This window comes from Telopea speciosissima, chromosome 11 (genome assembly GCF_018873765.1).
Source record: "Telopea speciosissima isolate NSW1024214 ecotype Mountain lineage chromosome 11, Tspe_v1, whole genome shotgun sequence".
Classification (NCBI taxonomy): domain Eukaryota; kingdom Viridiplantae; phylum Streptophyta; class Magnoliopsida; order Proteales; family Proteaceae; genus Telopea; species Telopea speciosissima.
Window position 1 is genome coordinate 32,799,599 of NC_057926.1, and position 144,179 is coordinate 32,943,777.

At 41.8% G+C, this 144,179-nt stretch overlaps 5 protein-coding genes across 5 annotated transcripts; 2 read left to right on the forward strand and 3 right to left on the reverse strand.

The window, feature by feature from the left end:
- Nucleotides 1–18,328: 18,328 nt before the first annotated feature.
- On the forward strand, nt 18,329–20,488 carry LOC122646232 (protein BASIC PENTACYSTEINE7). Its single transcript, XM_043839736.1, has 2 exons — nt 18,329–18,471; nt 19,370–20,488. The coding sequence occupies exon 2, from the start codon at nt 19,449–19,451 to the stop codon at nt 20,271–20,273; it is 825 nt and encodes a 274-aa protein (XP_043695671.1). The 5' UTR covers nt 18,329–18,471; nt 19,370–19,448; the 3' UTR covers nt 20,274–20,488.
- Nucleotides 20,489–39,481: 18,993 nt separating this feature from the next.
- LOC122644975 (geraniol 8-hydroxylase-like) lies at nt 39,482–41,459 on the reverse strand. Its single transcript, XM_043838331.1, has 2 exons — nt 40,416–41,459; nt 39,482–40,170 (listed from the first exon to the last, which is right to left on the reverse strand). The coding sequence occupies exons 1-2, from the start codon at nt 41,457–41,459 to the stop codon at nt 39,535–39,537; spliced, it is 1,680 nt and encodes a 559-aa protein (XP_043694266.1). The 3' UTR covers nt 39,482–39,534.
- An 11,960-nt stretch (nt 41,460–53,419) lies between these two features.
- Nucleotides 53,420–56,863, forward strand: LOC122646041 (phosphoribulokinase, chloroplastic-like). Its single transcript, XM_043839495.1, has 5 exons — nt 53,420–54,288; nt 55,330–55,414; nt 55,499–55,583; nt 55,691–55,935; nt 56,524–56,863. Exons 1-5 carry the CDS (start codon nt 53,729–53,731, stop codon nt 56,776–56,778), a joined length of 1,230 nt encoding a protein of 409 aa, XP_043695430.1. The 5' UTR covers nt 53,420–53,728; the 3' UTR covers nt 56,779–56,863.
- Nucleotides 56,864–62,177: 5,314 nt separating this feature from the next.
- LOC122644976 lies at nt 62,178–63,959 on the reverse strand. Its single transcript, XM_043838332.1, has 2 exons — nt 63,698–63,959; nt 62,178–62,878 (listed from the first exon to the last, which is right to left on the reverse strand). Exons 1-2 carry the CDS (start codon nt 63,957–63,959, stop codon nt 62,178–62,180), a joined length of 963 nt encoding a protein of 320 aa, XP_043694267.1.
- A 22,400-nt stretch (nt 63,960–86,359) lies between these two features.
- On the reverse strand, nt 86,360–100,995 carry LOC122646669 (secretory carrier-associated membrane protein 4). Its single transcript, XM_043840257.1, has 12 exons — nt 100,810–100,995; nt 99,952–100,062; nt 99,792–99,854; nt 99,093–99,126; nt 98,863–98,985; nt 95,459–95,521; nt 95,264–95,357; nt 94,556–94,601; nt 94,396–94,463; nt 88,062–88,110; nt 86,744–86,809; nt 86,360–86,593 (listed from the first exon to the last, which is right to left on the reverse strand). Exons 1-12 carry the CDS (start codon nt 100,867–100,869, stop codon nt 86,561–86,563), a joined length of 810 nt encoding a protein of 269 aa, XP_043696192.1. The 5' UTR covers nt 100,870–100,995; the 3' UTR covers nt 86,360–86,560.
- Nucleotides 100,996–144,179: the final 43,184 nt, after the last annotated feature.

Here is a 144,179-nt window from a genome sequence, read left to right on the forward strand (position 1 = left end):
CATTCTGCTCTCCTTTCTAAGCTTAATTATATATAAATAGCAATAGGGAAAGAAAAACTTGAAAGTCAAAAGATAGAAGATAGATCGCAAGAAGAAAAATAACTGCAGTACTACATATCCTCAGTAATGAAATCAAACATGTACATACCATCACACTAACCCGAAGGCCGGGTTACTAAAAGCCACAAAAAAAATATTCAATAATCCAAGATAAATTTAAGAAAAAAAAAATTTATCTAAGAAAAGACATATGGATTTGGGTATCTATCCGTTTCCATCTATTAATTCAAAAGTTCAAGAGATCTCTGTTTTACATTCTACACCCAGTTTTGTCGTCCATGCCTTTGCCCTCTGCCACCGAGAGCTATAAAAAAAATCATCTACAGCAGCCCCATCTCCCAAACCCCCCCTCTCGACTCCAACAGTAACAACCTGTTTTCCTTTCATTAACCCCTGCTGTAAACCTGTAACGGAGAACAAACAAATAAACAAACAAAAACCCTCAACGTTCACAGCAAAACACTCATCCCTCCAACTCTCATTCCCACCCAATTCCTTGACCCCAAACCAGATTACTTCTTCAATTTTCACTGAAAATCACCCCACCCATTTGACTTAAAAAAAAAACCCACTGTCGATTCCCAGCGAAAAAGCCCACCACCCCTTTTTTTTCCTTCTGAAACTTCGATCAACCCCTTCTAGGGTTCGACCCAGTGAAAAGAAAAAACAAGGAGAAAGAGCAAAGAGAAGAGAGCGAGAGACAGAACCAAGAGAGAGATACGGAAGAAGAAGAACAATCAAACATACCTAATTGGTCCAAACTTGGCTTGCAGTTCTCCTCGTCAGCCTTCTCCTCCAAAGTCCAAACGAGAACGACAGATAAGACTAATCCAGACACTTGAGTGGGAGAGGAAACAAAATGTTAGGACTTAGGAGATTAGGGTTTTTCGTTTTCTAAACCAATTTAAATCCTACGGTTCCAACAAAAACAAAAAACTGAAATCCTATGGTACAAAATATAGACCCCCAAGAGCCCAACCTATATATCACAGGGTCGGGTCGGGCCGAGCTGGGCTAAACCCGGGGCCTAAACCCAACCCGACCCTGCTAGGGTCAGGGTAATGCTAAACCCAATCCCGCCGTTTGGGTTGAAAAATCAGGGTCGGGTTCGCGCCGATTCGGCCGGCCAGGCTTTTTTGACAAGCCTAAAACTACCTATACACAAATGGATTTTCTAGCAAGAGTGAAGAAACCCAGCCAAAAAATCAGCACAATAATTAAACTCCCTTGCATGATATGTAAAAATATAGCTTCAAAAGTAATCAGTCCAATAGTGAACCATGGAATTGAAAAACGACCCGTAATCATTTGCACCGCCACCAAAGAAATGTGTTGTCAAAGTTGCACAACTGAGGAGGCCTGACTGAGGCGAGACTTGGGAAGCTACCAGTGAGTAGTAAACAATCGTTGGCAAATCTGTCGAATGTTGCATATGTTGCATTTGATGATTGCAGCAGAGTGTTACAAACCGCTCTTAACAATAGAACAATAGCGTTCACGACGCCCGCCACAATTATCTTTGAGAGAGAATGTAAGCAAGGGAGTTTTAAATAACAGAAAGAGGGAGCGGAGAAAGGTTGTAATGTTCTGGCCAGTAGGGGGTCTGTTTAGCGGGATGCCATTGTCTAGACGAGAGACTTTTGAGATCAGTCAGGACTTTTTTATCATTTTAAAAAATTTGACAAAAAATGTGGAGTGCGTAATTTTATAGGATACATAGATATGAGGTTTTTGGATTTTTTACAATTTTTTTAAATATGCACAAATTTGTGTAATGACTTAATGCATTCTGTGCAAATTTTTAAAATATATAAATATTCATAGCTATATCTTTAATAAATATTTTGTTATTCTTCTTAGATTTTTGTTTCGCTTCCACTTTGTCATGCGATAGTTGCATTTTTTTTCCTTAGCGTATAAAAGGCAAAGTTGAAAGTGCATTAAATCATTTACACTCTTAAGAAATGCAAATTAAAGGACTGCATGATATAGAATCATTTTTACCACAAGGATTTCAATCATCCACGTGCACTTGTATTCATATCAAGCATGAACTCCTTCATTTTGATTAAATAACAAATTAATAGTTTTAAGAACAAATAACCCATTTCTTTTTCCTTTTTTTTTTTTTACTCTTCACCAATGGAGGAAAAAAAACATCCTAAATAACACAACCAATACAAAAATAAGGTAGAAATAACTTAAAATAAAGATGGTTTAATTCACTAACCTTTGCCACTATCCATATCGCCAATTTTCTTGTCCAAAAAGGAAAGGACAAGCATACATATTAACTTAAATTTAAAATATATAAATTATGTGAGACTTTATTCTAGATATGAACAAACTCAATTAAAGAAGAAAAACATAGAAACTAAACTGCATAAACTACGGAACACATTTACTCCATAAACTATGGAATGCATTTTACTCTAAGATGGTAGAATTTCCACTTTCCTATCCTTTCACGGACTTGCTCCCCTTCTCTATGTCTGACTCTCTCCTCCTTTTACCCTTCTTCCCTCTCAAAGTCTATGTTTTCTTCTAAGTTTTTCTATTGGAACTGAAGAAAGAAATGGAACTGAAGTATCCCTTGTATTAAGGAATGATACTTGGTGGTTCACTAATGTTATGATACTTCAGTTTTAATGAGGATAAGACCTTTTCCTATGTTTCGAATAAATAGGAAGCTTAGAGGAGAGAGGAGGCATAAAGCGTGATAAAGAAAAACATAATCCTATCAATATATGATACGATTCAATAAAGCATGAACCAGAAGCATAGTTGTTAAGGCACCTAGGTGAACCAAGGCGATGGAGGGGATAAAAATCAAATAGACACCAACAAGGTGTTGTCAAGGCGAGAGAAAGACGCCTGGACGCCTTGACAACTATGACCAGAAGTCTCAGTTACAATAACCAAACCATTTAGGCTTCCACCTGTAATTCAATAAACTTTATAGAATGTGCAAGAATGAAGCTGCATTGTAGAATTAATCAATATCAACTTTGACATAAAAAAGAATTCATTAGAAGAAACCAAGGAATAAAATGAAGATCCTTTAATGTGCGATGTAAAGGTTAAATATCTTCTTCCACAACTTACCCTGTAGAAAAAGCAATTACAAACAAAGAGAGAGGGGTTTTGAATAATTTAAAAGACGGTTTTTTTTCCATCAAAACTATTTTATACATAGGCCTTTAAATTAGTCAAATAGCATTTCAAATTAGCAAATAGTCCTAACACCTAAGGCAATGGCTCATAGTAAAAGAAAACTAATATAGAAGGGGCAGCATAGTTAAATTATCAAATCATCGACCAAGTCAAATTAATGTTAATCAATTGGGACAACACAAAAGATGAAGAAACAAGTTAATCAATGATACATATTTTTCAAGAAAAAAACAGACACATCTTTAAAGTTTGAAGAACTATGGTTGAATTTCAGAGAGGAAAAAGAAAAAACTAACAAAGGAAAAAAGGTGAAAATTTTAAAACTTAAAACCCTCATAAGGCATCTCCTTTCAGGATGACAACCATGATCTTGCATAAATACTGTCAGCGAGTAGTAGAAACCAATAACATAAGATTGAAGTCGAAGTTCGAACTTTAAAATTGGAATCATTGTAGGGCAGGGAAGGGGCGGCAACGGCTGTGGGATTGGTACTCAAACAGCTGGCAGGTGCAAAACTAAGGGACTCTCAAACACTCTGAAACCCAATGGAACTTTGAGGATTGCTTCGTGGTCAAGCCACAAGCCTAGCCACAAGTTAGGGTTTTTCGTTACGATTTGAAACCCAGACCTATTGTAGAGGGTTGGTTGAAAACATGCGAGAGAGAAAAAAAAAAATTTTGACAAGCCGGGGGTTTCAGATTGGGGAAATTAAAAACTTTTCCTAATTTGTTTGTATTATTTAGTGTTCATTGGTTATTGTAGACACCACATTTTGATACCTTGGAAGTGTGTCTTGGCAATGATGGTCAAGGACGTAACTCGTGTGGTGACTGAATGGCAAGAATTATCAAATTACCCCTATCCCACTTTTTATAACCAAACTGTCCCAAATAGAGCCTAAACCCCTAACATAGTCGTATTTAACCATTTTAAGTCCACATTTGAAGTTTCACCCAAATCCAACATCTTTGTGAAAATGACCATTTTGCCCCTGACACGGTTCTCGATATCTGGACCACCCGATTTAGTCCAAAACACTTTGGATGACCTCATTTGGTCATATTAAGCTTTCACTTAAAGTTTCGGCCAAATCAGATAACTTTTATGAAAATGATCGTTTTGCCCCTGGCATGGTTCTTGGTACCCGAGCCACCTGATGTGACTTGAAACCATTTGGATAACTTTATTTGGTCATATTGTGCTTACACGGAAAATTTCATGTAATTCCGGTATCATTTGGACCTTGATCGGTGTGGAACACTATTTATGTGTTTTCCTCAATATCCGTGCCATTTTTAGGCAAAATCAGGCCATATCTGCCACACGGATGGAAAGTAAGTGTTAAGACCTTAGCGGCAATATGTGGTGCGTCAAAATCGGCCATTCGGTTTTGGAGATACTAGCATTTGAACGTGGACCTTCAAAATGGAATCTTTGAGAAAGAGAAGAAAAAGAAAATTAAAAAAATTTGACCGACCCGAGTCAGACCGGCCCGATCGGATCAAACCGGACTGACCCGACCCAGCTGGACTGTCGACAGGGGACAAGCCCCCACCATTTAGGCTGAGCCACACAAGGCCCATCACCCATGCCCACATGCATGTGCCAGCCAAGTCAAGCCAAGGCTGCATCGGCCTAGGCTGCCCAGCAGATGCTGCTGCTCACATAAGTCGTGCCTATCAGCCCAGCTAGCCACCCTCTTGTTCCCTGCCATTAATGCCCCAAGGTTCATTCAGTCATTTCCTCGAACACATTTTTTCCTATAAATAGGTTGTGTTTTGGGGGGTTTGAACACAGAGAAAAATTAGTGAAAAATTACCTTCACGTAGTCCTTGATCTCCTATTTCAATATATGATTGTCTCATCCATAGATTATGCTTCATTATTCACATAAAATTCCGTAAATACCCCTTGACCACTCTTGCCATTCAGAGCAACCATACTTGGAGCGGCTTTTGGAGGTTTCCAGTGATTATTTACGGTCAAAAAAGGTTACTCAAGCTGACCCCAGGTACTTCCACGCTTCAAGGGTATTTTCCCATATTTTTTACTTATTTTTAAGTATTTGTTTTGATTTTCTTTACAACAAAGGTCGTTTTTCAGTTATAAAAATGTTAAAAATAATTCAACAGTGATAAAATTCTGAAATTTTCAGGGATGATGTTTACCACTATGTTTGATATTCATTAATTTTCTCAAGCTCCAAATCATGGTTTTTGTGACATTTTTGCCCCTGTGAAGAATTTCGGATTATGTAAAATCTGAACATGTGGGTGGGTATTTGGACAAAATTATTGTGACCATGTTAAAGATCATGTTTTGATTAGTGGGAATGGGATCTGGTTTGATCCAATTCGGATCTGTGATGGGGATTTTGTATTTTTCTTTGTTTTCCCTTCTTTTTCAGCATTTTAGAAAATATTAAAAATAGCATAAATGCATAAAAATTTACAAAAAAATTATGGGATGCATATTTCATCATGGTTTATTTTATGGAATCATTATCCACTATCATGCATGTTTGATCGTTTTTATATGTGTTCCCCACCCCAGTTAGGGATATAAATGTCATTTTTCTGATTATAATGAAAAATCTTGGAAAAATCAGAAAAAATGTTTTTATGCATGGCATGCTGTTTTAGAATGTTTTAGGATGTTTTCATATGCATACATGACCATCATGCTTGATAAATATGCACAAAAAGTCATTTTTGCCCTCCAGGGGCATTTTGGTAATTTACCAAATGCGGGCCCAAACTATCATTCTGGAAATATTATTTGGTGTGTTCAGTCATTTTAGGATGTATAACATCACTTTCGATGCCTACAATGATTCAAAGTGTCTTTTTGACACTTTTACCATTTTACCCTTAGGGGCACTTTGGTCATTTTGCTACCAAACCTTGTTTAGGATCCCAAAAAGGGTCTTTCTACTTTCGCCCCATGTTTTAACATTAATAAACATGTTTTAAGCATAAGTCAGCATTTTCATGAATTATCATGCATTTTCTATATGTTTGTCATAACAGGGGTATTTTGGTCATTTTTACCACCTTACATTTCCTTAGCATTTCATGTGCTTTTGATGATCCAAATGCATGATGTTAATGTTATTTAATCATGTTTTGATTATTTACAGCATTTAAATATGATTTCATGCCTTTGTACATATTTTGGCCCTTTAGTGGCATTTTCATAATTTTGGCTATTTTGGCCTATGAGCTGTTTTGCTTATCAATGATTGTTCTTCTCCATGATATAATTAAACTTGATTTTCTTTTTTACAGTCAATCATGTTTTTGACCATAGAGTTAGGCTTTCTAATTTAGGTAAAATCCATTAATTAGCTTAACTAGGATGCATAATGTACATAATCATCTAGCCTAGTGATAGTAATTAGGATTAAAACATTAATCTTAATTAGCCTAATTAGGTTCATAAATTTCAATCAAGTTAATAAAAAATCTTCAAAAAATTAGTTTAATTAGGTGCATAATATATATTATACAACAGTACACAACAGAGTTTGGTCTAGGAAGACTGGTCGTCGGCCGGGCGGTTGCTGGGTGCCTAACACCTTCCCAACCCATAACTTGACACTTACCCAGAGATCTGGGGCAGACCATCCATTGAGTCATTGGAGTTAATTTAGCGTCCATTTTGCAAAGGAGGGGTACCATTCATGGGTCCTATGGCGACTCCCATTTTCCAATTTTATTTCTTTCCCCCTGGGTGCACGCCAGCGACCCTCCGTCCGCTGCACCTACAGCTATATGTAATCCAACAAAATTTTCACTCCAGCTACCTCTTGAATTGATATAAATTATGGCATGCATCTCTGAGGAGAGCAGCACGGCCAAACATCATCCCAGCAGAAGCGAATCAGCTTACCATTGCCCAACCAAAGTGATGCCTAAGCATCTTAAGTCTCCCCACCCTAGTAGGATATTAAACAATCATTAGCTTGTTGTCATGCTGTTAAATTCTAACATGGCACCTCATCTGTGAATGACCACAAATAAATTGAACAGAATGTAAAAAGATGGAAAAGCCCAGTGCCTAACATGAACCTGCTATAAATGGAAAATCATGTGTTGTTCCTCCCCTGATTGTCCTAGCAGTTAAGACTCTATAAAGATTTCCTTGTCAATACATACTTATGCACACAAACTGCATAAGACCCTTTCGTCCCCAATGCCATCATACCACTTCTCTAGAGCTTAATGAAAATTGACCATTAAAACAAATTAAAAACAAAAGAATCGAAGCAAGAGGAGAAGCAACAAAACATTATCAGTCTTCAATTTTTATAGGATTCAAAATACAGTAATCATAATAGTAATGTAGATGATTGTCAGGAATTACCTTGAGGAGAAGCACATTTGTCAGCCGTGTCAGAATACTTTTGAATCCGGAAGAAATCGACAATCTTTGTCTACTAAAACAGAAATCCTAAAACGAACATTTAATTGTCAACCACTCATTAGCATTCATCACTCATAACATAAACTGATCAATAAGAAACATACAGACGCATGCACATATAAAGGAAGGAAAATGTTAGCTAAAATCCCTATTCCTTAGTCGATTGTGGCCAGAACAGGGATGCCAAAACCAAGGGCCAGTGGGGATTCGAACGACAATGGGTCTCAAGCAGAACACATGGAAACCCTTGTCGCATTTATCACAGAGAAGCATCTCCTCAGCTTGATCACTGGACCCACACTCCTTGCACTCCATACCACTGTAATCTCGATCAATCATTGCGTATGGCGTCGTATCCAGTATCTCGTTCAATGACTTGTATTTCTTTAGAGGAGGAGATAAGGATGGGCATCCCGGAGCCTCCGTACATTTGGTGACGGAACCTTTGAAGGAGAAGATCTTCTGCGACAGAGACATGGCTTGGCTCTTCCGATGATGAAATTAAGCACTATTCCAGCATTACTCTGTATCCATATCTATATTTTTCGCACAGAAGAGAAAAAACATTTACGAATTAGATGAGAGAAAACCCAAATAAAATTAGATTGGAGGAAGGAGAAACAGAAGTCAGAAGGCAATGCCAAAGGAAATTTAATGGCCATATCACAAAACAACTATCTCTAGCGATTTCGTAATAAGCATTCCTATTTTCTCTCAGAGAGGATGCGTATGAGAGGGATAGTGGGGAGAGGTAGAGTGCGAGGATGCGTCTGTTCGTGATGGAAAGAGAGATGGAAAGGGGACTATGGCCTATAGGTTCCTCGTTTGATTCCTATTTTTTTCTCAGAGGTTGCGTCATTTGATTCCTATTTTCTTTCATAGTGGTTGCGTATGAGAGGGTATAGTGAGAAGAAACGGAGTGCGAGGATGCATCTATTCGCACGAAAAAGAGATGGAAAGGGGACTCGGGTATTTTGTGTCACGCCCCCATCCCGATGTAAGATATTTTGCCACATAGGGGTATGACTGGGACAACACGTGTCATCCCAACACCTACCAGGATCGCAGATATAGTGTCCCGAGCCACAGTCCACCCTGTCATCACATATTGATAACAGAAAGGAACGTACCAAAATAAAATAAATCGTTCCAATTACAGAGTTAGCGGAAGCGAAATTAAATTAAATCAAGTGAAATTATAGAGCATCGGTTCTCTAATGATAATCCATATTTCATTGTTCTTAAATGTAACCACTCAATCTCTCCCCTATAAATAAACATATGGTTTATACATGATGGTGGAATGAAGACAGAAATTAATAAATTAAATAATTGCCCCAAGGGCACCAACCTTGGGTGTACATCTGCATCCAAGTCATGGCCTCCAACACCACTTGATTCGCATCCAACGGTGCTCATCAAAGTAGTACCTCCTGCATAACAACTAAAAAGGGGTTGCACAATGGGGTTAGCTATACTAGCTAGTGAGAGAGCAAAGGAGAATGCACATACACCACACAAACAGTTCAATATCAGAATGATGCATGCTAATGTTATATTCATTTTCCATCTAACACACAGATTCTATCGGTCAAGTATATGCTACTGTGTTAACTTGGGAGACACTGAGGGTCACTTATCCTATCACCCCAGTGAAACCTCAATTATCACGAGGGGACCTACGCCGGTAGAATCCATCATGACCACCCAGTGACAGACCCTGATAGCCATCACTACCCCTGACTTGGCCTCTCTCGCCTCCACAGTCATCAGGTGCTCAGACTATCCAACACATAAACCCCTGTTGGCAATGGTTGTAGCATAAGGGAACAAGCATCCGAGCCACAGATATACTATATGCAGGTCCTATTGTCCCGAGAGGTATTTCGGGTGCATTAACGTCCCATTCCATCTAGTACCCGAGTACCAGCACGACACGGCACATACAGATCAGGATGACATATAACAGTTTTCATAATTAAATAAATTGGGGTTTTGACACCGGCACACCCAGCACCGTAGCCCGATACAATGGTGAGAATACTATCACATTCATAGTAGTTCACAATAGAGTAACAATGCAATGCGTACAATGCTTATAATTATATAATAGCATGCTTAAGATTTCATATTATATATATTCAAACCCAACAAAGTCACCCAGAACCCACTCACCTAACACGGGCGTTGCCGTGTGTAGTTGACATGAATCTCACCTAGGCTCCCCGCTATCCATCGAGTTGGGTAGCCTAGGAACAAAAAAACAATCATTAAAGTATGCATACAAGAGTCTCATGCTAGACCCCCAAGGTTAAAACTAAGTTTCAACCAAGACAGCACGAGCGGACTCATGGACGGTTTCAGCAGAGGTGAGTCCGTCCCTGACTCCATTCAGGCCAAAAGTGAAAACAGAGCGAGCAAACCCACGGGCGGAACTTCTTACTTGGATCCAGCCGTGCATCCGTTCGGCACCTAAGACACACTTAAAAGGGAGCGGATCAAAGGGCGGATGTGCTTCTTGGGTCCGCCCCTGCATCCGATCGATCCCTAAGACATACCTGAGAGCAATTGGCCTCAGGCGGATGCAACAGACTTGAGTCCGTTCCTTCATCCAGTCAGTTCAATACACAGGAGTTATACTGGGCGGACTGACAGACGGTACCACGATTGGTGGATCCGGTCGTGCGTCCGTTGGCAGTCTCTTCTGAGATTTCAGAGGGCTTTTGCTCCAGCTTGAAGCCTGGAGCACCTTAGCACCTCAGGGTCATGGAGGGGGTGTCTAAGCCTCCCTAGGGTCACTAGAACCTAGGCTTACCCCATGGATCCAAGATCACACAAGGTTTGGTTTCAATTTGGTCCAAGGGTTGGGTTTCAAAGCTTAGAACCATGGATTCACCAACAATGGCTGCAAAGCAGCACTTATAGGTCTTTAATGAGGTTTGATCAACATCAATTGAGCTCCCAAATAGGGCCAAGCATCACCTTGAGTCCCAAATGGAACCCTAGGTTAGCCCAAGCTCTTGAAATCTACTAAAATGAAAATGAGAATGGAGGAGAACCAAGTTTAAAGTCTTACCTTGGTGAGCTTCTTCTTCCAACCACTCTCTCCATCTCTTCTCCTCCTCTTTCTCTCCCTTGGTCCGGTCAGCTTGGGGAGGAGATGTGGGGCAGCCAGCCATCTTGGCATGGCCTCCATCCTCTTCCCTTCCCCTCTCATTCCTCTCCTACTTCTACTTCTTCTTCTTCTCCTCTTGTCTCTTCTCCTCCACCGTTTGCTTGGGAGGGGGAGAGATAAGAGAATAAGGATTCTCTTATCCTTTTAAGGGGTTAGATGGGCCTTAGGTTGTGTTTGGTTTAGGTACCCCCAAATCACTTAGTGGTCCTTAGTTATTAATGGGTTTTAGTTGGGTCTTAGGGCATGTTTGGTCCAAGTTATAGACCCTTAGGTCCATTTAGTTAATTAGGGTCTGTTTGGGATTGGGCCCAAGTCCATAGGACTTAATTGTCCTCTAAGGTCTGCTTGGTTTAGGTTAGGGTATATAAAACCTATTATTAATTTAAGTTATGCTTTGTGGGCCCACTTCCATGGCCCACTCAACCAATCAAGGGTAAGGGCAGGGGTCCACATGGTCCAAAGGTCTAATTATGGTGTCCAGGACACGGGTATGTGGGTCCCATAGGAAAATTACCAAAAAGGATAGGTGACAGCACAGGCGGATCCTCGAGCGGATTCAGTTCGAGTGAGTCCGTTTGTGACTCCGATGCTATTGTCAGGGCCCAAACTTCAAGGAAAGTTACGGGGCTTTGACCCAAACTTCCAGGTCTTCGAGGGGATACTCTTAGTAATATTTTAAATATGAGGTTACAGGTGTTGGCCAGTGCCATCGTGGCATTGCCCTCTAGGTAAATGTCTAAATTGTCCCGGGGTACAAAGGTATATTTGGGGTGTGGGTGTAACATTTTGGGTATTGTAAAGTGGATTCAAGGGTATTTTGGGTATTAGATAAATTGAACAAAAAATATAAATATGTACTTTTATAAGATACATAGATATATATATATATATATATATATATATTGAGAGAGAGAGAGAGAGAACTACAGAATAGAACTTCTAAGAAGAAAGGAGGATCATGTGGATCTCTTTCTCCCCAATTTGTACTACAAATATTCTCTTTAAGAGCTAATTCAACATTAATAAAATGCATCCAAAGGTCCACAATTCTATGTTGTAGTTCTTGTATATGTTCAAATCGTTCACTTCCTTTCCATAAAAGTGGATGAGATAAGCATCTCTCCATCGATATTCTACAAATTTATAAGCTATATAAGATTAAAGAAGTAAAATAATTACTAAAAAAATAAATAAGTATATTTTATTAACTACTTACTTTTCTGAACAAAACTGTTTGAAAGTCTTCATATAAATCACAATTGGAATTTCTGTTTTCATCAAATGGTATAAGTTTCCAATATGTTTCTTCAAGCGCCTCGACAGATAAGATGATGTGTTAGCTAAAATAAATTATATATATATATATATATATATATATATATATATATGAAAATATAATAATATTTAAAAAACATAGTCTCGACATGTTATATACCTACCATGATTACCAAGTGCCTTCAAGCAAACAAATTTCACGGTTTTTTTTTTCTTGTCAAGACGACGTTGTTTAGAAGTCGTTCATCAACAGTCAATTGACGAGTCAAATTTTGATCAAAATAGTTTAATCCCTCCAAAATTCCTTTGTTATAAAAACATATGACTGTCAAGATTTATTGTAATTGAAAATAGTTTAACAATTTACCGAAATGTAAACAAGTAACTAAAATTAACTTGATTAATTTCTGCAACTTTGCAATGGGGTATACAGGGTAGTCAAAGGGGTCACTAATCACAAAATCATCTCTGTACTTATGTAAGTCATTTAGATTTTGAACATTCTGAGAAACTATCCCTTCAGTGACACAATCCGATGAATGTGCAGTCATGGATGTCTATGGATCTAGAACAAAGTTATCATCAAATTCCCTTAGAATATGATGATAGTAATAAAAAACTCTGTTGGAGGCTTCCTCTTTAACAACATTTTCTGATGGAACGATGGCATGACAACTAACTTTCGTATATACTCTCCTAGAAAACTAGTTTCCTTTAGACATAGTTGACAATGTTTTAGCAACACAAATGCACACACTTCCATCGTGCAAAGTCATCTACAATTTAAGAAAAAAAAAATAAAATTAGATTACATCAACAACTCAACCATTTCCCAACTGAATGGAGTCGACTACATGTAACCGAACAACAATAAAAGATTAATAAAAGTAGAAAGAAAAGAACATAAAACTTATAAATAACATTTGATAAAAATTCACCTTGCAGGTATCAAAAGCGTAAGTATTCCAAGTCTCCATCTAGTGAAAGTTTGGTTCCTACATCAAAGTAATTGCAAAATAAATATAGATATTCCACTTAATGAGTTGATCCTAATGTAATGATATATAGATAATAGACACTCTTCTTAGATGATGTACAAATTATTCATCATATATAAATACATATATCAATTGGGGTGTGATATAACAAAGGTCCACAACAATGAAAAAGTGGGGGAAATTGATGCAGTTCAAGACCTCAGATTGGGCATATCTTGCAAGAACCCCTAATGCCTCTCTAGGGTATATCTTGTAAGAACCCCTACTGTGTTTCTAGGGTATATCTTGTAAGAATCCCTACTGCCTCTCTCCCATGTAGTCACATGAGAGAACAAAAGCTGATCTTGAAAAACCGACCACAAGCAACAGGCAAATCCTCCTTGAGAGTGGCACCCCAATCACAGATCTAATCGAACTAAGGCCTTGCTCTCCCCAGAGATGGAAGGAAAGCCCTGGGATCGATACCCATAACTTGAAATACCAACCTGTGCTCTTTTGAGGCCCTTTCACACACCATATATTTCGCTTCTCAATATCCCTTCTCCAAAGTTGGGGACTGGAGCCAATGGAAGAAAATGTTCATAAGCCCAAAGGGTCAGTAACCAGAAGGGTCCATATAAATTGAAACTAATGCCGTATTGATTGTGCCTGATGTTGACATTTCTTTCTTTAATTTATAGAGCATATGCATAGAGCCCTAAATACAAATGGGCCACAACAGTACTTGCCCAACAGATGCGTCATCCATTCATTAAGCTTGATTGACATGTTGAAGAAAGAATAGAACAAGGTCTTGGACATGAAGGATCTAGGGGCTGCTAAACAATCTTGGACATGAAAATCAAGCGTGATAGGAAGAACAAAAAGTTATGGTTACCACAACATACATTGAGAAAGTACTTGAAATATTCAATATGAAGAATATCAAATATGTTAGTACATTATTAGCTAGTCATTTCAAATTGAATACTAAATTACCTAAAACTAGAAATAAAATTAAAAAAAGAAAAAAAAAAAAATAGAGAAGATCCCTTATATTTCAACTATAGCGAGTTTGATGTATGCTATGATGTGCACAAGGCTCGACATAACACAAGCCACTAGTGTTGTTAGTAGGTATTTAGCAAATCCAGGTAAGCAACATTGAGAACTATAAAATGGCTTTTAAGGTATCTAAGAGGCACATCTAAAGTTTTTTAATGTTTTCAAAACCCATCATCCATGGTGGAATACAGATTCATATATGGCAGGAGATCTTGATAGAAGAAAGTCTACTTTAGGTTACTTATTTACTTTTGCAGGGAAAATCATCTCTTGACAATCAAAGCTACAAAAATATCTTGTAATATTAACTACAGATGTAGAATACATTGCTACCACAAAACCTTGTAAGGAGATTCTATGATTGAATTGTTTTCTTATGGAGTTGGGTTTGAAACAAAGGAGTATGTTGTCAGGTATGACATCAAAGTGTCATTGATTTTGAGCAAGACTGCTATATTCCACTCTAGGTCTAAACACATTAAGGTCCGGTACCATTAGATTTGAGATGTTTTTGAAAACGGGTTGAGAAAGATCAACAAGATTCATACTAATTAGAATCCAACTGATATGATGACAAAGTCAGCGCCAAAGAAGAAATATGAACTATGCAAAAATTTGGTAGGCATGGATTCCATGTGAGCCTCCAGCATAGTGGAGTCGTCCTCATAGGTCTGGAGGGGGAGTTTATTGGGTGTTGGGCCATGTTGGGTCCAACCCATGTAGAGTTAAGTGCTAATGAGTTGGTAAGCATTACTTTTGTGTAGTGGTCTTGTAGTTATACAAAGATACACTTTGGGAAAAAGGTATAGTTGGTTTCCTCAAGAGAAGTATAGGAATGGTTTTAGTTTGGTTGAGAAGCTAAGAAGAAGGGTTTCTTTGAGCTCTTGAAGAAGAAGTGCAGACTTCCTGTAAGAGGTTTACTCTCACAATTAGCCATTCTTGAGGTTGTTTATGCTATATTTCACGTTGTTGTTCAGTTGGACAATTGAAATTGTAGCTTGTGCTTGTCGATTGGGTTTTCCAAGCTTTGAGAGAAATTATTGGTGGCATTTAGAGGCAATTTAGTAATAACTTGTTGATGTGTGAGGTAATATTGTAAAGTCTTCAAGTGCTTGTTGTTCTTTCTCAATCTTCTTGTGAATCCTAAGTTTTAGGCATAAATTTGAGAGATGAAACGTTGCAATCCTTATTTGATTTTAGTGGATTGCTATCGGAATTACCCTGTGATTTTTCCTTTCACGTTGAAGGGTTTTCCACGTTATATTTTGGTATTTGATTGGCTTGTGTTTGCTTGTTCTATTTATGTTTTTCGTTTCTATTTGCTTACTCTGTTGTATAAGATTTCGTGTACTTCATTACTTTTTCACTCACACAAGTGGAAAGGTTTTTCCACACCTGTTCCTAGCAAGAAAGAGGCAATAATTGATCATTGTTAGTCAAATTTGTGTCGACAGTTGTAAGAGACATTGCGAAGTTTAAATCATTGCAGGAAAGTGAAGGGCAAGGTTTGGGTTCCTCTACTATTCATTCCTTTTCAAGATCATTTGCAGGCTTGTAATGGCAATGAAATTGACTCTAAATTTGAGTTCCCGAAAACTAGATATATCTAAGAGAGAGACTAATTCTTAAGTAGATCAAATCTCCTCCTCTATTGGACACACACACATACACACACATATCCATTTATACATAGCACTCTTTAAAAAATTCTAGTATATCATAGTTGCCTTCTTTCTCGTTGTAGTAGAATACAATTGGCCGCTCAATATATCTTTTGAGACCATAGTCAGCAAAAAATGCGTTTAAAGCGACATTCCCATTTTTTTACCGTTTTAAACGTGTTTTGCCATTTGTTTCCCAGTTATATGGGAAAAAATGACAAACAACAAGCATTCCCATTTCAAATGTGTTTAAAACACGTTCCATTTTAAACGTGTTTAAAGCATGTTCCTTCTTTTTTGTTTTTACGTTTTTTGAGAGTTGAGACCTTAATTTGGTTGAACAATGGTTTACTTAACTGACCATATCTCTCTCTCTACCTTACTCCTCTCGACTTGATTCTTCGCCGACGTAAGGCTGATTTGAAGGGCTATACTAATCATGCTATCACCTTTAGCTCATGTTCAATTCACAGACCCCAAAATTGAGGTACAACTGATGCATCTGCTGAAAAGGATTTCTAAAGCGATGGTTCCCACCTCCAATTGAACATGCATCATTCTGTGAGTGTCTTGGCAATGTTGACAACTATGAATAACACCATAGCCAGGCCATATTGTTCAACAAGACTTTGGCACATGTTTTTAATGGTGTATGAATTTGGAATTATATTTTTGGATGATATGTTTTCGAACTTGTAATGGTTTTCGAATATATGCATTAATGTTGGATGTTATAGTTGTTTTGGAACATTAGATGCAAGTATTCATTTAATAGTTCCTCAATTTATACTACTATATCGTCTTTTTTTTGGTCCCATTTTTTTGAAATCTACATGTTTAAAACCCGTATCATCCGTTTCCATTTTTTTGGCATTATCTTTTTCTGTTTTACGGTAATGTTCGGAGTTTAACACCATTTAAAACTCGTACCATCTGTTTCCCTTCTTTTTTTTTTTGTGATTCCCATTTTTGCTATGGTTGAGACTTGAGAGGGTTTAGAAAACATTCCCAAAAAATCCCTATGTACCTTCAACTCAAAATACTAAACAGTGACGAAAATCTCGAGACATTCACTCGACCATGAACAAAGCTCCAAGAAGCAATTGAGAGAAAATAAGATATATCAAGAGGAAAAGGGGGTTTCAAAGTTTCGATTTCTTCGATCTTCAGCCATTATGTATATACATGATAGACATAATATATTTGTTATTTCTTACAATACATATATCATAAAAATGTATATTATTTTATTTCAAACCAACACATAAGATTTATATGTTCAGATCGTATGGTCCAAAAATACTACTCCTTATAGGGGGTTGGGGGTAAATATGTAAACGGATCGAATACGGATCGGATGTTATCGGATCCAGATATTTCATGACAGAATATTGATATCCCCAAACGGATACGAATGCAAACTTAATTCCAATTTTCGACAATCTATTTACATCCCTGACTTTTTTAACCTAGACCTCCCTCCCTCGACAAATACGATTCACTTTCAATCCATGTCTCTTAGTTGTCATAGTCTCATGATTCTCATTTCCTTAGTCCATTGATATTGTTGAATCTTCAAAAACCTTCAAGATCATTAGTTATATAACTTTTTATTATTAGTTGTATATCTATTTGAATCACATAATTTTTTTCCTTATCCCTAAACAGATATGGTTGCCCCTAAACGAATACGGTGGGAATCGAAGTGGGGGACCTCTCTACCGCACCAGTCTCCTTATACATAGACTATGTATTGGGTAGTACTCTTGGAAAGATAGAATATTATCATGTGAACATTACATTTTGTTACTAACGTAACTCCCGAGGGATCAACCACTATTCTTTTTATAGTTAGGCGGAGAACTGTTGTTCATTGGAGTGGTGAACCATATTCGAATTTATGAATATCTCATTTATATCCTCTAAACGTACCAAACAAGTGAACGTACATTGGAGAGCCAATCACATTTTAATTTTGTTTCCATAAAAACTGTTCATCTTCTTATGAATGCCAAAAATATGACAAGTGGTTGGCTCTTATATGTATGTTCACCTATTGGTACGTGCTCATGATCCATTCTCCCAAAAAAAATCTCGGTCGTCTATTGGATTCTGTTTTGAATGAAACCTAAACTTCTATTTGATTTTTTTTATATTTTTTATGGGGTAAACTAAAGTATGAACTATATGAAGAGTTAGGAAACAGAATAGGACTGTGGGGTCCACGAAAACAAGTCAGTAATTGATGATAAAAGGGTAATATGGTCATGTGAATCCATATCCCGAGGAACGCACTACGGCGCATGATAGTAATTTTGATATGAAAGGTAGTAAGATTTTTTCTTTTTCTTTTTTAGGAGAGAAATTAATTATTTTTCTTCTGTTCCACTTCCAATTACGCTCAGCAAATTATTACTCTCTTTTTTTTGGTACTGAAGCAGTTGTGCAGTACAAGAAAAAAAGTTGCTGCTCTCCTCTCCGAATGAGTATTTCATGCCATAACAGATGGAAGGGTCTCTCTCTCTCTCTGAGAGCTGCATGCCCAAGATAGTGGAAAACAGAAGAAGTAAGGTCCAGAACTAGAATTTGGAAAGAATTTCCTCCATTAAAGGTAGAAAGAGGAGAATCAGAGGAAGACCTTCTGAGATCTTCTATGGTGTAAGTTTTTCCTTAATCATTCTCTCTAACCAACTTCAGTTCTCTTTTAAGTTTTTTCATCTATGGCTGCTGATGCTTTTAATTTAATGGGTGGCTATTTTCTCCTGTGTTAATTCTGGTTGTTTGTTCAAGGGATTATGTGATTTTGTTTTGAATTCTTTGCTTTTTTTTTTTTTAAAATTTTGTTTTTGGGTGAATAATTGAATTCTTTGCTTTTGATTGCTTTGGTCCATGACCCACAAGGTTTAGTTGGTTGATATGGTGTTTTTTGCTTCGATTTCCTGGGTTTAGAGCAGATTTATGCATTATTCTGGTTTTTCTCCTTTCCCAGCTAGTGTATTTTCCTGATGGGTTTTCTGGATGTCTCTGGTTCTACAGTACTAGAAATTTGTAAGGTCTGCATTTCACTTTACTTATATGTTTGGAGAGGTGAATTTTGTATTATTTCATATTTTTATTTATGGAGGTTCAATGGCTGCCAGGTATTGAAACAGGTTCTTAGTGCTTTTCTCTTCTTTATTATTTTTTTTCCTAGACAAAGAAGAGCTTGTTTCTCAGTTTAAATCGAGGGCTCTGTATTACATCTGTTCATCTGTTTGCAACCAGGGGTATTGTTGTTTTTCTTCCTTCTCTCTCTCTCTCTTAGATGGGTTAATGTTTTGGTTTGTTTGTATTTTATTGGTTGCAAGAAAACAGTTTGACTAAATTTAGTAGTACATTTCTACTTGCATGGCTAGTTATGTGGGAGTCTAGGATTGTTTATCTCTGTTTTTCGTGGTTTGTTAATTCAGATCTGTTTCCCAAACAGACTTCAATAGTGCTTTTGTTGATCATTAGTTTCTTATGGCTTCTTCAAATTTTCTGACCCTTCTTTGTGATTTTGTAATATCTTATGCAGTTTTCTTTCGACCATGCGGGTTCTGTATGTTTCCCTGCACTAGGAAATCCTTTTAAAGATTGTTCTTTTGTCAGCTTACATGGATGAGAAAGGTCATTTCGGCATTAGGAATTGGGATTTCTCAGAGCAATCCGTTGGTGTGAATGCAGTACTGAAACCTGTCTCTGGTGTACCACTATCTGGTGGTAGTAATGAATACCAACCTGCCTTCTTGAAGATGGGAACATATGTGAATAGAAATTCAATGACCTCAGAAGCTAATGCAGAAGCATCTTCTATGGACTATACGGGGCATTGGGTCCATCAAAGAAACTTCTTACCTTCCACAAAAGCCAGTCCAAGTCCACTGCAGGCAATTCCATTAAATGTGGAGACGGCTGTTCCGACAGATGTGCCTACACATAATAGGGAGGTTGGTACTAAATCCTCAAAGATTAGGAAGCAACAGCCATCTTCGAAGAAGCCTAATCAAGTTGCTTCTAAGGCTTTGAGGCCGAAGCAACCAAAAAAGAAGAATCCTGTCCCTGCGAAAAGAAAACCTAATCCTGTGTCTACTGCCAAACGTGAGAAGAAAAATGTAGATGTTGTTATCGGTGAAGCTGCATTAGATTTTTCTCAGTTACCTACTCCTGTTTGCTCTTGCACTGGTCTCCCACGACAGTGCTACAGATGGGGTGCTGGTGGATGGCAATCATCCTGTTGTACTACAAGCATATCTGAATACCCTTTACCCATGAGTTCCTCAAGGCCTGGAGCACGCATGGCTGGGAGAAAAATGAGCAATGGTGCGTATGCGAAGCTTCTGCAGAAACTTGCTGCTGAAGGAAACGACTTCTCTCACCCAATTGACCTTAAAACCCATTGGGCTAAACATGGTACAAATAAGTTCGTTACTATCAAGTAGAGATTTCAAAAGTCAGTGGTTCGAAACTTAAGTTGCCTGGTTATAGGATTCACATGTTCTCCTTCTAAATGTGGTTCTTATTGTATGTTAGAGACTTTCTGTTGAAAGGTTTGTAAAGATCGTATGCAGTCATAATGTAGGACCTGTCCTAGGTTATTTTGTCCTGAAACTCATTTGTTTTCTGATCTAGTTAGAAGTACATACTACTTTACATCACAGTTATCAAGGACGACGCGATGGCGACGCGATGGCGTCCAGACTCCTTGGTCGCCTTGGATGCCATGGCGGTGTCGCCTTGCTTTTTTCCCCCTCTAAAACGCCATGGTCGCCTTCCCACCTTGATAACTATGCTTTACATCCAGTATTTATGGTTTTTTGCCCATTCTTATGCCTTTGTGAAATCCTGTCTCTTAGGAATCATCAGTTCAGTGGTTAATATGTTTGCTTCTTTCCTTATTAGAGAAGCATTATATTTACCATTTTCTTCATTATTTAGTATTTCTGACTTATTGTTGTCGTCATAATACTATTGCTGCACTGAACACACATGGATTTGATGATATTTTGTCTCTTGCAACAATCTGCATTGCTTTTAAATATATTATCTTCATCTATCCAATCTCTCTCTCTTACCATAACAGTTCTTGCCTGTTTCAACAAGAAGTTGTTGCTTTATATGATAGTTTTGCCTGACAGCTGACACTACCATGGAATTTCTAGCATATCATCATTGAGCAACGTTTCATAGTGAAATCGTTGTTAAAACTTTTAAACCTCATTCAAAGCTCCGCTGATGTGGATAATTGATGGAAGTACCATTATGTGGTTCGTTTGTGCTGCATTGCCATGCCCCTGACAAAGACAATTCCACGTGTAACATGCATAAGAAAACTAAAGTCATAGATGTTGAACCAATGAACCAGGCTTTCACTCACTCTATGATATTTCACATAAATGCACGCTTGAAGAAGCACGGAACAAAGAATTTTATTTTCCATACTGCAGAGCTCTATTGACAAGCCTATTATCTAGTCTTCTTTCCTTGTCTCTTAGCTATTTCTCTTTCCATTCAGAGGCTTTGGGTCTGTATTTGTATTGTCACCTTTTTTCTTTAGGTGCTTGAGCTCTGTATCTATACTGTTTCGACTTCTAGTTGTGTTGATGATGGATGTCTTAGATATTTTTTTAATAATGACAGAAGTAATTGATTAAGAAGTTAAAAGTAACTTTACTAGATATCATGGGGAAAACCATTCTCTCTACGTGTGTTAAGTACAAAAGTATAGATCATACAACGTGTTGCTGTAAATGATCTCTTTTTACAATAGTTGTCAAGGCGACTAGGCGACCCGAGGTGTTGGAGGGTATCTGGATGCATGGGCGACACCAACTAGGGGACCAAGGCATCTGGACACCTTGGCATAGGCAACGCCTTGACGGCTTGACTACTGTGCTTTTTACCAAATTGTCAACCCTCACTCTGCGGAGAAAAACTCTTCCTCTTATAATGAAAAAGAAGAAGGTTTATTAGATAGATGATAAAAGTCCAGTAACAAGGACGATAAGAGGTAAAACTTGGTTTGCTACCCTTCTCCCTTTTGATAAGCAAAGTATAGTCTATTGTTAAGTGGGCCTGTTCATAGGAACATTATAGAAATTTGATCAAGGAAAAACATGGTACTGGTTGCGTAAGCTTGCAGGCACAGTGGGAATACGAGAATCAGGGTTTGGGGGATTCTAAACATTGGTTGAGAAGAGCAGATTCTGGATATGAAAAAGGAAAATCAATGAATCAGTATTAGAAACTTATGTTATTCAACCAAAAGAAAAAGGAGATATTTATTGAGGAGCTTTATTATTATCATTGTGAATCAATATTTTGCAACTTGTAGACAGCTTTGAATATGAATGCTTGAGTGAATAGAATCGATCACCCAGGCCCTTTATTTATAGTAATCTGAAATACATCTAATTGAAGTAAAACTCCTCAGTCCTAATCCTACTAGGAATCCCAGAATAGCACTCGGCTGAGGAGGAAAATACAATAAAACAGTGGAAAAAATAAAAGAAAGAAAAAAGAGCAATCCTAACACAACTAGGACTAGTTTCCCCAATCGGGTAACTAGCCTATCTCAACACTCCCCTCAAGTTGGAGCATAAATGTTAACCATGCCTAACTTGACAAGAATAGGATGAAAAATCTTTCCACTTAAGCCTTTAGTAAACACATCAGCAAGCTGGTCAGAAGATTGCACAAACGGAACACACACCAGCCCTCTTTCCAATTTTTCTTTAATAAAGTGCCTGTCAACCTCCACATGCTTAGTACGATCATGTTGAAGCAATGCTAATAGCAGCATTGTTATCACAATACAACATCATGGGAAGAGGAACAGGAGTCCCGATATCTTGTAATAAACCTTTGAGCCACAACATCTCACAAATACCTTGTGCCATAGCACGAAACTCTGCTTTAGCACTAGATCTTGCCACGACGTTCTGCTTTTTACTACGCCACGTAACAAGATTGCCGCCAACAAATGAGCAATAGCCAGAAATGGACTTTCTATCAGAGGAACCAGCCCAATCCGCATCAGTATATGCTTCGACACAAAGATGACCATTCGGAGACAAAAGAATACCTTTACCCGGTGCTGATTTTAAATATCGAAGGATCCGGATAACAGCATCCATGTGAGAGGAGTGTGGATCATGCATGAACTGACTAACTATAGTCACAGATACTGCTATGTCAGGTCTTGTATGAGACAGATAGATGAGCTTACCAACCAATCTTTGATACCAACCTTTATCAATAGGAATTCCCTCCTTTTCTTTAAGTCTTGTAGTAGCATCCATAGGTGTATCGGAAGGATGACACCCTAGCATCCCAGTCTCCGTCAATAAATCTAGGATGTACTTTCTTTGAGAAAGAAAGATGCCTTTAGAAGATCTAGCAACCTCTATCCCTAGAAAGTACTTTAGTTTTCCCAGATCTTTTATTTCAAATTCTCGCCCAAGATAAGTCTTCAACTGGGTGATTTCATGATTATCATTCCCGGTCACCACAATATCAACAAACTATTAGGAGAGTTACCTTTTCACCATTTTTCTTGATAAACAAAGTATGATCAGCGTTGCTCTGCTTATAACCTGTAGAGACCATTGCCTTATGAAATTGTCCAAACCATGCACGGGGGGACTGTTTCAGTCCATATAAAGCACGCTTCAATTTACAAACTTTCCCGCTGGTCTTATCACAAGAGAATCCAGGTGGAATGTCCATGTACACTTCCTCGTCAAGTTCTCCATGAAGGAAGGCATTCTTTACATCTTATTGTTGTAACTCCCAGCCAAGATTCACTGCACAAGAAAGTAGCACCCTGACGGTGTTTAATTTCGCGACTGGTGCAAAAGTCTCCTGATAATCGATCCCATAGGTCTGAGTAAATCCTTTTGCAACCAAATGTGCTTTGTATCGATCCACAGTACCATCTACCTTCTGTTTCACCACAAACACCCACTTACATCCAACTGGTTTCTTTCTTGGAGGAAGAACCACAAGTTTCCATGTATTATTCTTTTTTAAGGCTTGCATTTCTTCCATCATTGCTGCTTTCCACTTTCCATCTGCAAAAGCTTCCTGCCAATTTTGGGGAATACGAACAGAAGAAAGAGAGGAGACAACTGTACGAAATGATGGAGAAAGGGAGCCATAAGAGACTGAGAAATGGGGTGCTGGGTACAAGCCCAAATACCTTTACGATGAGTAATAGGTAAATCCGGAGACGAAGGAGAGGATATGTTACTTGGAGATTGATCTGGTTCCAGGGCCGACAACTGTGGTGGTGCTGGGGCTACAGTGGATGGAAGCTGCTTGTATTGGAATGTCCCCTGTGATAGGTTTTGAGATTAGAGTCGTTAATTTTCTTCTGAAATTCCCTAATGGTTTGTTGGACTAGAGTCATCTCCCCTTGAAGGGAATTATCACCAATAGGATTTTCAGCATCCGCTAAGTTCTCCCCCTTGGGGAAAATCCGTGGGGGAAGCAGTAGAGGGAAGAGGGGAGGAAACAACAGTCGGTTGAGGGGTGGGTGAAACAGGTGATTGGACTCGAGTCTGGGTCTGTATGGGAAGGTCAACCATCACATCTTCACCAAAAGTCTCCCCCTGAAGAGGTGTGGGGTGATAATAAGATAGAGTTTCATGAAAGACAACATCCATACTGGTGAAGGTGCGACGGGTAGGAGGATGGTGACATTTATATCCCTTTTGGGAAGGAGAGTAACCCAAAAAAATACACCGGGTCCCACGGGGTTCAAGCTTGCCCAGAGATCGGGTATCGCGAACATAACAGACACAACCAAACTCTTTTGGTGGGACAACAAAGGTGGAGGACCCCTGCAGTAAAGAAGCAGGGGTGGCAGAGTCAAGGACTCGAGTAGGGAGCCTATTGATAAGATAGGCAGCAGTCAAGATAGCATCTCCCCAATATTGGGAAGGGACAGAATGGGCAAACATAAGAGCCCGAGTCACCTCAAGAAGGTGGCCGTTTTTTCTTTCAGCCACACCATTTTGGGCTGGGGTATCAACACAACTGGTCTGATGGAGTATTCTATGGGCAGTAAGGTACTGCTGAACTGACCATCCATGTATTCTTTACTATTGTTACTGCGCAATATCTTGAGATTGGCAGTGTATTGGGTCTGAATCATCTTATGAAAATTTTGAAAACAAGAGAAAACTTTACTTTTGTTGTGCATTAAATAAACCCATGTACACCTAGAATAACAATCAATGAAAGAAATAAACTGTTAACAAAACAGGAATTTCGTGAATGGCTTGAATGATCAATGAGATCAGCCAAGCTCTCTATTTATAATAATAATAATAAAAGAGATTACAAAGGGAAACACTGTTCACGACACTGTTCACGTGAACATTGTCACAGCCCAATTACAATCCTACCCTTGTTCAAAAGTACATAAATAAAGCATAAATAAAAAACCAAAAATACCTTTATAATATCGGGTAACACATCTCAACACTCCCCCTCAAGTTGGGGCATAGATATCACACATGCCCAACTTGACTAGACTAGGATAAAACAACTTCCCACTCAACCCTTTGGTGAAGACATCAGCCGGTTGATCTCCAAACTTCACAAAAGGAATACAAATCTGCCCACTCTCTAACTTCTCCTTGATGAAGTGTCGTCAATCTTCACATGTTTGGTACCGTCATCTGCGTTTGGATTGTGGGCAATGCTAATTCCGCTTTGTTGTCACAAGACAACATCATTGGAAGATGAACAGAACCACGGATATCAAGGAGTAAACTCTGAAGCCACAGTAACTCACATATGCCCTGGGCCATAGCACGAAATTCAGCTTCAGCACTAGATCTTGCCACAACATTTTGCTTTTTACTCCGCCATGTGACTAGATTTCCTCCAACAAAAGTACAATAGCCGGAGGTAGATTTCTGTCGGGTTACCACCCGTCGGCAAGATCTGTAAGCCTCAATGCGAAGATGGTCATGAGGAGACAAAAGGATACCCTTTCCTGGAGCTGACTTCAAGTAATGGAGAATACGAAGAGCAGCAGCCATGTGAGTGGAATAAGGATCATGTATGAACTGGCTCACAAGATTCACAGCAATGGCAATATCTGGTCTGGTGTGGGAGAGAGAAATCAGCTTGCCCACCAATCGTTGATTACTGCCCTTATCAACAGGTTCACCATCCTTCTCTTGCAGACAGGTAGTAGCTTCCAAGGGAGTGTCACAAGGATGACAACCAAGCAAACCAGTCTCTGATAGTAAATCTATAACATACTTTCTCTGGGAGAGAAAGATGCCTTTTGGAGAACGGGCAACTTCAATCCCAAGAAAATATCTTAGCTGTCCTAGATCTTTTATGTCAAATTCCCGTCCCAAGAAAGCCTTCAGGTGAGAAACTTCATCTGTATCATTACCAGTCACAACTATGTCATCAACATAAACTATGAGAAGAGTGACCTTTTCTCTCTTTCGCTTGATGAACAGAATGTGATCAGCATGACTTTGTTTGTATCCACAGGAGACCATCATCGTTTTATGAAACCTACCAAACCATGCCCGTGGAGATTGCTTCAACCCATAGAGTGCCCTTTTGAGCCTATAAACTTTCCCATGGATCTTATCAGAGGAAAAACCCGGAGGAACATCCATATAAACCTCCTCTTCCAACTCCCCATGAAGAAATGCATTTTTTACATCCAACTGCTGTAGGTCCTAGCCAAAGTTGACAGCACAAGATAGTAAGACCCGGACAGTGTTCAACTTCGCAACAGGGGCAAATGTCTCCTGGTAGTCGATCCCATAAGTCTGAGTGAAGCCTTTGGCCTTAAGTCTGGCTTTATATCTATCCACTGTTCCATCTGGCTTCTGCTTGACAACAAATACCCATTTGCACCCGACTGGTTTCTTACCCGAAGGAAGAACAACTAGCTCCCATGTCTCATTTTTAAGTAAGGCCGTCATTTCTTCCATCATGGCTGCTTTCCACTTTGGATTTGCAATTGCCTCTTGCCATTTTTGAGGAATGGAAACAGAGGAAAGAGAAGAAACAAATGCACGATAGGAAGGAGATAAAGCATCATAGGAAACGACATTGGAGATGGGGTGTTGGGTGCATGATCTAACGCCTTTACGAACAGCGATAGGTAAGTCAAGGGAAGGATCCTTACTAGATGATGTAGTAGGGTCTGGATCTGGATCAAGTACAGACGATTGTGGAGGTGGTGGTAGTCTCAACTTGTCCTGTGCGCTCCCGGGTATATACCTTATCAATAGGGATCTGACTAACTGGTCTACGCTCCCCCTGAATAGGAGCCACTATAGGAGCTGAAGTTACAGAGGGCCCCCCCTGAATAGAAGCCGGAAGAATAACAGACACATCTTCAAAACCTTGATCCTGCTCCCCCTGAAGAGGTGTCTGGGAATAATATGACAAGGACTCATGGAAGACAATATCCATGGAGACAAAAGTACGACGAGAAGGTGGATGGTAACACTTGTATCCTTTCTGGGTCGCAGAATAGCCCAGAAAAATACACCGAATGCTCCGTTGATCAAATTTCCCATGAGGATGATGATTGCGGACATAGCAAACACAACCAAAAACTTTGGGGGGAACCACAAAGGAGGAGGAACCCTGGAGGAGATCAACGGGGGAACGACAATCAAGGACATGGGTAGGCACATGGTTGATGAGATAAGCAGCGGTAAGAATGGCATCACCCAAGATCGAGAAGGAACCTCCGTGCAAACATAATGGCCCGGGCTACCTCAAGGAGATGTCTATTTTTCCTTTCAAGAACCCCATTCAGGCGGTGTGTCAATACGTGTCCGATGGACAACACCATGTGCAGCCAAATAAAGTTGGAACCGACCCTCCATGTACTCTCTGCCATTATCACTGCGTAAAATGCGCAAGGTGGCATTGAATTGGGTTTGAACCATACGATGAAATAACTGAAAACAGCGGAAGACCTCACTTTTATGGCTCATCATGTACACCCAAGTGGCACGAGTATAACAATCAATAAACGAGACAAACCATCGATGACCAGAAAGGGAAGTACAACGGGCAGGGCCCCACACATCAGAATGAACCAAAGCAAAAGGAAACTCACTTCTTTTATTTAATGAAGAATAACTGGAATGAGTCTGTTTGGCCAAAACACAAGCCTCACATAAAAACTCATTCCTATTACAATGCTTAATCAAGCTCGGAAACAAAAGAGACAAAGTACTAAGGGATGGATGACCAAGTCGGCAGTGCCAGAAATGAAGGTTAGGGGACGAGGTGGATTGTAAATGATGAGCTGTAGAGGAAGCCGAATGCAAAGTAGAAGGCTGACCCGGGTCAAGTAAGTAGAGACCACCCTGCATCTTACCACCCCCAATCGTACGCCCCGTCTCCAGATCCTGTATGACACAATGAGAAGGGAAAAAAGTCAGTTTGCAGTTCAGATCTCTAGTTAGACTACTAATAGAGAGAAGGTTGGTAGAAAAGGACGGAACATGCAAAACAGATTTTAATGAAAGGGTAGGTGAGCAGCGTATGGAACCCTTCCCATTAATAGGAGAAAGGGAACCATTAGCTACTCGAACACTGTCTTTGCCAGAAGATGGAGAATAAAGATGAAATACATGGGAGGAGCCAATCATGTGGTCAGTGGCACCGGAATCTATAATCCAAGGACTGGATACAGCCGATGCACACAGACTACTGACTGGAGTACCTGAGGCAAAATTAGAACCAGGAGGGGCAGCAGGTGTAGATGCCGTAGTGGAGGCAGCGGAAGAGGTTGTAGCATGCAACAGAAAGCTAGGAGCTCATCCTGAGTAAGCCCAATGTCAGATGAAGGGGGCAGCAGCAGCAGTAGTAGGAGAATCAGCCATATGAGCCTTGGGCTTAAACTTCCCACGGGCTTTCTGTTCCTCAAAATCAGCAGGCTTCCCATGGAGCTTCCGGCATTGAGCCTTAGTATGATAGAGCCTGTTGCAGTGGTCACACTTGACAGGACCTTTAGGGACAGCAGTACCACCATCAGTAGTGGTAAGAGAAGGAGTACTGGAAGCAACTTGCAAGGCGGAGCGATCAACAGTAGAGGAATGTAGCATAGCAGCCCGACGAGATTCCTCATTATGAACCAAGGCAAAGGCCTGCTCTAGGGATGGAAAAGGGGGCTGCCCAAGTACTTGCACCCGAATAGGATCAAACTCCATATTTAGTCCAGCCAAAAAATCATAGACACGTATTTTGTCAACATGTTGGCGATAGGCAGCTAGATCAGTAGCAGTAGAGGGCTGATAGTCGGAGTAATGATCCAATTGCTACCACATTTTCTTGAGGGCAGCATAGTATTTGGAGACAGAGAGCTCCTGTTGGGTAGTGGCATTAGCCTTCTTTCTAATCTCATAGACTTGTGCATCATTCCCCGTGCGACCATAAGTCTCTTTGGCACCATTCCAGATAGTATGGGCAGTGTCTAGTAGATGAAAATTGTCTGAGATATCCCCTTGCGTAGAATGGATCAAGTAGGACATCACCATTGCATCATTCGATAACCACTTGTTGAGCTGAGAACCCTCTTCCACTGGTTTAGTTGTTGTCCCAAGAAGATGGCCAGTAAGGCCACGACCAGCAACTGTCAAATAGGTAGACCGAGACCACTTCAGGTAGTTAGAGCCATCAAGTTTAATTGGGGCAGCAAGGGGAAGAAAATCAGTCCGGGGCTGGCCATCAATGCCAGAAGAGGCCGAAGAAGAATCTGAACCAGTCATTGCAGCAGGTAACCAATCTTCAATGAAGTAGCAAACAGCCAAAAAATATCCAAAAAAATTCTGGAATCGACCCCCAATAGAAAAGGGCTGTATTGGAGCAAAAAATCTCAGATATGTAGGCTGGGAATGATGTCGAATGAAGGCAGCAAGGGTGCCAATCAAAAGCAGCAGGAACCAGCAGCCCAACCCCAAGATCAATTAATGTCAAGGTTTTTTTCAAAACCCTGAGAAGAGAGATCGATAAGGGGCTGGGGTCTTTAACCAATCTGATGAAGTGAATAGGGGCTGAGAACAATATCAAATAAAGATCCCACAATAGAAGATGCAGCCGAAACAGATGTAGAGGCCTGATCTCCAAAAAAAATAGGAATCTTCAAATCGCAGATAGTGCTTCAGCTCCACTCGGTCCAAAAAAGAGGCATAAAAAAGGAGGTATATTGGGGCAGCAGCTAGATCATTACGATCACCTCAGTAGTGCTGCCCTAATGGGAGAAGAAGAACCAAAAGAAAGGAAGAAAGAAGAAGGGAAGAAGCTCGATGGAGGGAAGGAGAAAAAAATCGAAGGGAGGGAGGTGGGTTTTGAAAACCTAGATCAGAGTGTATTTGGCTCTGATGCCATGTTAACAAAACAGGAATTTCGTGAATGGCTTGAATGATCAATGAGATCAGTCAAGCTCTCTATTTATAATAATAATAATAAAAGAGATTACAAAGGGAAACACTGTTCACGACACTGTTCACGTGAACAGTGTCATAGCCCAAATTACAATCCTACCCTTGTTCAAAAGTACATAAATAAAGCATAAATAAAAAACCAAAAAGACTCTTATAATATCGGGTAACGCATCTCAACACAAACCAACGGTGGCCTTTAAGTAATGGTTTGCGGCTAGGCCCCCAAACATCAGAGTGAACAATATTAAAAGGAGAAGAGCTTCTTTTATTAGAAATAGAATAAGTAGAGCGATGTTGTTTAGCCAAAACATAGGCTTCACAAAAAAAATCGTCTTTATGATAGTCTTTAGCTAATGCTGGAAATAAAAGGGATAATGTTCCTAAAGGGGGGTAACTTAGTCTATTATGCCATTGTTGAAGTTCAGAAGAAACTAACGCATTTTGATGGATGGGAGAAGCCAAAGGCAGTGGTGAAGTAGGACTCCCAGAATCAAGCAGGTATAATCCACCATGCATCTTACCACATCCAATCGTCGCCCCCGTTGCCAGATCCTGAAACACACAGTGTGAAGGAAAAAAAGTTACTTTACAATTTAGGTCACGGGTAAGACTACTGATGGAAAGAAGATTAGTGGTAAATTTAGGAATATGTAAAACAGATGATAATTGTAAGGAAGGTGTGCAACTGATGGAGCCCTTTCCAGAGATAGAGGAGAGAGAGCCATCAGCTACCCGTACTTTGTCTTTACCAGATGTAGGAGAGTAACGAGTAAAGATACTGGAGGATCCAGTCATATGATCAGTGGCACTGGAGTCTATGATCCTATTATCATGTTGAACTGTATTTTTCAGAATAGAATTACTCAGACCTTTCCTTCTAATCAATCCATCTTGGTTTTTTTTTTTAAATAGTAGTTGAAGTTAATAAAAGTCTAGAGATTTCTCATTGATCATTTCTGTGGGAGCCAGGAGAAGTTAAGAAGAAACTCTAATTAATCTGAGGATGGTTTGTAGGTTCTTAGTAGAATGTTGGGTCAGATTGTGTCAGTTTTAAGAGAAGAACTCTCTCTTGTTGAAGTGCTTGTGGAAATTTCTGAAGGAACCTCAAAACCTTTGGGATTAGAGCCAAATATGGATTGCATTGGGAATGGTTGGGATTCATGCCACCCAAATCTTTTCAATTCAGCATCCAATTAGAAAATTATCAGCTTGGTTCTTCATAACTTTTCCTGATTTGTCCAATATGTGGATGGGCTCTAGTTGTGGGTAGGTCTGTATGGGGAGTTTGGGCTGAGGTGGGAGGTGCAGAATATGGAAAAGTTAAAAAGATGTAACACCTGAATTGCTTGGTAAATGTTAATCTTGCAACTTGTTGATAATTGTAGGATCTGTTCTCTCTTCCCCCAAAAGAAATCATCTTGTAAATCTCTTTCATGGCCCCAATCAACATATTAGCAACCTCTTTAATTTTTTTTTGTTTTTTTGATAAAACCTCTTTAATTTCTTTCTGCATAAGATAATATGGAAAGTTCTTGCCTTCCTCTTCTTGCTTCCAAGGATAGAAGAAAGGGGAAAAAAGTTAGAAAAAGTATGAGGTGCTTCTTAAGGAGTTCTATCATTTAGAAAGTAGTTGTAGTACTCTTGATATGATTCAGCAATGCTGGAAGAACTGTAAGCATTGTTTTATGTCTTTGGTGTTTGGCAATTGATCAGTGCTTTGTTAGGGCCAACTGGGTATCTGGGATTTTACTGTCTTGACTCTTGATAACAGCTGACCTTAGAGATCTTGCCTTGATTGACTCAGACTGGTTTTCTTTTAAAGCCTACACTAAGATAGTAAGATCTCAAGGGGATAGAATCTGCAAAGAGATGTAGAAGTTCTAGTACAGCAGGAGTATATTTGAAAGATAGGATCAAAATGGAATTATGATAAAGAAAGGTCAGAAGCAGAAAATAACAAAAGGAATAACTCCAAGGAGTGGGTAGCAGCAAAAGGACTCCACAAGACATATATAGATCAGTTAGAAATCAAACTCTGGTCGAAGAACCCTTTGTTATCAGGTCTATCAGGTATCTAAATATCACAGAAAGTCAGCTCAACTGAAGGGTATGACAAATAGGTCTGGAAGAAAACACCAAAAGAGAGCAGGAAAGTAATTAGATGAAGGTGTGTGTTAGGCCACTGAAGATCAGAATCTTATGAACAGACCTAAGAAAGATTAGAATCAGAAATTTAGATATCAAGTCCTTTTTCTTTTTTGGCCAAGTTTCCCTCCACCCATAGAGGATGATTCACCCACCATCCTAGGGTTTTAGTATGTTCCAAAAACCCTAAACCCCTCTTAGGGTTTTTGTATGTTCTAAAGTACCCTCCTGATACCTTTGCTGCCCTCTTCCATCTTGCGGTGAATGAGATTCCATTCACCGAGGTTGGAGGGAAACTCAGTCCTCTTTGTTTTTTGTTTATGAAAAAAGGAAAACATAAAACTAACTTAAAAATGACTAGAGTACAACGGTACAAACCTCAACCTCATTATACACAATCATATTCAGTCCCTCATGCCCAGCACAACTTAACTACCATGTTCTTGTTAGACCGTACCTCAAATTGTTCAAAATTGGTGGTGACACAGAAGAAACCTCAACTCTGTTGGGAACCACCTTAATAAATTAAAAATCATTTTGCTTCATTTATTTCTGAAACTCACCATCTTCACAGAAGAAATCCTACGAGAAGAATCCTAGGAGCATGATCTGTCATTAAAAAAAAAAAATTACGTTGGTGAACGGATTTGGAAGACCGATTAGCAGGCCCTCGCATCTGTTGCGGTATCTTTTGAATATCAATTTTCTGTTTTGATTCTAGTGACTTTGAAACCCTAACACTATTTCCCGCTGGTCTGAGAACCAATTGGACTTCAAAATCTGTTTTGTTCAAGGGCAGAGACTTAGGGCTGATTTGATATGATTTCTATTTCAATTTCACGGGGTAATTTCAATTCAGATATTGTTTGGTTTGATTTTTACACCTTAGTTCAGTGAAATAGAAATAAAATAGAATAGAAATTCTGAAATAGTTGAGGATACGTTGTAATTTTGAAATTGAAATTGATTTCACTTTTGTTCTTTAATAACACGGTTAATTTGATAGGCAAAGCAGTAATTTCATATTAAAAATACAACACCATCCTTCTCTTGATGGTCTCACCACCACCACAGCCGCCACCATCACCACCGTCTTCCCTGCCCCGGCCCTGCCCCGACTCCGCCCCAACACCACCACCCTCTCCCAAAGAAATATAGAGAATTTATTCTCAGAAATTGAACCGTCCACTTTTCACATCTTTCCTTCTGTTTGCTTTGGGATTTGTACAAGTTGTCAAATTTACTGTACTGTTGCTTTTATCTCATGTAGATTCGGGTAACAGTGTATCAACATCAGCTTGTATTTATGATTGTTTTCTCTTTGACACTATTTGTTGCCCTCTAGATGTTTGGAGAAACAAGGCAGAATTTTTCATTGCTCATTTTCTGAGGCTTTTTAATTCTATTGTTATTTTTTACGATTGTCAGAGACAAGAAACACAGTATTGTAAGTTTCCTTTCTTTTTTGGTAATATCATGTTGCACTTCACTTTTTTCTGATAATTCAGGTGTTTCAACCTATAAGCCAGCTTTGAACAGTGTTAAATTTAAACACTACATGACTGGGAGATGTAATTGTGTTTCAGTCCATTTCTTGGCTCTATGTAATGGCATTTTTGAATGCTTCTTCCAAGCCATTGGCTGGGAGATGCTACTATTCTTATTTACTGTTATAGCAGATATCCTTGGCTTACTATTCAGGAATTTGGAACTAAGATTCTAATAAAGGAGATTAGGGTGCTCAGAAATGGGAGTGAGAGAGCCTGTAATTTGCTGATGATAACATGTGTTCTAAGTTATGTTTTGAGAAAGGGGATTATATGAACTTAGAGAAAAGCAAATTGGCTAGGCATCAATTTAATCAGATTGCAAAAGAGGGTTTCACTAACCTTTTGGTTCATATATTTAGAGGTGGCCCACAAGCACTGCTTACTTCTTGGGGGCAATCAAAGAGCAGTGGGTTTGGGAATTCATTGATACAGAGCTTTAGGATGGAGAGGTGGAAGTGGAACTGTCCTTTTTCAGAGGGTAAAATAATTCCTATGAGACCACACCTGCTAATCTATGAATCTACTATTATGTTGAACTGTATTTTTCAGAGTAAAATTACTCTGAGCTTTCCTTCTAATCTATCCATACTTTTTTTTTTTAAATTTTACTTGAAGTTAATAAAAGTCTAGAGATTTCTCAGTGATCATTTCTGTGGGAGCCAGGAGAAGTTAAGAAGGAACTCTAATTAATCTGAGGATGGTTTGTAGGTTCTTAGTAGAATGTTGGGTCAGATTGTGTCAGTTTCAAGAGAAGAACTCATTCTTGTCTAAGTGCTTGTGGAAATTTCTGAAGGAACTTCAAAACCTTTGGGATTAGAGCCAAATATGGGTTGCATTGGGAATGGTTGGGATTCAAGCCATCCAAGGCTTTTCAATTCAGCATCCAATTAGAAAATTATCAGCTTGGTTCTTCCTAACTTTTCCTGATGTGTCCAATATCTGGATGGGCTCTGGTTGTGGGTAGATGTCTGGTGGGGAAGGGAAACTCTACTATGAATAAATTTCCTATGATCGTTTCTTCTAAAAAGAATTCATATCTGAGTGTCTTTCTCATTTTCATAGGGTCTGAATGGGGACTTTGGGTTGAGGTGGGAGGTGCAGAATGTGGAAAAGTTAAAAAGATACAACACCTGAGTTGCTTGGTAAATATTAATCTTGCAACTTGTTGATAATTGTAGGATCTGTTCTCTCTTCCCCCAAAAGAAATCATCTCGTAAATCTCTTTCATGGCCCTAATATGGAAATTTCTTGCCTTCCTCTTCTTGCTTCCCAAGGATAGAAGAAGGGGAAAAAATTAGAAAAAGTATGAGGTGCTTCTTAGTGAGTTCTATCATTTAGAAAGTAGTTGTAGTACTCTTGATATGATTCAGCAATGCTGGAAGAACTGTAAGCATTGTTGTATGTGTTTGGTGTTTGGTGTTTGGTAATTGATCAGTGCTTTCTTAGGACCAACTGGGTATCTGGGATTTTACTGTCTTGATAACAGCTGACCTTAGAAGAGATCTGGCCTTGATCAACTCAGACTGGTTTTCTTTTAAAGCTTACATCAAGATATCAAGGAATACAATCTGCAAAGAGATGTAAAAGTTCAAGTACAGCAGGAGTATATATTTGAAAGACAGGATCAAAATGGAATTGTGATAAAGAAAGGTCAGAAAGCAGAAAATAACAAAAGAAATAACTCCAAGGAGTGGGTAGCAGCAAAAGGACTCCACAGGACATGTATTTAGATCATTTGGATATCAAACTCTGGTCGATGGACTTTTGATATCAGGTCTATCAGATATCCAAATATCACAGAAAAGTCAGCTCAACTAAAGGGAATTGCAAATAGGTCTGGAAGAAAACACCAAAACAGAGCAGGAAAGTAATTAGATGAAGGTGTGTGTTAGGCCACTGAAGATCAGAATCTTATGATCAGACCTAAGAAAGATTAGAATGAGAAATTTAGATATCAAGGTTTGTTTTTTGTTTTTTGACCAAGTTTCCCTCCACCCATGGGGATGGTTCACCCATCATCCTAGGGTTCACAAACCATCCTAGGGTTTTAGTATGTTCCAAAATAACCTAACCCTTGTAAGGGTTTTTGTATGTTCCAAAGTGCCTCCTGATACCCTTTCCCACCCTCTCCTGCCCTGTGGTGAATGAGATCCCATTCACCGAGGTTGGAGGGAAACTCGATCTTTTTTTTTTTTTTTGTTTATGAAAAAAGAAAAACATAAAACTAACTTACAAACAACTACAGGACAACCCACTGTTAACAAAAACGTGTTTGTTCCCGTTTTTTATCGTTTTTAACACGTTTTGTCATATGTTATCCAAATAAACGGTAAAAAAAGGCAAATGGCAAGCATTTCCGTTTTAAACGCGTCTCTCCTTTTTTTTGGCATTTTTTAAGACCCTGGACTTAACTGATCATATCTTTCTCTCCCAAACTTTGAACGGCTTGATTCTTTCATCGACGTAAAGATGACATTTTTCATGATATCACTTTCAAGTCAAGGTCAATGCACGAATACCGAAATTAAAAGTATATATTTCAAATAAAAATTTCTCAATTTATATGAGAAATATTTTTTTGGTTCTATTTTTTTGAAATATAAACATTTAAAATTTGTATCTTCCGTTTTTCATGGTTTACCGTTCTCTATTTTTTTTGACCATCCATTTGTAATTTTTTACCGTTTAAAACCCGTACTGTAGGACTTGGGTTTTTTTGTCATTCCCGTGTTTGCTAATTATTGTACAACCTTAACCTCATTATACACAATCATATTCAGTCCTTCATCCCTAGCACAAGTTAACTACCAGGTTCTTGTCAGACCGTACCTCAAAATTGTTTAAAATTGGTGGTGACACAGAAGAAACCTCAACTCTGTTGGGAACTACCTTAATAGATTTCAAATCATTTTGCTTCATGTCCTTCTGAAACTTACCATTATCACAGAAGAAATCCTACGAGAAGAATCCAAGAAGCATGATCTGTCGTAAAAAACATTACGTTGGTGAATGGATTTGGAAGACCGATTAGCCGGTCCTCTCATCTGTTGCGGTTTCTTCTGAATATCATTTTTCTGATTTGATTTTTACACCTTAGTTCAGTGAAATAGAAATCAAATAGAATAGAAATTCTGAAATAGCTGAGGAGATGTTTTAATTTTGAATTTGAAATTGATTTCACTTTTGTTCTTTAATGCACACATGGTTAATTTGGTGGGCAAAGCAGTAATTTTATGTTAAAAATATAACACCTCCCTTCTTCTCTTGATGGTTTCACCACCAGCACAGCTGCCACCACCACCTCCCTGCCACCATCGCCACCTTCTTCCTTGCCCTGGCCCCGGCCCGCCTCGCCTCCGCCCCAACACCACCACCTTCTCCCCAAAAAAAATAGAGAATTTATTCTCAGAAATCGAACTACCAAATGAAATTCTTATTCTTGAAATACTTCAAATTCATGTCACCTAAACAATTCTAATTTATTGATAAAAAATTTATTTGTTAACTATTTCAAGAAATCAATCCGAAATTGAAATTGAAATCATATCAAATATGGCCTTAGTAACTAGAGACATTTCCTTAACCCCTTAATTTCTCCAAATTTGGGCTCTCTTTCCCTTTCCATTCTAAAGGCTTTAAAGATGGTGCACCTCCGAAGTTCATTTTCAAGCTGCAACTACTCTCCTCTCTCTCGATTTCAATGTTAAGAAATGAGATTGGTTAGTGTTATTTGTGCTAGAAATATGTGTAATTAATGTCTCAACCATCAAGAAAAAAAGCTAAAATGTCTGAATGAGTTAGGGTTCCTAGTGCATAGCAGTGATCAGTAAAGCAGAAGAAAGCAGAGAGAACGGAGTGGAAGAAAAATAGGGCTGTCAAAAAACACCAGGCCAGCCCGAGCCCGCCCTAATCTGCCTTGAGCCTGTACAGGGCCGGGCTGGGCCTAGGGTTAACGTAGCCTTGGGTTGGGTTTGCCATTTCCATGGCTCTGGAAGGGTCAATCAGAGGTGACCCGGGCTTGGCCAAGGTTGAGGGTGTGTTAGGCTCTCGCCCATTTCGTTAATAAAAAATCGGACGGCTGGATCAAAAAAAGAAAGAACGAAACAAAGAAAAAAGCCATCCAATTGTTGGATTTGGAATAATCCACATGTCATGCAGCCAGCCCGTCACTGGACCTCACTGGCAAATGAGGGCGCTGGAGAGGATTACAATTCCATTAGTACCCACTGTTTTGTTTGTATAATAGCACAATCATAATTGGTCACACATGATAGATCTTTATCCCCTCCAGTTCTCTGCCTGACCCAATGCCCCTAACAAAGGGAGCACAATGATCACCCTACCCCTACTCGAACACTATGCCCAAGTGGGGTCCTCCCCCTTTATTAGAGGCACTGGGGAACTGGGTCGGGCATGGAACTGGAGAAGATAATTTTCCCACACATGTAACAGTGTTAACCACAAGTCTACAAGAAAATTATCTCCTCCAGTTCCCTACCCGACCCAATTTCCCCATACCTCTAATGAGGGTGGGTTGACTCCACCGGGGCCCGGCCCGGCCCAGCCCAGTTCCCCAGTGCCTCTAATGAGAGGGGTGGACCTCATCTGAGCAGAGTGTTCGAGCAGAGGTAGGGTGGTCATTGCACCCATCCTTGTTAGAGGCATTGGCGAACTGGGCCAAGTAGGAAACTAGAGGGAATAAAGATCCCAAGTCTACACCCATCCTTGATAGTGTATCTTTTCATTGGTTTTTTGGGGTTTTTATTATAACGTGTTATTATATTTGGAACGCTCGGAATAGGGTCTTGTTTTGTTCAGAAAAACCAAATGCCTTGGGGGTTTTACAAGAAGTAACACGTTGGATTTCAGATTTACACTTACACCCCTCCCCTGATACTTCCCCAAGTGTACAACAGGATAATGGTTCCTCTTCTGATATATGTTCTTGGATACCTATTCCTAAGCTTGAATATCCTATTTTATTGTGTGCAGGAATCCAAACCCCAGGAGTAAATCTGGCAGACTGAACGTATATGTTTCTCATGGGTGGAAGATTTTTGTTTTTTTGGTGCAGGATCAATTTTGTCTTATAAGCCTTGGGATCCGGAATTATACAGTATCAGGGCGGGTCTTGAACATGCTACGTCGTTAGACTTACCAAGTTCTAACCCTGACATTATAACTGTACTTCCATCCTCTGCTACCTATCCTTGGCCTTGGATTTATATTAAGGACCTCATGTGTATTAGTAATCGTTCAGCTGACCGTCTTTACTACTTTCAAACATTCTGTTTGTTTGAACATGGTGTGTAATTTAGCAAAACGCAAGCAGGATATGTAGGTTGTATGTTTTTGTTCTCATAAAAAAAAAAGATCCCAAGTCTACTACTACAATGCGGGACCCGCAAAGTTGAAATCCATTATCAAATTAATGCGAAATTAATGCGACAAGCATGGGCATCATTTCGGTCATCAACTTATCCATAAATAGAATTACACAAAGTCAACTTTCCTGAATACATAAAATGATGCATTTATAGATTACATCAACAAGGAATTTAATTGTAGAGTTTGAAGTCAGATAACTTGGGTGAAGGGATAGCAACAAGGGGTGTTGCCTTCTTTAATTCCAAACCAAACTTATCTGACATGTCAAGCTCTACTCCCTTTGGCAATTCCCACTTGAATGAATGCAAAATTGATGCCAATAGATATGGTACCATTCTTTCAGCCATAGGAATTCCAACACAAACCCTTCTTCCAGATCCAAATGGAATATATCTAAAATCTTTACCACTAAAATCATATTCATCATCACCAATAGATGATCTCAAGAACCTCTCAGGCTTAAACTCCAAGGGATTTTCCCAAGCAATTGGATCTCTTTGTATAGCCCATGCGTTCACCATAACTTTAGAACCCTTTGGAACCATAAATCCACCTATGGTGCAAGATTCACTTGGACATCTAGGAATCAAGAAAGGAGCAGGTGGATGTAGACGAAGAACTTCCTTTACCACTCCATGCAAGTAATGTAACTTAGGTAAATGAGACTCTTCCACTATATTGTTCAACCCAACTACCTCTTCTATCTCTTCTTGTGCTTTCGTCATTATATTTGGGTGTTTCAATAGCTCAGCCATTGCCCACTCCACTACGCTCGATGTTGATTTCGTCCCAGCTCCCATCACATCCTGTGAATAAAATTTAGCAATTCAGGCAAAAATGATAAAATAACCCAATGTAGAGACTTATAGGTACTTGGGCATCATTTCCTTAACAACTAGCTTTTAAGGATGAGTTCTGAATCTTTATCCTCTCCAGTTCCAGCACTGGGGAATTGGGCTGAGTAGGGAAGTGGGGGGGGGAGATAATTTTCTGATGAGTGCTACCAAAAATTGAAAGGAAATTGAAAAAACCTAAAATTTAAGGTACATACCAGTAACAAGGATTTGATGTGAGTGATGGTAAGACTAGGTGTCTTATTAGGGACTCCTTCCTTTGCCTTAAGATTGAGCTGATGTAGTAAGACCTGCAAGAAATCTTTGTTTTGTTTACGAACATCATCCTCTACTTTTCGTCGTTCTCCATCTGTTTTGAGTCGTTCATCTATGACTGAATCCAACATCTGATCGAACCAAGAAACCGTATTCTTCATTCGCCTCCCAATACCTTGAATATCAAACCACGCCAACGCCGGAAAAAGATCGGAAATATTAGGTTCACCAAAAAGCATCACAGCTCTATCCATTATTCCACGAACTTCCACGGTGGTGCGCCGCCCTTCCTCACCTTCAAGTGTATCACCCCACAACATACTTGTTATGATATTGAATGTTGTGAGAAACATCTCTTCCCCTACATCGACTGGAGTGCCAGAATAGGAATAGAGTTGTCTTAACATGTTGCAGATCTCTCTACGCCGGAGACCATAAAAGGCTTCAAGTCTCTTGTGATTTAGTAACTCAGAGACACAGACCTTACGGAGCATTCGCCAATGGTCACCGTATGGTGACCAAACCATGTTAACGCCACCGTAACTTGAAATATTCCCCACTGCCGGTACATCGTGGTTGGCGAATATGGTGTCGTTATCTTTGAAGATCTCTTTTGCTAGCGATGATGATGTTACCACGATGCAGAGTTTGCTGCCTAGTCGGAGTTTCATGATTGGACCATAGGTTTCGGCGAACTTGGCAAAACTGCGATGGAGCTCGGTGCCGATGAAAGGGAGATGGCCAAGTATCGGCAGGCCTAGTGGACCTGGAGGAAGTGGTGGTGCATTTCTTCTTGACCAATGCCGCCACCACTGTGTTACAGTTATGGTGGTGGCTAATAGTAGGAAGAATGATAGTATGTTTTGAGCTTGTGTTGGGTTTGAGAAGAAATTGTTTGTTTGGTAGTGGTAGAGTTCGGTACCCGCCTGCCACCACCACTGGGCAAAAGCACAAGCAGTTTGAGAAACCTTGGAGATGAGAGACATGGCTGAGAGAAGCAGGAGAAAGTGGAAGTGGGATAAGCTCAAGTCGAGACAAGGATAGATCTATAGACCTGTTGGATCTGAATCGATACGGACCAATTGGAACAGTATCGAATCCCTGCTCTGGACTTCTGGAGTCCCGTTTCATGGAATCGAGAAATTTCAATAAAAAAAAAAAAGTCAACTAAAATTACATTATTGAATTGTATTGTGTTCATGAAAGAAATGCCTTGATATCCTCAATATCGATAAGAATCTGGTAATGAATCAAAGAGTATCAATTAAAAAGTAATGTTTTTTTTAAATTTTATTTGCAGTTAATGCTTAAACACAAAGAGGGTATCGTCCACCACAGCTTGGGGCTCTGGATCTGGATCTAGAACATGTTCCAAGTTGTTAGTAACCAGAAACCACGTTAATAATAATCCTTCTAATTGGCCAGAATTCTTTATAATTGCTGATACACATAATCAAGTAAAGTAAAGTAAAGCCAATCTAATTGCTAAGGCTTTGGAGTGCAAGAGAGAGGAGGCAAGCTGGAAATATTGATAAATTTTGAATCAAGTGAGCCCAAACCTAGGCGTAGTATGATAGTTTTGGTTAGGGGGTGTCAAAACCTAGCCCCAACCGTTAAGATGGATCGAAACCGATCGAAAAAACCCGAGACTGAATCGAACTGATCCAATATGGATCGGTTTTTGGACTGGGGTATGACGAGACCGGTTGAAAGCTGGATTGCACCATACCGATCGATAACAAATCAAAAACCGAATCGAATGAAACCGATAAGAAAATAATGAGTATAAGGTTGTGAATCATTGAAATGATTTCAATATTAGTGAGAAAATTTATGATTGTAAGATAAATTGTTACAAATCAATGAGTATGAGGTTATGAAAATATGGAAATTGATTTGTAACAATGCTTGTTCCATCGATCTCCTTTTTAAGTGTGGGGCTAATGAAATATTTTATGTAGTTGAAAAGAGAAAGAGAAGAAAATAGGCACAAACCGAACCCAACTTGTTAAAAAAAACCCAGTATCGAACCGAATCCAAACCGATATCAATCCGTTATCATAAATAGAAATCGACACAAAAAACCGCACCGAGCCGAAACCGAAAAGTTCTTATTGGATTGGTCTCAGTTTCTCTAAAAGCCACACCGAAACCGAAAAACCTGAACTGAAACCAGACCGAACTGACCCATTGACACCCCTAGTTTTGGTCCAAAATTGAGCCCCAATTCAGACCTAGTGGCATATATTCTTAAGCCTTGGCCAGGCCATTAAATCTGATATTACATGAACACATCAAAGCAATTTTCTTAGTCATAGTTGTTTTCTTGTTTGACTCGAGGAAGGTGAATTAAAGTGTTTTTATCGAATTTTTCCTCACTAAAGTTATGAATGTAAGATTTCGTTGTGGTTTAAACCCAAAAACAAATCGATCTAAATCGATATTAACCCGATATTGAAAAATTGAAATAAACCGAACCCAATCGAAAACCGAAATTTCTTCACCTTCTAGCTGGACATGCTTTCAAATTTCCACCTGTTTAAAGCTTTTGGACTAAATTAACAGTTCCACAATGTGTCTGGATAGTGATTCTTTAGAATTTATAAAACCTATGCTTGTGGGGATTACTTCTTTTTCTTTCTTGGCTCTGTGTTGCTCTTGCTAAAACCTTTCCTTCAGCAATGAAAAATTATAATTCAGATGGATTCCCATTGATAGCCATCTGAAAAGTGCCTTTGAGACCAAAATTTATAATTTTTCTTTGGAGGTCCATACAAAATATTCTTCTAATTAATTAGGGTTATGATATAAAAGTATTTAACTAACTTCCAATCGAAATGCCTTATCTGTACCTGTGGCATGCTAACACTGATGCCCTGTCTTTAATAGATCGAATTTGATCAACCCCAAATTTTGTTATAAAAACAATGCAGCAGAAAGATCATTTTGTAGCAGAAAAATGAGAAAGAAAAAGAAATCACACACACACAGAGGACAAAATTTTTGCGTGGTTCATTCTAAGAAGGAAGGCTACATCCATGGCCGAACGATAGAACAAATCCACTATTTCTATGAAGCAAAACCAAACCCTCTTTCACCATCTCTCAAAGAGATACTTACAATATTTAGCGAAACCCTAACCTAGAAAGTACAAAACTGCCCTTAGAGACCCACCTTGTTTGGTTTCAGATTTGAACCAAAACAGAGTGAAATACATATCAAATCGAAGATCTCGACGAACTCTACAGAAATCAACGTCTTAAGCGCTGATGTATGCACTTTTAAGCCATTTATGCGCGTTTTGAAAGCGAAATGACCCGCCGAAGAAATACCACTACAATTTTTGGACTGAGATCAGACTTCACGCACCAATGACAAATTTGAGTATCAAAACCGAGCATATCAGCTCTTGTGTTGGGTAAAGAATTGGTGAGAGAAGAGGTAATGATCTCTTCCTCCCATTTCAAATTTCAAAATATTAAAACTGGTTGTTGACAAGAGGTACTCTCTTGGCATGTTCTCTGGCAAGCGAGGAAACAATTTGTATGGAATCATAGAAAATGGAACTCAACCACCTCTTTAAAAATTATAATCTCTGGTGTAAGGAGTCTGATCTTCCAATAGTTACAAAATCTGATAATGCAATAAATTTTGACTTCCACCAATCCCATCAACAACCCATAACCCTAAATGACTTGCTAGATCATTTGTGATGATCTAAAATCCATGCATGCGTCTATTCAGGAAACTGCTCCTCAACCTTTGAAGCAAAACTAAGGGGGATCTGGTCAGCTCTTCAACAGATCAAGGAACATGATCTAAAGAACATGGTGGGCTGTGATTGGGCTTTGTTAGTTCTACGACTCAATGGGCCAAGATATTCAAGGTCAATCAGGGCCAATCAGGGGCCAGGTCGAGCTTGGAAAAATCCTATCAGGGTCGGGCTGGATCCAAGGTTTGTTAAGCCCTGGCATGGTTGGGCTAGGCTTGGATTTAGATTAAGACCCCTAGGGTCTAGTTGGAGTTTAGGCCAGGCCCAGCCTAGCCCAATCCGTTGACATCCCTAGCTAGTGTATTGTAAGCTAGCACCCTTTGTGTGTGTGTGTCTCTCTCTCCTCCCTTTTGAAATGACCTGTGCCCCTGCTATATAATGCTCTGTTATGTGCCCCATTGGTTCCACTCACTAGCTTGCTGCACATGGGCGGTGTCCCTCTCCCGTTAGTTAAAACCAAATTTGGACACATAATTTGTTCATGGTTTTCTAGTAAGTCCAGATTTGTGTAAAATCGAGTTAATTAGAAAAAGAAACGTGACACACAAAAGGGTTCAATACAGGTTGAATTTTTAAAACTATGAATATCATTGTTTAAAAATTGGATTAGCATAGCGTAATGGAGAAAGTTTTCCACTACCGCATGTTAAGGGTTCAGCCACCATCCTAGAGTCCAAAAATTTCCCCTCATTTATGAAGGGTCGAACAAATCTCTTCACTATTGCATGATATCCTCTCCTACCCATCCGAAAGCCGCAGTCAATGGATTCTCCTTCACCATGGCTTAAGAAAAACTCGGTCCTAGTTTAATTGCCACTTAAAACTTGATTACCCAGTTTTGACTTATTAGATGGCTGACCTTGGGTTTTTGTTGGTGATTTTGTTCAACACCCTCACAAGATGGCACAATGCACGTGGTGGAGGTAGCGCAAGCGAGCCAGAGCCTTTGATGCAGGCTCAAATGAGGCTAGAAACGGCCTGTCCTGGCTTCCAATCAGAACAAAACAACCTGTTCTAAGTTCCAACCAGGACGAAAGGGTTTGTTCTAGCTTCCAGCCAGGACGAAACGACCTGTTCTAAATTCCAAACAGGGCGAAACAGCTTGTTCTAGCTTCCAGCCAGGACAAAACGACCTGTTCTAACTTCCAACCAGATGAATGTGAGATCTTTCCAATGCCTGAGTAACTCTAAGGAATTTTAGGTCAGCCCGGCCCAACCCTGAGGGCGGGTCAAGGTTGGATTATCCAGACCCTGAGTTAGGATCGGGTCAGGCCTGGGCCCAGCTAAGGGTACTCAGCATGGTTTGAGGTATCGGATCGGATCGGCCGAGTTTGGCCGAGGCCGATACTGATCGGATCCAACTGTTCGAACAGGGGTAAGAATGTAAAAAAAATTAGTTTTTTTACAAGAAAACAGGGACAAAATTGTCATATTTGCTCGAGTTTGGGAGATCCCGATCCGATCCGATCCAGCCGATACTGAGATCACGAACCATGGTACTCAGGGTTAGGCCAGGCTTTTTAGGTTAGGGTTAAAAAGCCTGGCCCAACCCAACCCTGTTGCAACCCTAATTTGAAGGCCTTTTTTTTTTTTTTTTTGCTAAGAGTTCATTTGTATTAAACTGAGGAAAAAAATACGCAAAAACTTGGCCAAAGACAAAAACAAGATACAAACAAATCCTAATGAAATCCTCCCTTCAACAATTGAGAAAAACACTGAAGAGAGGAAAACAAACCAAGGCTACCACAGAGAAAAGAAACTAACAAAATCTAAATCTCGGTCTATAGTGGGCATCAATCATTAAATCATCTTGAATGAAAAAAAGGAGATCCACCATCAAAGAAGAAACTCTAATCCAAAGAAGACTTGATTGAATACTTTGGGAACTCAATCATATGACATTTCATTTTTCAAAGAAGACTTTAACCCATAGAAAACTTTGATGTTTGGGAAAATACATTATATCCTCTTCTTTTGTGTGTGAGTGTTATCTGGTTTGAAACAAAAACTAGTTTATTGTGTGTGTGTTGTAGGAGAATGAGTAATATTATAATTCTCGATTGAATCTTTGCTATACAATGAATCACTACAATACTATAAACTACAATGACATACCGTTCACCATTGAGTCATTAGTTGCGGCGGAACTTGATGAAGCCATTGCAGCGTTTTGATGAGAAGAATATCAAAACAAAAAGAGAAGGACTTCTTCCCTCAATCCTTTTATATGCAATTCTTTCAATGGGTAAAGAGTTGTTTGTGCGTAGATGAGGGGAGGGACCTTCTCTTCCTTAAATAGTCATAATCTATCAATCTCCCATAAAGATTTGACAGTTAGATTAGAGGATTAAAACTCCCATAATGAAGCCTAGTAATGAAACATAAAGGATCAAGTTTAATGGAACCCATAACGGGAACCATTGAATAGGATGGAGAGTTGGTCAATTGGCCAATCAAAAATTTCCTACAATCTCCCACTTGGACCATATGACCAAACTTATAATCTCCCAGTTCATAACAATAATACTTGGATCCCATCAAAATATCCCATACAAAGCTTACACAACATAATACCTTGAATGAATAGTCGTATCAATGCGAATCATGGCGGTTATATGTCATTTATATCGACATATTCTCTTCCATAATCACAGCACCAATAAATCCATCCAAGCAGGTCCTTAAGTAGGGAAACAAATAATAAACGGTCCAAAAGAAAAAACTATAATATCTCACTCTTATCGCAATAAATGTATACATAAAGATAGAGATGAGAAATGTTCAGGAACATCCATAAATATGATCATATCAAATAATAGAAGGTGTCTATAACAAAATGTGACCAATGGATCAAACTCTAGTAAGACCCATATCAGATACAAGGTCTACAAAGAGCTTAGGCGCCAATGCCTTGGTCAACGGATCTACAATCATCAGACTTGTTTTTATATGAGATACAGATACCTTCTGTTCCTGAACAGCTTCCTTCACAAAGTTGTACTTCACTCCAATATGCTTAGCTCTGCTAGAATGCTTGTCATTCTTGGAGTAGTACACAGCGACAAGGTTGTCACAGTAAAGTCTTAGCGGCTTCATGATGGAGTTGACAACCCGAAGCCCTGAGATATAATTTCGCAACCAAATCGCCATTGATGTGGCCTCAAAGCATGCCACAAATTTTGCTTCCATGGTGAAAGTGGAGACACAAGTCTGTTTCTTGGACTTCCAAGAAATTGCCCCATCAGCTAATAGAAAGACATAACCAAACGTAGACTTCCTACTGTCGAGGCAACCGGCAAAATTAGAGTCCGAATAACCAATCACTTCCAACTGATCAGTTGCTCTGTAAGTAAGCATGTAGACTTTCGTTCCTTGTAAATAACGCATCACCTTCTTGGCAACCACCCAGTGATCCATACCAGGATTACTGACGTATCTGCCTAACATCCCAACTGCATAGCTAATATTTGGATGAGTACAAGTCATGGCATACATAAGACTTCCCACAGCTGAAGAATAGGGAGTGTCTTTCATCAATTCTCGCTCCAGATCATTCTGCGGACACTGGTTCAAACTAAACTTATCACCCTTAATCACGGGAGCAACATTGGGTCTATAGCTTTTCATACCTTATCTCTCAAGAACTTTATCAATGTAGGTTCTTTGTGATAGCCCAAGCAGTTGGCGAGGTCTATCTCTAAATATCTCTATGCCGATAACATAAGATGCCAAGCCCATATCTTTCATTTCAAAATTCTTAGAGAGAAATGTTTTTGTATCCTTTAACAAACCAAGATCATTGCTGGCAAGCAAGATATCATCTACATACAGGATCAGAAATATAAACTTGCTCCCACTGAATTTCAGACATATACACTTATCGAAAGTGTTTTCTACAAATCCGAAAGACACGATGATGTGATTGAACTTTAAATATCATTGTCTAGAAGCTTGTTTAAGTCCATAGATTGATTTCTTTAATTTGCATACTAGACTTTCCTTTTCTTGAATCCTAAACCCTTCTGGTTGGTTTATGTAGACTTCTTCCTCTAAATCCCAGTTCAAGAATGCCATCTTCACATCCATCTGGTGAAGCTCCAGGTCTTAATGAGCCACCAATGCTAAAATGATCCTAAGTGAATCCTTCTTAGAAATAGGAGAGAAGGTCTCATGGTAATCAATGCCTTCCTTCTGAGTGAAACCCTTCACGACTAATCTGGCTTTATGTCGTTCAATTTTACCCTTCGAGTCACGCTTGGTCTTAAATACCCACTTACAACCAATCGCTTTAGACCCTGAAGGTAGTTCAACAAGCTCCTAGACATTAATGTCGCTCATGGACTTCATCTCATCTTTCATGGCATCTACCCATTTACTAAAATCATTATCATTCATAGCCTGTGAAAAACTTAAAGGGTCATCCTTGATTCCTATATCAAAATCATACTCCTGGAAATATACTATGTAGTCATCTGAAATGGCAGACCTCCTCACTCTCTGAGGTCTACCCTGTACTTTCGGCTGAGGTGGAGGTAAATCTACAGTGTTCTCAGTGACAACATCTTAATGGAGTGGTACATCTTCTGTAATTTGTTATTCCATAGGATCATCATTAATGATGACTTGTGGAAGAATAACGCTATCATGATGTACAGGAGCTGGAAGTGTAACCCGGAGCTCCTCAAATATCACATTATGTGGTTTATCACTCCCACTAATGTCGCCATCATCTAGGAATCTAGCAGTTGAAGTTTTCACAATCCTGATACTATGATTAGGTGCTTAAAATTTAAATCCCTTTGACCATTGACAGTAACCAATATAGTAACAACTAATGGTCCGAGGGTCGAGTTTTCTTTCATGTGGATTATATAATCTAGCTTCAGCTGGACAGCCCCATACGTGTAAGTGTCTCAAACTAGGCTTTTTTCCCATCCATAACTCATAAGGAGTTTTAGGAACTGACTTACTGGGAACCTGATTAGAGATATACATAGCTATTTTCAAAGCTTCGCCCCACATAAACTCAGACAGCGATGGGTGGCTTATCATACTACGAATCATATCCAAGGGTACGATTACGTCTTTTCGTGACTCCATTCTGTTTAGGTGTACCAGGAAGTGTATATTGGGGAGTGATCCCCTTCGATTTGAGGAAGCGGGTAAATGGTCCTTGGCTCCAGGTTAACTGAACCAAATTCAATTGCGTTAGCCTTTGCTGATCATTTTAGCCAGATGTTTACAACTTCTGATCCTTTGGATGCAAGCTTTATTGAATGTCTATTTCCTCCTATCATTCTTGCCAGTAACCGTGACTCTCTTTGCTCTCCTCCTACTTTGGATGAAATCAAGCATACAGTTTTTTTCTCTTGGCCCTCTTAAAGCCCTTGGGATCGATGGATTTCAGGCTTGTTTCTTCCAGAAATTTTGGGAAGATAATAAGTATCCTCTCTCACACTTCATATCTGACTGTTTCTCTTCCCTATCCATACCTTCTACTATCAACCAGACTTTGATCTGTCTCATTCCCAAGTTTGATTCTGCTAACCACATGGGTGATTTCAGACCTATCAGTCTGTGTACTGTTACCTATAAAATTATTGCAAAACTTATTGCCCATAGACTTAAGCCTCTACTTCAACTTTTTATTTCACCATTCCAAGGTGCTTTTGTGCAGGGCCGTCAGATTTCTGACAATATTGTTATTGCACATGAGGTCTTTCATTTCCTCAACCATAAGCGAGGAAGGGAGGGTTTTGTGGCTATTAAGATTGATATGTCTAAGGCCTATGACCGAATGGAATGGTCTTTTTTGACCTCAATCTTTAAATTTCCCGGTTTTGGCAGGCGTTCATGTGATCTCATCTCACTTTTAATCTCTTCTACTTCTTTCTCTGTTAAACTAAAAGGAAGCTCTTTTGGTCCATTTAGGGATACGAAAGGACTGAGACAATGGTGCCCTTTAAGTCCTTACTTGTTTATCATTGGCATGGAGGTTCTGTCCCGTCTTCTTTCTGCCTATAGGGACCTAGACCTTTTTCATGGAATCAAAGTTGCTAGGGGTGCTCCAGAAATTACCCATCTGTTCTTCGCTGATGATATATTTACCTTTTGCAGAGCTTCTGATGAAGACTTATTAACCATTAAGGCAATTTTGGATCTATTTTCTAATTTGTCTGGCCAACAGCTTAACTTAACTAAAAGTGGCCTGTATTTTAGTAAGAATGTTTTCGAGTCCGAGAAGTCCAGACTCAGTTCCCTTCTGGGCATCCCTCTATGAATCCTGACTCTTTATATCTTGGTCCATCTCTTTTTCCCCATAAATCTAAGGTTAAACAACTTATGCCCTTGGTTAATAGAATTAATTGTAGACTTTCTACTTGGATTTCTAACAGTCTTTCTTATGCAGGTCGTGGAGTGCTTATAAAATCTGTTTTAAGTTCTTTACTTGCCTATCAAATGAGTTGCTTTTATTTTCCTAAACTGATTTGCAGGAGAATTGATCTTATTAGCTATAATTTTTGGTGTGGGGGTAACAATGATGTAAGGAAAACCTCCCTGCTATCTTGGAAAAAATTATGCTCTCCTACTTATTTGGGCGGTTTAGGATTTCACCCCGCTCGGCTATAGAACCAAGCCCTTCTCCTTCGTTTAGGATGGAGATTATTAACTAACAATCACTCTGTGTGGGCTAGAGTTTTTAAGGCTAAATATTTTCCCCACACCTCCCTTTTTTACCCCTGTACTAAGCTGAAGAGGGGCTCTTGGACATGGAATAGTATCAACTAAATTATCTAGCCCCTAAAATCCTTCTATTTAAGAAAGATAGGAAATGGTTGTGATACTTATTTTTTGACCGACCCTTGGATACCTTTGATTCCAACCTTTACTATTAAACCAGATGAATCTCAGAGGACCTATCCTGAAAAGGTTAGCCTATTTATTAATGCTTCCACTTGAAATGAGGCGTTGCTTAGAAGCGCAGTTCCTACTTATGTTAATAATATTTGTAGCATCCCCTGTTCTGACTCTGCTGACACTTGGTGGTGCTCTCTTTCTAAAGATGGGCGTTTCAGCACAAAAAAGTGGCACATTTTCTTTTCTATTCAACTTTAAATGATTTTTCTTGTACCACTTGGTGGATGTTTTTTTGGAAACTTAATCTTCATCCTAAGTTTAAAATTTTCTTCTGCAGTGTATTACATGCAGGGATTCCGGTTAAGGATTTTGTTTCGAAATGGACTCAGGTCGATCCCACTTGTGCTTTCTATGGCACTTGTAATGAGACCCTTTGGCATATCTTCCTCTCCTTTGGGTTAAAAATATCTGGGCAGCTGGTCCACTGGGTCTAAGGACGGAATTCATTTCTTTCCTATCTATCAGACTTGATAAGACTTCCCTCATTTGGTTTTCTCTGTTTTTATAATAACTTGTTATGTTGTTTGGTTTGTTAGAAACAACTATATTTTTAATTCTGTTAAGCCTGATCCTTCTGCTATGTTACGGAAGATTGAACATTGGTTGTTGGAACTCCATCTAGCCCCCCCCCCCCTTTAATCAAGTTGGATTCTCTGTTATATACTGATACACTTGTCTCATCATGTCCTAATTATACTTTTACCTACTTTAGATTTTTCTATTTTGTTATGCGCAGGGTTTGATCCCAGAGACATAGGAGGTATACATTACTCTAGCTGGGTTTTTTGCATTTTACTAGATGGCAAACTCATTTTGTTGGCTGCAGGATAAATTAAAACCACACATACTCTGGAATCGAGTTAACTGGAATCCTCTATGGTTTGGATCATGCCCTTTTGAGAGGTGTGAAGTTGAAAGAAGTTTGGTGTTCCAATCAGGCGTTACCAGGACTTCTTCCAACTCCATCCCGTTCTCCCTGGCCTTTTGAAGTCCTGAACCTTTTTTTTGCAGATAGTGGACCAAGTTAAAGGAATGTCTTTTAAAACTCTTTCTCAATCCTCACTTCATAACTGGCTGAAGTATTGTGTTAGGTTAACTAATAGTACTACTACTTGCTGTCTTTTTTATTCTTGTGTACATTTGCCTTCGAAACTTTATAAAATTTTCTTTTCTCATAAAAAAAAAGAAACAAAGTTGTCATAGGATTAGAGAAACCTAATCCAATCTGGATAATGAATAATATCAACAAATGGCTAGTAGACTTAAAATTATCCCCACCCTCAATTTCATCCCATTATGCAAGCTATAGTAAATAAGGAGGTTTTATTAGCTCCTTCTTCCTTTGTCTTACCTGTACTCAAATTTCCTGTTTTAATCTGTGCAGAACACCATATACCTGGACTAAGTATGGCAGGATGGTCCTATATCTTTCTGTTGGATGGCAGATTTACCTTTTTTGTTACAGATTATATATACTCTACCAAGTGTATGAAACCCGAACTATTTAGTATTCGGACATGCCTTGACCATACTGCTAGTATGGGGTTGATGATAAAATAAGTATGGTGTTCAAATCAACAGATCACTGATGTTCTTCCATCTCCAACTAAATTCCCTTGGCCTTGGCATCTTATAAAAGATTTAATCTATATTTCTGATAAAGCCCAAGATATATGTTTTGATTCTCAAGGAGACACCTTTTGTATAGCTCTAGCTATGAACCTGGCTAGATATGCCCAAACTAATAACACCGTATATTTTTCTAATTTCTAGTAGTATTTTTTGTTTTTTACCAAAAAAATAAGAAATAAAAAAAAGCAATCAAATGGTAGATTGACATGTGACATTTAACATGTAACATGTAACCCACCTATTTGTTTGATAATTTGAACCAGCCGGTCTGGACCAGAGATTACAGAACCATGTGGTCCCTACCGGGTACACAACAGAAAGAACCCAAACCCAGAAACTTACATATATAGCGCCCCCCCCCCCCCCCAAACACCCCTATCTCCTTCATTCCACTCCATCCTTCCCCTCATCTCTAACCGACCACCCACTTCTTTCCACGTGGCATATGCCACATCCAAACTGCGGCTCATTTCCAAGCTTCTCCATGATTATGTGTGGTCATCACAAACATCACCTAATTAACATTTTAATTTTCTATTCAGAAAAAAAAAAAAAAAAGCTAAGAAAGGATCCAAAAGGACAAATTTACTTGCGGTGCCCTGTGTTTACTCCAACCATGTCCTCTCTCTTTGCTTACTTCAGAATCAAAATCCCATCTTGTCCAAAACAAGGGGCAGAGAGTGACCCATATAAGAACACTGACCACTATTCAGGCTCTTCTATCATCAAAACAAACCTTTTTTCATTGCCTTTCAAAACTACTTTCAGTTCTCTTCCTTTTCTTGTTCTTCCAGCTCTCCCAGCTCTACCTTAGAAATCAAAGGAAGGGAAGCAAAACCCATTCATGTCTGTTCACAGAAGTAGCTAATTTCAGAAAACCCACCTCAGAACTTCTCTTCTCAGAAGGTTCTAAGAGGTCAGTACACAGCAAAAATGGCAATTTGCACAGTGTACACAACAACCACTTCACTCAATTCAACCTGTTCAGTCTCCACACCAACAAAAACCCACTTGGGTTTTCACCAAAGACAGGTTTTCTTCTACAGCAATAGCAGGAAAATCAGCAGGAGAGGCAGCAGTAATTCCTCAGAGATCACATGCTCAGCAGAGGAAAAGACAGTGGTGATTGGATTAGCAGCTGATTCTGGGTGTGGGAAGAGTACTTTCATGAGGAGATTAACAAGTGTGTTTGGTGGTGCAGCAGAGCCACCAAAGGGTGGAAATCCAGACTCAAACACCTTAATCAGTGATACCACTACTGTGATTTGTTTGGATGATTATCATTCACTTGATAGAACAGGTAGGAAGGAGAAAGGAGTCACTGCACTTGACCCAAGAGCCAACAATTTTGATCTCATGTATGAACAAGTCAAGGCTCTCAAGGATGGAATTACTGTTGATAAACCCATTTATAATCATGTCTCTGGTCTCTTAGACCCACCTGAGCTTATTAAGCCTCCCAAGATCTTGGTCATTGAAGGATTACATCCAATGTGAGTTTTCTTGAATTCTTTTTTTTATTTTTTCCCCTTTCATTGAAGCTGATTAATTCCATTCTAACTTGAAATTTAGTTTCTGGGTATAATTTCTGAAAGCTTTATTCTCAGATTAATCTCATTTTATAGCTTCAACTTTGAGAATTAGTAGTAATCCTTTTCCTCCTCCCTCACTCTCACTGGATTTAATTTAAAGGGTTTTCTGAATTTAATTTCTGATAAGAGATAGAGACAATTAAAATTCTCTGTTTTTACTCTCTCTCTCTCTCTCTCTCTCTCTCTCTCTCTCACACACACACACAATTCAGACATTTATCCTGAAAGTATCTTTGGTTTGAAATACCTCGAATGATGTGGTCTATGGATTTGGTTTGGTGCCACGTGGCACGTGCTCCACTTACCGGGTCCAAATAGTTTTAGCCTACCTTCATAGTAAGCCTTCTTGGAGATTGATGAATATTAACCGTTGGATTTGAGCATATCTAGACCATTAATAACAGTGGGCCCTCCACAAGGCAGAAACCAGAGAAACTATTCTTTTAAGATTCTTTTTTTATGGGCCTTAAATCAATCATGGGCCTAACCCAGTTTTGAAACAGGTCCATGTAGCCCATTGGGCTGTCATTACCTGAGAAGGAAGAAGAAAGAGAAGCTGAGAGAGTCTGTGTCGCTTAATCTTCTTTACCCAGTTTTTTAAATGGGTTGAGTTTTCCTTCAGCCACGGTGAATCGAAATCCATTCGCCGCGAGCTGAGAGGATATCAGGAGGGTATTTTGGGATTTATACTAAAATCTTATAAGGGTTTGTGAACCTTCACAGCACAGTGAAAGCAAAATTTTAACCTTTGTACATTCCTTATCTTAGATCTAAAAGACTAAAACTGTAATTTCCAACTATTATTTGTGCCTTGAATTTTTGTGGCAACCCGAAAGAGAAATTTTGTGAGGCTTGTAATGGTAGCAGGGGGCTTGGGCCGATATTATTAGTGTTTGAACCATGTTAAATCTCTATGTCATCTTTGCTTAAATCTGTTTGTAGGTATGATTCTCGTGTAAGGGATCTCTTGGACTTCAGTATCTACTTAGACATCAGCAATGAAGTCAAATTTGCTTGGAAAATTCAGGTAATTTTGGTTTTATAACCATAACATTCCAATATCTCATCATCCATTTTGTTTGGTCTTCTAATGTTTCAAGAAGACTTGCAGAGGGACATGGCAGAGCGTGGACATAGTCTTGAAAGTATTAAGGCTAGTATCGAAGCTCGAAAACCTGATTTCGATGCCTATATTGGTAAATTTTTCTTCTCAAATGTAGTAAAAAGAGAGAAATAATTCTTTTTTTTATCTTCTTTTGTTTATGAGATCTCTTTATCTTAACATGGTTTTCAAAAAATGCAGACCCACAGAAGCAATATGCAGATGCAGTGATAGAAGTTTTACCAACCCAACTCATTCCTGGTGATAATGAAGGGAAGGTTCTTAGGGTTAGGTTGATAATGAAAGAAGGTGTTAAGTTCTTCAGCCCTGTTTACCTGTTTGATGAGGGATCCTCCATCTCATGGATTCCTTGTGGAAGGAAATTGACATGTTCATATCCTGGCATCAAATTCTTCTATGGCCCTGACAGTTACTTTGGCCATGAGGTAACTCATTCAATGCTTTGTCTTTCTTTAATTCAATCTGATTCCTTAGGCACTTAATACCTACCTCACATGTAAGTTTTTTTCTGCATAGCCATACTTGTTACTAGTCTGAAGCTATGCATGTCTTTCTTCACCACTTCTCATAGGGTCATTTTAGACCTACCCTTGTATTGGGGGTACAATGTCTTGTATTCTCTCTCTTGCATTAGTGGGCTGATTCCGAAAGGCCATAAGGTCTGAAGGAATCGTCGCACCTTGCGTGTTTATCTTCATTACTAGGGCCTCGACGAATTGGTGGGTCCATGCAGGGGTTCGGGGCCGGTAGACCACGAAGAATTTTTTTTGTAGGGTTATATGGTTATTTCAATAAACTACCTGTATAATGTTTCGCTATATATTTGTAGCGAGAGTTCTTTCTCTATAATCGATCTGAGAGAGGTATAAGGACGAGCGACTGTAACCCTATTATCCATTGATAGTAAAGCATATCTCATCTCACTATGAATATAGACAATCTTGCCGAACTACGTAAATCTTCGTGTTTGGATTATGTCCACAATTCTTCTTCTAATAACATCTTTTAATCAGGTATCTGTATTGGAGATGGATGGGCAATTTGACAGATTAGATGAGCTAATTTATGTGGAAAGTCATCTGAGCAACATCTCCACAAGGTTCTATGGTGAAGTTACACAGCAAATGTTGAAGCACTCTGATTTCCCTGGAAGTAACAATGGAACTGGTCTCTTTCAGACCATAGTTGGGTTGAAGATAAGGAATCTCTATGAGCAGATCGTTGCTAGTAGAGCAGCAGCTCCACTAGAAGCAGCCAAAGCTTGGTAATAACTGCAAATTTAGTGTCCACTTTTAAGGAAATTGTTTTTCCTTATCCATCTTCAACTGAGCCTAGGTGCCTGTTAGAAGTTTTGGAAAATTCTAATAATGCATTTCTAGTAATTTTGTGGAGATTTGTAATATATATATAAAATAAAATAAAAAAAAGCCAAGAACAGATGAAAAGCAGTTAATTAAGAAGATTAAGCACATAATTTTTTTTTTTGAGTGTGATTAGAGCCTGTAATTCTCATTTTATTCACACACCTACCGAACTTTGAAAAATTCATATGATATGTATATAGGAGTCCTATATTTCTATACTTTTTCTACTATATGAAACAAATTTTTTTTAATGCAAACACCCCATAGAGGGGGGAATTTATAAGGTCTCCCAATTACTAGCTTTAGAAGATCCTCAAGAAAGGAGGACTCTCAAAGACCTTGATGAGTCATGAATATTGTATAAAATCTCTGATAAATTTGGCATCCCTATGAGTCATCATGTACTGCATATACATGGAAAGCTAGGAGAGTTGAATCCGTGACCTTGTAGGAGCCTACACTCTATTAATAATTCATTGATCAACTGAGCAAATAGTTTTTCTAAATTTGACAGATGACCAATTCAACTGAGCAAGTAATTGTGGTGCAGGAATTGCATTACTTCTATTCCACTGACTTGGGTCATTGGGTCTGCTTCCTATAGGAAAATTATCTCCTCCAGTTCGCCAGTGTATCTAATAAGGGGGGTGGACACCACCCAGGCAGACTATTCGGGCAGGGGCAAGGTGGTCATTGGCCCCCATTGTTAGGGGCACTGGGGAACTGGGCCAGGCAGGGAACTGGAAGGGATAAAGATCTGCTTCCTATAACCCTCCTCTATCGACTGCTTTGTTACGCTTCTACACTGCATCGACTCATTGAATTCTTAAGTTGAATTGCCTTGGATAAGTCCAATACTATGTCACAAGCAACCCACAACAATAAGGAAAATGTATAGGAAACCCCAAGGTCAGCCATCTAATAAGTCAAAACTGGGTAATCAAGTTTTTAAGTGGCAATTAAACTAGGCCGAGTTTTTTTTAAGTCACGGTTGTTGGTGACAAAAATCCCAAACACTCACACACGGAGATACGCACGTGGTGCGAAACATCGCAGGCTTGCCAGAACCTTTGCGCAGGTTCAAACGAGGCCGAGAATAGCCTGATCCGACTCCTAACCAGGCAAGTCGGTCTCCTCTTGCCTGAGTAGCTCTAAGGTCTTTTGGGTTAAGCCACCAACCGTGAATCACAGCCTGAAATGCTATCGATCTATGAAGAGAAGAGAGATTTGGGACACAAACAATAATGAAATTGAAACAATGAATATACTAATCAATTATACCAAATATGGACGTGAGCCTTGTGCATACACCCTCGTCACTCCAAGCATGTGACCGTACATTCCCTTAGCCCAAATAATGACAAAAACAACAAAGAATGAAGTAAAAGACAAAAGCAGAAATGTAAAGAAGATAAAAATAAATGCCGATCTTGTCAGGTGTGTTTGTGTGTCCTTTTCCAGGTCAGTCGCCTTCCTTATATAAGATACGCACTCTCTGCTATCAGTTCGCTCAGTTGTTCCCACTAGAGCCACTCTTTTCGGTCCATGCTCCCCAGCTCCAATCAAGTGCTACCACGCGCCCCCACCAAGCCTATCCGGCCTCCAACCGCCAAGGCAGTGGTGGGGTCCACCCCTGTTGCACCCCTTCACATCTCTTGGGCGACACGGTTCCTTGCCCAGTACCCCCTGCGCCTGCAACATGTGGCCTAGCCCTTAGCCGATGGGGCGCAGTCACGTTCCACGCTTCCCCCTTGGCTCACGGCCCACGTCCTGGCAGGATAGTCTTGGCCCACTTGACCCGATCTGATCTAAACCGACGGGTTCTGGCTGCAAACAATGCCCCTCACAACCTCCTTGAGCGGTGCCATGTGGCCCAAGCTCATAAGGAGGTTGTGCTGGTTGGAAAGGCCGAAACGGCAGCTGCTCCCGGCTGATTCCTTGTGCCAAACCCTCCTGCCTCTTCATCTTTTATGGCCGTTAGGAGTTATGAATTTCAAACTTCTCGCTGCCATAAATGGTGGCTCAAGTTCCACCTTGCATTTAAAACCCTAGCTCATTCATGAGGGCTCTTACTTAAAACGCTTCGTCGTCCCCAGTCTTTGGCTGTTCTATTCTCCTGCTCTAAACCTCCCAACTCGCCAAGCTCCTCCTTCCCGTCATCATGGCCAGACAACCTGTAGAACTCACGGTGGCGCAAGAAGTGGAAACAATGCTTGCGCAGAAGCGCTCACTCCTGCCTACTATGGCCCAAACTGAGGTACAAATCCCTTGTCCTGAGCCTCCCGTCTTCAAGCTAGGTCATGTCTTTGCTTCTCGCCCTACAGGTCTCTCCAACTTCCCAAAATACGATCAGGAGAAGCTACTCTTTCAGTCGCAAGCCCCCTGGAGCTCAAGGGCAAAGCCTTCGGGCGGCTATGGCCCCACTACCTCCCAGACTGGAAAACCTGGGTTAATTGAGTGGTCTACGATTGCTCTGATCTGTTGATTGACCTTGGCATCCTGCACGCCATTCAGCTCTCAACCACTTCCATTCCTCTTGACCGTCCCCTACTCCAAGCTGCTTTTCAGTTCTGGTCACGGTCATCAAACACTTTTCACTTCCGCTTTGGGATGGGCAGCCCCCACCCTTCTGGATGTTGGAGCCCTTACTGGCCTGAAGGCCAAAGGGGAAGAATTCAATGGCTCAACCACTGGCCTAACCGATGACCACAGGATTGAGATAGACCACGACCTTGAACTGACAAAGCCTGCAAGCTACAGCTTCTACTTGCGAACCTATCATCAAACCCGCAGCTCCGTTTCACCCCTGGAACTTACGACCTTCTTTTTGTTCTGGATTTTCCATTACGTGGCCTGCGTCCGTTCGAACAAGATTTCCAAGGCCTACCTTCGCTTGGCCAATGCTCTGGTGCAAGGCCGTATGGTCAACCTAGCTTCCTTTACCCTGGCTACCCTATTTTGGGGCTGTAATGATATAATCAAGTCCGATTTTGCCTACGGCGGTGGCCCGTTCTGGCTCCTTCAGATGTGGCTTCGCGTCTACTTCACTGATTTGTATGCCGTGCCCTCTCTGCTCCCAGTTCGGATCGTGGCCGGTTATGTGTTTGCCTCTTCTCCCCATCACGACCTAAAAACCCTGCAGGAGTACTATAATTTCTTCTCCACCTTTGAGCCCGATCCAAAAGGTGACTTCTTCCTCCCTTTTCACACCCAAGAGGCCATTCCTACATGGCTCTCACTAGCCCTTGACCATCCTATGTCCGCTTTGCCCTTATGGGGCAAGTTCTTGATTTGCCGCGATCTTCACTTCGGAGTCACCCTCAAGTCATCAGGGAACAACACCTGTAGCTTCGAGATGTACAATCTCCATTACTACGGGCGCCAGTTCGGCCTCTGCCAAGCGATCCCCTGCCCCAACTATTACTCCATCACGGATTGTGAGCTGGACAGGATGGTGTACTCGGATGTGGCTGACATGCTTCGGGCCTCAGCCATGAATGCCCTAGTCCTCTCTTAGTTCAAACTCCAGTTCTTTGTTAAGAAGCCCATAGCTTCAGAGGAATTTTTAACCTGGTGGGAAGCATATTTTACGTTACTCCTCCAGCCTCGGCCGAGTCAGAGAAGCAGCAAACCCCTACCTTCGTCCTCAGGCATTGCCGGTCACAAGGCCGCCACCTCCAAATGAAAGAAAGCCCCGTCTTCCAAGCAACCTGCTGGTGAGTGTCTTGTACTTCCTCCCTTGCTCTGTTACCCAGTCTGTTCTGCTAACTAATGCCTCTATTGCCACAGCCAAGTCTTTAGCCCGGCCTACCTCTTTAGCATAGACAGCCCGAAGTGACTACGGGTCGTCGCTGAAGGATGATGAAGATTTTGAGGAAGATCCTCCCCCAGTTAGCAAAAAACTCAAAAGCGTCAGCCCATCAAAGGTCGTTCAACTCAAGGCCTCACTCCCAAGTGTATTCCAAAAAAACCAAACTGCACTTGTGAGGCCCCACGCTTCTGCGGCCTCACCTTCGGCCTCCTCTCGCCACCGTCTCGAGGTGGCTGGTTCCACCTCTGGAGTTGCCCTTCCCTCCGTACTTATGAAGGATCAAACTCGGTCCAGCACGTGCCTGAAACAAGCCATTTCTACCAAGTCCTCCCAGGTCGTACTTACCAACTCCACAGACTCTGAGTCCTCTCTCAAGAATGGCTCCCCTGAATCCAAGACCGAAGAAGAATCAGACACCGATGCACTTGGCGGCGGTGACACGACCGAGCCTCTCCGGTCCAGGACCCCTATCCATGAGCCAGACCTTCCCCCCTTATGGGGCCATGTCGCCCCTGTGGTGGCTCCTATAGTATGTGTGCCCTAGATCGAGCGCTGTCTTCCTCGTACTGCCAAAGTTGACATATTTTTCTTTTCTCTTCAGGTTGTCAGCTTGGAAGCGCTCTTGACCGATCTAAGTTCCTCTGAAGATGAGAAAGATGCTAGCGACCCCTCAGGCTCTGGGTCCGTGTCCGTTCCAGCCCAAGTGACTGAAGCAAATGCGCTCCTACACTCCTTCCTACAATCCCCTTTTCGCGAGGCCGTGGGTGCTGGGAACCTAACAGCCATTGTCGAAGCGCTTAGGACGCTGTTGTCTTTGCCAGACCTCCCTACCCCAATCAAAGAATGGTTGGACGGTGCCGTGGCTTTCATGTTTTATGTAACTGTCTCGGCCCCCTTGCTCTCAACAATGTCTAAGCTCTGGAAGCCGCCCTCAAAGAAGGTGATGCCCTGGAAGAGAAGGTACGAAAGATGCGAGATGATCTCAAGGCAGTTCTGGATGAAGTAAAAGCAGGGTAAGACAAACTAGCCCGCATGGACCAAGACATCCAAGGTTTAAAAGCCCAGCTTGCGAAACTCCGGTCTGATAGGGCCACTCTGGATCAGGAAGTTTAGGGAAAACTGCTTGGTTCCCAAACCGTGTCAATAGAAGCGGCCTCCGTTAAGGCCCAAGCCAAGCAACAAAGGTCACTGAGGCCGAGTCGTGAAGCCAGCTTGGTCGTAGCCAACGAACGCGTGCTAGTGATGGAGAAAAAATGGAGTGAAATCCAAGGATCCACCCCCAAGACTTTTTTAAGTAGGCCTGCATGCCTTCCCTTCCCCCTTTTAAAATGGCCTGAGAAGAACACCAGAACTTTGCTTTTTTTCATTTTCTTTGCTCTGTTTCAGCCCGCTTAGGCCGTGTTTCTTTTCCATGAATAGAACTTGCATCTTCCATCTCTCACCTCTTGGCCTTACCTCGGGGTGCTCCATCCCTGCTTTGGCGTCCCACTTTTCATCCCAGATCCCAGATCGTGGGATGAAAAGTTTTAAGGAACTTGTTGTTGATAGGCCTCACCTGGATGTTTCCCTTCAGATCTTGCAGCCTATAGGCTCCTCTTCGTAGTACCTGGCAGACTGTATATGGTCCTTCCCACATTGGGGACCACTTGCCCATACTGGGATCCCTTGCACCAACTGGGAGCACAGCCTTTAAAACGATGTCCCCTTCCTGGAAGTGTTTCAGGCTGATTCTTTTATTGTAGATCGCCGCAACCTTCTTCTTCTGAACTTGCATTTTATCTAGCGCGGCCAACCATTCCTCATCCAAGTCATCAAGCTCGGCTAACATTGCCTCGCTGTAGTCCGTTGGTGTAAGTCCCTGCTGGTACGCCACCCGTGCTGACTTCACACTAATCTCAACTACAAGCACTGCATCATGGCCATATGTCAAAGCAAAGGGCGTAGTAGCCGTGCTGGTCCGTTGTGACGTCCTAAATGCCCAAAGAACTTCAGAGAGCATGTCTGCCCACCTTCGTGGGTTGTCGTCCACAACCTTAGCTAGGCATCCCTTCAGAATCTTGTTACTAGCCTCGGCCTTTCCATTACCTTGTGCGTAGTATGGGGTAGAATGTGTGAACGTTCTCCCCAACTTGGCTGCAAACGCCACGATCTCGTTCGCAGTGAACACGCTCCCATTATCACAAGTGATAGTCTCTGGGAGTCCAAACCTATGGATGATATGGCTCTTGAGGAACTAGATGATGTCAATCTGACTAACTCCCTTCATTGGCACGACTTCAACCCACTTAGTAAAATAATTAGTCACCACATTGATGAAACAATGTCCCTGTATAGCTAAGGGAGTAATCTTCCCTATAAGGTCCATAGCCCACCCCCTGAATGGCCATGGCTTGATAACTGGGTTAAACTCTGCTGCCGACAGTCGCTGCACTGGTCCATGGGTCTGACATGCCCAACATCCCTTAGCATATCTGACGTAATCTGCCGCCATCGTTGGCCAGTAGTACCTGTGGCGCCGAATCAACCATCTCATCTTGGGACCAGCTTGGTGTGCTCCACATATGCCCTCATGTACTTCAGCCATGACCAATGTGGCTTCATTCAGATTGACGCATTTGAGCAGCAAGTCATCTTTCCCCTTTTTATAGAGGTCTCCTCCAATCAGCACGTATCATGTGGCTCTGTCCCTGATCCTTATGTCGAACTCTGGTCCAGGGTTGCTCAAATACTGGGTGATTGGTGTCCGCCAATCAGATTGTGTGTCCTTGACATGATTAACCTCCAGTTGGCTGCCCTCAAGGATAGAAGACCGTGTCTGCCTCTTGATGACGATAGTCCTTTCCAAACTACCCTCTGGTAGCCCGATGCCGGACGCCGCTTGAGCCAAACCGTTCGCGGCCTGATTCCTCGACCGTGGGATGTGGTGAACAACCACGTCCTAGAATCCCTCGATCAGCTTCTTGGCCTATGCAAGATATTCCACCAAGTATTTGCTCTCACACCGATACTCACCGGCCAGCTGCTTAATTACCAATTGTGAGTCTCCAATGATTTCCACAGCGTCGGCCTTAAGGCCGAGAAGTAGGCCCATCCCCAGTACGAGGGCCTCGTACTCAGCCTGGTTGTTAGAACACGAGAAATCAAGCCGAAAGGCCACCTGAGTCTCCGTCCCTTCTGGTGATCGCAGCACAACTCCTGCCCCGGCAGCCTGCTCAGTCTTGGATCCATCAAAGAAGAGCTTCCATGGCGTCAAGCCGATGAGGGGTACTTCCATCATACCCTTTGTTGGCTCAATAGGAGGGTGGTCCACAAGAAAATCTGCTAACGCCTATCCCTTGACTGCTTCCTGGGGAACATACTGGAGAGCGAACTCGATCAGGGCTAGAGTCCACTTCCCAATCCTCCCCCTGGAAATAGGGCGCGTGAGTATGTATTTGATGACATCGGTCTGGCAGACCACATTCACCATAGCCGGAAAGAGATAGTACCTAAGCCTACTGCAGGAGAAGAACAACGCCAAGCAGAGCTTCTTGATGGCAGGGTATTTTCGCTCCACCTTCGTTAAGGCCCGGCTTAGGTAGAGCATAGCCTGTTCTTTTCTGGCCTCATTGTCCTACGCAAGCAGGCTTCCTATTGAGCCTTCCGCCATAGATACATACAACTTCAGAGGCACCCCCTTCCTTGGAGGCATTAGGACTGGAGGCCTCGTCAGGTAAGCCTTTATCTAGTCAAACGCTTCCTGATGAACACTACCCCACCTGAAATCTTCGCCGATTTTCAACTTTAGCAATGGAGAGAAAACCTTCGTCCGACCCGCAGAGTTGGAAATGAAGCGCCGGAGGAAATTCACCTGTCCCAAAAACTTCTGTAGCTCATTTTTGTTCGAGGGCGGCCTTGCCTCCTGGATGGCCTTGGCCTTATTTTTTTCTACCTCTATCCCCTTCTGATGAACCAAGAATCCGAGGAAGTTGTCGGCCGCCACTCGAAAGGCATACTTCAATGGGTTCATCTTCAGGCCTTGGGTCCTCATCCTGGAGAACACCCTTCTCAAGTGATCAAGGTATTCATGCCGTGCTTTGACTTGATCACTACGTCGTCGATGTAGACTTCAACGAAGGTGCCGATCATGTCATGGAATATCGTATTCATCCCTCTCTGGTAGGTGACGCCGACGTTCTTCAGCCCAAATGGTATAACTAGCCACTCGTACGTTCCCAGAGCTCCTGGACAACGGAAGGCTATCTTTGGAACATCCTCTTCTGTAATAAAGATCTGCTTGTATCCGGTGTGACCATCCATAAAAGACATGATACGATTCTTGGCCGTCGCATTCACCAGCATATCGGCCACCGGCATCGGATACTCATCCTTGGGAGTAGCCTTGTTCAGGTCTCTGAAGTCAATGTATACTCTTAGTAGCTTTGTTCGATACCCATTCCACATACCTGGCGGTTCTAATGAAACCCACCTTAAGCAACCGTTCAATTTCGTCCTTAATTTTCAGAACGACGTCCGACGCCATTCGTCTGGGCAGTTACTTTACCGGTCTCTAATTATCCTTAATGGGCAACCGATGTTCAACCAAATTTCGGTCTAAACCAGGCATCTCAGAATAATCCCAAGCAAAGCAATCCTTAAATTCTTTTAATAAACTTATAATTTCCTCCCTTAACTTGGGCGGGAGTAGCCCGCTAACATAGATAGGCCGGTGATCTTTGGCCGTTCCTAAATCTACCTCGACCAACGGATCCTGGACCTCTACCAGCATTTCTTCCATTTTTGGCGGTGCGGGTGGCAGGTCCTGCAGCCTGACTTCAGGATCGGCCACCGTCTGCTCCTTGGCCTAGACCTCAGCCACCACGTTCGCTTTGTAACCTCTGCTCCAGACTTGCAACCGCCAGCCAACACATTATGTCAGCCACAGCCGTCTAGTTTATCTTCATAAATCATCTTAGTAAGTCTTCCTCCGCCATTCCCCGAGATTCGACAGAGCTTCTGTCCGAGGTCCCTTCAGTTGGAACACTTCCTCCAAGACCATGGATGAGGTAACCAAAGAAGTAGGCTTCCCATGCTCATCTACCCCAGTTGGAACACTCCCTACGCATCCGTCATACAAAGCGGCCTCTGCATGGCTAGCGTCAACCATGAATGGCCTATTGTCGGCCATCACCAACTCAATCTTTCCTCCTTTGCGCCAGAGCACCAAGAGCTAGTGTGGGGATGAAGGGACACATGAGTTCACATGAATCCAATCTCGCCCTAAAAGGGCGTTGTAGTTGGCCATGGCATCCATGACGAAGAAAGCTGTCAAGGACGTATGATTTCTGACTTTTAAATTGATCGGGAGCACTCCTCCCGGCCTAGTGGATCCACCTAGGAAGTTTGTGACCGATCAGCGGGTAATAGGTCAGTCTCGTCTCTGCTGAGATGTCTCATCATTCTTGAGGGTAGGATATTCACTGTTGCTCTATTATCGACCTGAACCTTGGCCGCTGGTTTGCCATCCATGTGAGACTGAATGTACAACGACTTCAGATGCCGTGTCATTTCTCGGGTTGGCTCCTCAAATATGTCGGCCACTTTTTCTCGTGGTATCGGGGTGTCAAAAGTGTACTCTGTCTCCCTGGTGATGACCGTCCTAACGTTGTCCTTCGGGCCTTGTTGGTCTGGCTCATCACAGTCTACCCTCTTCTCAACTTGCTCTTTAGCGGGTACCAACTCTATCCCTAGGACTCCGGGGGGTGAGTCCCCTTCGTCCACGTCCCCTTCCAATTCTATTGTCTGGCCAGGCTGGTACTAGAACGTCCTTGGCAAGAGGTACACCATCGAGATCTGTACCTAGGTTGGTACTGTACCGAACATCATTTCAACCAAACCGCCGAAGTCGATGTTCGACGAGTGGATAGGGCCACTGGTGTCTGCAGTATCAACCCTTAGGCTGGCGCTTGTCACTATGTCATCGAAAACATCTAGGTCACTGTCTTCGATCTTGTAGTCCGATACATCCGGCTCCAAGACTCCTTCTCCCCCAATAGCAGTGCTTGGGCCTTCAGCCCCTGAAGGCTCATTGACTGTCTGGCTCAGTTCCCTAGAGCTCACGCCTTTCCCATCTTGATCCTGGGGGACCGTGTTCCCGCGGCCCTCGTTGGCATGGGCCTGTTGGTTTTGCCTTTGGGCCACCATCTTTCTTTGTCACCTTCTTTTTTGCGTTCTGGTCATATGGACCGGGTCAAGGCTGGCTGGGAACTTTGGGTGTCTTGTGGCCTTCCACTATTCCCTGGCTATCCTAGGAATGACCATCCTTGGCCCGTATCCTTTACGATGCTGAGGGGCCTCCCATCCAGAATGCTCTGTTCGAGAGTAGTCTAGCCTGTACTGTTCGTATGTCAAGCGCCTTTGTACTAAGACCTGTCCGAGCCGATCTTTGGCCGACGACCTGGAGGTATGAGTTGTCTGATGGGAAACCGGCCTCATGCCTTGTACGGGCGCCGGGCTCATTTCCTCCTTGGCTCCCGGGGTAGGCCATTTGCTCTGATCGAACAGCGTTTTTCCTGACTGTACTGGGGTTCCATTTCGACGTCCCTTAATTGGCTAACTGTAACTGGGACAAACATTCTGATGGAGCCTCGGTGCTTCACTCAGCCTGGGTGTGTCGATCCCACGTTCTTCCCATCCCCTTAATCCTTCTGGGGGATTGAACTCATAGCGGGTATTCACGATGGGTCGCTTGCTACACCTTCGCCGTTTTGGAGCCGCGACCTGCTCTCCAGCCCAAGCGGGTGTGTTACCAGATCGGCCCATGACAGGTACAGTAGGCCTATCAGGTGGGGTCAGGAATCCCTGTGTCATCCCGCCTGTTGTTACCTCCAGATCATTCGCCGCACGGTCGCTACTGGCCTGACTCTGGAAAGGAGCTGCCCACGAGTTCAGCCGAGATCCCCACAATCGTACTAGCAGATTCGGCTTGGGTGAATCACTTTCCTGCCCGAAGTTCCAAGCTGGCGCCGCATTCACCCTTGGTCTGGCCAGCTTCAAAAAGTTAGCGTTGACCATGTTAACTTGAAAGGGGTCTTCATCGACCATCATAACTCTCTTTTCCTTCCTTGGGAACTGGAGACGTCCATATGTAATTGCTTTCTGCAAGGCATTCCGTAAAACCACACAGTTAATAGTAGTATGGGTACGAGTATTGTGCCATTTACAATACTTCTGATCTTTCAATTCATGACTGGGTGGTATTTGGTGCCCTGGTGGCAACTTAATCTGCTTGTCCTTGAGAAACTTATCGAAAATCAACTCAACCTTTAAAATGTCGAAGGAGTATGTCACCTTCGAGTCAAAGGTCCTTTGAAGCGCTATCTTAGACTGTTCGGCCTGCTTGGCCTGGTCATTCGGCCTGGCTAAGGCCTTACACATGTAGGGCTTTCCTTCTGCCATTTCAGCAGCATCCACCGCAAACTCTACTTGCTTCTGGTCGCTATTCCCTAGCAGTGGGAAAGCATGATCGACAGTATCCTTGTAATACGTCCCAATAGAGGCCGCTTTCTACTGGCCTTCCTCTTTCAAGAGTTGCTCATAGGATGCAGCCTGCAGCACCAGCTGTCCAAGGTCAGCAAAGTATTGGCCAGCGAACCTCTTTCGAAGCTCAAAACTGAGCCCTCCCAAGGCCATCCTCGCGTATTCGGCCTCGGGCAAAATGGTTGGGCACTTATACTTGGCCCTCTTGAATCGAGTAATAAACCCTTCGACGGCCTCACCCGGTTCTTGGGTCATTTTGGCCAAATCTCCTATGGTGACCTCCAGCTCAGTGTGATAGAACTGAGTGTGAAAGAGTTCCTCCATTTCTTGCCAACTCTGAACCGAAGTGGCGGGCAGGTTGAAGTACCAGGTGAAGGCCAACCCTGTTAGAGAGTTGGAAAATAGCTTGAGTTTGGCCGCTTCCACCCCGCCCAGGTTGCCGCACTGTACTTTAAAGCGGGCTATATGCTCAATGGTGGACACCTTGTCTTCACCCGAGAACTTAGTGAATTCTGGGATTTTGGGGTTTCTCCCAAGGTCTACCGCATCAAAATATTCGAGGTAGGGCTTCCTATAAGCCAGACGTGGGGTCGTCCTGTAAAAGGGATTAATGCTGTCCAGGATGATCCTAGTCAGCTCTCCTCGGTCGACTACCACTGGTGCCCCTTGCACAGCAGGATGCCCTGCTACGTCGGGCAGCCATGAGCTACCGTGATAGGCCGGGCCTGGCTCAACGTTTGGGAAAGCCTCCGGTCTCTATTCGAATCCGGGGATATTTTCCCTGATGCTTACCCCTGTGGCCGTATACCCTTGGATGCCGGCACCCGCACTACTTCGCCCTAGAGGGGGGTATCCTCCTAAGGGGACAGCATTTGCCCCTGTGGAGACCGTGTTATTGAAACCTGGGCCAAACCTGGTGCCCCCTTCCTGGGCAGTGCTTGCAACAGTTGGCCACTGCATTCCTACAAGGATAGCTGTTGTGGGCACGTTACCTGCCCCTAAAGTGGTCGCATGACTGGTGCCCCTAGGAACGCCCGTGGGAGGGCCATTGACCACGTAACTCCTTATGGGGTTAATGACGTCGGGCGAGGCAACCTAATATAGGGGGTTGACAAAGGTCGTCAATGGCAGATTAATCCTAGGCCGGTCCCCGATAACAGGATTCTAGCTTGAGCTGGCGCCATATGGGGCCTGCGCGGGCAAGCCCATTCGGCCTAACTCGGGTCCTCTACCTTCGGTCGTCGCGGCAGTTCCATCAGGTGGTGCAACCGTTGTGTTCGGTCTTGCCCCTGATGTGGCCTACTGCCTTAAGGCAACGAGGGTTTCACGAAACTCCTCAAACTGATTCAGCTGGCTGGCCACGGACTTATCGACCGCAGCCATCATGTGTCATAGGTCATCGAAAATGGGTCTGAAGACGTCCACTAGCTATTGTATACTACCCGCGAGGCGTCAACAGCATCATGCATCATAACTGCCAGCTGATGCGCTGAGTCATTATTGGCATTGCTGCCATGTGAACCGCATGGTTACTCCTCGGCTTGGTCTGCAAATTCGACCGTCGTGGGGTTTTCCATTTCTTCATCCACCATGGTTTCCTTCTGAATACGAGGATGTCCAAGCCCCTTCTTTTGTTTGACCATAGCAGTCGTTGGCTTATGAGGGTCCCACTGGGCGTGCCAAAATGTGCTGGTGACAAAAATCCCAAACACTCACACACGGGGATACACACGTGGTACAAAACAACGTGGGCATGCCAGAACCTTTGCTCAGGTTCAAACGAGGCCAAGAACAGCCTGATCTGACTCCCAACCAGGCAAGTCGGTCTCCCTCTTGCCTGAGTAGCTCTAAGGTCTTTTGGGTTAAGCCAGCAATCATGAATCACAGCCTGAAATGCTATCGATCTATGAAGAGAAGAGAGATTTAGGACACAAACAATAATGAAACTAAAACAATGAATATACTAATCAATCATACCAGCTATGGACGTGAGCCTTGTGCATACACCCTCGTCACTCCAAGCATGTGACCGTACATTCCCTCAGCCCAAATAATGACAAAAACAGCAAAGAATGAAGTAAAAGATAAAAGTAGAAATGTAAAGAAGATAAAAATAAATGCCGGTCTTGTCAGGTGTGTTTGTGTGTCCTTTTCCAGATCAATCGCCTTCCTTATATAAGATACACACTCCCTGCTATCAATTTGCAATTGTTCCCACCAGAGCCACTCTATTCGGTCCATGCTCCTCAGCTCCAATCAAGTGTTGCCACGCGCCCCCACCAAGCCTATCCTGCCTCCAACCGCCAAGGCAATGGTGGGGTCCACCCCTGCTGCACCCCTTCACGTCTCTTGGGCGATGCGGTTCCTTGCCCTGTACCCCCTGTGCCTGCGACACATGGCCTGGCCCTTAGTTGATGGGGCGCAGTCACGTTCCACGCTTCCCCCTTGGCTCACGGCCCACGTCCTGGCAGTCTAGTCTTGGCCCACTTGGCCTGGTCTGATCTGAGCCGACGGGTTCTGGCCGCAAACAACGGTGAAGGAGAATCCATTGACTACGGCTTTTGGATGGGCAAGAGAGAGTATCGCGCAACAGTGAAGGAATATGTTCAACCCTTCATAAATTGGGGGGGGGGGAATATTTTGAACTCTAAGATGGTGGCCGAATCCTTAACACGTGGTGGAGGAAAACTTTTTCCATTACACTATGCTAATCCAATTTTTAAACAATGATATTCATAGTTTTAAAAATTCAGCCGGTATTGAACCCTTTTGTGTGTCATGTTTCTTTTTCTAGTTAACTCGATTTTACACAAATCTGGACTTTCTAGAAAATCGGGAACAACTTATGTGTCCAAATTCGGTTTTAACTAACGGGAGAGGGACACCGTCCATGTGCGGCAAGCTAGTGAGTGGAACCAATGGGGCACATAACAAAGCATTATATAGCAGGGGCATGGGTCATTTCAAAAGGGAAGAGAGAGACACAGAGGGTGCTAGCTCACAATACACTAGCTAGGGGTGACAACGGGTTGGGCTGGCCCTGGCCTAGTCTAAACCCCAGCCCAACCCTAGGGGTCTTAATCTAAACCCAAGCCCAGCCCAGCTATGTCAGGGCTTAACAAACCTTGGACCAGTCCGACTCTGACAGGATTTTCCCAAGCCTGGCTCAATACCTAATTGACCCTGATTGACCTTGATTATCTTGGCCCATTGAATCGTAGAACTAACAAAGCCCAATCATAGCCCACCATGTTCTTTAGATCATGTTCCTAGATTAGTTGAAGAGCTGACCAGATCCCCCTTAGTTTTGCTTCAAAGGTTGAGGAGTAGCGTCCTGAACGGACGCATGCATGGATTTTAGCTTCACCTGGAAATAAGAGTATTGGACACTAGCTAGATTTATTGCAATAGATATCAATGTCATCACAAATGATCTAGCAAGTCATTTGGGATTATGGGTTGTTGATGGGATTGGTGGAAGTCAAAATTTATTGCATTATCAGATTTTGTAACTATTGGAAGATCAGACTCCTTACACCAGAGACTATAATTTTTAAAGAGGTGGTCTGAGTTCCATTTTCTCTGATTCCATACAAGTTGTTTCCTCGCTTGCCAGAGAACATGCCAAGAGAGTACCTCTTGTCAACAACCAGTTTTAATATTTTGAACTGTGAAATGGGAGAAAGAGATCATTACCTCTTCTCTCACCAATTCTTTACTCAACACAAGAGTTGATATGCTCGGTTTTGATACTCAAATTTGTTATTGGTGAAGTCTGATCTGAGTCCAAAAATTGTAGTGGTATTTCTTTGCCGGGCCATTTTGCTTTCAAAACTTTTGTAAATGGCCTAAAAGTGCATACATCAACGCACAAGACGCTGATTCCTGTAGAGTTCGTTGAGATCTTAGATTTGATATGTATTTCACCTTGCTTTGGTTCAAATCTGAAATCAGACAGGGTGGGTCTCTAAGGGTAGTTTTGTATTTTATGAGTTAGGGTTTTGCCATATATTGTAATTATCTCTTTGAGAGATGGTGAGAGAGGGTTTGTTTTTGCTTCACAAAAATAGTGGATTTGTTCTATCGTTCGGCCATGGATGTAACCTTCCTTCTTGGGGGTGAGTCTCGTAAAATCTTGTTTGTTGTGTGTGTGATTTCTTTTTCTTTTGCATTTCTTCTGCAAAATCACCATTCTGCTGCGTTGTTTTTATAACAAAATTTGAGGTTGATTAAATTCTCTTAAAGAAAGGGCATCAGTGTAAGCATGCCACAGGTACAAATAAGGCATTCAGATTGGAAGTTAGTTAAATACTTTTATATCATAACCCTAGTTAATTAGAAGAACATTTTGTATGCAACTCCCAGAAAAATTATCAATTTTGGTCTCAAAGGCACTTTTCAGATGGCTATCTATGGGAATCCATCTGAATTAAAAATTTTCATTGCTAAAGAAAGGTTTTAGCAAGAGCAACACAGAGCCAATGACCCCTTTGCACTTAGTAATTATGTTATTCTATGGATAGAGGGAGAAAGAAAGATTAGGTTATAAATTCTAAAGAAAGATGGTTATAAAAAAACATCCGACCAACTAAGGGAGAAAATAAAGTAATTTCCACAAGCATAGGTTATAAATTCTAAAGAATCATTATCCAGACACATTGTGGAACTATTAAGTAAGTCCAAAAGCTTTAAACAGGTAGAAAATTGAAGCTTTAAATAGGTAAAAACCCACTATTACTCAAGAAAGAAGTAAATCATTAGACAATGATGTCCCCATTTTCCAATCTAATTTCTTTATTCAAGAGCAAAATGAGTGAATTTTGGTGCAACTACTAAGATAAATGACTTAATAGCAAAGAGACTGGAATGTTGGTAATCTCAAGATGGATTGACCAAATGGTGAATAGATAATGCACATTAAAGGTGGTAAATGGACAAGTGGAGGGGCAAAGGTAACTTGGGTTTGTATTGGCAAGATAAGGACATGAGTGTTTATGGGTCAAGAGCCACTCTGCCTTCTTAAGTAGTGTGTATAGAGGCTACACATGTAGGAAATTTTTGATTGGCCAATTGAGCAACTCTCCATCCTATTCAATGGTTCCCGTTAAGTGTTCCATTAAACTTGATCCTTTATGTTTCATTACTAGGCTTCATTATGGGAGTTTTAATCCTCTAATCTAACTGTCAAATCTTTATGAGAGATTGATAGATTATGACTATTTAAGGAAGAGAAGGTCCCTCCCCTCATCTATGCACAAACAACTCTTTACCCATTGAAAGAATTGCATATAGAAGGATTGAGGGAAGAAGTCCTCTTTTTATTTTGATATTCTTCTCATCAAAACGCTGCAATGGCTTCATCAAGTTTCGCTGCAACTAATGACTCAACGGTGAATGGTATATCATTGTATTTTATAGTATTGTAGTGATTCATTGTATAGGGCAAAGATTCAATCGAGAATTATAATATTACTAATTCTCCTACAGTGGCCTCAGAGCCAAGGTTATAGCCCTCATGCTTTAAATCACATTATTGATTTCTTTCTATGGAACCCCTTCTGCCAAATAACTAATTTAAAAAATATATATCTATATATTATTAAAGAGGATGTCGAACTGTTTTCAAATACCAAAGGTTTTGTAGTTTGTTTCTTTGAGTTTGAAATCAATTAATAAAATGGAACTCCTAAATAAATCATCAGATTAATGATGGTTTGATGTGTATTATTTGATTCATTAAATAAAAGGGGATTGGGACAATGGAATCAACCATTAAAGAGGAGTTTTGGGTTTTATATCGGCTACTATAAATGGGATTTAGGCTCGATTCTATCGGTAATGGTCGTCGGCATAATGTTCGCCGGACTAAATTTGAATGTTCGTCAGAGATTTGGAGCCTAGCCGTCGTGGCATGTGGCCGCTATTAGGGGCATAATGGGTATTATAGAATTATTTTTATTATTATTATTATTTTTTTATTTTAATAATATTTCTATTGGGCATTTCTTTAATAAAATAAGTAATGAGCTTAAGCCCCATGTGATGGTTTTAATTGAAGAAATGGATCCAAATTTATGGTGTAGTGACCCATTATGACAGCCCATAGTTAGACCATATGGCCCAACAATTAAAACAACAAAACAAAACAGAAATCAGAAATTAATTTATTTAAGTTTCTGGAATTAATTTCTACTTTTAGTTATTTCTATTTTTTGTTTATGTTTATAAACAGAAATTGTTTTGTTTAAATTTATTTCTGTTTCTTTTCTATTTATATTATAAATAGAAGTTGGTTTGTTTCTGTTTATGAATTCAATTTTGTTTATTATGAATTCTATTCCTGTTTATTTATGTTTTCTATTTATGTTTCTGAAAACAAAGATGTTCTATTATATTAGTTTCTATTTATTTCTGATTATTAGTGACAGAAATTATTAGCAACAAAAATCTATTATTAGCAACAGAAACAGAACCTTTAGCGGCGAAAATTCATGTATGACAGAATTGTTACATAACCGCTTCCGCTGTCATTCTGTCTTCATTTTAAACCCGATTATAATTTCGTCTTCTCTTATGTTTGTTATTTTAAGAGAACCTTAAGATAAAAATTATTGATGAACTTAGTTGTATTAATTTTGAAAAAATAAATTAATAAATTATTGATGTCATATGTGACTAGATGTTGGGATTTTCAAGGATTTGAAAAAAAAAAAAAAGTGATTTGATTGCCGCCGAAGCGGATCGATCATGAAAATTCAAGGTAATTGAACTTAAAATACCTGAACCAACCATCATTAATGAAAAGACATCATAATAAGCCAATTTAGGATATAAGTGTTTATCACATAATCGAGTTGGATGGAAGTGTTATTATGTTGTGCAAAGTGTAATCATACTATGAGGGTGATCCCTGTTGCACCTCACCAAATGCATCATACTAATCACTCTGGGGTAGTATGATGGCTACTCCCTGCACTACTTTCTGCAAACACACATCTTTACTTGCCTAATTTGATTCACGCTAGATATAAATGACAAATCATCCCAAATATAATGTAACTAGTTTAGGGTATTAGGTCATGCAATTTAAATTGAACGGGAGTATCCAAAGGTACATGCTTCATCATGGATGTGATGACCATAACTCTTAACCCTAGACATAAATGTAGCAACATCAAATTAAAGGTAAAATAGGGCATTATGATAAATCATTAGTCTCACAGTTGGGTTGGAATGGGAGTGTCCAAAGGCACACATCTCTGCTTGACTGTGTAGATAGATTTTTAGCCCTAAGAGGTGACTTCCAACACCTATCGAGTGAACCAATAGCCTGTTACATTCTCAATCCCGAATGATAGAGTGTAATGATGCAATAGGTTCCTCCCTCTAGAATTATAGTTCTAGTATTATTGAAATTCAAAGCATTATAGATAAGTAAGCATGTATTTCTGTTTCCTTTTAATAGGACCATCCCCTATGACTGTACCTAATTCTGTCCCTATCCTCACTGGCTCAAACTATTTGGATTGACACGAGAAGTTGATATACTACCTGACTGCCGTTAATCATGATTATTGCTTCCACACTGAGAAGCCAGCTGATCTTACTGATAAGAGTACACCGGTTAAGATAAATCTTCATGAGAAGTGTACCCGATCAAACCAGTTGTGCCTCTTGTTCATTAAGAAGACTATTGGCAAGACTATTAAAGGTTCAATCCCTGCCTCTGATGATGCAAAGACCTATTTGGCCTTTGTTGAAAGGCGATTTTCTTCAGCAAACAAATCTCTTGCAAGCACTGTTATGTCAAAATTAGTCAACATGAAATACAATGGCAGCAATGGCATAGGGGATCACATCTGTGAGATGGCAAACTTAGCTGCACAGCTGGATAAGTCGGACCAGAAACTGAATGAACCTTTCCTTATTGGGTTGATCGTTCAATCTCTGCCTTCTAAGTTTGAGCCATTCAAGATCCATTACAACACTAACAAAGATGAGTGGGAACTGAATGAGTTTCAGAGCAAGTGTGTTCAGGAAGAGCAGAGACTGAAGCAAGTAGGAGAACAAGTGGCGAACTTGGTGTCACATAAGCGTAAGAGAGGAAAGAAGAGCAACAGTGCAACAAAGAAGAAGACCGACAATCCACAGGAGTGGAACAAGGAAAAGTCTGACAAGATGAAGTGCTTCTTCTGCAAGAAGACCGGACACCTTCGAAAGGACTGTCAAAAGCGTCGAACATGATTTGAAAAGAAGGGTAATGATTCTATCTTAGTTTGTTTTCAAACCAATCTCGTTGATGTTCCTTGTAATACATGGTGGATTGATTCTGGTGCAACTGTGCATATTACGAATTCTGTACAGGGATTCCTTTCAAACTGGAGCCCAAGTCCCAGTGAGAGTATCTTCTACATGGGAAACCGGATGGAGTCTGAAGTTCAAGCGATTGGCACTCACAAACTCATTATGGATACCGGATACCAGCTCAACTTATCGGACACCCTTTATGTCCCCTCTATTTCCAGAAATCTTGTTTCTTTGTCTAAACTTGATGTTGAGGGTTTTGACTTTATATTTGGGAACAATATTTTAAAAGTTTATAAAGATAAAAATCTAGTATTTACTGGATATTTATGTGATGGTCTTTATAGATTTAATTTGACTCCGATTATGAAAGCTCTTTGCTTACCCTGCATGTGAATGTTGGAACTAAACGTAAATCCAACAATAATGTTTCCTCAACCTTGTGGCACAAACGTCTAGGTCATATCTCCAGACCTAGGATGGAGAGATTAGTGAAAGAAGGGGTATTGCCTAATTTAGACTTCACTGACTTCGAAACCTTCTTTCCGGAAATACGATAATAGGATTGTGGTCCGAGCATAAAGAGGGTAGTTTTTGTAGAGAAGTCAAAGGCAAAAGGTGAAACCAAAACTCAGAGCAGAAAGCTCTATCAAGACATTCTTTAATGATAGTGGGTGGTTTATGTCGGTTAGACCAAGTAAAATGTGATCCACAAAGAGAGAAGAGAAATCAGATCAAGAAGCCGATTAGAGGTAGCAGAGGGGTGGAATAAGGAGCCACCAAATTTCTTAGACTGATCAAGGAGTTCATTAAAATCACCAATAACACAAAAGGGTTCCTGGACAAAAGACAAAACCAAAAAAAGTTCATCCTAGAAACCAAGTTTGAGGGACAAATGTGGTAGGGCATAGATAAAAAAAACACCAAATCACATCCATTCGTTTATCATTCATCTTAATGCCAATAAACTGGGATCCATACAGAATGTCAAGAATTTCCAGTGAATATTGCCCAAATACACACAGACCACCTTTGCCCTTGAAATCAGGGGAACTATCAATATGGGCCAGCAACGAAAATCTCCTAGAGAGGCCTAACAATTTTAAAGAAGCATGACTGCAGCATTTGGTCTCATAGAGAAACACTAAGTCAGGATTAAATTTCTTAGCATAAAGACTAAAACATCTTTTAGAAAAAGCATTATTAATGTCACGGATATTCCAGGACAAACAGATCATGTTGGTAAAAAGGTAACAAAGAACAGACAAGGTTAAAATAAACAGAAAATGACACATGCAACAGGGGTTACAAAAACGACGGGGCATAAAACAGCATCGATGGAAACGCAAATTAAGTTACCAAATACTAACAGAAACACAAATCATAAGCACAAAGAGGACATAGAAAAAGTTAAAGAACTCAGAGTGCAAAAGGTAGAATATTACTGAACTAGGAGTCAGTGACCTAAGTACTTCCCCTGGTGCTGTGTTGATGGGTGTGACATCAAAGTATGTGGGTTCAGATTGAAAGGAAGCGCTGGAGGAGAAGTCCTTCATCCATTCATGGACCAAGAACAACAGTGCATCCGGATCAGAGGCTTGGGCACGAGAAGATTCCATGAGATCTTTAATGGAGGTGAAAGCCGAGAGGACGGACAGGGATATATCAGGCTACTTGAACTTACGCTTCTTGGAAGGAGGAGGGGGTACAACAGAACCCACAAAGAAAGCATTCCCGCCATCATTCAAACCAACAGAGGAGGAGGGCGGATTCTTCCCAGCATTATCAGAGGCAACAGACTCAAGTCCAAAACAGCCGTGGGTGCCTTCAAAGCCATGATCACCAGACACATTGATTTTTGCCTCAGTAGACACAACATCAGCGAACGAATCCCCAAACAAGGGCAAAGGTTGAAAATCCACGAACAGAGAAGAGATAAAAGTGTCCTCACTAGAAGAGGGACTAGGATCCAGCGCCATGATAGTAGAAGAGCAGTGGGTAACATCACTCAAAGGAACCGGATCAAAGATTAAGACTTCAGGAACTGGCAAACTCGCCTCTGACGTTACTCCAGGAGCCTCAACATCACAGACAGGAAGAGTTGGAGGAGCATCCACTTCCATTGAAATAGACTGACCCAGACTAGCAATCGGCAAGCCCAACTCATCAAAAGACATCAAATCAAGCTCCAGCATGGCCACATCCATAACAGAGGAAGGGTGCATCACCATAGAGTTGATGTAAAGAGGGTGAGTGAGGGCCGAGTCAAAGTTCCCCCACGGAATCCATCAGCTCGAAGATGGTTTAACAAAGGAACAAAAATCTGCAACATGGAAGAAACGACCACAGTGGTAGCAAATTTTGAAAGCTTCATACTTAAAGGAAACGGGCAGCGAATCTCCATTAGGTTTGTGGATAATGGAGGTTAAACAAACTTGTTGTTTAAGCTTGAAGAGAACCTTCGCCCGCTCCACACCTGCTGCAGGGGCAGCATCATCGCTGTGAAAGTGAAGATCAAGAAGTTTACCAATACATGAAACCGCCTGTTTCACCGTGTCAAAAGAATAGAACTCCGCCGGAATGGAGCAAAGATGCACCCAAAAAGGAAAAAAATTCCGTTCATAAGCATACCGATCGTCATCCAGTGCATGTTCAACAAGATTAATAAGAGTTCATCCGCACCACCAGGGACCAAGAGCCCAGACTTTGTCCCGCTCCGAAGTAGTATTAAACTCCACCATAAAACCCCCTTCTCATAACAACATAGATACACGCCTCCCATAGACTCCCAGAGGTCCACCAGCTTCGCACAGAGAAAGCCCTAGGAAGGGCGAGGATAGCCAAGGATAAAACCATGAACCTTAGAAGCTAACAACAGCCGAATCCCACTACCATCCAAAGAACTCAGTTGATCAGTCGCCAGAACCCTCTATACAGCAGAAGGAAAATGCCTTTGGGAAGAATCAGTCTGAAAACCACCAGACCTTGTAGCACCACCGCCATGAGCCGCAATCACTGACTGATGATGGCGAGAGGAAGATTGAAACTGTGACATAGTACAAAGCACAGTCTCAACAGGAAAAGAAAAAGAGAGAAAGAACAGAACCACTAACAGGGCAGAGTAAAACTCCAAACCAGAGAACGCCCAGACCGGAAAGGAGGTTAGAAGAAGAAAGGAAAAAGAGAGCAAGAATAGTAACCGCATAGAATGTGGTAGTGTGGGAAGAAAAAGGAGGAAAAAGAGGGAAAGAATAGGAAGCGATGGGACAGATGGCACATTCGCTCGCACAGCACCCAAGTAAGCCTAGAGTCACCTACCTAGCACGGGGCCCAAAAAAGATTAAAGAGGATAGGAAGAGGAAAAAAGGGGTGTTGGAACTCAAAAGATGGAAAGAAGTTACGTCAAAGAGGAAAGGGATGAAGGATATATTAAAGAGGATGGTTAACAGGGAAGTGAATTGAGACCAAACGAAAATTCACCTGAGTTGATTTTGTTTATTATAGACCAAACTCTTAAGGGTTGTTTCTCAAATATCAAAACTTGTGGGATATCTTTTGTTGTTAATTATTTTGACAACTTTGTTTCTTACTGCCCAAATATAATAACACGTGATAATAAATACACTAAAAAACCATACTAAAGATTGTTTATCCAGTTTGTGATTAAAATAGAACGTCAAGCATAGATCTTTCAAACTTGCATAGGCTAAGTATTCAGTCCTCAGCCCCAGAGGTCCAGCCACCCATATGTGCTTAACCCAATCGCAAGATAAAAATAAATGCCAGGAGGATTAGACACAATTTCCACATAGAGCATAGGTTGATCTGAAGCCATTTTGAGAGAGTAGCCTTGATTGGGAGTCCTGCATTTAGCAAACGCCAGAAGAATAATTTAAATTTTGGGTGAATTGTGAGTTTTCAAAAGAATTTCCACTAAGATTTGATAAAGAAATTGCTATCAACAGAATTTGAATTAAGCTTTCTAGCAGCCAGTTTAGTACTCGAGACTCCATTTTTGGCCCTAGTGCATCACCAACTGTCTTCCGACAATGAAACATAAGAGATTATGTTAAAGACAATGCCCATAACTTGTTTATTGAAAGTACTGATCCAGAAAATCTAAATACCAAGGTGCTTATAAGCAAATATCTACAAAATATGGTCAAATACATCTTAAAAGGTTCAAAAGAGCATGGGAGGAAATGTTCAATTGAAAGTGCTGAAAATTCAGTAGTTGTTATAGATACACCGGATGGTTCTGCTTGCAGGTTTATATGACTGATACAGACGGATGACGACAAAAAATGCAAGGGCAAAGGTGATATTGCATTAAAAAACTATGTGAGAGATAATCTTTTCAAGTTCGCAGTCCTCATTCCAGGATTGAATGATTTGAAGTTGTTCAAATCTTTTAAAGATAAATTGTTTCAATGTCAATATCAGGATTTTGAAAAGTATAAAATTGAAGAGCATCCCATGCTTTGGGATCCGGCATCCCGACAATGCTACTGCGAGAGAATGGATATAAAATTCAAGGATAAGGGAGAAGGTCTTCAATTCAATAGGAAAGCTCGTGAGGCTGTAGCATTGTTTTTTCGTCCTGTTGTTGATCCAATTGCATGAAAACGATTTATTCCAGAGTCTGATCCATATGCAGGGGCTATGCAAGGTGACAATAATGCGGAGTATGATGATGAGTTGGGGGTGATTAAAATTTTTTGAAACCATGCAACCCATAGTACTAATTTGTTTAAATGTTACGAACTGTTCCTTGCTATTAGAATGCCTACTCTTTTGCCAACTCTTTACGAACAACTTGGGTCACTTAAATGATATGATGTTGTTGAGCAGGAGCCGTGCTAATGCAATGAGTGCATGGTGAATGTTGAGGATGATGGTGATGCTTTTGAAGAGGATCATATTGAGCCAGTTGAGGAGGATGTCTGAAGACTTTGATTTATCATTGATGATTTCATTTATTTTAGTTTGGATTTGGATAGATCAAAATTTGACAGTAATTGGAGTTTTAACATGATACTTATTTTTAGCTTTGAATTTTCATGGGTTGTAATAGAGACTCAATAGTTACTTTTATCTTTACTTTGTGGTGCCACAAGCACAATGAACCATAGATTTTCAGATCTTGTTAAGAGTTATTATTAATTAAGATTTTCGTTGTGTTTAAAAAAAAAAAAAGGTGATCCTCTGAATGAAAGTATGTCCCTTGTACCGGTGATGTTGACCGTTCACTAAAATCCATACGTAACTGATTTCATGCGGAGGAAATTGAGGATTAGTGTACAAAATATCCTGTATGGCAGGCACCACTGCCTCAGTCCAACCAGTCTGAGCTGGTCGTCGTCCCTGCTTGCTACAAATTTGTCAAGGAGAAAACACAGTTGCTGAATAGTTATCTACTGGAGAACGATTGTGTGATCTCTATGTTACTCATCTTTTTCAATCTAATGTAGATAATATCTTGGATAAGGAGTTGTCGAATGAGATCCATTCTTTCTTTTGGAGTTTGAACTTGCTTGATCTGTCAAAGAAAAATCTATAATTCATCCACCAGGAATTGTATAAGTTGAATTGGTTTCAAGTTATTAACATTAGTTTCTCTAGGATTAAAAATATTGGAAGGAACCTAGGCTTTGATACCACACAGTACATCTGACTTTTCATTACTCAATCCCCGAAGATCCTTACAACTGAGAGATGGTGACCTTATATAGATTACAAACACACACACTCCGACCCAAGAGAAAAGTGGATCGCCTAGCTCAAGAAACAAAGAGAATGACTCCTAAATATATTAGGGTTCACCTCTTTGCAACAAATAATAATCCCCTTATCTGGAATGTTGTTGATTTTCTTTATATTTACCAAAATATAGCACTGCAATCACCAAAGAACCAAAAGAAAATTTTGAAGAACCTAAATTGGAATAGACTCCCTCCGAAACAAATTTAAGACTAAGCTGTGAACACCCCTCTTGAGGCCTACACATTTGTCCATTTGAGTATTGCAAGAGAGTGCCCTAAGTTTTCTAGCAACAAAGCCTAAGAGGGGGAGGGCTACGCAACCTTCAGCAATTCGTTCATCTGTCTACTTGTTAAGAATTAACCGATCCCAACCCGATTTTAAACTGGATTAAACTTGGTTGAGTAGTTAGATTAGTTGTTCACCCTGGCTGGCTCTAAGCATCGGAATCGACTGGCATCGATCCATTTAATACCACCAATGTACCTCAGAAAATTGAACATAATCTGGCCAAATCAATATCGAACCCACGAATAGAATCAAACAAAAATAAATTCAGGTCAACATTAGCTACTTAGGGTAGCATCTCTTGGCGTGGTGGTGGCGGATGCCAATTGGAGTCGAGCATTGGCATAAGTCCAAGGGAGATGTCTCTTGTTCGACTCTAGCCCCCACTCCCTGCGCACCCCAATTGGGTGCTTGACATCCATTATTCCTCCCCCTTCCCTCCCCATTAACACCCCTACCCTCTGACGACCCTTCCTTGAGTTGGGATGTCAATTCCTAGTGGCCTATTTGATCAGGCATAGGGGTGCAAGTTTGGCCCTGTCGGCCCGAACCCGCCCCGGCCCGCCCTGAGCCTGAACAGGGCTTGGGCTGAGATATTTGGCCCTGAGGGAGGGTCAGGGTTGGAAATTTTTGGCCCTGAGTTAGGGTTGGGTCGGGCCAAGGTTGAGGCCTCAAGCTAAGTCTGGCCTGGCCTGGCCCGACCCTGTTTTAAGTTATACTATATATATATATATATTATAAACTAAATGTCACCCACATTTTGTTATATGATATATTATATATGAAGATAGTATGATAAAATACATTTTATTATAGTGTTATTTTACGTAAAATTGATCATTTTCTTCCCAGCCCATTTCGGCCCATGCATTTCCTTCCCCCTCCCCATGATCAGGGCCAATCAGGGTCAGCCCGGCCCGACCCTGAGGGCTGGTCAGGGTTGGATTTTCAGGCCCTGAGTCAGGGTCGGATCGGGCTTGGGCCCAGCTAAGGGGACTCAGGGTTGGGCTAGGGTTTTATAAATCCCGGCCCAACCCGACCCTGTTGCAGCCCTAATTAGGCAATTAGCTACTTAGCTATAATCCTATTTGATCAGTCAATTCCAAAGCTATTGCCAACCCATTTTTAAACTAGATTAAACCAGGCTGAGTAATTAATTATTATCTGTTCACCTTGATTGATTCTAAGCATCGGGATCGGCTGGCATCAATCCATATTCAATTTCACCAATTTGCCCCAAAAAATTAAACATAATCCGGCCAAATCAGGATCGAATCCATGGATAGAATCAGACAAAAATGCCTTAAAGTCTCAAATAGGGTGCAAGCGATGGACACTACTATCTGAATGAGCCATCATCCAACTCTCAAGCTATATCTCAAATTCCTAAAATGCTCCTCATTGGCCCAAAGGCCGGAACATTTATTCCGTGCAACCACTAAGTTTGTTTTTTGGCCGTTAGAAATGATTCAACGACTACTCTCCCCTTTCGACGAACCAAAAATTCTTACACGATATTGATAAGGAGAGTTTCGTTCCCAGATGTATTCACACAACCCACACCCCCCTTACTCAATAGAGGACCCAACTTGATCACTGTGAGACAAGCGGCCAGGAAGTTCAAATCCACACAATCTATCACTTGAGGCATAAGTTGAACAATTATTGGTTGCCAACTTTATCCGAACTAAGAAGCTCATCCTAGTTGGAAAATGTGAGTGAGTTTGTTTTGTCCACTTTCTCGATCCCCCTCTATCAAAATGATCAAAAAGGAAATGAAATCCTTCTTCTACCCGTGTTCGTCTCTTCTATCTCTGTAAGTTCAAGTCAACGTTAGCTACTTGGGGATGTGCCTCTTGGCATAGTGGTTGTTTGTTGCAATAGAGCACTACCCTAAGTACAAGGGAGAGGTTGTTTGTTCGACTCTTCCTCCTCCCCAATTGGATGCATCCATTATTCCTCCCCCTTAATGCCCCCCACCCCTTGACTTTTTTTTTTTTTTTTTTTTTTTTTTTTTTGGTAAAAGAGGAATTTTATTGAAAACCTCTGGGAAAGTTGCAACCAAAAGCATCAAAACATAAAGGAAGGAGAATAAAAGGAGGGGAATGGGGAATCCATAATTGTTCAGTCTGATAAGTCGCTCCAATGGAGGCTAGTGAATCCACAATCTGGTTGCCTTCCCTAAGAATATGCTTAAAGAGCACCTAGTGCAGAGTACTGGAAAGAAAACTACAGTCTTCGATGATGTGCTGGATCCTCCAAGGGACAAAAGAATCACGTCCTTGAAGAATATTAATAAGGGCTCATGTTCTCTGTGCCGCAGCGCAGGCTGCGCCCAAACACGTGGGCCTGTCACTCAGGGGGGCAGGGTGATCATTGCGCCCACCCCCATGTGTCTGGGGGCAGCCTACGCCCCCGCACATAGAACATTCTCCTTATTAATAATTAACCATCACGTTATCGCTTTCAATGCAAATTATCATGGACTCTTGGCCACTCTTCCTTCAGTTGGGATGCCACCGCCTATTGGCTCTCTAAAGGATTGACCCCCAAAAAGGAAAATTACCTACTTAGCTATAACCCTATTCGATCAACCAATTCCAGAGCTATTGCCAAGCCCAGAACCATAGGTATTCTGTCTCTCTCTCTTTCACCCTTTGAATGACTCCCTAACCCTCAAAGGGAGGAGACAGGTATAGACACAGGATGCTAACATAGGGTATACCGCTAGCATACCCAGCCTTTTCTCTTTATTATTATATAAAACTGCTTCCCATATAATATATAATTCAGAGTAACAAAACCGTGGACTGATGAATCAATCAACCATATTTTATGAGGCAAACAATCGCTGCAACTTGTATGCCATAGCCATTTAATAGTGCAATTGGTAATTTTAATTTGATGGATAATGCATTTGGTATTTGCCCACCATCTCTTCTGTAACTTTTCTGTAACTTTTGTGATGCTATCATCAAAGGAGTTTGGTGATGATTTTGGATCAATCTTAAGTTGTTTTGTTACTGACGTGTCATCAAAGAGGATTTTTGGGGATTATATTGGATCTTGGAACGTTCCTCAAATTTTTTATCCCAAACCGCCCTTGGTTCTTTGTGTGGCCCCAGAGAGGAGGGAAACCAAAAACCTATACCATACAAATATATATCACATGACCCCAAAGGTCAAGATCCGAGTTGGCACGTCTCTGTTTCAGGCCTGACCAAAACCATGTACGAATCCGAGATTTCAATCCGAGTTGCCACATTTCAAATTCTAAACTCAATTTCAATTATTTATCCCCCAATTTTATGACACACACCAGTCAGGGCAATGCCTAGAAGAGAATACCACTATACTACAGAGGACCTTAACAAACACTGATCTGAGTACGTAAAGTCATGTATCCACTCAACTGTTCTAGGCACAGTCGAAGAAACAGTTTACTACCCAATAAAGAATGGAAACCAATTAGCTTCACCAATATGAAGCAAACCACTAAGAAACTGGTTAACAATAACCCAACATGCTAGGCATTCGAAGGGTTTTTACAGGGCAAAACTACAGGGTTTTTACACGGCAGATTAAACACCAACCCTAACCCACAAAAGCATACAAAACCTGAACCCATCACCCACTGGGTAAAAAACCTCAGTAACCTTGCCCATTATCATCACTAATCCTATCCCCAGTCATCCAGCAATCCGTCAGAGAAATTCATAGCATCCTAGAACACATATAAGAGGATGTAAGAACGTGCAACTCCCCCCACGCTTCCGTGGGAGCACATGCACACACACACAGCTATGATGGATCTGAAATGAGCAAATGACTCGAGATAGAAAATCTTCATAAGTGAGATGCGATTCAATGTGCGTCAAAACTCATCAAACAGGAACTATCACAAAGGAAAACCCACCCACCTACCCAAAAAAAACAAAAAAGAAAGAATATACGATCTGAAGCAGCAGTATATATCCTGTCCTCACTCTCAGGCAGCATCAGGTTTCACTTGTTTCCTCTGAAGTACATGTAAACTTTCTGCAGGTTGCAGGAAAAAAAGTATTATCATGAGTGTATCCCTTAATCGTAACTTTCACTATCCTTCGTCATGGAACCTTGTTCAATAAGTTTAAACTATATGCAATTGCATTGCAAGGTAATAAAATCATCAGTTAATTAAGCACTAACCTGCAGTACCCACAAGCTTATAAGTGATTCTATACAAAAGAGTGCAAACCCAACGATGTAGAATATCTGGAAAGAACAAAATAGAAAGAAAAAAAAGATAAATAACATTAATTGCATATTATTCAAAAAGATAAATAAATAAATTGCATCTTAGCATATTCAACTAGAGTATAGATATGCAACAACAGGACAATCTGGCCGACAAAAATTTGAGATACTTCAAGTTTATCCAAAAAACGGGGAAAAAAAAAAAAAAGTTACTTATTCTCATGATATTTCATCTCCTTGTATCGAGAATGACAAGCTCAAAGAAAAAAGCAAAAATATAAATATTTGCAACCCTGAAATGGAAAAGAAATACTAATTTGGCCTTGAATTATTAAGGACTTGAGGCATACAAAGACTGGATGATTATTTCAACAAAATGTAAACTTGTGCACATACTTAAACCCATTTTTTTTATCAGAATATTATCAAATACATTCGAGTATTTGGAGGAATGAACATAGGAGAAGTTGTGAAGAATAATGACATGCGTAGTCTGGGTCTTGTACCAAGTATGACCTCGGATAGATCCTCTTGGAGGGCAAAGATCCATGTTGCTGACCCCGTATAGCTGAGTTTCCCTCGACTTCCTGGACTGGGTGCCTGGGCCTATTTCCTCTTACTTTCAGTTACTATCATTTCTCTTTCATTTCTCTTTTCACACTTCTCATCTCATGTCTTCATTTCTTCTTTTCTCTTACTTTTTTTTACAAGGATCCATGTAGCCGACCCCATTTAGATGATAAGGCTTAGTTTGTTCTTCTTGTAGTATTGTCTTAGTTTGTTCTTCTTGTTGTATTATCAAATACATTTGCATCATCATTTTCTTTTCTTTAAAGTAAGAACAAAGTCACAAATTTGAAGGTAATCTGCCCGACAGTTTGTGAGAACCTGATAGTTACTAAATCGGAGTTCTCTAGTTTTCATTTTGTTTCCCATCTTGTGGTTGTCAATCCTACCATTGGATCACTCACATACTTGGTATTGTGCTGCTACCCTAAACTCATACATGGCCAGAATTTGCGATTGATCCCTAGTCTGGTTCAGTGGTTATCGAGGCCCCTATACTGCTGTGATATTGGTTCTACTTGTGGATGGAGTTAATTTTGTTGCTGTAAAGTGAAGTTTAGCGCTATTACTCGCATTTCACAGTCTTACAGTCACTCAAAAGAGGAATTACAATCTGATATTTTCTGCAGCTATGATCTAAATAATAATAAGCCAATTAAAAAGTTGAATACATTCATCCATGGGTTTTGTTTATAAAACTTACCCCAGCCAGTACACTGACACGGAAGACATCGATTGCTGCAAGGATACCCCTGAAGTTGGAAAATAAGATCATACTCACATATATCAGAATTCTGAGATGATATTTATAAAGCATAATAAAGAAAGCAATATAGCACGAGGAATCTCTTCTGCCCCAGGGGATGGGAGGAAAGAGGGGGAAGAGAGAAAGAGAGACTTTCCCCTGTTGCTTTGCAATTCCACCAAGGCTAGAAGCATGACATTTTAATTTTAGAATAGAATTATAACCTAAAACCATATGTTATTCTAATAATGAAATCCTTCAGAGAACTATGAGCTAGCTCTAAGGTATGCAAAGCCACTGAACAAAGGTCAGGAAGCTCTGTAATTATCCATTTGATGACGAAGTTGGAATAGTAGTAGGATACCTTGAAAAGAAAAACTATTAAAAGTAAAAATAAATGCATTCTCCTTGAGATATCTTCGTTCACGTGTTAGCATTTGTGCATCAAATAGAATGACAGAACCGAGACCAAGGAAAAGATGAAATGTGTATTTTTTTTACTTATAAAATCCACGCGGCATTGGTTGTCCAGCCAATTTAATAAAGAAAATACAAAATAGAAAATCTATAAAGTATGATGGGGGACATTGAAGCCTGTCAGCATCTCTTAAAAAACTTAAATACTCATTATCAAGTAAAGTTTATGCAGATGCAGCAAGAGTGACAGTATAAATTCATACATGTAATGCATTTAAGTGATGCAGATGGCAGGCAGACCTGGCCTCCAGAGTTTCAAGGCTTGAGCATCTTTTTCTTAGCCATTACTCCCTTTATAGTCCCTTCTCCATGAGCTCAGTAACAATAAACAATAATAGGCACCCCTTCAAATTCTCTCATGACAGATCCCTTTTACTTTACATTAGGATAAAAAATAAAGGGGCATTGCAACATCCCGATTTCCCCATTTCATCATTACAAATTAACAAATAACAGTGTGCATTCACCAAAAAACATGAGTGGATAAATAACAAAGTAAAGACCCAAGAACTAATAAGTATGGTTTACTTCAATTTCTATTTTGACCACCCTTTCCCATTCCCCACCCCATAAAAAGTGTAGTAGAGCTGTAGTGCAGGTGATAGGAAAGGAAGCTATTGGGCACCCCATTTTCTGCAATGAGGGACACATCAGGTGGGCAATTTCAGACCATTGGATGGGAGAAGCATACCATGTACTGGTCACATGTGAAATTTGGGGCCATAGTTTGATTATTTTGTCTCTACAAGTGCAAGGCCCACCATGTATTACACCTTCTCCCTTCCATTTTAAACAGTCCAAAATCTTTCACAAAATGTCTTTTTAACATAGTTGTCAAGGCGCTAGGCGATCCAAGGCGTCCGAGATCCTCCGCCTAAGCGGCACCTAGAGGGCCTAAATCGCGTTCCAGTATTATTTTTTTAATATATCAGTTATATGTGTGAAACCATCAAAACACACATTTGGTTTATATGTTCTTGGAATTGGTCATTTTCAGGTATACCTAGTCTCATATTGGTTTCTATTGTTCTTAGAAAATATGATGTTATCAATAAGTAATTGATCATTTTCAGGTATACCTAGTCTCACATTTTATTTTTACATGAAACTTTTTGTATTAGGTAGAGCACAAAACCAGCTTTCCAACAAATCCAAGTTTTCGTAAATCTGATTTAAATTGAAGGAATTATGTTCCAGTCAAACCTTATTTGGTGTGCGTGAATGCTGTCAAAAATCATTCTAAATGAAAATATTTTTTAGATTTCAAAACAAATGAATATTTTACCATACTTTTGGTTTTTAGCAATGTTATACCATATTAAGATTTATGGAATTTTTAGATTTGAGAAAAACCCCAACATTAGAAAGTTGAAAATTTCACCTACCGCAAAAAATCCAGTTTTTGTTCTTGAACTGGGGGCGACTTTTTATCCTTTTAGAATTTGATTTTTTTAACTATTTTTATTGGATTCAAATTATTTAAACGATATTTGGCATAAATAAGTGCCAGAACCTGGTTCCATACCAATTAAACCAATGCAAGGTGCCCTACAATAAAGCGGCAGCCACCTAAGCACCTAGAAATCCACCTGGACGCCTAGGCGACGCCTTGACAACTATGCTTTTTAAGCATTCAGACGTCATTTTGACAGGTGGCAGAGTGTTCACATAGAGACTGATGCAGCCATGCCAACCAAAGTTGTAGGTATTAGTATTTGGGAACAGATCAACCTCAATTGATACCTATCCAGATCGGAGTGCATCAGGAGTGGATATGTCTGAGTAAGTGAGAGATTAGAATAATCAGTCAATAACAATCAGATTGGATTGGATCAATTGATTAATATTAATACAGATTGGTTGATCTGTCTCATCCATTACCAATACTTGAAATCTTGGTTCTAACCATTGGATAGGTTCTCTTTGGATTGACCAACTATCAAGTTACGTGACCGATTAATCCAACCCCGGGTTTCAAAACCCTACTTTTGGATCGCTATGGCCCATTAAAGTGAAGAAATTCCCAATTAGGAGAATGAGTGGCAATTTTATAATTTCACAGCACAGTTCAAGACCATTTTGGAAGGAATAAAAAACCCAGGGACCAAACAGTAATTATAAGTTGGAGAAAAAATGATTTTTGAAATTTAAAATGAGGAAGGGGATGAAATAGCATCACGGTTCAGAACTAAGGGGCTTTTCTGTAAATAACAAAGTAGTCATCTCCTTCATCACGATACATAGAACCAGTGGTAACTCAGTTGGATTTCAGTCAACTGATCTCCCCCAATACTAATCCAGTCAACAGGAAAGATTGTAAACTCCTACATTTATTGACATTTGAATGCAAAAAAACAACAATGCGACAGATAAAACTGCTGAAACCAATGCTGGCAGAAGACGAAATTTTGGGTAAATATTGCTAACTCCTAGTTCCATTGAATGCAAACAACAATCAGACAGATAAAACTGCTGAAACCAATCCTGGCAGAAGAACTCAGGATTGGTTCTGAGTTCAGTGTAATCCTCAAGTGAAGTGTGATTTCCAGCACAGAAGTTGCATGTAGGATCGCCCTGAGGTTAAGATTCAAACCCCATAGTTTCAATCTGATTGGTTAAGAACTGAGAGAGATCGATGCTACTCTTGTTGAATGTTGAACCAAAGTCACACTAGGACGGGTAACAGTAGAACAGAACATATGACGAGGAAAGAAGAATGAGAAACAGCAGAAGCCAAGAAAATGAAGAACAGAAAAAGAAGAAGATGAGGAGAACCAGTGAGGAATTTTGCACCTGAAAGGAGAGGCTCTAAATCGAATAAAGGAGAAGAGAGAAAAGGATCAGCAGCACCCTCACTCACAACCCGTGAGAAAAACTTCAAAGCTCATTCAATATTCAACTGTTTTCCATCTCAATCAGTGGATTACATATATATTCTTTGCAACTGAAATCAATTCCACTAAGGAGACTACCTCAGACAAGGAAACTACGCAATGGCTTTAATACGTATCTAATAAAACACAATAAAATGCAACTACAAGAATAACCCCCTACCAACCAGTATTAGACCAAAAGCCTGGTTTGGTTCTGGTTTGTCTCGGTCTAGGTTTCCAGATCGGGTGGTGAGGTTTAAATCCACCTAAAAGGTTAGGTTTCAGGAAACCACAAACAACAGGATTGCAGACTAAGGAGAATTTTCTAGTTTTAAAGAGAACTCTGATAGAACCAGATCAAAGGATCTGATCTGCATAAAATTCAGGTCAAGAGCTATACATTAATTATAGAAATAGATATCAAAATCTTTAGACAATCCAATGGTTGAATGTTACGCTATTTTAGGTTCCTACTGAGAATAGGAAACCTAAAACAGAACTGCAGGCCCAGAATTAGAAAGCTATTGATAATAGATCAAATATAGGTCAGTTTAACCCAATAGGTTGATCAGAAAAACAACAAACAAGGTGAATGAAATACCAGAAACTCAGATCAACCGACCGGTTGGATGCCGAGAAATAGTTTCCTACTGCTGGTGGGAATCTTAAAATCAGAATAGAATAAGTATGAATCGACCTCAGATTAGATGGTGTTCAAGAGAGTAATGAACAAACAGTATATTACTATATTAGATATTAAGAAGCAGCAACTGAGGATCAACTATCACCGGAACAGAAGCAAACAGATATCACAAAATTGCTGAATTCAAACGACCATACTGATGTTTTAATAGAGCAAAAGGTATTTACTTGAAGACTGATTACAGAAAAGAAAGAATCAAACAAGAGAAGAGAGGATACAACCACCGAAATCACTACCAATGGTTTTTGGTTGGAATCACCACCAACCAGGTTATTGAATCACCAAAACAGTAATAGAGCCACATCACCACATAACTACAATAGCCAATAGCTGTTTGAATGGACAAATCATGGGCTGTAGCCCCCTCTAATGCTTTATTTATTAAAGACAATAAAGAGTAACAATGGAACTCAACAAGGAATAAACAAATAAAATAAAATAAAAACACAAAGCAAAACAGAGTAGGAACCCCCGTAGGTCGACAACCCCTTTTGGAGTATCCCTACTACTTAAAACACTTAAAAGAGATAGGATAGAGTCCTAACAAAGTGGAACTCTAGTACAACTAGTACAAGTAACTAATTAAAGCCATAACAAAGCATATAGAATTCTAAAAAAGTGTCCCACGATGGAGGACTGATTGCTGCTCCACAACTGACCCAAAACTGAGTGAACTGAGTTCATGACTGAGTCAAAACAGCTTAGTTACTGAATTGACTCAGGCTCTTTTTTCTTCTTTGGAACTTCTTTAAGTACCTTTGATCTGCATCATCAGGTCATGCCAGTCCAGACACGATAATGCTTAGTCATGGCTTACCAGGTCACCATGTATTGGGGGAAGAGGGCAAAAAAGAGTTGAACACCAAACTTAGCACAATTCCACTTAAGCACACAACAGACCATTTAGTCATCACTTCACACACACACGGGGAGGAGATCAAAAGAGTTGAACACCTACACCAGCACAATTCCACTTAAGCACACAACAGACCATTTAGTTACCACTTCACACACACACATAAGTATTGTCATTTTTCTGCAATTTTGCATGGAAGAAATGCATGCACTGGTGGATTACCCCTATTGTCACTGACAACCCAAGACCTAACCACATCTATGGAACGATGGATATTCAAGTTCTACAAAACTGGACTATAGAGGAAGCACAATGCTTGCACAGGAGTAAAATGGGGATTCAAAGGGTCAAGAGCTGTATTTCTATCAGATATCAATCTTGACAAGCTAAAAAGCTAAGGTCAACTAACTCCATCCCATTGTTAGTGGTTACTCTTCAGTCTTCGTCATAAAAGCAATCTTGCTTTTCCCCTGCATAATTAATAATCTCCTTGGTTTAGGGCCCTGAGGCCATTTTCCAAATAATCAGCTCTCCAACAAATCCAAGATTGCTTAAATCTGATTTATATTGAAGGAATTATGTTCCGGTCAAACCTTATTTGGTGTGCACTGATGCTGTCAAAATCGCTCTAAATGAAAATATTTTTTAGATATCAAAACAAATGAACATTTTACCGCAGTTTTGGTTTTTAACAATGTTTTACCATATTAACATTTATGGAATTTTTAGATTTGAGAAAAACCTCAGCACTAGGAAGTTTAAAATTTCACCTACCGCCAAAAATCTAGTTTTTGATCTTGAACTGGGGGGTTGACTTTTTATCCTTTTGGAATTTTATTTTTAAACTATTTTTATTGGATTCAAATAGGGGGTATTTGCTTATTTAAATGATATTTGGCATAAATAAGCATCATAACCTGGTTCGATACCAATTAAACCAGTGCAAGGCGCCCTACAATAAGGCGGCAGCCACCTAGGCACCTAGAAATCCCCTTGGACGCCTAGGCGGCACCTTGACAACTATGATCAATGGTTAAGGCATTGTTGGTAATCACTTCCAGAATCCTATCAAGATATAATACCTACAGTTCTGTAAATTTTTAGGTCTATTAGTTGATAAATTTCAAATGAAACTCTGAATCTTAAGTAATCACTTAAGGCCGGAAAGGAAATTAGCATTAATCAGTTGACAGTGGCTTTCAGGATTAACCTATGCACTTCTCATCAAGCATTAGTTATTTATTTACGAGGAAGCCATACACATCCGTACACTGTATTCAGTACTGAGACAATTCAAGACCAGAAAAATATGATGAATGAGCACCAGACTATACTGCTTTTATCTTAGAATGTAAAAGAGAAGATTTCTTCAAAAGCACTTACGCCAATGACTCCCCGCGGAAGACAACTGGAGGAGCTATAGCAGCAAATATACAAAAGAGTATATGGAGCTGCATCAAATCAATACCATAAGTACAATGTGAAAAGTTATTGCTCTGAGGAAGAATTCTTAATAAAATGTTATTTAAGTTCAAAAACTCACCAAGTAGAACAGAAAAAACCCAGTAAAATTCAGGGCACTGTCAGTCCTGTAAAGCAGGAAAAGTTTGGTGATCAACAAGAACAGCCAATCCACGCCTGAAAAATCAAATTACTATCCATTGCAAAAACATAAAGCATAATGTTAAGCTGGGGTGCATTTCTTTATAGTATCTTTAAAAACTATATAAATAGCCAGATAACATAAGCAAGCGCGCATGTGCATGGTTTCTAAAACCAATCGTGCAACAGACCATCATAGGAACCAACTCCGATTCGACTCCAGTTCAACCAAGTTTTTGCTCCAGAAAATCAAAATTACAAGAAGCAGGGATATTGTCAAGGTTATGACCATTTTAAAGAAAAACAGTCAGTTTTCTACCATCTCTGAACAAATTTGAGACCAAATCCTGTTTTATTATTAGTCAAGAGAGCCAAAGCAATGAGTAGTGGTTCAAACAGTCTGATCTGATTTTCAAACTGCACAAGCACATCCATAGAAAACATACCATTCAGATGACTAACAAATGAAGCATACATTTAAGGGAAGGAGAGGATGTGGTACAGGTTTCATCAAAACCAAAACCAACCTTATCAAATATAACTCAACACTAAATTGACCCAACCCTATCCCACTGAGATGAGCATGGAATGACCAATTTCTTCTACCATATATACAAAATCAGTGATTGTGAATGGCTAAGTCAGGTACCTCATTCCACGATAGAGAGGCCTGTACCACAGTACATATGAAAGGGGGCATCCCAGCAGGGCGTAGATTATTGCGAGGAAAAAGATTGTAACACCTATAGATTGTGAGATTTATCAGAATCCCTGCATTGAGCAAAGCCCAGGGAAATAATCTTATTTAAAAGGTACAATAAATTGTCGAGGAAACAAATCTTACCTCCGCCTTTAATCCAATAGACGATCACAGCAACAATATTGAATACAAGACATAGAACTATACCTGCAAAAAATATATGATTGCTTACATAATCATTGTAGAAAAGTTCTGAACTGAAAATTAATAAGTTGTGAAGAATCCAAAATTTAACTTGAAATGATAATGAAGAATTGGCAGGACGGTGTGGCGCAGTTCTATATGGAAAAACTGATTATTTCAAACATTAATATTATTTAACTGCAAGAACAGCAACTTATACAACTAAACAGATTTCGACTAAGCAATAGCAAGGATAACACGAAGGGGGATGGCGATCCCGGGTTCGGAAACCCTATTCTGAATCAATATGGGCACACACGAGCAAGAGAATACTCAAATCAAAAGATATAGTGGCAAAACCATAAATAAAATGAAGTTTATAAAGATGGTGGAATAATTGCAAATAAAGGGGAATCTTAAAGGGTAACTTATCAATAATACAATGGGAATTAAGGGATAAAGTTTAGGGGTACACTAGGGAGCAAATGAAAAAAATAAATAAATAAAAAAGAAGAAGAAAATAATACATGAATAAAGCAAGAAGTTGGGGGTATAATGGCAATAAGAATAAAGAGTAAAGCTATAGAGGGAGGGGGAGGGGAAAGGAGACAGTTCGTCTCCTAGCTAGGGAGCTTGAACCAGCAGTGGGAGAACTACAAGCCAACTTGGGTTTTTGGTCTAATAAGGGTTGGTAATAGTTATATACTTCTTTGGGTTATTTCCTTTTCTTATTTTATTTATGTTGATTGAATTGTAGGAGATAAGCTACTTAGTTATTTTACTGGTGGACAACCGATAGGAGAAGTGGAAGAAATCAGAGTTGCAGGGGAGAGAAGAATGCATAAGAAAGGGGGCAGGGGGAAGGAATGCACAAACCAGCCACACAGGCTCTTCACAAACACAAACCCAATTCATCTTTTCAATCTGAATTTTCATCTTAATACAAGCTATTTAAAAGAAGAAAATCCAACTAACAAAGGAAACCTATCAAACTTGGAAACAAATTTTAACAAGGAAACAATCTCCTAAGATTCCTAACCAACTCTAACACTTACAAATGTATTCCACTTTCTAAAATTGACCGAATAAAATATCCTACTGGACCCGGTTCATCTCCATCTGGATACCCAACTGAGTTTGGGTCGGTCCAAGGTAGTAATCGTGCCATTAACGTATCCTACTGGACCCGGTTGCAACCTACTTTTTGCTGTTCATTGTCATGATTAATTACTTTATTTTGGGAACCTAAATGATGTATTAAGTTTCTGTTATAATTTAAAACATAGATCTCAGGTTTTTCTCAATTGTTCCAAGATCTAATTTCAATTAAGTTGCTAGGTTAGCCCAATAGTTCTCCTACACCACGTTAGGCCAAGGCCTGAAGTTGGCCTTTGGAATTCGTAGTTCAAAAGGTTAGCTAGCAAACAAACAATGACAAAAGTGACTATTTACAACATTCATAAAAAAGAAGGTAATGTAGTCCTAGATAGGTAGGAGACCTACTAAGAGCCAAACAACAAGATCAAATAACAAAAGGGGTTGCTGGTTCGAATGGACAGCACTAGGATTTAGGTCAATTCCTAGGGTTTGGGTTGGATATTGGGAAAGGGGTTTATAGGATATTAATGGGCAGGTCTAGGGGGTCAATATAGTATAAAAATAATAGGATTTGGGAAAGTTTTAAAATTCTGCAATTCTGGACAGAATTGAGTTGCAGATTTTAGGTTTAATGGAGTGGGGGAATGGAGGGGTTGTAGTGGAGACTAAAGGCTGTGTTTAAGGTCGAGTGTAGGGAGAGGTGTGGAGAATATAGGCTAGAAGTATGGTTCGAAATTGATGGCCAGATCTGTAGTTATGAGGGAGTCCTAGTTGAGGTAGGAGTTGCAGGTTTAATGAAAATTAGGGTTTGATGGATGGAGGGGGGTGTGGATTAGGTTAGAGGATGAAGAGGGGAAGGATATATGTAAGAAACTAAGATTACTTACTAGTTTGATCTCCTTCAAAGGCAGCAGCAGCAGCTTGAAGAAGCTCGATTGAATAAGAAGAAAGACCTCCCAATCTATAAGATGCAAGGAGTCGATCGGAGTCCACCAATCCCATCAACCTTGATATTACTCACAAGGCACACTCACGATGGAGCAAAGGCAGCAACAAAGGCAGCAAGCATAAAGCTAATTTTTATTAATCAAATTCGTATGTAATGTTGGCCTCCCTTACAAACTTATATAGAAGACTCAAAAATAGACTTAGACACTAAAAAGGAATGGCCTAACCTTATCCCTAACCTATTAGGTAACTTAAACCAATTAGGAAACTAAAATACTAAACGAAATAGACTCAAAACATGGCTGGACTTATAGACTCCTAATCCAGCCCAACTTACATCACATGACCACTTAAGTTGTCACATGACCACTTAACCAAGTCACATGATCACTTAAATTGAACCAATTGGATGCAACCAATTTGAACTGGTTCAATTAAAAAACATAAAAATAAACTAAGTATTGGGCTAATCCCGTATGCAACCTATATACCCATATTTTAGGCTTATAAAAGTGGCATATCACATTAGAAACCCATGGGATCAAAGACCCAACATGTATGTAACTCAACCCTAGACTTATTCCCAATGAAACAAGCCCTATTTGGTGATGAATCTGCATCAGAAGGTATATATTGACAATAGTAGAGACTATGGCCTGGAAAAAATCATACAAGTGCTGCTTCAATTTACAGTAACCAGTCAGACAAGTTACAGTGTTTATCCCATTGACCTCTTGTGTAGTTAATAGATGGTATTTCTCCCAAATCCTCTTTTCCTTGATAACTATTACATATGAATACAAGCAAATCATGTAAACCACAAGCTACAATTTAAATCAAAAAAAGTATAATGAAAGTTAGGATCCAAAGAGTGGACCATGGTTGGCAATCAAAGAGAGAATATCTAGGAAATCATGTCCATAATGATTCAAAATCTCATATTGCATACCATTAGTAGAAGTAGTTGATTTGGTTACAGGAAACAATGCTAGACGCAAGAAACCAGGGCAGTTATATATGTAAAGGGAAACTAGATGTCACAAATAAGATATGAGCAACCTCACCTCTAATAAAACATTTACACACAAATTCAATTGAGGTTATTGTGATAACAAATTCTCCAAGATCAATTGTGTAAGGTGGGAAAGATTATGAATCTAAGGCTTCAAGGAACTTCCCCAACAATGACAAAGCATACCAAATCCTTTTTCTTTTTTTCTTTTTTTTTAATCAGTGCATAACAGATGTCACATATTTCAAAATCAAAGGCTCCAAGAAATGGAGATATTTACTCAACACCAACAAAGTATAAGGATTACCTAACCAACTTGCAAAAGCCAGATACTGCAACCTCTGAGCATGGATCGGAATCTCATTTGCTATGTCATGATGAATAATTGGAAAGAATGGAGGCCAGTTTCTGTCATTAGTGGGGATGCCCGCTGTGGTAAAAAAGTAGAAACCACACTTTAAACGCTGCAAGATAATATGGGGAAAAGCAAAGAAAATTTTATCCGTTAAGTGCCTTAGATGAAAGTCCATAGCTTACCTCTGCCAACAGCATCTTCTCGTCGTTTTATGTCCTGTAAATAAAGGAGCAAAATGTCAACAAATAGCAAAAATGAATTTTGAAAGCACACTACCTCTGTGCCTAAAGTACATATTGATCACTAAGAAGAACTTTGTCTTTCTTCCTTGCAGATAATTAAATCAGAAAATTTTTTTTGTCGGAACCAAAATTGATATGTATAGTCACCAAGGGTATGGGGTATAAGAGGGGAGGGAGCACACTTCAGCACAAGGGGGAGGCAGGACTCAATCCAAAGTCTCGGGCTTGTAATACCGAGACCAAGCTTACAACTACAAGACCAGCTGAACCCAAAAAAAAAGGGCGTACCCAGTGCACAAGGCTCCCTCCCGCCACTGCAGGCTCTGGGGAGGGTCATACTGTACGCAGCCTTATTCCTGCTTTCGCAGGGAGGCTGTTTCCAGACACCAGCTGAACCAACTGACACCTTAAAAAGGTAAAACCCAGAAAATATTTTAAAAGGGGAAGCAAAACTATGAAAGACAAAAAATGGTGCTTTCCTATACTAGGGCCAGATGGCTGTTCAAAGATACATAAACAGATACAAAAACAAAGAGTAAGAACTCAATTAGTTGTTTTTTCCCTTTAAAATAAATTTTTTTATCAAGAGACAATCACATTGCAGACAGACATCTACATAAATTAATTATCAACACCGACCCTTTCTCTCCTCTGTAAATCTGCATCCCATGCTGCAAGTTCTTTTGCTCTTGTATTAGTATCCTGTACATATAAACAACTCAGCCCCTCAAGAAGTAACTAAAGAAACATAAATAAGCAGAAACTGCAAGATCATATAAGAAAATTAGTTTCTACTGACACTCATTGTATCCAGCGGTATGTCAACAGTTGCGTCATTTTTGTTGCCAAAGCCCAGTGACTGAGGTAAGAATGACGGTATTCGTGGCTTTGACGTCGGAGCGGCAGCTTTCTGCAAATAACCATATCAGTTTCAGCATTGAAGCCAATGATACTGGGAAAAATATAAAATCAGAGGAACAAAAGGCAACAGAATTTTCTAATAAAGAACCCAACTGTTAAAAAGCAATTATTAAAAGGGTTACCAAACTTAGCTCTCCAAAGAGTTTATTCAAATGGCTTTAACAGTAACTCTTACAAACTGGAATTTCTAACAATATGCTTCACACGGTGACAACCATTTATCTGTGACAATTCATAAAAGTAAACCTAACAATTCTCTTAATTCACAATAAGAATCCAAAGCTTGCCAAAACCAAGCAGAACCAAGGACTAAAAAATAAGAATGACACCGAGATTACATATTTATAACCACATTTGGAAGAGTCAGTCCCAATATAACCCTATCCGCAACAACTCCAAACCAGAACCACACACACCCAAGTTCCAACTAACGATTTAACCCGACCTAAAAACAGATCTTCTTTCCTATGCACACTTTCCTCAACAAAATTAGACTCCGACCTCCAATTAAAGTGTACTAAACAAAACCGAAACTCATTAACCTGGCGGTTATGCAAATATATCTAGATCCAATTGCAGATGCAACTATACTCCATAGTCGAATCTTAACAGCTAGATCACACTCATTATCACAAGTCGCATCCAAAACCACACAGATCCAAAAAAACAGGTAATTAAGGGGATTAAACGCAACATATGCAAGCAAATAAGGGCAAGAGATTCTAGGGGTGGTTACCGAGAACGGATTGACTTCTTCCTCTTCCTCGAAGGGGTTCGGATCGTGGCGGGGATTCATCTTTGCTTTACTTCGATTAAGCAAAAATTCACGCAGAGAAAGCGAGAAGAACGGGATAGCGCGCGCGAGAGATAGGAAATCTTCCTCTGCTTCCCCTCGTTTTCTTCCAGGTGGAAAAAGCTACCGAACCGCTTCAATGTAAAACTGAGGGAGTTGGAACTTGAAAGCAAGTGTGTGACAGTGAGACCAGTGTGACGAACTGTTCGATCTGTGTTTTCGCTTCTATACGACGCGGGCGGGATATTGAATCGAGGAGAAGTTCTACAAGGGCAGTGTAAGAAAGAATCTATACACTACAACAAATGAGGGATTGTAAAATGATATCATTCATAAAGCTCGGCTCAGGTTCTCGTATGAGAACAGAGGTTGACCATCCAGATGGAATCCACTGTTCGAGAACCTAAGTGTGGGTTCACATGAAACTCACATGGTTAGTATAAAAAGAAGAAAAAGAAAAAGTCAAGTGTAAATCCCATTGTTTATAATGTGAAAGCTGTAAAGGAATCTGTATAAGGACAGTGTTGTAATTATCTTTCATAAAAAAATTTAAAAAATTTAAAATTTGAATCTCTTCAATGAGACGCACCACCAATGAACATCCAACAGCTTGGCTGATACTGATGCACACAGCCAACTCAGCCCGTGGGATGGTTCATTGGGCTCTCCAAGTCATTGGAGAGGATCCCAACTCAAGAAATTGAGATTTATCTTGTCAACCCTTGATCCTTTGTGAAATTACGTTTGTAACCCTTGAAGGCCTCTTTTTTCCGGTCAGTGACTATTAAGATGACTGCTGCTCCACGCGTTATTATTTATAGAGATGTGAGTGAGGAAAACAGGTTATCAAAAAAAAAGTGAGTGAGGAAAACCAAACAAGACGCAAGGGATGGCTTTGGGACGAAGCATGAGTGCATGACGCATGGCATATTGGCAATTTGGCATGGCTTTCTTTCTTCCATGATCCTCTTTACCTAAAAAAAATAAAAAAATTTCTTCCATGATCCTCAATCTTTGTTGGTTGATCTGTCTCTTGTGGTGTGAATCGGTTGTTTGGGATCGGTTTTGGTTTAGTTTCATGGGTTTCGGTGAGACTAACTGAGTCTAAAACATTATCCAATAAGGGTACTTGGGTAGTTTCGGTTTCAATTTCATATTGATTTCTCGTATCGATTTGATTTCGATTTGTTTCGGTTTATCGTGTAAATATATTCAAAAGTGTGAAAAAATATGCCTTTTTATGAATTTCGGGTCGGTATTGGATTCGGTCCGATTTTAATGTTCGCATGTCTTATTGGTTTCTAACTAGACCGATATGGCTTTGGTGTCACAAACTCCAATCTGAAACATGATCCAATAAGCTCATATCAATTTCGATTTAGTTCAATTTTTGTCGATTTCGGCTCAATTTTATCTATTTGAATTAGGTTTTGACACCCCTAATATAAATATCATTATCAACTATCGAAAGTTTTCGTAAACAATCCCGATTTGAATTGGCTCATAATCAAATTGATGGGGCTTGATCGAAATCGATCAAATTGTCTAACTTAGATAGAAAACCAGGATTAATCGACGTCAGATCGATCAACTACGAATCCATTTCCATTAATTCTCTTCTCCACGCATTTGCCTCCAAGGGAAGGGTTGTACCCAATTTCAATGGATTTAGTGTTCATCTTGATGAGTCATAAAATTGCCATCTACTCAGAGAGTAACACGTGGACGGACCGAGGCCTAACCGAGGTCCGAGCCAAGCACACAGCGTGTGGCACTAAACCGGTCACCGAGGGGGAGGACAATCACCCTGTCCCCAACATGGCCGAGCACCGTGACCGAGCACTAAGTTCACCGAGCGCTGACCCGAGCGCCATCTGATCAGCCATAGGCCGAACACCTATGTGTTCTGAGGTCGGCCGAGCTGACATAATGCTTAGGGAGCAGCTTACTCGTCACTTGTGCTGAGCACGAAGCCGAGCATCAAGGGCACGACCGCCCAAGGCCGAGGCCTCTCCAGAAGCAGTAACAACTGCTCATCTAGGATCACGGAGCCACGTCAGCACATCCCAACAATCATGGGATATGAATCGGGCTGCAATCTCGGGATGAAGCCGAATCACACTTCAATAAGGACTCTTACCTCATTAGGAGCCCGACTCCGAGAATAACTCTCCATTCTGCTCCGTACGGAAGAGCCCTACCAATAGAGGACTCTTACCATACAAGGACTCCTCCAGCCGCCTCATCTCATCCTACAAATACTCAGGTATGGAGCTCAAACGCTCATCTCACTTTTCACTAAGTTGATACGTTGTTGCACCGGAGACCTAACTTAAGCATCGGAGAGTCCTTGGCCAGAGCCACACAGGCTCTCTTGTGCTCACTCGGTTTTTGCAGGCTCATCCTTGGGCGAACCGGGCGACGGAGGTTTTCACACGTAACAGATTTGGCGCCATATGTGGGAATGACGTCAGCTAGTCATCGTCATTTTTACCAATCAAGAGAGCGAAGACAATGGTTGTGCAAACAAGATCAGGACAACACGGCTTTGCCTCCCGCGGAGATGAGCCGCAACCTGATAGGCAAGCGAGGCACTCACCACCCCCGAAAACGTTGCTGCAAGGCACGGCCGAAAGACCCCCGCTAGGGGGAGGAGCTCAGCGCAGCGCGGGCATCACTGCCAACCCGACTCCACCGGTAGATGGAGGAAATGGCGGAAGCGTGTTGGACACGACAGCGGAAGGTTGGCCCCAAGCCAAGCTAAACCGGAATGGGTCGAACTTGCAGCCGCCTCCACCCGTGCAAGAGAATTTGGATCCTGAAGCCCCGGCAAGCAATCGGCAAGTCATGGACATTCAGTTGCAAGTGCTGCACACTAATGAGATGTTGCGTACTTTCATGGGTCAGATGGCCCAGGCAGGATTGTTGGGCCAGCCACCGGTCGCGCCCCCTTTGGCAACAGTACTCGTCGAGGGAAACCTGTAGCAGAATGTTGGCCAGCGCGGAGCCGAGCCGAGCAGTGTCGTGTCATCCGCCCGACTAGAAAACTCCCCCTCTGCGTCCCAATAGGAGTGCTCAACGGGACAAGCTGGAGCATCATCGAAGCCCAAGGGCAGGGCGAGAGATTGAACCAGCAACTTTAGTCGCTAGAAGATCGGTATTTTTTGGCCGACTCAGGGAGGACGGGCAGCCAAGGGGACACCGAGAACAACGGGAGGTATGTAGCAAGGGAAGGAGAAAGATCTTGCCAAAGCCCGTCTCGCCGAGAAGAACAACAAAGGAGCCCCCGCGGGTCCAACTTCCAAGTCGAGAGGCAAGTAAGAAGAAGTGAAGCTAATTGAGCCGAACAGAATGACCGACCTTGGCTGGATGAGCGCGAGAGCCAATCTCGAGCTGAGGGGCAAAATGGCCAACCTCAGTCGGATGAACAAGAAAATCGACACTAAGCTGAGAAGCCGAATGGTCGAGAGCCTGAAACTGAGGTAGAAAGGTGATTAAGAGAATTGGCTAAACAGGTAGAAGGATTGAAGAAATAGGCAACCCCAGACGCCTACTCGCTGGTCGGACGACACCCTTATCCTCCCAAGATCATGACCGCACCGCTACCAGTCGGGTTCAAGCCGCCTCCCTTCGATCGGTATGACGGGACTACTGACCCGACGGATCACATTAACTACTTCAACGCGATGATGACCATGTACGGGCGAACCAAAATTGTCTCCTGCAGAGCTTTTCCCTTGTCTCTCAACGGCACGGCGACCTTTTGGTTCTCATGGTTGTTGCCGAAATCCATCACGAGCTTTGAGCATCTTTACCGAGCCTTCGTCATGCGTTTCTAGAGTAGTATGAAGTAAGAAGACGATGATCAATCTCCTAAGCATGAAGCGAAGGCCCGACGAGTCGATTCGAGCGTTTGTCTCCCATTTTAACAAGGAATCCTTGGACATTAAGGACTTGGATGAGGCTATGGCTCACACGGCGATGAGCAACGGACTTACAGATATGGACCTCATCAAGGACTTGGCCCGAAAACCAACCAAGAACATGGCTGAACTCTTGGAGAGGGTGCAATGAGTTCGTAAACATGGCAGAGGTGCGCTAAGCACGGAAGGCGAGTAAAGGCAAGGCTGAGAAGAAAAGGCCGACAAGCGATGATCGCAAAGATGAAAAGCGAACCAAGACTGACCGCCTAGCTGAGAGGACGGACCAAGCTCGGAGTCCCGAGTACATTCCCTTGAATACTTCGCAGAAGGAAATCCTTATGCAAATTCAAGACGACGGATACATCCGCCAACCACGACTAATGCAAGCTGGGTCATCCCGGAATCCCAACAAGTATTGTCAATTCCACAAAGACATCGATCATGACACCAAAGGTTGCTACCAGCTAAAAAGGGAGATTGAAGAGCTAATCAAGGTGGGACACCTGAAGCGGTAAGTCAAAGGGAGCCGAGAAGAACACAGAGGCTAGCGATTGGAAGACCGCGACCAAAAGAAGGCTGAGCCGAAGTCTGATAGCCGAAGGGACGAGAGCGATGAGGATAAAGTCCGAGCCGAAAAGAAAGATGACTGAGCTGGGGCCGAGCATTGACAAAGGAGCACCCATATACACCATCCTCGGAGGACCCGAACAAGAATCCACCTGGAAGGCCAAGGAGAATGCACGGTTCGTCGGAGTCGCGAAGATGCTGAGCAAAAGGCCAAAGTCTGAGGCGACGATCTCCTTCATCGAAGCCGACCTCAAAGGTATAAGTTTACCTCACAATGATGCTTTGGTAGTGCAGGTAGAGATCGCAAGGAGCACGGGTATTGATCAATACGGGAGCATCGATGGATCTCATGTCACTCGATGCGTATTAACAGTTCAGCTTCGGCGATGATGTGCTCAAGCCTAAAGGAACCTCCCTCCACAGATTCTCAGGAGCCTCGACCACGATCAAAGGGTCGATAGACCTACTAGTTACGTTCGGGCGAGTTCTGTGCCAAACAACAATCCAAGTCAAGTTCATGGTGGTACGGTCGGTGGTGGCCTTTAATGCCATACTCAGTTGCCCGTCACTCACCGCCCTCCACGCCATCATTTCGCTGATGCATTTAAAGATGAAGTTCCCCATGGAGAACAGGATCAGAGAAATTTGAGGCAACCAAAAGAAGGCTCGAGAATGTTACGCATCATTCGTCAAGCAAAACAAAGGAAATGTCCGAGGAATGGCCATGTGCGTTGAGCACCTCCCTGAAGACCAACGGGATGAGCTGACCGAAAGGCATGGAAGACCCGTGGAAGACCTCATCCCATTCTCCCTTAGAGGTACAGCTCGGATCACTATTAAGCGACGAACAAAGGAATCGGCTCAGGAACTTCTTAAAGATGAAAGCCGACGTCTTCGCCTGGTCAGCCGTCGACATGCCCGGTATACCGAGACATATAGTTGAGCACCGACTCCATATGGATCTGAGCCGAAAGCCGATCCAGCAGAAGAGAAGAAATTACGCCCTCGACCGACAAGCCGCGATCAAAGAAGAGGTGGAGAAGCTTCGACGGTTAGAATTCATCCAAGAAGAAAAATTCCCAACTTGGCTGGCGAACATTGTCATGGTTCCCAAGCCAAACGAGAAATGGAGAATGTGCGTCGATTATATCGACCTCAACAAGGCGTGCTCGAAGAATGAGTACCCTCTACCCCGGATTGACTTATTGATAGACGCTACTGCGGGCCGCGAGATGCTGAGCTTCATGGATGCGTACTCCGGATATAACCAAATCTTAATGCATGAAGAGGATGAGACCTATATAGCTTTTCGAACCGACCAAGAAAATTTTTGCTACAAGGTCATGCCGTTCGGATTAAAGAACTCCGGAGCGACATACCAATGGATGGTAAACCACATGTTCCGCGAGCAAATTGATAGAAACATAGAAGTGTATGTGGATGACATGTTGGTGAAGAGCTTGAAGATCGAACATCACTTGGCTGACCTCGAAGAAGCTTTCGGGGTACTAAGGAAGAACCAGATGAAACTGAACCCCGCCAAGTGTGCTTTTGGTGTAACTTCGGAAAAGTTCCTCGGCTTCATGGTCTCCATACGAGGCATTGAGACCAACCCGGCGAAAATCAAAGCCATCCAAGAGATGAGCCCTCCAAAGACGATCCAAAAAGTACAAAGGCTGAACGAAAGAGTAGCGGCGCTGGCACGATTCATGTCGAGATCGGGCAACAAATGTCTGCCCTTCTTCAAGACTTTGAAGAACATTCAAAACTCGAAAGATTTTGTGTGGACCGAAGAATGCCAGCAAGCTTTTGAAGATTTGAAGAAATAATTGGAGAATCCGCCTCTCCTCTCCCGACCCGAGCCTACAGAAGAGCTCCAAATCTACTTAGTCGCAACCCTGATTACGGTCAGTGAGGTGCTAATAAGGGAGGAGAGTCGAGCACAAAAACCCATATACTACATCAACCATGTTCTCATCGACGCCGAGACGAGATACTCCAAGTTTGAGAAGGTAGCGTTCGCCTTGGTAACGGTCGCTAGAAAGTTGAGGCCCTATTTTTAAGCTCATCCAATTGTGGTACTAACCGATCAACCCCTCAAGAAAATATTGCACAACCCGGATGTGTCGGGTCGGTTGATCGCCTGGGCGGTTGAGCTAAGTGAATACGATATAAGTTATCGATCGTGAACGGCGATAAAGGGACAAGCTTTGGCCAATTTCGTTGCTGAGTGCACTATACCCCACCCTGGGGTTCGAGGTACTGAATCAACAGAAGAGGCCGAGCCCGACCAGTCGTGGGTCATGAATGTCAACCGCTTGACCAATTCCGTCGGGTGTGGAGCAGGCTTGATATTAATTAGCCCCGAGGGGTTTCGCATCCAATATGCCTTGAGATTCAAGTTCCCAACCTCCAACAACGAGGCTGAGTATAAAGCCCTCCTAGCCGGACTCCGAGTCAGCAAAGCCATAGGCGTCAACCGACTGAAGGTGCAAAGCTACTCGCAACTCGTGGTCAACCAAATCAATGGAGAGTATGAAGCTAAAGACGAAAGGATGATAGCATATCTGAGCCGAGCCCGAGCACTGATCTCCAATCTCGAGCACTTTAAGATGATCTAAGTACCATGGGAAGAAAATGCTGTAACCGACTCCCTCTCAAGGCTAGCCGAAGCTGACTTCCCAAATCTGAACCGATCAGTGTACATAGAAATTCTTGAAAAACCCTCTTTGCAAGAAGAAAGTGTTGTACACATCGAGGAAGAAGGGCCGGCCTAGATGGACCCGATCGTCAACTATTTGGAAAATGATTAGCTCCCGGAGAACAGAGAAGCAAGAAAAGTCAAGATCTAGGCCACGAAGTACACGATGATCGATGGGGTCTTATATAAGAGAGCTATCTCGTCTCCCCTCCTCCGATGTCTCGGACCGAATGGTGCCGAGTACACTATGGTGGAGGTACACGTGGGTATATGCGGGAGCCATATGGGAGGCCGAGCACTAGCGTATAAAATATTTCGGCAATGATTCTATTGGCCGAGAATGCAGGAAGATGCCATGAAGTACATGAAGACGTGCGAAAAATGTCAACTATTCGCATTGATCCCGAGCCAACCCGCAACGAAGTTAACCCCGATGCTGAGCCCGATACCGTTTGCCATGTGGGGGATGGATATTCTTGGGGATTTTATCCCGGCTTTCGAGAATCGAAGGTACTTAATTGTAGCCATCGACTACTTTACAAAATGGGTCGAGGCCGAACCCTTAGCCACCATCACCGAAAAGAACATGGAGAAGTTTTTCCGAGATAAAATCATCTATCAGTTCGGACTACCCAAAGTGCTCATCACAGACAACGGCGCACAATTCAATAATCCAAACTTTCGAGAATTTTGTAAACACTTCTACATAGACTTCCGCCCAGTAGCAGTAGCTCATCCAAAAGTGAACTGACAAGTAGAAGTGTCGAACCGAACACTGCTAATGGGAATCAATAGGAAATTGGACGAAGCAAAAGGAAGATGGGTGGAAGAGCTACCGAGCGTGCTTTGGGCGTACCGAACTACTATGAGAACTCCAATCGGGGAAAGCCTATTCCTGTTGGCATATGGAACTGAGGCATTCACACCCGTCGAGGTCAAAGCCTCGTCGTATAGACCTCCACTTCGACGAGAAAACATATGAAGACGGATTAAGGGCAAATCTTGACTTCCTCGATGAAGTAAGGGAGAACGCTTTGCTTCAGAATACCACCTACCAGTAGAAGACGGCAAGATACTATGACTCAAGGGTGAAAGAAAGACACTTTTGCCAAGGAGATCTCATCCTCAGGAAAGCAAGCGCATCCATGCCAAGGCAACAAGGTAAGTTAGCACCCAACTAGGAAGATCGTTTATAGTCTCTAAGCAAATTCGCCCAGGGGCGTATCACTTGCAGACTCTGGGGGGCAAAAAGATACCGAGGCCATGGAATTCTGAGAATTTGAAGAAATTTTTTCAAAAAGTATTTTGTTCAGCTTGGCTCAGTCCGTGTATATTTGTGTTCACATATGTTCTCGGCTTTGGCCTCAGCTTTTATGTTCAGTTCAGAAGTTTGAATATTCAACATCAATAAAATGAGATTCTTCCCTACTCCCGAGTTTGTTTCAAGTCTACCACATACTAAGTCATAAGACCAATCCTCATAGATTAGTCGACGCCAAAGACCGACCCTCATAGGTCGGCAACCAAGTCATAAGACTAATCCTCATAGATTGGCCGATGTCTAAGATCGACCCTCATAGGTTGGCTGACCCTTAAGATTGGCCCTCACGGGTTAACTACGTTCCTACAATAAAGCCGAACACAATGACGGAGCAGACCAACGACTAAGGTTAAAAGAAAATTAACCAAGGCATTAAGCTCGGACGAGGGATCGGTCCTGGCCCAATGTTCATACACTACGGTCGAGCACGACGACTGGGCTGAAGGCAGGATAAGAGAAAAATTAACTAAGGCATTAAGCTCGGCTGAGAGATTAGCCTCGGTCTAGGGTTTTCAAGCTAAGTCCGAGCACCAAGGCCAAACTGATAGCTAACGTTAAAGGAAGTAAAAATTAATTGCTAAGGCATAAAGCTCAGCTGAGCATTCAGACTGAGTGCTCGGTCTCGGTGCTCGGACATGAGAACAGCGTTTTCAAAGTGATAAAAGAAAACGGCCTAATGCAAACACTTACATAAATTTGGAAGAAAATAGTCATTTCATTAATTGAAAGCCAAAAAGCTCGGCACGGTGTATACAAAAAGTCGATAGCTCGGCATGATACAAAAGAAAAACAAAAAAAAAGAAAAAGAAAAGAGAGTGTTGTTCTCAAAACCCCGAACATGGGGATATGTACATCTGGAGAAGAAAAAAGGAAACAAAAGACTTTAGAGTGCGGGAACGTCGACAGGGTCCTCTGCGGCATCCTCGGTAGGGTCCTTGGTAGTGGGGCCTTTCAGGTCCTTGGTAGGGGCGGATGGCTCGGCCAACGGGGTGACCTCGGTCGTAACAGCCTGGAGAACCTCAATCGAATCCTCCTCGCCCAAATCCTTGACCACAGTGGCCGCGTCCTCATCAAACCGAGAAAGGTTGAGGTTGGGATAGGCTGCCTTGACCTCGGCCAAAAGGTCAGCTCGGCCCTCATCATACCCAGCCGAGTAAGAAGGCTTTTGCAAGCCGTGACACATCTCGTTGAAGTCCTTTGACTGAAGGTACTCCTCCACCGCTTCAGCTTGGGTAGCAGCCAGGTCAACCTCGGCTTTCTTCTTCTCTCGCTTGAGGTCGGCCTTCAGAGTCCGCACCTCCTTCTCATGCTAGACTCGGACGGAGTCCATGTCATCTCAGAGAGCTTTAAGGTCAGACTCGGCCTTCTCTGCCTTGGCCTCAACCTCTCGGCATGCCTGAATGGCCTTCATGGCCTCCTTCCCCGCTATCTTGGCCTGAGCGTCGAGGGAGGTGTTGTCCGAGAGAGTCCTCTCGAGCCAAAGAGTGACCTCGACTGCTTTGGAGAAACCCTGAGAGAATGAGCCGAGCACGAGTCAAAGGGCTGAACCCAAAAAGCAAAATTGCCAAATATATAAAGAAGAAAGAACTCACCATTGCCACATCCTGAAATAGCATGGACAAGAGCTCAGCGTCGCTCAAGTCCTCGAGCATGGCCTTGTTGGCAGGGAGGCGACCAGCGTCAAGCCACTCCTTGGCATAAGCTGCCGAGGTCAGGGCCGAGTTGCCCTGGAAAATGCACCATACCGGTCAGATCGGGAGATTGTTGCCCGAAGCCCTCCCTAAGGCCAGCCTGGCCACATCCGAACTCAAAGATACCCCGGGAGGGTTCACGCCCGTGAGGTTGAAGGAGAGCTTGGGGCGCTTCGACTCCTTCGGTGGGCTCAGATCGCCCTTCTCCCTCTTCTTCTTCTCCTTCTCCTTCTTCGGCGGGCTCAACTCACCCTTATTCTTCTCGGCCTCGAGGCTGACCACGGCGTCCTTAGGGCTCGGCATGACCGCCTTACCCTTTTCGATCTTGGAGGCCTCGACCCTCGCCTTCGCCTTCTCGGCCGCCTTCTTCCTCTTCTCCTCAGAGAGCTCAGCCTTTAATCGAGCCGCATCGAGCTGGGGGACATTGCCGACCACTGTAAAACAAGGAAGAGAAGTCAGACAACAAAGGAGAAAAATTACAAGTACGGATCTCGGCTCAAACTTCCTACCCGGAGTCAGCCTTCACAGCTGGAGGAACTCCTCATTTTGGAGCTGCAGAACATCGAGGGGGGCCTGCCGAACAATTTGGTGGTACGAGGCCTGCTCATACTCATTCAGAGGTGTCACCCTATTGATGTAGCTCAGCTTGATCTCCTTCCACTCGGTTCAAAAGGGATAGTCGGGGATGGTGGTGAAGAAAAACTTTGGCTTCCAGTGCTTGTTGGAGGTCGGTACGCCAGCGAGGTACTTGTAGGCATTCAGAGTCGAGTACTTCTGCGCTCGGTAGGTGAAGTAGTACCAGTCGTTGTCTCGGTACCTCTTCAAGTACCAGAGCCGAGCAAAAAGGTTGATTGTGGGGGGCCGACCCATCCTAGCGAAGAAGATGTGGAAGCCGTACATGAGCAACCACGCGTTCGGGGTCAGCTAACCTGGGGACAGGTGGAAGTGGTCTAGGATCTGATCCACCAAGCTAAGCACCGGGAATCTGAAGCTGTACTTGAAGGCAATCTCGTACAAGGCCACTTTGTCAGGCCAGATGAAGTAGGCCACCTCCCAAGGATGTGGGACTCGGAGCTTAAGGTCCTCGGGAATGGCGTACATCTCCCTAAGGACCTAGAGCTCGGCGTTGGTAACCGAGCTCTCGACCGAGCCGACGCTTCCCTTTGCAGGCTCTGGGACATCCGTAGACAAGTCAACCGAACCGATCTCATCTTCAGAAGATCTCTCTTCGTCTGATTTTTCGTCTTCTATCGAGGACGACCCCGAGCTGTCAGCACGGTCTTCAGCAATGGGATGAGCTTGTTGGCTAGACTCTTGGGACAGGGGGCTTCGGCACCATTGCCCTGGCGGGATTCCACCACCGCGGGCTCGTCCGAGGTTGAGCCCAGCAAGTCTATAATAGGGGAAAGGGTGGAGAGCTCTCAGCTCAGACTCGTGACCTCTCCCACCCTGGCGAGCGCTTCGCCTTCAGGACCACTACCAACTGACATGTTGAAGAGAGGAGACTTACTGGTTGAATGAAGCTTAAATGATGAGCTAAACACGAAGGAGAGCTGAATGCTGAGAAGAGCCAAACACTTGGAGATCCGAAGACTCTGAGCTAGCCGAGCACTCTAAAGAGTTGAACAATGACAAATGAGAGAAGAGCCTTCGCCTATTTATAGACACCGAGTTGCCGAGATCCAACGATCGAAAAGAATCTAAGGAAGTAGATCTAACAGACCAAATCAACAGATGATTCAAATACTAGAGCGCCATAATGACGCCGAGTGACGTAGCACTGACAGCCCAACTGTCAGAATCCATACGAACATCAAATCCCCACAGAAGGAGAGCTCGGATTCGGCCTCAAAATCGAATGGCCAACACACCAAAAGACTATACACATCAAGGTCGAGCCGAGCCTTGATGAGTGGGGGGCCCATGATGAGTCATAAAATACCCATCCAGTCAGTGAGTGACACGTGGACAGACCGAGGCCGAGCCAAGCACACAGTGTGCGGCACTAAATCGGTCACCGAGGGGGAGGACAATCACCCTGTCCCCAACATGGCTGAGCACTAAGTTCACTGAGCGCTGACCCAAGCCCGATCTGATCAGCCATAGGCTGAAAACCTGTGTGATCTGAGGTCGGCCGAGCTGACATAATGCTTAGGGAGCAGCTCACTTGTCACTTGTGCTGAGCACGAAGCCGAGCATCAAGGGCATGGCCGCCCGAGGCCGAGGCCTCTCCGAAAGCAGTAACAACGGCTCATCTAGGATCACAGAGCCACGTCAACACATCCCAACAATCACGGGATACGAATTGGGCCGTAATCCCGGGACAAAGCCGAATCATACTTCAATAAGGACTCTTACCTCATTAGGAGCTCGACTTCGAGAATAACTCTCCATTCCGCTCCGTACGGAAGAGCCCTACCAATAGAGGACTCTTACCATACAAGGACTCCTCCAACCACCTCATCTCATCCTATAAATACTCAGGTATGGAGCTCAAATGCTCATCTCACTTTTCACTAAGTTGATACGCTGTTGCGCTGGAGACCTAACTTAAGCATCAGAGAGTCCTTGGCCGGAGCCACACTAGCTCTCTTGTGCTCACTCGGTTTTTGCAAGCTCATCCTTGGCGAATCGGGCGAGGGAGATTTTCACATGCAACACATCTATCAACATTTAGTCATGGGTTAATTTTTTCTTACACTCATAAAATATTTTGCACATTAACAAATCAAGTGCATATTTTTTTGGGAGATGCACATTGGTAGAGTAGGTGAGTTTTTGTTTTTGTTTTTTTTTGTCTTTTCTTTTCTTTCTTTTTTTTGGTGTGTCTGTGAGAAGTAGGTCTCTCTCTCATAATTAAAGTGTCAAATTGGAGACCAATCTCATTCTGCCAAATATCAAAATTAAGAATTAATGGGGAAAAAAGTGGCAAATTAAGCAAAGAAAAATGGAGAAAACTGATAATACAATGCCTATTATGCAATTCAAGGTGGGTCATACACTTGAATTAGACTTCAATTTTGACACCTGCCTAGTACATGGTGTCTCATTTATTTCAATATTTCAAATTTGTCTGATTAGATTAACACATGGTGTAATGCGCCGTATTTTGATACTATTAATAATATTGTAATCTTAGAACTGGTAGATTGGAGGTTGTTAGGCCTTATGTAAATATATGGTAGTGTAATGATTGACTATGTTTAATTTAATGATTTAATTTTTTTTTTGGTAACAAATGATTTAATTGGTTGTTGTAGACGCTGATTTTTGTCACCCCCTAATTGGCGATGATGACTACGGGACATGGACGATGGACGACGCACCCCCCCCTCTTTTCAGACCCAAAGATACCTGGCCCATAAGACCAAGAACCATGCTGAGGACAAAATGGCCCATTTTAGGCCCAAAAACAAGGAAAAATGGCACTGCGCGCCCACGGCACTGTGGGGAGGTGTACTGGATTTCCACGGCGCCATGAGGGGGTGTGACATCAGCCTGCTGACGTCCCCCACCGCGCCGTGGAAAAGTCCCCCACGGCGCCGTGGACATCTCCACGGCGTCGTGGAGGACTTTTTCGGCCAGGAGAGAGAAAAGGTCCCTCCCTATAAATAGGAGGGTCCCCTCCCACATTTCCCAAGGAATTTTGGGTAGAGAGACCCTCCCCAAGTGATTCCTAGCATCTTTTCTCCCTTCTCACCCTCATTTCTCTTCCTTCTCTCATGAGTGTGTGAGTATGTGAGGTTTCCCTGGGGTGGACAAATCCTTCGATTGTCCATCTGAGTATAGAGCGCTTTGGCTCCTTAGCTTTGGTATCCCGTTTGTGCACGGATAACCATCGAAACTCCCTTGTTACAGACGTTATTCTGTCTGTTTACTCTTTTCCAAATCACTCGAAAGAGCCGTTACTCTGCCGAGAAAGGATCAGCGTCGGTCCATTCGTCCATCTCCCCTGAGCCAGGGGCATACAACCATACATGTATAATTATTGCATTTTTGTCGATCCAATGTAGTCCTTTCATATTTTACCGCTTTAGTCTGCACTTTTCACATATATAATGTAGTTTATTGTACTTTAGTTTAATTCATAGCACCTGAATGTAGTTCATAATATCCCCCATCCCCGTAATAAGAGAGAAACCACATTCGTCCTTACGTAGCATCTAACACAGAGAGACCGGCTTCGGCCGGGCGAGGTGGGTGCCTAACACCTTCCCACACTCGTAATCTGACCCCTTACCCGAACCTTTGGATGGACCATATGGAGTCACGTAGCCCGATTCCGCTCACCATGGGTAGGGCTACACTTAATGGGTCCTAGGCCCTAACCCTAGGTGGCGACTTCTCATTAGGTTACCATATTTTAATGCATGATCCCAATCCCCTATTTATCATATATTGACAATGTTATCCACATCCATACACACACATATGTATCTCCCAAAACCCTATGTCACCAATACACTAGCAAGAAGGGCTGAGGAAACCTTCGTCCCGGAGGACCGCGGTACTTACAGTGGCGACTTCACTGGGGAAATGGTGGGCAAATGTCCACCTAAGGTCAAACTCTCTAAATATGTGCTATCAATAAATGACAGAATGTTCTCTCTAAACTTTTATAAAAAGAAAAAAAAATGATAATAAAAAAAAAATAAAATAAAAATATGCAAAACAAAATACAAAAAAATAAATAAATAAATAAACAAATACCATAATATATTTGTCTGGCTAACCCTTGTGTGTACTAACCGCATCATGCATAATGCTCGAAGTGAAATCAAACGGCGAGGGTACTCCCTGTCGTGCCTTTACCCCCGGGGAGGTGAGGTACGTCATACTAAGTACTCTGAGATCGGATGATAGCCGCTTCCTGTACCACTCTCTTGCACACATACACTGCATGGGAACTCCTCTTACCCTCGTAGTTAGTCGTTGGACCCCATGAGTAGTCATGGGTAATTCGTGGTGAAGCTACAGCCCTTGATATTTACTGTACGAGTTTAGAATCACCAGCGAGGGTATTCACTAGTGTGCTGTGGAGTGCTCTGCCACTCAAAAAAGGCACTAGCTCGATTACTCTGAGTTTGTGTGACCTATTCTCCAGGTATATCAAAAGAACCACGTGCCTACAATTCGCGACCACGAGCGATAGGTATATCGGTTCTGTCAAGGGTGGCCTTGTTCTGTCCTATGAAAGCCTACCCATTACATGCATCATGTAGGAAAATAGACCACATATGATTAGGGTACGACACAAACTAACCTTTGTTAGCTGTAAGAAAGACCGAGTTTAGGGTCATTTGACGATTAACCTGGTTTTGATATGAGATACCACCAAAGATAAGGAATTCTATAGTCCCACGATGGTCCCTCAAAGAAAAATGGAAGTCCACTTCCATATAATGGAACCTTACATGTCCCTCGAGAAAAAAAAAAGAAGGCATCTCATCTTGACTCCAGACATAATCATCAATGACCCGGCAACTAGGATCTTTCTTTTGTTTGTTTTTTGTTGTTGTGTTCGAAAATGCTTAGGCAATGACGGCATTCGAAGTCTGGTCTCAGAAGGAGTCTGCTGAAACTCTAATGACCACTCCCATTACTTGAGTCGAATAAAATAATAAAATGAAACAAATGTTATAAAATACAAAAAAAAATCACAAACAAAAAAAAAAAAGATAAATAAAATAAAATTCTTCTTTAGCCTTCTTAGGGTCTAAACTAGGTATTCTTCTCTCTTTCGTAGAAGCACGATTCCGTCCTTATCCATCTGGGTCCGACGCTACGGAAGGTTGACTCGAGCCAACCCACCATTCTCCTCAAGATCCCTGATTCCTTCTCATTCTTCTAGTTCATCTTCTGAGATATCACTTGTGAGTAACATGAATCCTCCGGAGGATCATTTGTCTGAAAGTAACGTCGAAGATCGAGTGGATAGGCTGCAAGTAGACATGGCTGAAATGCGGTAACTCATGGCACAACTAGTTCAGTCGGTCAATGAACTATCTAGGGGCGGATCCATAGCTGGACCAGCAGAGCAAGAAGCCCGAAAAACTAACCCCGCAACCCTCAAGACTCCAATCATCATACCAGTAGAAGAAGGGGAAGATAGCCACCCTATGGACCCTCCTGAGACTGAAAGGGAGAAGAAAATGAGAGAAAAAGTGGCTGAGTTGGAAGTGGTTGTCAAGGGCAAAGTCAAAGAAAAAGATGAAGAAGACCTGGTGTTCTTTCCCGAAGGGAAAATCCCCAAAGATTTCAAATGGAAATTGGATAAGTTCGACGGATCGGGAGATCCTAGGGCTCATCTCAAGATTTTTGCCACCATTGCCAGATCATGGGGACTTTCTGAAAACCAAATGGGACAGGCGTTCTTATATTCTTTGGCCGGATCTGCTTTGAGATGGTTAACCCAGGTTGATCACACCCAAACCCAGTCATGGGCCTCTGTGGTTAAAGCCTTTACTAAGCAATATTCATACAACACTGAGATGGACATTACTCGAAGAGAATTGGAAACCTTGAGGCAAGAACCAAGTGAAGAGTTCTCAAACTACATCATGCGGTTCAGGGAGAAGGCCGCGAAAATGTGGAACCACCCTACTGAGGAGGAGCAGGTCGGGATATTGTTAGAAAATCTGTATGGGGAGTACCATGAGAAGATATACTACCAGCACGTCAAAACATTTGATGCTCTTATGACAATCGGGAAGAAGATTGAAGATAAGATCTTTAAAGAAAGGCGAATCAGGGTATGACCCGTGAAGCATCGGAAGCTATTCGACAAGGAAAAGCCCAAGAGCCAAAGGAGGAAATTGTAGGGACAAGCAGCCGGGCGAAGTCCAAGTGGTAGCCACAGGATCCACCCCTCTCGTGATCCAAACTGAATCTGAAGCACCCAGGAGGAATTTCAACTTTGAAGGAATGATGCCCTTGTTGTTATTCACCAAGCTCAAGAAATAGGGAATGATCAATTCCGTTCCTCCTAAGCCTGTGGATTTGAACAATCCACCTACCTGGTATAAGCCCAATCTGTACTGTCATTACCACGACCAATAAGGCCATCATACGGATAGATGCCTAGCTCTTAAGCATGCGATCCAGGACTTGATTGACGAGGGTAAAATTGAACTTCAGAAGAAGCAGCAGCCAAATGTCACCACAAATCCTCTACCTAACCATGGAGTAAATATGCTTCAAGAGGGTGCCGAGCAAGCAGATCCTACTACCTTAATTCATCCAGTCGGGAAGAAGAAGCTAATGAAGGCACACATTTATATAGCAATGTTGACCAAGAAACTCAAGGAGGAAAAAGAACCACAGATTCGACAAGAGGTGTCTCGGGAAGTGGATCGACCCGATTCCCCTTTCTATCATCCAAAGTCAGAAGGTGCCACATGGGTAGAATACCAGATACCTACATGGAAAATCTCACAACCACTGGTAAAGGGGACCTATTCCCCAGAGTCGTCTACGGGATCAGTGAACATGCTGCAGGAAGAGACACCATTCCAAGATCCTACCACATTGATCCAGCCCATCCCGTGGTATTCAGGAAGAGATGAGCAGTCACGGCAAGCACGGGCAGAAAGGATGTAGATTTGCGTTTATTGCGCCCGAACCAACTGTGACGGGAATATTCGTACAGGCGGGCAACCATGTGACCAAGGTAGAGGTATAGCCTCCATCAACCGGCTTCGAAAGTTGGATTTCTTGGAGTATGGATTAGAGGGTCTCGAGCTAATGACACCATTGTGCAAGTATGGTTTCTCATCATCCGAAATATCTCACCTGGTTCCTGAAGAAGAAGAAGGGACGGAAATCACCAGAGTCATACCTCAGCTCCTTAAAGCAGTCTCAGCACTAGCTATTGGACAAGCTCTGACCAAAGAAGTCTCTCTTGCCCATGTAAGGGGAGATATTGACAACAACTCAAATGAGGAAGACGACCAAGATATCCACGAGGGATGGATAGAGTATGCCGAGCAAAGTCCAACGATGGAGGACGAAGGAGTAGAAGAGATGGATTGGGTAAATAACATCGAAAGCGATGATAATAATGACCCTACCAGCCTTATTCAACCCGTATCATCAGATGAGTATGAAAGTAGAGATGATGAGGAGATATCATCTCCAGAGGTTCCTAGAGGCGACTGGACGGTGTCCAGAGAAGATTTTGAGCGTTGGAACATGAGTGCCTTCTATCAGGTCACAGATATACTCGATGTTTCCACCCATACTCAAGAGATCCTGTACAAGGCTACTTCTCTATTTCCAGATCTGGTGTGTAGTAACTTCGCAGCACGTTGTGAGAGCTTGGTGATGCCAAATGAGAGAGATGAACTCGCTCGAACCCTCCATGAGCTGAAAAATATGACTTGGTTAGTTAATGCTTTGGCCTGTGATCTGTTCGGAACTCCTCTAGAAGACTTGGTCTTGTATTCGGATTCATTCTCCTATCCAGATCCACCCCGAAGAAGTGAAACATGGGACGCATGGATCAATGATATCAGCCTCGGGGAATTTCAGATTGACCCCACCAGAGGTATCTTTCCTATGGACATCGATGATGAGGGGGAAGAGCCGTTGGAAGAAGAACAATCATTTGAAGAAGATGAAAGTGAGCAAGAATCTGCATCAGAGGAATCCAATGTTGAAGTGTCTGAAGGGGAAGAAGAAACGGAGGATGAGGAACCTTGGCAACCAAGGACACATCTGGAGAAGTATGAGAACATTTGTGGACCCGCACCATGGGAATTTTCATTCCGGGTGAACAAGATCCACCGGGATGTGGATAAAATCCAGGAAACACTCATGAGGACGGTGGTCTTGGATGATAAGTATCAGGAGGAGCTTCAACAGCTGGAATCTGTTAGAGAACAGTGGGCGCTCCCTCAAGCAATTCGCCATTTGGAAAACTCTGTAAAGTTAACTTTAGCCTTGACACAAGACCTGTGTGGGACTCCTCCCTCGTCTCCGTATTAGGGTGACAGAGAATACCGCGCATGGGCAAGAGCACATGATGATTTCTATATGTGTTATGTCAATGAGGGAGAAGCAGTAAATGACCCAACAGGGAATATCCACCCAGTTATTTCAACCCCAGAAAAGACGTCTGAAAGTTCAGTTTCTCAAGGAGAAAAGAAGGATCGTAGCTTCTATGAGTCATTGACGGAAGTAAGGAAGATGTACCAAGCGGCTTCGGAAGCCTTGCATGCCATTGGCCAATTGATACCAGAAGAACCCCATACAATCCAGCAGGTTGCTGAAAAGCGAGAAACCTTGTCAGGAATCCTAAATCAAGCCCGGAAGTCTATCGTGGCCTTGTCTGATGAAGGAGGTAAAACCCGAATTTATCCTAAGGGTCCTCTCATCATCACTGATAGTGACGAAGAAGATGGGGACCTTTGCCCAGTCCTGTTGGTCATTAAAGAAAGAGAGTCAGAGGTGGCGGAAACCAGGAGTGGCTGAAACTTCAAGAATAAAGAGTTGACAGTGGAAAAATATCGGTCTAGCCAGTCCACGGCAGTTGTTGAGCCAGAAAACCGACTACTAGACCAATTGAAGAAAGCCCAAGCCAACATCTCAATCTGGGGTTTATTAATGGCATCACCAACCCACCGAGAAGCTATTCTGAAAGCTCTTACCAAGGTTCAAGTGCCCATAGAAATGGGGCCTGAGGAATTATCTCACATAGTGGGGGCCACTTATGCCATTCAGTCATTCTTTTTCTTAGAAGAGGATTTACCCCCAGGAGGAAAGAATCACAACCGGACACTTTACATTACGGTGGAATGTAACAAGAATCAGGTCCCCCAGGTTCTGATAGACAATGGGTCCGCCCTCAATGTGATGCCCCTCAAAGCAGCCAGATGCATGGGTTTATCTCTAGACAAAATGAAGTCGTCCAGTCAAACCATCAGGGCATACGACAATTCCAGAAGGGAGGTGATTGGGATTCTTACCACTAGTGTCAAGATTGGACTAGCCTGCTTACCATAGACTTCCAAGTCATCGACATTCAAGCATCCTTCAATATGTTGCTTGGAAGACCATGGTTATATTCAACGGGAGCCCTAACATCAAGTCTTCATCAAAAGCTGAAGTTCATATATGATCAGAAAGTGATTACCATTTTTGGAGACCCAGAAATGGTACACACTTTGGCCAACATTGAAGTAGGCGGTTCATCCTCGCAAGAAGTACAGCTGGGTGGGTTTGAAATCGGCCACATTTGTACTACCTCTGCAAGTGAAGAAGACCAGAGTCTAGGGAAATTCCTGACAATATGGAGCGAAGCCTCTGTAAAGATTATGAGAAAGATGAAATATTTCCCTGGATTGGGATTGGGTAAAAACCAACAGGGGGTACCGGCGTTCCCAGAGATACCAGCCAATGCCAACCGTTGTGGATTAGGGTTTAACCCGAAGAACCCAAGGAAGAAAACCACAGGACAGAAGAATAGTACGGCAAATGGTGAGCCATATTTCAAGACTCTGAACGGGTACTTCGTGAAAGAGGGAGAAGACTTCCCTTACTGTGGAAATCCAGAACCATGGTTCAATCAAGAACAGGGCGAACGTCTACCAGGACTTGAAATATTCTTTAAGAACGAAGTAGACTGGATAGCCATGGAATTGGATCAAGCCAGCAAGAAGGAAGTCACAGGGGATCAAGGGATCGGCAAACTGTTCGAAGTAGCAGTGATCATTGAAGAAGAAGAAGAAGGACCGGCACCACATCTTCTCATACAACCTCTCCAAGGATCCATAGCAAATTGGGCAAGAATGATGGAGGATTTCCATATTGATGAATCTGAAGTTGTAACCAGCTCTAGCATAGTCCTGTCTAAGTCTGTATCTGAGTCTGTATCTGAGTCCGGTGGAAATGTCCAGTCCATTGGGTCTGTCTGTACTCTTCCCCTTATCATGAATGAAATTACTGATTCTGAGTATGTTTCTTCTTCTTCTTCCTATTCTTCTGATGATGATAATGTCTTAGAACATCGTAATCTGTTAGAACAATTAGAGCAAAGAAGAGCTCAACCCGTCCGAGAGGATACCCACCCCGTAAATATAGGGACCGATCAATGCCCTCGAATAATCAAAATTGGTGCTTCTCTCAACAATAACGAAACATCCCAAATGATCTCTCTCCTCAAGGAATTTGAGAAAGTCTTCGCCTGGTCCTACAAGGATATGCCTGGCATCGATCCAAAGATTGTGCAACATGAATTACCAACATATCTGGAGGCTCGCCCAGTCAAGCAGAAGTTAAGAAGGATGCGGCCGGAATGGAGTGAGAAGATCAGGGAAGAAGTAATCAAACAATGAAATGCATGATTTCTTCAAGTAACTCAGTACCCTCAATGGTTGTCCAATATTTTCCCAGTCCCTAAAAAAGATGTGAAGGTCAGAATGTGTGTGGATTTTTGTGACCTAAACAGGGTCAGCCCGAAGGATGATTTTCCGTTACCCCACATTAACATTTTGGTAGACAACACTGTAGGCCATGCTCTACTGTCCTTCATGGATGGTTTCTCAGGATATAACCAAATTAGTATGTGCCCGGAGGACAGGGAGAAAACTGCCTTCACCACACCCTGGGGCACGTTTTGTTACAAAGTAATGCCTTTTGGGTTGAAAAATGCTAGGGCAACATATCAAAGAGCGGCCACGGCTATCCTACATGACATGATACACAAAGAAGTAGAGGTATATGTCGATGATATGATAGTCAAATCTATTGACCGACAAGGCCATGTTGCAGCTCTCAGAAAGTTCTTTGAAAGAATTAAAGAATATAAGCTGAGGATGAACCCTCAGAAGTGTGTGTTTGGGGCCAAAGCGGAAAATTACTGGGATTTCTTGTCGCGAAAGAGGGATAGAAGTGGACCCGACAAGATAAAAGCCATCACGGAAATGCCACCACCACGCGAAAAAAAGAGGTACAAGGGTTTTGGGCCGCATCCAAGACATCACAGATTCATATCTCGGTTGACATCCACTTGTGAACCTATCTTCAAACTCCTAAGGAAGAAAGAGCCGAAAGAATGGGACGAGAAATGTCAAGATGCCTTTATGAAAATCAAAGAGTATCTACTTTCTCCTCCTATACTTGTCCCTCCGAGTGTTCGGTGAACCTTTGCTCCTATATTTGTCAAGAGGAGAAACGGTCGGATCAATGATGGCCCAAGTTGGCAAGGCGGATGGAGAAGAGCATGCAATCTACTATGTGAGCAGGAAATTCATCAAGTATGAAACTCGATATGCCCTAGTAGAAAAGACATGTACATCTCTGGTTTGGGTAACTAAGCGCCTGAGGCACTATATGGTGTCACATCCCGTCAGGTTGATCTCTCGTATGGATCCCATTAAGTACCTCTTCGAGAAACCAGCATTGATAGGAAGGATGGCTAGGTGGTTGTTGCTATTATTAGAATTCGACATAACTTATGTCAGTCAAAAGTTTGTGAAAGGGCGAGCATTCTCTGACCATCTAGCAGCATTTCCCTCCGAGCATGATTCCCGAGCAACAGAGGACCTCTTCCCAGATGAAGATTTGTGCTCCGTGGAAGCCGGACCAACTAAGGGGTGGCAACTGTACTTTGATGGAGCCGCCAATCAAAAAGGATTTGGCGCAGGGGTGTTATTGATAACCCCAGAAGACTTTTACTTGTCGATGGCCTTCAGATTGGAATTTAGTTGTACCAATAACATAGCAGAGTATGAAGCTTGTGCTATTGGGTTAGAAATGGCTCTGTCTGTAGGAGTTGACAAAATTAAAGTTTACGGGGATTCCTCTGTGGTGATCTGTCAAACACAAGGAAAGTGGAAGACTAAGGATGAGAAGTTGAAGCCCTACCAAGTCTATTTGGAACAACTGACGCAATGCTTCAAGGAAGTTTCTTTTGAGTATCTGCCCAGGGATAGCAATCGGTTCGCCGATGCTTTAGCCACTTTGGCGTCCATGGTAGAATGTGATACTCAAGACAAGACCCAGCCCTTCCTAATAGAAAGAAGGACTTGCCCAGCATATGGAGAACCAGTCAACACGCTCACCGAGGATGGAAGACCTTGGTATGCTCCAGTGGTCGACTACATCAAGGAAAGGAGATATCCTGAAGAGTTTTCAGAAAGAGAGAAGAGGCATTTACGAAAATATGCCACTCAGTTCATCCTCCAAGGAAACTTGTTGTATAAGAGGTCTTATGATGGTATCCAACTATTATGTGTGGATGAGGATCAAGCTCAAATCATTATGGAAGAAATCCATCAAGGAATATGTGGACCACACATAAATGCAAGGATGCTGGCCAAGAAAATTCTCAGGATGGGATACTATTGGGCCACTATGGAAGCTGAGTGTGCCACCTTCGTAAGGCGATGTCATAAATGCCAGATATTTGCCAACATCATTCATATTCCTCCGACAGAGTTGCACTCATTAAATGCCCCTTGGCCATTTTCTACTTGGGGAATTAATGTAGTTGGAAAAATAACTCCAAAGGCTTCAAATGGACATCAATTCGTGTTAGTCGCCATCGACTATTTCACAAAATGGGTAGAGGCTCAATCTTATGCAGTCCTAACTTCTGCCAAGGTGGCAAAGTTCATAAAAGAGAATCTCATCTGCAGATACGGGGTGCCGCAACAGTTGATTTCAGATCAAGGCCTGCATTTCAGGGGAAAAGTGGAAGAACTCTGCAACCAATTTGGCATTAAGAGGCATAAGTCTACTACTTACCGACCACAGACTAATGGAGCAGTAGAAGCAGCCAACAAGAATATGAAGGTCATATTGCAAAAGATGGCAGATACACACAATGACTGGGCAGAGAAACTTCCACTAGCTTTATGGGCATATCGGACATCTATCCGAACCTCTACCGGAGCTACCCCGTATTCTCTGGTATATGGGATGGAAGCCGTATTACCGGTAGAAATTCAGGTCCCTTCTCTTCGAGTCTTACTCGATAGTCAATTGCCAGAAAGAGAATGGGTAAGGGCCAGGTATGAAGAGCTCAATCTCCTGGATGAGAAAAGGATGAAGGCCATGGATAATCTCAAGAAATATCAGCAAAGAATGGCTAGGGCATTCAATAAAGGTGTCCGCACTCGGAGCATTGAGGAAGGAGATTTGGTCCTTAGAGAGTAGCGAGCTCCGATCCACGACCCAAGAGGAAAATTCTGACCCAATTGGAGTGAACCCTACAAAGTCAAGACCATATTGCTAGGACAGGCGGTCCAACTCTCAGATCTTGACGGAGAAGATCTTCGGGGTCTGGTCAATATGGACCAGCTAAAAAAGTATTTTGTCTGAGATATGTGACACCATTTGAACTACGTTCGACCTGATTCCTCCGAAGGGATACGTAGGCAACTCGATGTATTCGGGTACGGTCTCAAAAAAAAAAGAAAAAAAAAGAAAAAAAAAAAAGAGAAGGCATTGTATCAATTTCCTCCCATAAATTCCGCCAGCCGACGTCCCTTGCACATATGGGTAAATCTTGCCATTTGGCCTTCCATTCCTTGACCTAGCTTAGAAGTAAAAGTCATCTAGAGCTGGTTATTAACAAAGGATTTATTCATTCTGTGTCGCAAAATGCTAACCCAATCCTTGATACAGGTAGCATGAGAGGATCAAAGAAAGAAGGACTCGACGAACAGTTGCGTCAGTGGACTCTCCGGATGAATGTGGACGAGCCTACACTCCTAGAAGATCACCATTTGATAGTATTGGGAAGGATCGGTTGTTTCAAGCTCCATCATGATTTACTAAGGGAAGTGTCGAAGTGCTGGAACCCCCAATTGCACGCGTTTCACTTCAGAAAAGTCTGGCTGGCTCCGACCATTGAAGAATTCCGGGCTTGCATGATGTCACCCCCTCGAGGAAAATCGTTCCTCCCAACTATGAAGAAAGAACAGCTCTTCAAAAATTTGGGAGATTTCTTTGCCATGAATAAGAAGGAGTTAAAGCAAGTTCTCAATTATGACAAGGTGGATGCATTGAAAGTTGTGAAGATCTTCAACAACAATGGATTTGAAGAAGAAAGACAGATCCGACGCAAAAGGTGGGCATACTTATTCTGTATGATTGGGAGGTACTTGTTAGCATCTCCAGGAAAAGGCATGTCCCCAATAATTGCGGAAGTGGTGAGGCAAATTGAAGAAGGATGCGACATCGCTCCTACCATTTTAGCAGAAACATTCAAAGGGTTTGATACCATGAGTCAGTCTCAGAAATATGGTACAGATTTCCTTCATGGATCTCCGGTGGTATTCCAAATGTGGTTGATGGAAAAACTAAAACTGGTCACACCAATTCCGTGTCCTCACCTCCGGCCTATACATTATCAAATACAAAGGGAAAAGTCAGAATTCCACAAGGTCCAAGACTGGAAGAAATATTTGGAGGAGAGATATGTCCAAGAAATCTAGTGGAACTGCCCTTGGATGAAGGCCGAGAGAGAAAAATCAGAAACATCAGGGAACAATTATGTGAGATTCATGGGTTTAACTCACATCAGTTTTTATATCACTTCCTTAGTATCTCCGAGGCAGGAACAACCTAAGATGGAAAATTTCAGAACCTCAGAGATGTGACACAAGAAGTGGTGATGCTATTATCCGAAAAATGTTACAAATAAGTGATATCAATTGGATGTTCCTATCTTTACTTGTTTGTCTTTCTTTTCTCAATTTCTCTGTCCTTGCTCATGTAATGGAACCATTTACCAATGGAATTTGTGCTTCTAAGGAAAGGGATGGAGTCTCATGTGCATTTCAAAGAAAGAAATATCCAATGAATTCATAGACAATTCATTTGTGTACAAAAAAAAAAGAAGAAGAAAAGTGTACATAAAAATTGCACCAGTATCCATACCAAAGTGTATAAACAAAAAAGAGAAGGGAAGGAAAATAAATGTACATAAGTGTAACAATATCTCCAAATAAAAAAAATATAAAAGAAAAAAAAAAAAAGAGGAGCGGTCATGACTCAGGGGAGTAATCGTCAACATCCAAGCCTCCCCCCTCTCCGCTTTGGGATGCTATCAAGGCATCCCCCTTGACCTCAACCCGCCTAAGGTTGAACTGCAGCTGATCATTTGCAAGCCTGAGTCTCTCAATCTCTCTCCGACAATGGTCAAACTCAACCCTCTAAAAAAGGAGAGAGAAAGAGAGAGAGAGGAAAATCAAAAGATAAGCAAGAAATAACAATAATAAAAATTGAAATAAAAAAAAGAAAGAAAAAAAATAAAGAAGAAAGGGGGGGGGGGGAAGAGACAAAGTATTACCATACTATGGCCCGCGTCCACACGCGAGATGATCATCTCATCCATGCTCGCCATCATGCGCCTCATATCAGCGTATCGGCTCGCATCCACCTAAACATGATAACCACCCAAGATGTCAAGAGTTTGAAAAATAATGGATGAAGTTAGGAAAGTCGGATGTGCTTACCCCGTCATAAGGAAGAGGGAGGCCTAGGTCCGTATCCGCAGCCCGAGGGGGTGGTAAGATGACCTCAACCATCCCAGGCTTGTGGTGGCGAATGAACCACGAACGATACCCTGGAATGTGGTAGTCTGGACCAGCAATCCGCAGGGCTGGAACCTCTCCAGAAGGCCCAACACCTGACTCCACCTCCCCTACTCGGGAGGTGCAAGAAGAACTCCCACCACCATAGACCCCTGGAATCATGGGGCGACCTGGAAACTGTCAAGAGGAGAAACACATTAGAATAAAAGATAGATTAACAATCTGAGAAGAAGAGGGGAAAATGGAGAAGATCTTACCTGAGGACCCTCGCGGGTGAGGGGGACGCAGACTGTCTCTCGAAGAAGGAAGTCGGTGTAGTCCGTCTCGGCTAGCACCATCCCAATCGCAGGCTCACCAACCCTCCAGTGCCTGATCTCATCCATCAAGGCTGGCTGATGGACCCGAGCAGGAGGAGGGCAGGCACCAAGCGAGCCTTAGACCACTGCAGGGACACTCGCTCTCCCAAGTAAAAAGCAAACCCCCATGGGCCCTCAAAAAGGACCCTGCGAGTGGAGAGAGCTGAGGCCCTGTCAAACATGTCCGGCTCTAAAATCACCTCCCCCAAATAAGGACGGAGAGAAGCCTGTCAAGAAAGAGTCAAGATCAATGCAAAAATAAAAAGGAAGAGAAGAAAAGAGAAAATAAGATAAACAACCACTTTAAATTTACCTCGATCGGCTGCAGCTCGTTCAGGAGGCCGCGAATGGACCCAAGGTCCTTATGGCGACCGCTCCTGAGCAAGCGGGACTTACGCCATTGCGTAGTCCGAGGAAAGGTGGTTCCGGGGTCATCCCCAGGTCTGAAAGTAGGGACCCGAAACCGAAGGATCTCATAGCTCCACGTCTGCAATAGGCGATCATAAATGAGCTCAAAAAAAAAAAATAATAATAATAATAAGAATAAAATAAAAACAAAAAAGGGAAAAGAGAAAAAGACAAAGTTGAGAGAACTCACCCATAAGACATAGCAGCATCCGATCAGGTTCGGTGACCCCACAACCAGATAAGCTAACATATCCAGGAAGTAGGCATACGCCGAGCCCCCCCAATCGTAGCCCGCGGCTACGTCAAAATGCTCAAAGAAGCGAACATATGCGGCGTCGGCTGTCACCGTACCTGTCATATCCCTGAACATCACCTCCGCCAGCAAGAATAGGAGGAAGCATTGAGCCTGCTGATCCTGAAGGGCGGACGGTGACTGGTCTGTAACAACCCTCTCATCCCAGCTACCCCTCAGGACCGACGCGGAGATCTCTCTCCCTGTAACGGTAATCCCCAACTACTGCTGTAGTACTCTAGGCGCTCTGATGGCTCTGCCGAGGCTATAATCCTCTCCTCCGGAGTTAGTGTCACGGGTAATCCACCAAAGGGGAGTCCCGTGATCATGTAGAAATCTAAGGGGATGACCGTCGCCTCACCAAAGGGAAGGTGAAATGTATGGGTGCTCGGCCACCACCTCTCTATCAGAGCTCTCACAGTCGGACTGTCCAACTCGTGAGCCAGGGATGAGGTGATGTGCCCCAGCCCGGTCCGAACAACCCACGACTGTACCATTGGGCAAAGTGTGCGGTACCACTCTGAAACAGCCTCCAGCCCGCAATATTTCTTGGGCGAAGGAAGGGAGCTGCCCTACAAAGAAAAATAAGGCAAATGGTTAGCCGAGATAGTGAGGACAACAATTAAACAATTAAATAAAAAAAAAAAAAAAAAAAAGAGAGAAAGAAGGAGAGGCTGTAAAAGGGGGCGTCACCCAGATTTGCGTACCAAAGGACACTTAGTGTAGTGTTTGATGGCCTCGCTTTAATTTGTGTGCCACTGGGTGCCTAAGAGGGTATCTAGAGGCGTTACCTAGATTTACGCGACAAAGGACACTTAAGGTGGTGTCTGATGGCCTCGCTTTGATTTGCGTGCCACTAGGTACTTAGGAGGGTATCTAGAGGCATTACCTTGATTTACGTGCCAAAGGACACTTAAGGTGGTGTCTGATGGCCTTACTTTGATTTACGTGCCATTGGGTGCCTGAGAGGGTATCTAAAGGCGTTACCTTGATTTGTGTGCCAAAGGACACTTAGGGTAGTCTCTGATGGCCTCGCTTTGATTTGTGTGCCACTAGGTACCTAGGAGGGTATCTAGAGGCGTTACCTTGATTTGTGCAACAAAGGACACTTAAGGTGGTGTCTGATGGCCTCGCTTTGATTTGCGTGCCACTAGGAGGATATCTAGAGGCATTACCTAGATTCGGGTGCCAAAGGACACTTAAGGTAGTGTCTGATGACCTCGCTTTGATTTGCGTGCCACTAGGTGCCTAGGAGGATATCTAGAGGTGTTACCTAGATTCACGTGCCAAAGGACACTTAGGGTAGTGTCTGATGGCCTCGCTTTGATTTGTGTGCCACTAGGTGCCTAGGAGGGTATCTAGAGGCATTACCTAGATTTGTGTGCCAAAGGACACTTAAGGTGGTGTCTGATGGCCTCGCTTAAATTTGTGTGCTACTAGGTGCCTAGGATGATATATGGGGGCATTACCTACATTTGCGTGCCATTAGGAGCTTGGGGCAGAATCTAGGGGCATTACCTCTAATCTATGTGGTGAGGTATGAAGCTAATATAAATAAATGCATAAATTGAAAGGGAAAGAGTAAGAATACTGACCTGGCCCCATATGGAGCGACAACCGTGGCGGGCCGTGTCGGCCAGAGTGACCCCTGAAAGATACCATGTAGCCCGTGCGTCGCGAGCAGTGGTACCAAGTAGTGGCTCCCGGTGAGACTGGCGTCCTCGTCGACGGAAAGACATGGTGTGAGCAAATAAAAAGGGTTTGAAGTCAAAAATAAAAAACGCAGAGCTTCGTAGCAGAAATGAGAGTGAAGGAATGAGGGAGGGAGCCCTCTATTTATAAATTTTCTATCGCGCCCACGGCGCCGTGGAATTCTCCACACTCCCATGGAACAGCAGCCCACGGCACCGTGGAGGATTGCCCACGGAGCCGTGAAGGCTGGCACGGAGCCGTGCAAGCACGGTGCCGCCCATACACGGAGCCGTGCGGACCCCCACACGGCGCCGTGGACAAAAAAAACAAAAATAATAATAATAATGAAATAAAATAAAATAAAATAAAAATAATAATAATAAAAAAAAATAAATAAATATATATATATATAAAAGATCCCCAGTGAAATCCCTCAATACTAACTTTCAGTCGAGTGGTGCCTTATTACCCTCAAATTGGATCTTCGGGCCGAGTGGTGCCTTATCTAGATCTTCGGTCGAGTGATGCCTTATCACCCTCCAAACTTGATGGTTTCGGTCGAGTGGAACCGTATAACCATCCAAGTTTGACTTTTGGTTGAGTGGTGCCTTATCACCCTCAAATTGGATCTTCGGGCCGAGTAGTGCCTTATCTAGATCTTCGGTCGAGTGATGCCTTATCACCCTCCAAACTTGATGGTTTCGGTCGAGTGGAACCTTATAACCATCCAAGTTTGACTTTTGGTTGAGTGGTGCCTTATCACCCTCAAATTGGATCTTCGGGCCGAGTGGTGCCTTATCTAGATCTTCGATCGAGTGATGCCTTATCACCCTCCAAACTTGATGGTTTCGGTCGAGTGGAACCTTATAACCATCCAAGTTTGACTTTTGGTTGAGTGGTGCCTTATCACCCTCAAATTGGATCTTCGGGCCAAGTGGTGCCTTATCTAGATCTTCGATCGAGTGGTGCCTTATCACCCTCCAAACTTGATGGTTTCGGTCGAGTGGAACCTTATAACCATCCAAGTTTGACTTTTGGTTGAGTGGTGCCTTATCACCCTCAAATTGGATCTTCGGGCCGAGTGGTGCCTTATCTAGATCTTCGATCAAGTGGTGCCTTATCACCCTCAAATTGGATCTTCGGGCCGAGTGGTGCCTTATCTAGATCTTCAGTCGAGTGGTGCCTTATCACCCTCCAAACTTGATGGTTTCGGTCGAGTGGAACCTTATAACCATCCAAGTTTAACTTTTGGTTGAGTGGTGCCTTATCACCCTCAAATTGGATCTTCGGGCCAAGTGGTGCCTTATCTAGATCTTCGGTCGAGTGGTGCCTTATCACCCTCAAATTGGGTCTTTAAACCGAGTGATGCCTTATCTAGATCTTCGGTCGAGTGGTGCCTTATCACCCTCCAAACTTGATGGTTTCGGTCGAGTGGAACCTTATAACCATCCAAGTTTGACTTTTGGTTGAGTGGTGCCTTATCACCCTCAAATTGGATCTTCGGGCCGAGTGGTGCCTTATTTAGATCTTCGACTGAGTGGTGCCTTATCACCCCTAAAATTTTATCCCAGTGGAGTCCCCCATATTCGATCTGGTGGGCCGAGTGGTGCCTTACCTAGGTCTTTGGTCGAGCGGTGCCTTATCACCCTCAAAAATTGTTTGAGCAATGCTCACAAGATAAAGATTTGGTTCTTCCGAGTTTTTCTTTTGAGGATTATCGAAAGATTTCATCGCGATTAACCGCCTATTTTTAGCAACTCTGCCGCCTTTGAGCAAAGCGTCAGCAGTACATGCTCTTAGTGACAAAATTAGTTGGTCTTTTGTCTTTACCCTTCGGCTGTTGGCACAGGCCTCGGCCAAAGAGGGGCAAACTGTAGACGCTGATTTTTGTCACCCCCTAATTGGCGATGATGACAACGGGACATGGACGATGGACGACGCACCCCCCCTCTTTTCAGACCCAAAGATACCTGGCCCATAAGACCAAGAACCATGCTGAGCACAAAATGGCCCATTTTAGGCCCAAAAACAAGGAAAAATGGCACTGTGCGCCCACGGCGCCGTGGATGCCTTCCCACGGCATTGTGGGGAGGTGTACCGGATTTCCACGACGCCATGAGGGGGTGTGACATCAGCCTACTGACGTCACCCACGGCGCCGTGGAGGACTTTTTTGGCCAGGAGAGAGAAAAGGTCCCTCCTTATAAATAGGAGGGTCCCCTCCCACATTTCCCAAGGAATTTTGGGTAGAGAGACCCTCCCCAAGTGATTCCTAGCATCTTTTCTCCCTTCTCACCCTCATTTCTCCTCCTTCTCTCATGAGTGTGTGAGTATGTGAGGTTTCCCTGGGGTGGACAGATCCTTCGATTGTCCCTCTGAGTATAGAGCACTTTGGCTCCTTAGCTTTGGTATCCCGTCTGTGCACGGATAACCATCGAAACTCCCTTGTTACAGACGTTATTCTGTCTATTTACTCTTTTCCAAATCACTCGAAAGAGCCGTTACTCTGCCAAGAAAGAAGCAGCGTCGGTCCATTCGTCCATCTCCCCTGAGCTAGGGGTATACAACCATACAGGTATAATTATTGCATTTTTGTCGATCCAATGTAGTCCTTTCATATTTTACTGCTTTAGTCTGCACTTTTCACATATACAATATAGTTTATTGTACTTTAGTTTAATTCATAGCACCTGAATGTAGTTCATAATATCCCCCATCCCCGTAATAAGAGAGAAACCACATTCGTCCTTACGTAGCATCTAACACAGAGAGACCGGCTTCGGCCAGGCGAGGTGGGTGCCTAACACCTTCCCACACTCGTAACCTGACCTCTTACCCGAACCTTTGGATGGACCATATGGAGTCACGTAGCCCGATTCCGCTCACCACGGGTAGGGCTACACTTAATGGGTCCTAGGCCCTAACCCTAGGTGGCGACTTCTCATTAGGTTAACATATTTTAATGCATGATCCCAATCCCCTATTTATCATATATTGACAATGTTATCCACATCCATACACACACACATGTATCTCCCAAAACCCTATGTCACCAATACACTAGCAAGAAGGGCTGAGGAAACCTTCGTCCCGGAGGACCGCGGTACTTACAGTTGTTTGGGTTATTTAATCATTATTTTATTGTTGGTGATATAATATTAATATTTTAATGATGTTTGGCTTATTTTAATGTTGTTAACTATTTTATTGCAGTTGGTTTTATTTATTAGTTGAGGTGTCAATTGATTAATATGATATTATTGTAGTATAGTATGTTATGGTGGTTTGGTTAAATGGGTTCATGTGGTTCAATTTAAGTGGGTTCATAGAGATGGGTTGATTTAAGTTGGTCCAAGGCTTCGTTCTTGGGTTTGGTTCATTAAGATTTGCCATGTGGTTTTGGGTAGAACCAAGGGCATACTTGGAATGAGAAGAGTTAGGTAGCCCTGTATGAATTTTAAGTGGTTGAGAGCCTGAGAAATAGTGGAATGGAGAATCTAAGAGGAGCAATATTGGGGAGGGAGTTGTGAATAATGGGATTTACAAGATTTGCCATTGCCAATGATTGAACGAAGTAAATAGGAAGTTAGATGTAAAGGGAAAATCTACAAATGCTAGATGATGAATTGAACTTTGAAGGAGGATTGAATTGGGAATGGCTACTTGGAGCCAAAAACTGCGTATAGAAGAAGAAGGGTTGTTGTTGCTGTGAAAATGTTTGAAGGTTTAAAGGAACTGAAATAGAGAAGACAAGAAAGAAACTTTGGTGAGTGAATTTGAGTTTTCATAAGAATCCTTCATCTCAGTGTTCCTCTATGTGTTTAAAGAGTTGATAATAAACTTTGGGTGTTGTAAATGCAAGGGGATTAATTTGCATGTCAAAGAAATCATGTCTGGTTGGAGCTTTGAGCTGATGATTTCACTAAGAGGGGAGTTCTTTCAATTCTAGGTAGTGAGCTATGAAGTACAGGTAAGGTTAACAAACCCCTTCAATTGATTGTTGTGTTTGATTAATGATTGAAGAGTTTTGTGAAGTTGTTGGCTCAACTATCAGCATAAATTATTGTGTGCATGAATACACTTGGAATGGAGCGGAAACCCCAATTGGAACCCTAAAATCCCAACTAGAGTTCTACTCTCACGAGCGTGAACTTTTTGGCTAGCGGTAACTGACACGCAATTGTGAGATGTTCGGGTTTGTGTGTGGACCCCATGATACCTCTTAGAACCCCACCTAAATGGACTACTATACTCCTATGTAGGACACTCTTGTGATCAAGTGCTTGGAGGACTTTCAATTTGATTAAAATTGTGAAGTATCGGTCAATCAGTGATTAAAGGTGAGTGAGACTACTCAATTAATGCATGCAAATGTTAAATTGGTCTGTGATAGTATATTCTACATGATTGTATGACGTGTTTTACTAGAGTTTGTTATACTTATGTTGTATAAATGTCGATATTTTATGTATTGTGTCATATGTTTTATTGATTAAAGTCTATTTATCATGATATCAAAGTTATGATATGAGCTTATAACATATGATAAAATGATATGAATGCAAATGAATGAGATATGATTGAATAAAAGAAGAAAAAAATGACTAATCATGTAAATAATGATACCAATTACACGATCCGGTGAGAAAATGATGCTTTGAGAGGCATTGAGGCTTTGACCGGGACATGACGCGACATACTCACTTTGAGAGGCACTGAGGCTATGAAAGATAAAGAACATGTAACTAATGATATGACTGATTGATGAAAGGAACATGTTATCTATAAACAAAGAAGAAAATGAACGATATCTCATAAATTATACATGTTGATTGAACGGTTATGAATGTTGAATGAATGATATAATCAAATGTCAGAACATGTTCATATAATGATTATACTCATATATGTGATATATGATGTATAGTATGATTGTTTATATCTTACTCACTAGCTTCTAGCTCACCTTATGATTGTTGTATGTTGTACCAAATGAGAGTGCTAAAGAAAAAAGGAAAGCGGTTGCTAAACCAAAATAGAATTAGCCCGTAGTTTTAAGTTTTTGTCAGCTTGTGCTTTTTGAAGGTCATGTTTTGTTGACCTAATATGAATTTTTGTAAAGAATGATTTTTAAGGCTGGATAGTTTTACTTGTTTTGTTAGTACAGTTAGAATGCCATCAGTATTATCTAATGTTTAGTATATTGATGTTTGGGGTATGGACCAAAGTTAAAGATGGAATGAATGTTATGAATGCATATTAAGTAAATGAAAAAGTTTAACCCTGCTTCATCTAAGTCTTCCACTCTTATGGATATATATCTTTAATAATGTTAAGAATGGTTTACCTTGCGCGGTCCCAGACAGGTTAACTATATGTGTTTGGTTAGACCTGTTGTGTTCTGGAATCGTGACACGTGGTATATATATAAAATACCAAATCCACTTACAAAATCAAACCCAGCGAGCCAAAGCGATCAATTCTCAAAAGTGAGCAATGCTTTTGATTGATCATATTTCCGCCAAAGAAATTAAATAATGGTGAAGAAGGTTCTTATACGATCAATCATTCCTGTTTGTTCAAGAATATCGTGTTCTGTGATGGAATCACTATTTGTTTAAATCTGAACATTTTTTAAACATGGTAACTAAGTATGAGACAAAGGGAACTTAACATGGATGAGGGAGAAGACACTGCCATTGGATTGGTAATCATAGATGAGGAGTCTCTCTTCCTTGGTCTGGAAATACGCTCTGAGAGACACCAGCTTGGGGTGGCGGATATCGTCGACCGATTTCATGTGCCACTCAAACATTTCACTAGTCGTAGTCACAGTCTTCACAACATCCAATTGCTTAACCCTCACAATCATATGGTAATCGAGCACGGCCTTGTAAGTCGTTTCGATGGTTCCTCTCCTATGCAACTCTGTTGAAGTAGTTTTCGCAGCATCCAATCACTTAATTCTCACAATCATATTAAAGATGTGCTTTGATTCTTGTATCGATTTAGTTGGTTTGTAGGAAAAATATTTTCTACAGTGGCTGAAGATTTGGATTCAGCAAGGAAGATAAATGTTACTAGAGGCCCTGGCACTCCTTATTACAAAATACTTCATCAGTATTTCTTTCTCATCTTTTATTACCAAGATCTTGGTTGTATAGATGGTATGTTCACAATGCACCATTCTTAAAGATCAGGGCTCAATTATTGGTAGGAACAATGAATTACTTACCAGAAAGAGGTATTCTAAAATACCTGATTTTTTAAATTCTTTTTCTTTTCCCCCTCACCTATCAAAATATATATTTTCTCCACCTTGGGTCTCTCTCTTTCGTTTCACGTTTTAAACCGAAAATATCTTTCCCATTTTTCTCTTGTTTTCGATAAAGTGTTTGTTCGTTGGATTCAACCCGATTTTTCTAGGAGTTGTGTCCCAAAGAAGGAGATCAATAGATGCATTATGATTCCTCTTTTCCATATCACAAACGGCTTCTTTGTTGCTACTAACGATTTTAGTGATATTGGTAGGCTCCATTTCCTGTGATTATCTTTTTTCCTGTGTTTTGTAGGTTCTCTTCCATCATGCCCGAATTCTGCTATTGTCTAAGAGTGTTGAAGTTTTCCTTGTCCTCTGAGCAGGTATTGTGGTTTGTTTTACTGTAGTTTCGACGCATTTCCCCAATTATATATGTCATGCCCCCAACCCGATGAAAGATATTTTACAATAAAGGGGGTGACTGAGACGACAGGTGTCATCTCAATACCTACCAGGATCACAGATACAGTGTCCTGAGCCACAGTCCACCCTGTTATCAAGTCGTGATAACAATGGGGAACATATCCAATTGAATAAATCGTCTCAAATTATAGAGTTAGCGAAAGCGAAATTCATTTAAATCATGTAAATATAGAGCATCGGTTCTCTAATGATAACACATAATACAGTTGCAGTATCCCGTAACCATCCATTTACCTCCGTACATTTACACATAAAGTTTCTACATGAATGAAGATGAATACAAAATAAATAATTAAATCACGCCACTATGGCACCATTCTTGGGTGTACATTGACATCCAAGTCCCATCCACCGGCTCCGCTTGATTCACATCCATAGGTTCTCATCAAGAGGTTACTTGTATGTCAACTAAAAAGGGGTTGCACAAAGGGGTTAGCTCCCCAAGCTAGTGAGAGAGCAAAGGGGAATGCACATACACACAAACACGCTAGTTCAAACAATTCATGATGCATGTAAATGTTAGATTCATTTTCCACCTAACACACAAATTTTAAGTCAAGTGTATGCGTGATAACTCGGGAGATACTGAGGGCCACTTAACTTATTGCCCCAGTGAAACCTCAGTTATCATGAGGGAGCCGCGCCGATAGAAGCCATCAGACCACCCAGTGACAGACCCCTATAGCCATCACTACCCCTGACCTGGCCTCTCTCCCCCACAGGCAACATGTGCTCAGACTATCCAACACATAAACCCCTGTTGGTAAGGGTCATAGCATAAGGGAGCAAGAATCCTAGCCGCAGATATACTACATGCAAATCCTATCGTCCCGAGAGGTATTCCAGGTGCATCAACGTCCCATTCCATCTAGTACCTGGGTACCAGCACGGCACGACGCATACAGATCAGGATGATAATTAACAAGTTTCATAATTAATTATGGGGTTTCGGTACCGGTACACCCAGCACCGTAACCCAATACAATGGTGAGAACATTATCACATTACATTCATAACAGTTCATATTTGAGATAAATAGATGCAATGCACAAAATGCTTATATTTCATATAATAGCATGATAATGACTGCTTAATATATATATATATATATATTCAAGCCCAAACAAATCACCCAAAACCCACTCACCGAACTCGGGTGTCACCCTGTGTGGTTGACATGAATCTCACCGGTGCACCTTCTATCCATCGAGTTGGGTAGCCTAAGAATGCAAAAGCAAACGTCAAAATATGTATAAAGGGGTCCTATGTTATGCCCCCAAAGTTAAAATCAAGTTTCAACCAAGACAGCACGGACGGACTCACGGACGGAAGGAACAAGGTGAATCCGTCCCTGACTCTATTCAAGCCAAAAGGTCAAAACACGAGGGACGGATCCACGGATGGAACTTCTACTTGGATCCGTTCTTGCATCCGTTCCAATTCTGAGACACACCCGAGAGCGAACGGGACCACGGACGAAAGCACCTTATGAATCCGTCCCTGCATCCGTTCGATCCATGAGACATTCCCGAGAGGGAACGGATCCGTGGACAGAGGCAATAGAGTAAATCCGTTTCTGCATCCGTTCGAACCATTTTTACTAGGATACACTGGACGGACTTACGGACGAAACCACGACGGTGACTCCATTCGTGCGTCCATCGAAATTCCTTTTTGAGATTTCTTAGGGTTTTTCCTCCAGCTTGGAACCTGGAGTTCACATGGCACTCAGGGTCATGGAGGGGTGTCTTAGGTCTCCCTAGGATCACTAGAACCTAGGCTTACCTCATAGATCTAAGATCACATAAGGGTTTGGCTCCATTTGGTCCAAGGGTAGGGTTTGATGGTTTAAAACCAAGGGATCAACAACAATGGCTGCAAGACAACTAATAGAAGACTCCAATAGGATTTGGTCATCACCATTAGAGCCTCATTTAATGGTTAAGCCTCACCTTGAGTCCCAAATGGAACCCTAAGTTAGCTCAAGCTCAAGGAATCTACTTCAAATCAAGAATGTACAAGGAGAAGAGGGAGGTCCCAAGAGTTAGAGCTTACCTTGGTGAGTGGAGCTTCAATCCTTGCCCTAGCCAGCCTTAAAGATCCACCTCCTCCTTTCTCCTTCTCCCCTTTTTCTTCTTTTCTTCAAGCCTTGATCGAACAACAGGGGGATGGAAGGTAGGGCAGCCTGTCACGCCCCCATCCCAGACAAGGGATAAAATACATTATAAGGGGTGACTAGGACGACGCGTGTCATCCTACTAATCTGCCAGGATCACTGACACAATGTCCCAACGCACAGTCATAACCAATATTAAAACAATATAATATTATTTTAATATTATATATATATATATATATATATTCAAGCTCAAACAAATCACCCAAAACCCACTCACTGAACTCGGGTGGCACCCTGCGTGGTTGACATGAATCTCACTGGTGCACCTTCTATCCATCGAGTTGGGTAGCCTAAGAATGCAAAAGCAAACGTCAAAATATGTATAAAGGGGTCCTATGTTATGCCCCCAAAGTTAAAATCAAGTTTCAACCAAGACTGCACGGACGGACTCACGGACGGAAGGAACAAGATGAATCCGTCCCTGACTCTATTCAAGCCAAAAGGTCAAAACACGAGGGACGGATCCACGGATGGAACTTCTACTTGGATCCGTTCTTGCATCCGTTCCAATTCTGAGACACACCCGAGAGCGAACGGGACCACGGACGAAAGCACCTTATGAATCCGTCCCTGCATCCGTTCGATCCATGAGACATTCCCGAGAGGGAACGGATCCGTGGACAGAGGCAATAGAGTAAATCCGTTTCTGCATCCGTTCGAACCATTTTTACTAGGATACACTGGACGGACTTACGGACGAAACCACGATGGTGACTCCATTCGTGCGTCCATCGAAATTCCTTTTTGAGATTTCTTAGGGTTTTTCCTCCAGCTTGGAACCTGGAGTTCACATGGCACTCAAGGTCATGGAGGGGTGTCTTAGGTCTCCCTAGGATCACTAGAACCTAGGCTTACCTCATAGATCTAAGATCACATAAGGGTTTGGCTCCATTTGGTCCAAGGGTAGGGTTTGATGGTTTAAAACCAAGGGATCAGCAACAATGGCTGCAAGGCAACTAATAGAAGACTCCAATAGGGTTTGGTCATCACCATTAGAGCCTCATTTAAAGGTTAAGCCTCACCTTGAGTCCCAAATGGAACCCTAAGTTAGCTCAAGCTCAAGGAATCTACTTCAAATCAAGAATGTACAAGGAGAAGAGGGAGGTACCAAGAGTTAGAGCTTACCTTGGTGAGTGGAGCTCCAATCCTTGCCCTAGCCAGCCTTGAAGATCTACCTCCTCCTTTCTCCTTCTCCCCTTTTTCTTCTTTTCTTCAAGCCTTGATCGAACAATAGGGGGATGGAAGGTAGGGCAGCCAAACCCCTTTGGCATGCCTTCCATCTTCTTCCCTTCCCCTCTCGTTCCTCTTCCTACTTCTTATTCTTCTTCCTTGTCTCTTCTCCTCCACGGTTTGGCTTGGAGGGGGAGAGATAGGAGAATATGAGGCTATGCCTTATCTTCTAAGGGCCAAAAGAGGCCTTAGGCCCTGTTTGCCTAAGTGTCTCTAAGACACAAGATAGTCCTTTGGGTCTAAATGGGCCTTAGGACCTGTTTGGCCAAGATCACCACCTAATTAATCTATTTAGTTAGGACATGTTTGGGCCTGCCCTAAGTCTTATAAAGGACACATTAATTCTAGGGCTTGTTTAGTTCAAGCCAAGTAAAAGAATCTATTATTCATTTAAGTTAAGTCTTGTGGGCCCACTTTCATGGCCCAACTAGCCAATTGAAGGTAAGGGTGGGGGTCCATCTTGTCCGAAGGCTTAGTTATGGTGTCCGCGACACGGGGATGTGGGTCCCACACGAAAATACTTCAAAAGGGCAAGAAACAGTACGGACGGATCCACGAGCGGAACTAGTCGAGTGAGTCCGTTCGTGACTCCGTTGCTGCTGTCAGGGCCCAAACCTTAAGGAAAGTTACGGGGCTTTGACCTGTACTTTCAGGGCTTCGAGGGGACAATTATAATAAAATTTTAGGTTCAAGGTCATAGGTGTTGACCATTGCCACAGTGGCATAACCCGTTGTAAAAGTCTAATTTGACCCGGGGTATTAGGATATATTTCTGATGCGGGTGTAACAGTATAGATATGAATTTCTCTAATGAAGGTAACAAGTATATTTTTGGAATTGCAAAAAGGAGGTTGTAAAACAGTGAGGCCGATATCAAGATTCCAATGTGGATCCAATGCGTGTATAATATGTCATTCTTATAAAAAATAATGGTAATTGGTGATTGTAAAGCTACGAATGATGAATTTTGGTTTCAAGATCCCAATGGAGATCCAATGCGTGTCTACTAGTTGCAAGGCATCCATACAGAGGATTCAGCTCCTCTCCTTGGAGGGCATCGCCCAATGAGTGCCAATGAGGCATCCAATGGCTGGATTGTATCGCACACATCCCGATGTGCATCTCCACTTTTCTTTCATTTTCGATAAAGTGTTTGTTCGTTGGATTAAATCCGGTGTCTCTAGGAGTTGTATCACAAAGAAGGAGATCAATAGATGCATCATGATCCTCTTTTCCATGTCACAAACGGCTTCCTTGTGGCTACTAACAAATTTAGTGATATTGGCTGGCTCTATTTCTTGCGATTATCTTTTTCCCTGTGTTTTGTAGGTTCTCTTGCATCATGTCCGGATTCTGCTATTGGTCTAGAACTGCTGAACTTTTTTGTTGTCCTGTGAGCAGGTATTGTGGTTTAAACATCCATGTGCAAATGCACATGTGGATTAGAAAGAGAGAGAAAGAAAGAGAGCATGAAATGAATTTGGAGAAAGAGAGAGAGAGAGAGAGATAAGAGATGGGAGGGATGTTCATGGAGAGTGTTTGGGGAGATTATGTCTTGACATAAAAAATAATACTTTCTTATAATTATGAACCTTCCGGTCCTTATAAATCCCAAGTGCTTTTTCCACATTTCAGAAAGTTCTTCCTTTACAATCACATAAGGATAAATATCCATAAAATAGAAGCATGGAATGTAGAATTGTTGCAATTGCAAAGAAGAAAAATTATAAAGGTTCATTGAAGATAATGGACCCATTCCTTTCATATCATATCCCTTGTCTTAAAGCATGGAAGTACAAACATTTGGAGAAAAAAGTCCAACAACATATCAGAAATGAAGTTTGTTGCTTAAATTTGAGATCAATCATTAATGCAAAATCAGTAATTATACATAATTATCAAGAAAAAAGTACAATTATGTTTCTCTTCAAGATTTGAAATGAACAAGTAGTAGAACAGTTATACCCAAAACTATTTCCTCTTCTGAGACATAAAAAAATTATCGATAAACTTGAAATCATAATCTAGGTCCATAAGTATTCTACAACCATTGCAAAAGGAAATAGAAGAAAAGTAGAATCACTAAATAAATATCTTTTAATCATGTTGATCTCTGACATACAACACTCACCTCATTGATATCGTATTAAAAAAATGAAACTACGAGCAAATTCTCCAATTTCCTTTAAGGCCTTGTTTGAACAATGCATTAGCTTTTGAGATGTGGAAATTCCTTTTCATACAAAAAGCCTTAGATTTACCCGGATGTGCAGCTGTAGTCTTCTTCCATCTAATGGCAACATCTTTTGAAAAGACCTTTAGAGCATTAAGAAGAGCAATATCTTCACCAAAGCTTCAATTCAAACCACTGTTGTTTTCTTTCTTAACCTCGATATTATTCGTTGACCTAACTGACGATCTTGCATTCACAAATTCCAACACTTGTCTAATGGCTTCCATTGCTTCAAAAAACTGCAAGAACGAATCCCCCACCTAGTTTCAACAATATCTTCAACAAGTACCCGTTGTGCCGTATAGATGAATTATTTGATCAATTCCAAGGGGCGAAGGTCTTTTCGAAGATCGACTTGAGATTGAGATATCATCAACTGAAAATTAATGAAGAGGATGTGCCTAAGACTGTGTTTCGAACGCGATATGTATACTATGAGTTCTTGGTCATGCCTTTTGAGTTGACGAATGCTCCAACAACATTTTTTGGATTTGTTGGACAGAGTATTTCGTGATGTACTGGATCAGCATGTGATTATATACTCAAACCCAAGCAAATAAAAACATAGCACCTTCATTCGAAGATAATGATCAACCTATCCTAGTTATGTTGGGGGCAATCCCTTTAATTTCTTGGTTTCCTCCTAAATTGACATTAGAAGGAAATGAAGACGAGATCATAACTATAGAGATAACGGTCCCCAGAAAATCCAATGAGGGCGCATCTCTTAAGTCTAAGGAAATATAGATTGGGATCGTACCGCATGATCATACTCGGTAAAAAAGGGTTTGCCTATGAGATGAGCGGCTCTGATGCCACAAGAGAGCCCATCGAGCTAAAGAAGGGGAAGTCGCCACCTAGGTTAGAGGGCCTAGGGCCCAAAAAATATCTTTCTTCTTTTAGAGAAGAGAAGACTAGTGACTCAAGAATGGATAAGGCACTTATATTATTCCCAGAACTCTGGGTGGGTGTCAAGTTACAGGTTGGGAAGGTTTTTGGCATCCAACCTGCCCGACCAAAAGGTCAGTCTCCCTGTTGTTGCTAGACTCTAAACAATTCTCTAAAATGGGACACTCTTCTTAGGCTAGATTTATACTATGGTATGTGTTGTCCTAGGCCAAGTTGCTAAGTTTATTTTTAATCCTAACATTTGAAGATAATGGAATAATAACGAAACCATGAATAAAATTGCATAAACTAATTCAAAAGAGAATATATCAAAGAAGTTAACGACAAGAACATATAATTAACATGTGTATTATGATATGGCCAGATAGCGGGCTAACCAAAATCTCGCATGGTCATCTCGAGATATCCCATCGAAGGCATTGGGTGCCCGAATCCATACGGTCACGTCTCGACATTGTCTCCTTCATTGGGCCACTTATTATCGCTCATGGCCTCTGAAAGGCCCTAGCTCCTTACACTCACATTTTGA

Coding starts and splice junctions, on each gene's coding strand:
- LOC122646232 (XM_043839736.1), top strand. CDS start 19,449: ATGGATGAGAAAGGTCATTTCGGCATTAGGAATTGGGATTTCTCAGAG.
- LOC122644975 (XM_043838331.1), bottom strand. CDS start 41,459: ATGTCTCTCATCTCCAAGGTTTCTCAAACTGCTTGTGCTTTTGCCCAG. Junction 40,171..40,415: donor ACATCAAATCCTTGTTACTG/GTATGTACCTTA, acceptor TTTTATTCACAG/GATGTGATGGGAGCTGGGAC.
- LOC122646041 (XM_043839495.1), top strand. CDS start 53,729: ATGGCAATTTGCACAGTGTACACAACAACCACTTCACTCAATTCAACC. Junction 54,289..55,329: donor ATTGAAGGATTACATCCAAT/GTGAGTTTTCTT, acceptor ATCTGTTTGTAG/GTATGATTCTCGTGTAAGGG. Junction 55,584..55,690: donor TGATTTCGATGCCTATATTG/GTAAATTTTTCT, acceptor CAAAAAATGCAG/ACCCACAGAAGCAATATGCA.
- LOC122644976 (XM_043838332.1), bottom strand. CDS start 63,959: ATGGAAGTACCCCTCATCGGCTTGACGCCATGGAAGCTCTTCTTTGAT. Junction 62,879..63,697: donor GGTAATTAAGCAGCTGGCCG/GTGAGTATCGGT, acceptor TTGGACTCCCAG/AGACTATCACTTGTGATAAT.
- LOC122646669 (XM_043840257.1), bottom strand. CDS start 100,869: ATGAATCCCCGCCACGATCCGAACCCCTTCGAGGAAGAGGAAGAAGTC. Junction 100,063..100,809: donor AAGAAGTCAATCCGTTCTCG/GTAACCACCCCT, acceptor GGTTATTTGCAG/AAAGCTGCCGCTCCGACGTC. Junction 95,522..98,862: donor GGCTTTTGCAAGTTGGTTAG/GTAATCCTTATA, acceptor TATTTTTTGCAG/GTATAGTTCTATGTCTTGTA.